At 45.1% G+C, this 144179-nt stretch overlaps 1 protein-coding gene across 2 annotated transcripts; it reads left to right on the top strand.

Annotated features, from left to right (window-relative positions):
• Positions 1-59838: 59838 nt before the first annotated feature.
• LOC140730200 (uncharacterized) lies at positions 59839-137716 on the top strand. 2 transcript variants are annotated; one of them, XM_073050368.1, is made up of 9 exons: positions 59839-59980; positions 83277-83639; positions 94627-94971; positions 96702-97049; positions 101906-102250; positions 108861-109005; positions 127243-127286; positions 129400-129443; positions 134700-137716. In XM_073050368.1, the coding sequence occupies exons 1-9, from the start codon at positions 59932-59934 to the stop codon at positions 134709-134711; spliced, it is 1695 nt and encodes a 564-aa protein (XP_072906469.1). In that variant the 5' UTR covers positions 59839-59931; the 3' UTR covers positions 134712-137716. The 2 variants fall into 2 exon arrangements, with proteins under 2 accessions (XP_072906469.1, XP_072906468.1); XM_073050367.1 differs by lacking the exon at positions 134700-137716 and adding an exon at positions 131547-133422.
• The last annotated feature ends 6463 nt before the right edge of the window (positions 137717-144179 follow it).

Genomic DNA, 144179 nt, shown 5'->3' with positions numbered 1-144179 from the left:
TGACAAATAACAATGGACCCAGCACTGATCCCTGTGGCACACCACTAGTCACAGGCCTCCACTCAGAGTAGCAATCCTCCACTACCACTCTCTGGCTTCTTCCATTGAGCCAATATCTAATCCAATTTACTACCTCTCCATGTATACCTAGCGACTGAATCTTCCTAACTAACCTCCCATGGGGGACCTTGTCAAAGGCCTTACTGAAGTCCATGTATACAACATCCACTGACTTCCCTTCATCCACTTTCCTGGTAACTTCCTCGAAAAACTCTAATAGATTGGTTAGACATGACCTACCACACACAAAGCCATGCTGACTTTTTCTAATAAGTTCCTGTCTATCCAAATACTTGTAGATCATATCTCTTAGTATTCCTTCCAATTTAATACTGAAACTCCTTCCAGTTTAATATTGACAATATTCTTGTGGACCAGCCGATGAGTGGGCGGGGGGTATTAATCACGACCGGAATATAGGTGGTAAGTCAACTATAAGTCACTTATAAGTGGCTACTACTCTCCATTTTGTTTCTAAAATGGTTTATCTAACAAATTTAATATTAAACACACAGCGCATATTTTCCTCACATGAATATAGTGAGGAATCAATTATAACTCACTTATAAATCAATAGCATCATAACATTTTAAGTAACGTTTGGATATTAACCAAACAGCGCATATTTTCCTGGTATGAACATATAAAATCATTGCAACACACCAATATCGCTGAATCATTGGGAGCCCTGGCCTTGTTTCCCTGCAACAAAACAGTCCCATCGAGGGGTGATGGGAGACAGCGATACTCAAAGGGGGTTCCTTAAGTCCAGTCTATTCTGCAATTTAGTTTTTGTGGCTCTCAGCACTTGATTCTGTCCGGCTTGCTCACATTTTTTCCGCTCAAAAAACTCAACGGATTTGTCTTTAACTGCAGGGTGCATGGACTCAAGGTGCTGAAGCAGTTTTGAGGGCTTCATTAGACAGCCTCCGGGCCTGAACTCCAGCCACCCGCCCGCCGCCGCCAGACACCTTGGCCAGGTGCGGCTGGTCGTGGGTGGGGTGAGAGGACAAGGTCAGGGCCGGAGGTCCCCGTGCCGGGGCTGCAGCGGTCGCAGTCCGGAGAGAGCGTCCGACCGAGCAAGGAGTGCGACAGGGTGCCTGCCCGCCTCCCCCTTGTAGGTAGGTAGGATCTATCGGCCGACATAAGTTTGGCTCGAGGGATGACTTTCAGTAGATCACAGCGAGGTAGCTGCTCTGCTACTTATGAAACCCTGAGCCCGAATTAGGTCGTCTGCGAATATTTTAGCATCAGGTTCCCCACGAACATTCGGTGTGCTAAACAGGTTTAGAGGCGGCACCCATCTGTCCGCACTCCAGGCCAGTAGCGACGGCACTTCTCACCGGCCGCGCGAAGCAGGTACCCGAGGCCAACCAGTGATCCCTGCCGCGAGGGTATCACTGTGCTTAGGCGACTGATGACCCCGCGTGGGTTCAAGTTCAACAGTGGGTGTGACAGGGAATAAGGAAAGGCGCAGCTGACTCATATCATTTCATATCACCAAATCATAAGACCATAAGACAAAGGAGCAGAAGTCAGCCATTCGGCCCATCGAGTCTGCTCTGCCATTTCATCATGGGCTGATCCAATCTCCCCTTTGGTACCATTCCCCCACCTTCTCACCATAACCTTTGATGCCATATTGTTTCCTCGCAGCCCAGTAGAACATGCTTTGCGGCCTGGTGGTTGGGGACCACTGACGACATACCAAATCTTGCACTCAATGTGTTTGGCACAGTCTTCACTGTCCTATCTAACTGTGTCGCGAGTTTCAGGGAACTGCGTGTCTGAACTCTGAGATCTGCAGACTCAAGCACTCAGTAGATTCGACACAGACACTAAAATATTCCTCATATGAAGCTGAACAAGAAATATGGGAAACGTGCAATGTATTCAGCCATGTTGCTGGTGAATAGCATATTCAGCATGATGGGCTGAATGGCCTCTGGCTGCTTCTTTTCTCATGCTCCCCTGTATCTGTAGCACAGAGAGGGACCTGGGCAGAAAAGCAGTTCACAGGAGGCTGTGTACAGGACACACGATGTAGTGAGAGGTTTGGCTCTCCTCTGTGGTTGAACATTGCTGTCTCAGGGTTTAAGCTTTCACACCAGATGGGGACAGATTTTCCAGCCTCTTTGTTCAACACCTGCTTCCTACAGGACCGTGTGGACATGCCCTGCCTAAATGCTACACATCCACACTTCTCACCCCATTTTCCCTCACCTCCTTTCACACATACACAATCCAGCTCTTTGTCCAACCTCTGCTCAGACTTAATTACACCTTCATTTCCAAGCAAACTCATCAGAAGGTTTGCTTGGAGGTATGTTGCCTCCAAGATACCAACATCAGAGATGTCTCAGATCAGATCCACAGCATTCTGGAGTGGGAGTGTGAACAGACACAAACTGTGCTATATATTGGTACCAACATGGTTGTGAAAAAGGATCGGTCCAGTGGAAGACAAGCTGGACGAGGACCATCAATCTACAGGCTATGCCACTCAGGGACCTGGGCTATACTGGACTGTATGTTGTTCTGCTGTCATGTCTATACGTGCTGTGTGCTGTCGGTACTGTGTTCTGCACCTTGGCCCCAGAGGAACACGGTTTCATTTGGCTGTTTTCATGTGTGTGGCTGAATGACAATTAAACTTGAACTTGAACTGAGCAGCTGATATCGGGAGTTCAGAAGGAAACTGAAATGTATTTCTCTATTCCTGGTTCGGTGATGTCACTGGCATTGTGGATAATTATTCTCCAGGGAGTTAGGAAGGAGACTGAAAAACAGGACCTCAGGGGTAGTAATCTCTTGATTGCTGTCGGTGGGCCATTGAGTGTAAGAATAGGATGATATGGGAGTTGAACACTGAACATCTACAGCCATTTCTGTAACACCAAGGACACGTGGCATGTGTGGCAGTGCATTTAGTTCACAATGGGATATTAGAGAACCCTGCATGTCAATGACTGTGATATCTCCCTGTCTGACAGGCAGAACATAAATCTTTAATGCACCATGCAATGGTGCATTATCTATGCATAAATCTTTAATGCACCATGCAATGTGCTGGCGAGAAAGGCAGCACCCTCTCCCCGAGGTGCAGGCACAGCTAATGTGAGGAAGACCCAAGTAAGGATCAACCCATGCAAACCTGCAGGGCCTGACAACATACCTGTCTGTATGCTCAGAGACTGACTATGCAACTCAATTGTGATTGTTCAGAATACCAAAATTATCTTCATATACATAAAGTGTAAAGGAGAGGCCAGATTGAATATCAGACCACTGGAAAATGGTGCCGGAGGGGTAGCAATGGGGGTACAATGAAATGGTGGACAAATTGAATAAATATTTTACATCAGTCTTCACTGTGGAAGACACCAGCAGTATGGTGGAAGTTCCAGGTGTCGGGGGTCATGAAGTGTGTGACGTTACCATAACTAGAGAGAAGGTTCTTGGGAACTGAAAGCTCTGAAGGTAAATAAGTCACCCGGACCAGATGGTGTACACACCAGAGTTCTGAAGAAGGTGGCTGAAGGTATCGTGGAGGCATCGGTAATGATCTTTCAAGAATCACTAGATTCAGGGATGGTTCCGGATGACTGGAAAATTGCAAATGTCACTCCACTCTTCAAGGGAGAGAGGCAGAAGAAAGGAAATTTTCGGCCAGTTATTCTAACCTCAGTGATTGGGAAGAAATTGGAGTTGATTATTAAGGATAAAGTCTCAGGGTACTTAGAGGCACATGATAAAGTAGGCCAAAGTCAGCATGGTTTCCTCAAGAGAAAACCTTGCCTGATAAATCTGTTGGAATTCTTTGAATAAGTAACAAGCAGGATAAACAAAGGAGAGTCGGTTGATGTTGTGTACTTGGATTTTCAGAAAGCCTTTGACAAGGTGCCATAGATGAGGCTGCTTAGCAAACTACAAGCCCTCGGTGTTACAGGAAAGATTCCAGCATGGGTAAAACAGTGGCTGATTGGCAGGGGGGAAAGGGTGGGAATCAATAGAGCCTTTTCTGACTGGCTGCAGGTGATCAGTGCTGCTCCATGAGGATCTGTGTTGGGACCAATTCTTTTTACATTATATGTCAATGATTTGGATGATGGCTGTATTGCAAAATTTGCAGACAGCTGGTGATATAGAGGCATCAGCACAGGACTTCGGGGCGAGAGGTCCCGAGTTCGGATCCGGCCAGCTCCCTTGCATGCTCTCCATCAACCTCGTAAAAAAAACCTGGAGAGGGATGGGCTCCGCCGGGTTTCAGATGCCCAAGACACACCATGCGATGAGCAATCACCAAAAAGTCCAGTGCAAAAAGCTTGTCATGACAGCGCCCCGATGACTCCACCAGGAGTTAAGGGTGCACGCACACAAGAGAGGGAGAGAGGGAGATGTATTTTGACACGGAGAAGTTCATGAAGATGGTTCCTTACCCTTGGTGGCTCGGAAGATTCATCGTAGCCCTGGCTACGGTGACTAACCAGCCTCTTGACTTGAAGCAGGAACAGCGAATGACAGGCTCTCGACTCGACCCTGGAGCTACGACTGGCAGGCTCTCGACTCGACTCATTCTCGGCAGCCCGGAACGGATGGGGCAGTTGGTGTACAAGGGTATCTCCACTCCCTACTCTCTACAGTGTGTAGATAGTCTGTGAGGAAGGAGAGGCAGATGATAGGGCAAATTGATGCAATTTGACAGAAACTGGGGAGCATAAATTGGGAACGGATGTCCTCAGGGAAATGCACAATGAAAATGTGGAAGTTGTTTAGGGAGTGTGTGCTGTGGCCTCTGGATAGGTTTGTTCCATTGAGGTATGGAAAGGATGGTCGGGTGAAGGAACCATGGTTGACGAGAGAGGTGGAACATCTAGTCAAGAGGAAGAGAGAAGCTTACTTAAGGGTTTAGGGAGCAAGGATCAGGCAGGTGTCTCAAGAGCTAGAAAGGAGCGAGAAGGTCTTGGCAAGTGGGTTTAGAAAACCCCCCAAGGCATTCCACACATACATAGATACCAGAGTGAAGATAGGACTGATTTGAGGGATAGTAGTGAAAATGAGCCTGTAGTTGGAGGATATAGGGGACATTGTTAATGAATGCATTGCTCCAGTATTCATCAGAGAGAGGGAAATGACGTCCACGAGGACAGTGTAAAACAGACTGATATACTTGAACAAGTTGACATTAAGGAAGAGGACTTGTGGGAACTTTTGAAAAACATGAGGATTGATAAGTTTGCAGAGCCAGACAGGATATACCCCAGGTGACCATGGGAAGTGAGGGAATAGATTGCTGCATCTTTGGCGATGATCTTTGCATCCTCACAGGCCACAAGATTAGTACCAGATGATTGTATGGTGGCAAATGTTATTCCTTTGTTCATGAAAGGGAGTTGGGGTGACTTCGGGAATTATTGACCAGTGAATCTTACTTCAGTGGTGGGCAAATTATTAGAGAAGATTCTCAGAAACAGGATTTATGAGCATTTGGAGCATAGTCTAATTTTGGGTAATCAGCATGGCTTTGCTAGGTGCCGATCAATCCTCACAAGCCCGATCAATTCTTTGAGGATGTGACAAAGCACATTGATGAAGCTCGATCATTGGATGTAGTGCAGATGGATTTTAATAAGATGCTTGATAGAGTTCAGCAAGGTTGGTTCATTTAGAAAGTCAGGAGGCACGGCTGAGAATTGGTTTCCCATAGAAGATAGAGGTTCCTTTATTTCTTTGACACAAAAAAATCACAAAGAACAGGGGTCTTAGAAGAGAGGAGCACCTCTGGTCACCAGCCTCCATAGATGGAGCATATTCTGTCCGGATGTCGGTGACCAGTAGAGTTCTTTTGGGCTCTCTTCCAGGATTCCTGCTTTTTGTGATTTGGATGAGGAAGTGGAAAGGTGAGTCAGTAATTGCAGAAGGTTGGTGGAGCTGTTGGTAGTGTGGAGGATTGTTGAGTGTTTCAAAGGGACATTGACAGGATCCAGAGATCAGCTCAGAAGTGACAGATGAGGTTCAACCTGGAGAAGTGTGAAGTAAACCACTCAGCATTTTGTATGCTTCAATGGGGTCACCTCTCGTTTTTATACACAGACGTTCCTTAAGGCCCTCAAGACCAGAGGAGGAAGCTGTGGTGGTGATAAGCTCCCACTACCTATTAAATGCTTCCAATGGCGTGCATCTCAAATAGACTCTGAAAACCAAGCCCAAGTCATACTTTTACATGTGGCTTGGTTGCTAAGCCCAGCAAAACCAATTTGACTGTCAGGAGAAAGGACAAAGGTACCTTAAAACCAGTCACCGTGGACAATGGGGCTCATTGGCTGGTCATCTAGGAGAAGGAAAATTCTGATTTCAAGCCTCCGCTGCCTTGCGGCTATACCTACACATGCGGAAGGCGTTATGAATAAACCCCAATGAAAAATCCGGAGCTGGAGTGCCTAAGGCAGTCCAAGGGAGTTCAATGATGATTAGCAACTGCTGCGATGCCATTGGTCCCTACTGTTCCTTTAGACTCATCAGCTGCATGGAGATCTGGAGCCTGCTGCTAGGCCAGCAGCCTACTCCAAATATTTTACTGACCTGGCTTGTGTATCGCTGGTACTACGCCAACAGCATAGACAGCTGGGACACAACATCCATGCTCGACCCTGACCAACGAGCAGCACAGTCGAGTAGTGGTCAGCTCAATGCTTCACAGTGCCGGCTGTAAGATTGGGGTTCAGTTCCCACCACTGTCTGTGAGGAGTTTGTACGTTCTCCCCGTGACCACGTGGCTTTCCTCCCACATACCGAAGACATACAGTTAGGGTTAGTGAGCTGTGGGTGTGATATGTTAGTCACGGAAACATGGGGACACTTGCCCAGAACAATCCTCGCTGATTTGATTTGATGCAAACGATGAATTTCACTGTGTGTTTCTATTAACATGTGACAAATAAAGTGAATCATTTTAATCAGAATGTTCACCTCCTCCTCTTCTCACAGAGCCGCCATCGGGGAACCAGTTCTGTGAAACTTCACTGCACCATTTCCATAGCAACTATCTCCTTTGTTAGGTAAGGACAACACAGGTCTGATCGTACCATGGCTTCCTGGGAAGGTATCTCGTACTCAGATTGCTTGCAATAAAGGCCAACCTGCCAACATTTTTAGCCAGAGAATGGTGAATCTGTGGAATTAACTGCCACAGGCAACTGTGGAGGCCAAGACATTGAGTATATTTAAGGTAGAGGTTCATAGATACTTAATCTCAGTGAGAGAGCATTTTGGAGATAATGATCACAATTCTGTCTCCTTTACCATAGCATTGGAGAGGGATAGGAACAGACAAGTTAAGGAAGTGTTTAATTGGAGTAGGGGTAAATATGAAATTATCAGGCAGGAACTTGGAAGCATAAATTGGGATCAGATGTTCTCAGGGAAATGCAGGGCAGAAATGTGGCAAATGTTCAGGGGATATTTGCATGGTGTTCTGCATTGGTAGGTCCCAATGAGACAGGGAAAGGACGGTAGGGTACAGGGTTATTTCTTCAGCGGTTTGATCGGGGCATGACTGTACAAGCGCGTGGACGTCCGCCAGTGAGAACAGCGAGAAGTGATTAAAGGGAGACAGCTTTATAGAGTGGGCCACAGAGTAAAGGGAGACAGAGTAGGAAGGCTTTGGCTCAGCAGGGCTTAGCAATAAAAGGTCGAGGCGAGGTATGTTACTTGTGTAGAATACAGACAGAAAGTATGTGTGTGACGCCTGTGCTCTGTGCTCAGTGGCAGATGAGGGAAGTCCAGGAGACGCCCAGCCTCCCGGAAGGCCACATCTGCACCAGGTGCGACGAGATGCAGCTCCTTAGGGACCACGCTATGGAACTGGTGATGCAGCTCGATGACCTTCATCTGGTCAGGGAGAGTGCAGAGGTGATAGATAGGAACTATAGGCAGGTAATCAACCAGGGCCTTGGGAGACAGAAAGCTTGTAGACAGTGCGAGAGAGAGGAAAGGCAGGAGATAGAGAAGGGATACGCTCAGACTCATAGTTTGAAATGTGTCTATTTTAATGCAAGGAGTATTAGAAACAAAATGGATGAGCTTAGAACATGGATCAGTATTTGGAGCTATGATGTTGTGGCCATTACAGAGACTTGGATGGCTCAGGGGCAGGAATGGTTACTTCGAGTCCCAGGCTTTAGATGTTTCAGAAAGGACTGGGAGGGAGGCAAAAGAGATGGGGGCATGGCACTGTTGATCAGAGATAGTGTCACGGCTGCAGAAAATGAGGAAATTATGGAGGGATTGTCTACGGAGTCTCTGCGGGTGGAAGTTAGGAATAGGACAGGGTCAATAACTCTGCCAGGTGGTTTTTATACACCAGCCAATAGTAACAGGGACATCGAGGAGCAGATAGGGAGACAAATTCTGGAAAGGTGTAATATAACAGGGTGGTTGTGGTAGGAGATTTTAATTTCCCAAATATCGATTGGCATCTCCCTAAAGTGAGGGGTTTAGTTGGGGTGGAGTTTGTTAGGTGTGTCAGGAAGGTTTCTTGACACGTTATGTAGATAAGCCTACAAGAGGAGAGGCTGTACTTGGTCTGGTATTGGGAACTGAACCTGGTCAGGTGTGGGAGAGTATTTTGGAGATAGTGATCACAATTTTATCTCCTTTACCATAGCTTTGGAGAGGGGTAGAAACAGACAAGTTAGGAAAGATTAACTGGAGTAAGGGGAAATATGAGACTATCAGGCAAAAACTTGGAAGCAAAAGTTGTAAACAGATGTTCTCAGGGAAACATACAGAAGAAATGTGGCAAATGTTCAGGGTTTATTTGCGTGAAGTTCTGCATAGGTACATTCCAATGAGACAGGGAAAGGATGGCGTGCCTCAGGGATCTGTTCTGGGATCCCTACTCTTCGTGATTTTTATAAATGACCTGGAAGAGGAAGTGGAGTGATGGGTTAGTAAATTTGTTGATCACAAAAATGGTTGGGGGTGTTGTGGATAGTGTGGAGGGCTGTCAGAGGTTACAGCAGGACATTGATAGGATGCAAAACTGGGCTGAGAAGTGGCAGATGGAGTTCAACCCAGATAAGTGTGAGGTGGTTCATTTTGGTAGGTCAAATATGATGGCAGAATATACAAGGGGTGATTGATAAGTTTGTGGCCCAAGGTAGAGAGAGTCAATTCATTGAGTTGAACTGCACGTGCATCTAATGAGAGCTGTATAACTCATCTCTTTCTACCTTGGGCCACAAACTTATCAATCACCCCTGCTGTGGACCACTTCTACAAAGAAAGAACCCGTATGACCCAGGACCACTGGACTAAGTGTGTACATGTAGGAGGGGGCTATGTTGAAAAATACATGTGCTATGTTTTCTAAAATTGACTCCTTCTACCTTAGGTCATGAACTTATCAATCATCCATCGTAGTATTAACAGTAAGGCTCTTGGCAGTGTGGAGGATCAGAGGGATCTTGGGGTCCAAGTCCACAGGACACTCAAAGCTGCTGCGCAGGTGGACTCTGTGCTTAAGAAGGCATATGGTGTATTGGCCTTCATCAATTGTGGGATTGAGTTGAAGAGCCAAGGGGTAATGTTGCAGCTATATAGGACCCTGGTCAGACCCCACTTGGAGTACTGTGCTCAGTTCTGGTCACCTCACTACAGGAAGGATGTGGAAACCATAGAAAGGGTGCAGAGGAGATTTACAAGGATGTTGTCTGGATTGGGGAGCATGCCTTATGAGAATAGGTTGAGTGAACTCGGCCTTTTCTCCTTGGAGTGAGGGAGGATAAGAGGTGACCTAATAGAGGTGTATAAGATGATGAGAGGCATTGATCATGTGGATAGTCAGAGGCTTTTTCCCAGGGCTGAAATGGTTAGCATGAGAGGACATAGTTTTAATGTGCTTGGAAGTAGGTACAGAGGAGATGTCAGGGGTAAGTTTTTTTTACACAGAGAGTGGTGAGTGCGTGGAATGGGCTGCCGGCGACGGTGGTGGAGGCGGACACGATAGGGTCTTTTAAGAGACTCCTGAATAGGTACATGGAGCTTAGAAGAATTGAGGGCTATGGGTAACCCAAGGCAATTTCTAAAGTAAGTACATGTTCACAGCATTGTGGGCCAAAGGACCTGTACTATGCTGTAGGTTTTCTATGTTTCTAATAGTCAGGGCATGAAGGGATAAGGGGAGACGGCAGGAGATTGGGGCTGAGAAAGAAAATGGATCAGCCGTGATGAGATGAGACTCACTCAGACAAATGGCCTGATTCTGCTCCTATATCTTATGGTCTTATGTCATTTGTCTTCTTAAATGTCTGCTACATGTACAGTTTGCCCCAGAGTGGGGGCATTTAAAGAAGATGGGAATCATTGGAAATTCTCTCCCCATCTATTTGTGACATTTACCAGGAGCGTTACAGACGAAGGGCTTGAAGCGTTGTTGAGGATCCCCACCACCCCTCCCACAATCTCTCTGACCCACCACCCATCCCACAATCTCTCTGACCCACCACCCCTCCCACAATCTCTCTGACCCACCACCCATCCCACAATCTCTCTGACCCACCACCCATCCCACAAACTCTTTGACTCTCTACTGTCAGGAAGGAGGGACAGGAACATCAGGACTGGGACTTTCAGACTGGGTAACAGCTTCTTCCCTCAGGCTGTGAGACTAATGGATACCCTGTCACCACTGAGGTCTCGTTTCCACCACCCATCCCACAATCTCTCTGACCCACCACCCATCCCACAATCTCTTTGTCTCTCTACTGTCAGGAAGGAGGTACAGGAACATCAGGACTGGGACTTTCAGACTGGGTAACAGCTTCTTCCCTCAGGCTGTGATACCCTGTCACCACTGAGGTCTCGTTTCCACCACCCATCCCACAAACTCTTTGACCCACCACCGTCAGGATGGAGGTACAGGAGCATCAGGACTGGGACTGTCAGACTGGGTAACAGCTTCTTCCCTCAGGCTGTGAGACTAATGAATACCCTGTCACCACTGAGGTCTCGTCACCAGGACAGTGAGCTGTTTATTGTTTACCTGTGCTGTGCTCTACATGAATTCTGAATGATATTTTATTACTATATTAATGGTAATATTTGGTATAATATTTGCTTTATGTGCTGTGTTATATATGTATTCCGGGTGCACTGTGGTCCAGAGGCACGTTGTTTCATTTGGTTGTATATACGCACAGTCAGATGACAATAAACCTGAACTTGAATGAGCCACTACCGGAGGTGGTCGGGTCGGGTCGGGTACAATTACAACATTTAAGACATTTGGACAGGTGCTTGGATCGGAAAGGCACTGAGGGATAGTGGCCCAATGCATGGAAATGTGACTGGTGTAGATTGGCAGCGTGGTCAGGATGGGAAGGTGGGCTGAATGGCCAGTTCTGTAACCGAGTGTTTTACTGTGAGTCCATGACTCACACAGAAGGTAATCAGTATGTTCCTTACTGTATATCTGCAATGTTCTCTTGCCTTTCCTTCTATTTCCCAATTTTACCACAAAGCAATGTGTGGAGTCACCATCTTCGCACTTGCTTTCCTCTTGCTTGACCACATTTCTGCATTTATTTTCTCAACAACTCCCTTCTGTTACCCCAATGTGCAATATCTCCAAGCATTTACCAATCACTCTCTTCCTTCCTCATGGTAAGTTCTTGTAATCTACAGCCTGCAGTTCCCCTTAAACAAAATCCAGAAGCTCTGCTGTATGGAGAATGGTCAGGGCCATTTACACTGACATCAGGGCATAAATAAAGCCAGCAATTCCATTATCTAAATCATTATATGGTAACTATAATGGTAACTTCACCCACTTCATGTCGTCTGACATCTAGGACTTCTATCACCCTGCTAGTGTTTTCCACAGTAAAGGCAGATGCAAGATACCTATTCAGTTCGTCTGCAAGTTCCTTGTCCCCTTCACTACCTCTCCAGCATTGGTTTCCAATGGCCCGATGTCCACTCTCGCCTCTGTTTTACACTTTATGTATCTAACCATATGACCATATAACAATTACAGCACAGAAACACGTCATCTTGGCCCTTCTAGTCCGTGCCGAACGTTTACTCTCACCGAGTCCCACTGGCCCGCACTCAGCCCATAACCATCCATTCCTTTCCTGTCCATATACCTATCCAATTTTACTTTAAATGACAATACTGAACCTGCCTCTACCACTTCTACTGAAAACTCGTTCCACACAGCTACCACTCTGAGTAAAGAAATTCCCCCTCGTTACCCTTAAACTTTTGCCCCCTAACTCTCAACTCATGTCCTCTTGTTTGAATCTCCCCTACTCTCAATGGAAAAAGCCTATCCACGTCAACTCTATATATCCCCCTCATAATTTTAAATTTCTCTATCAAGTCCCCCCTCAACCTTCTACATTACAAAGAATAAAGACATAACTTGTTCTGCCTTCCCCTGTAACTTATGTGCTGAAACCCAGGTAACATTCTAGTAAATCTTCTCTGTACTCTTTCTATTTTGTTGACATCTTTCCTATAATTCCATGACCAGAACTGTACACAATACTCCAAATTTGGCCTCACCAATGCCTTGTACAATTTCAACATTACATCCAAACTCCTATACTCAGTGCTCTGATTTATAAAGGCCAGCATACCAAAAGCTTTCTTCACCACCCTATCCACATGAGATTCCACCTTGAGGGAACTATGCACCATTATTCCTAGATCACTCTGTTCTACTGCATTCTTCAATGCCCTACCATTTACCATGTATGTCCTATTTAGATTATTCCTACCAAAATGTAGCACCTCACACTTATCAGTATTAATACTCATCTGCTATCGTTCAGCCCACTCTTCTAACTGGCCTAAATCTCTCTGCAAGCTTTGAAAACCTACTTCATTATCCACAAAGCCACCTATCTTAGTATCATCTGCATACTTACTAATCCAATTTACCACCTCATCATCTAGATCATTTATATGACAAACAACATTGGACCCAGTACAGATCTCTGAGGCACACCACTAGTCACCGGTCTCCAAACTGACAAACAGTTATCCACCACTACTCTCTGGCATCTCCCATCCAGCCACTGTTGAATCCATTTTATTACTTCAATATTAATACCTAACGATTGAATCTTCCTAACTAACCTTCCTCGCGGAACCTTGTCAAAGGCCTTACTGAAGTCCATATAGACAACATTCACTGCTTTACCCTCATCAACTTTCCTCGTAACCTCTTCAAATAATTAAATATGATTTGTCAAACATGACCTTCCAGATAATTATATATACCATCTCTAAGATTACTTTCCATTAATTTACCCACCACTGACGTCAAACTGACAGGCCTATTATTGCTAGGTTTACTCTTAGAACCCTTTTAAAACAATGGAACAACATGAGCAATATGCCAATCCTCCAGCACCATCTCCATTTCTAATGATATTTGTAATATTTCTGTCAGAGCCCCTGCTATTTCTACACTAACTTCCCTCAAAGTCCTAGGGAATATCTTGTCAGGAGCTGGAGATGTATCCACTTTTATATTCCTTAAAAGCGCCAGTACTTCCTCCTGTTTAATTGTCATAGTTTCCATAACTTCCCTACTTGTTTCCCTTACCTTACACAATTCAATATCCTTCTCCTTAGAGAAAACCTAAGAAAATCTGAAGAAAATTTTGGTATCCTTTTTAATATTATTGGCTAGCTTACTTTTGTATTCCACCTTTGCCTTCTTAATGTTTTTTTTAAAAAGTTCCCCAATCCACAAACTTCCAACTAATTTTTGCTCCTTTATATGCCCTCACTTTGGCTTTGATTTCTCCTGTTAGCAATGGTTGTGTCATCTTTCCTTTGGAATGTATGGTATATATCCTGTCCAATCTTCCAAATTGCATTCAGAAATTCCAGACATTGCTGACCTGCCGTCATCCCTGCCAGTGTTCTTTTCCAATCAATTCTAGCCAACTCCTCTCTCACACCTCCACCCCTGCCACATTCAGGGCCCCAAACATTCCTCCCAGATGATGCGGTATTTTACCTGAGAGTCTGACAGAGTTATCTACTGTAACCAATGCTCCTGGTGTGACTAGGAGACGCAATGCAGATTGGAGGACCATTTTTGTGAGCACCATCACAGCAGGAGTGATTTCCTGTGGCCACCCTTCAATTCTCCTTCCCAATCCCATTTCCATTCCGACATGTCGATCCATATCCACTACTACTGTCATGATGTGATCACACTCAGGGTGGAGGAGCAACCCTTCATATTAAGTCTTGCTGTCCTCAAACTTGATAGCATAAACATCGATTTCTCTAGCTTCTGGTAATTTCACACCCCTCCTCAATTCTCTCCTTTCCATTCCCCATTCTGTTCCTTTTCTCATCCCTTATCTTCTCTTCACATGCCCAGCATTTCCCTCTTGTTCTCCACCTTCTCTTTCCCTTTACCTTTTCCACCAATCTCCACATGCAGCCAATGAGTTTTTTCCCCACTTTTCCATCCAGCTAACAAGTGTTTTTCCACTTCTCCATTCCTCTAACTAGTGTTTTTTTTTGCACTTTTCCATCTGGCTAATAAGTTTTTTTCCACTTTTTCCATCCAGTTAATGAGTGCTTTTCCATTTTTCCATCCAGCTAATGAGTGCTTTTCCATTTTTCCATCCAGCTAATGAGTGCTTTTCCATTTTTCCATCCAGCTGATGAGTGCTTTTCCATTTTTCCATCCAGCTGATGAGTGCTTTTCCATTTTTCCATCCAGCTGATGAGTGCTTTTCCATTTTTCCATCCAGCTGATGAGTGCTTTTCCAGTTTCCTTGGGCTGCATGAGTCTAGTCTCTTATTTCCTTGATTTTGCTTGGTTGCTGAGATATCAGCTAGTTCATAAGCCCTTTGCAGTTTCCTCCGCATATCAGATAACTTCTGTAGGAGATAGAAAACACAAGTCACAAAACCAATGTCATGATAATCGTTGGGGATTTTAACATGAAAGCAGATTGGGAAAACCAGATCAGAACTGGACCTCAGTTCTTTCTTGAGAATTTATAGAATGTCTCAGGGATGGCTATATAGAACAGCTTGTTGTTGAGCCCACTAGGGGATCAATTGTGCCAGACTGGGTGTTGTGCAATTATCCGGAGGTGATAAAAGACATTAAGGTTAAGGAACCCTTTGGGAATATAGATCACAATATGATTGAGTTCACATTGAAATTTGAGAGGGAAAAAGTAAAATCCGATGTGTCGGTATTTCAGTGGAATAAAGTAAATTACAATAGCATGAGAGGGGAACTGGCCAAAGTTGACTGGAAAGGGACATTTGCAGGAAGGACAGCAGAGCAGCAATGGCTGGAGTTTCTTGAAAAATGAGGGAAGTGCAAGACAAATACATTCCAAATAAGAAGAAATTTTCAAAGGGAAGAAGGACACTACTGTGGCTGACAAGTGAAGTCAAAGCCAAAGTAAAAGCAAAAGAGAGGGCATACAAGCCAGAGCTAGCGGGAAGATAGAGGATTGGGAAGCTTTTAAAAACTTGCAGAAGGAAACTAAGAAGGTCATTTGGAAGGAAAAGATGAAATATGAAAGGAAGCTGGCAACTAATATCAAAGAAGATACTAAAAGCTTTTTTAAGTATATAAAGAGTAAAAGAGAGTCAAGGGTAGATATAGGACCAATACAAAATGACACTGAAGATATTGTAATGAGAGATGCAGAGATGGCAGAGGAACTGAATGTGTATTTTGCATCAATCTTCACAGTGAAAGACATCTGCAGAATACTGGATATTCAAGAGTGTCAGGGAAGAGAAGTTTGTGCAGTGAAAAGTACGATTGAGATTAATGATCTGAGGGTGGATAAATCTCCTGGAGCTGATGGAATGCACCCTCGGATTCTGAAGTAAGTAGCTGGAGAGATTGTGGAGGCATTAACAATGTTCTTTCAAGAACCAATAGATTCTGGCATTGTACCGGATGACTGGAAAATTGCAAATGTTACTTCGCCTTTTAAGAAGGGTGGGAGGCAGCAGAAAGGAAACTATAGACCTGTTAGCCTGACATCAGTGGTTGGGAGGTTGTTGGAATCAATTGTCAGGGATGAGATTATGGAGTACCTGGAGACACATGACAAGATAGGCCAAAGCCAGCATGGTTTCCTGAAAGGAAAATTCTGCCTGACAAACCTATTGCAATTCTTTGAGAAAATTACAAGCAGGGTAGACAAAGGAGATGCAGTAAACATGGTGTTCTTGGATTTTCAGAAGGCCATTGACAAGGTGCCACACATGAGGCTGCTTAGCAAGATAAGAGCCCATGGAATTACAGGGAAGTTACTAGCATGCGTGGCACATCGGCAGAAAACAGAGTGGGAAAAAAGGGATCCTATTCTGGCTGGCTGCTGGTTACCAGTGAAGCTCCACAGCGGTGGGTGTTCGGATCACTGCTTTTTATGATGTATGTCAATGATTTGGACGATGGTATTAATGGATTTGTGGCTAAATTTGTCGATAATACAAAGATAGGTGGAGGAGCAGGTAGTGTTGAGGAAACAGAGCCTGCAGAGAGATTCAAATAGTTTAGGGGAATGGGCAAAGAAGTGGCAAATGAAATACAGTGTAGGAGAGTGTATGGTCATGCAGTTCGATGGAAGAAATAAACAGGCAGACTATTATTTAGATGGGGAGAGAATTCAAAATGCAGAGATGCAAAGGGACTTGGGAGTCCTTGTGCAGGATACCCTAAGGTTAACCTGCAGGTTGATTTGGTTGTGAAGAAGGCGAATGCAATGTTGGCATTCATTTCTAGAGGTATAGAATATAAGAGCAGGGATGTGATGTTGAGGCTCTATAGGGCACTTGTGAGACCACACTTGGGGTATTGTGTGCAACTTCGGGCTCCTTATTTTAGAAAAGATATACTGACATTGGAGAGGGTTCAGAGAAGATTGACAAGAATTATTCCAGGAATGAAAGGGTTACCGTATGAGGAACATCTTTCAGCTCTTGGACTGTATTCCCCAGAGTTCACTAGAATGAGGGGGGGATCTCATAGAAACATTCTGAATGTGAAAAGGCCTGAACAGATTAGATATGACAAAGTTATTTCCCATGGTAGGGGATTCTTGCACAAGAGCGCACGACTTCAGGATTGAAGGACGTCCATTTAGAACTGGAATTTAGAATTTAGTCAGATGGTGGTAAATCTGTGAAATTTGTTGCCATGAGCAGCTAAGGAGGTATTTCAGGCAGAGTTAGATCGGTTCTTGATTAGCCAAGGCATCAAAGGCTGTGGGGTGAAAGCAGGGGAGTGGGGATAAGTGGAAGAATTGGATCAGCCCACGACTGAATGGCAGTACAGACTCATCCCGTGAGACTATGTGCCCAATATAGCTGACAGACGTCTTGCAGAAGTGGCACTTGTCCAGGGAAAGTTTTAACTCTTCAGCTTTCAGGTAGCCCAGCACCTTCAGTAGCCTCACTTCATGTTCCTCCAAGGTGGACTCGAACACTATGAGGTCATCCAGGACATGCTGGAAAGTCGCAGATGCCCCCAATGTGCCCTTAGGCATTGTTTTGAACTGGAAGAATCCCAGTGGACGTATGAATGCCAACTTCTCTTTGTCAGCCTCACTCATGAGGATCTGATAATATCCAGTCCTCAAGTCCAGCACACTTCACACCACTCAGACAGGCCAACATGCCTTTGCCCTCCAGGACCGTACACTGGTCGAGGATGGTACGCCTGTTCAGAGTCCGATGGTCCATACACATCCATACCTTCCCATTCTTCTTCCTGGCCACCACTGTTGGAGACACGTAGGGGCTTCTGGACTCGGTGATGATCCCAGCTTCCTTCAACTTCCACAGATGCTGCCGAATGTCCTCCATCTCTGCAGGCATCATTGCCGTGACCTTTCCCTGAATGGGGTGTCCCCTGTCACCCAGATGGTGTGGCGAGTGCTCTTGGAACAACCCACATTAAACTCGTCAGTAGAAACAACATCTTCTATCTTCAACATTTTCTCTATCAACATCTTCTTCCAACCTCCCCCAGATTTGAATGACTTGGCAGTCAACTTTCCCTTTTTTGTCTGTCTTTCTGTCTGTCTGAGAGAGGTTCTCCCCGGCTTCCCTCACAGGGACACTAGACATTACCTTCATCGGGAAGAGGTGCACCACTGGCATCTCCTGCCTGAGGGTGACCTCCCACTCCGAAGTGTTCCTGACACTCACTGTCACCCTGTTCACCTGTACAACTGAGGGCTTCTGCAGTTCAGGCCTCACCAGTAGCCTAGCAGGTAAGCTCGACTCCTCTTCGTGGTCTTCTGGAGCATCCACCAAGAGGGCCTCGGCATCAGGCATTCTGGGAAGTTTGGGGTTGCCCATCACTCTCGCTGCTTCCCCAGGTTATAACACGACTGGTTTTGTCTGGGTGAACCACACAGTCCCTCATTAAAGCTCATTATCCAGCCCAGTGCAGCCATGCACTTCCTTAAAAGCAGCTTGGAACACAGGGTGAATGGACAGTGTTTTCAGACAGCTCTCTCCTTTCAGGCTCCCACTAGCCTCCTCACAGGATAAGTATTTTTCCCCACAATAATCAAAGCTTCATGCTTCTTGACTGGGTCTCAACAAACCAGCACTAATGTACCAAGGACCTCAGCTACTCCCACACCTGCCTCTGAAAACTTCAGCTTCAATGACAAGTTACCATCATACGGATAGTCATCCGTACTAAGACTCCAGATCTCTAGCACACTGAGTGGCGTCAATGGTAAATGCATCAAAGAGCAGTTGTAAAACGAATGGTACAGCAGAGTAACCTGAGAGCCTATATCCAGCTTAAATACCCTCGATCCGAAGTGATTCACTGGAGCTTGGCCCAACTAAGCCTTCAGGAATAGGGTTTTTAGCTTTCGTTTGTTCCTTGATATAGTGATTGGAGCATGTTCTCCCTGAGGCACCAGGCTGTTCCCTCACTGGGTCTCTTCCAAGTTTCCCGACATCTCTCTGCTTAGGTACCCGGGGGCTCACTCTCTGAAGACTTTCCCATCCTTCATACTCTTTCCCACACTGATAACAGACAATACCGGTTGATCCCATCCCACTGCACCCTGTTCACTGGCAGCCCTCTGCTTAATCCGTCCCCACAGTGGGTCCGACTCCCTGTCGGTTTAGTCATGCCTGGTGGCTGCACTCGCCAATAACAACCGGGACATCTCAGTTCTAAACTCTTTGCCACGAGCTCTTTTATCACCCCCCGGGGATAGGCTATCAGGGTCACTTCAGCAACAGGGGCTACTACTGAGGACTGTACCCCGCTGGTAGAGGCCTCACGTGCCTCCATTGCATTCTCCTCCCTTACTTCGCTGAGCAGCTTGACAAACGAAGGAGGGGGGCATGACTTACGAAACATTTGGAGACCCCAAGCGATCATGTCTTGTGAATGCGTGTCTCTCACCACTTGGTCCATTCTTAACTGATTCGCTTCAGCTGTTGCTCGAGCTGAAAAATGTAGCTGGAGAGTTTCTCTAACTACTGAAACATGTTCCGAAACCCCGTCATAAGCTCTACTGGTTTCCCCATTGCAACAAAAACATTTCCTAGTGCTTGCATGTATCCCACGGAAATAGCCAAAGGTTTCTGTGCCTGTAAGAATCTCACTAAGTCAGCAGCCGGACCTCTCAGACTCTCTACTAGTCACTGTCTTTTCACATTATCAGGGCACTGCCACTCATCCAGCAACTGAGAGGACTGCTCCGCCCAAGTCTCAAACTCCTCTCCCCCTTCGGGGGTGGAAGTTACCCCTGAGAACATTCCGAGCCTACGATAACTGGGACTTCCGACCTGGGCAATTGCCCATTTATTCGCCAGGGAGGTAAGGGCCGCTACCAACTCAGAATGCTCACCCGTCACTGGAGGACTCATTAAACCTTCCAAATCAGGCCACTCCTTCACCTCGCTCCGCAGAAACAGGAGCAACTTATCTCTAAAGTCTCCGCCCCCAGATACAGGGAACTCGGTTTCCGATTCAGCACCCTCGCCTACACTCCCCTTCTCTCGGAAAGTATGGGCAGCTCATGGCCCCCCACTCCCGGGGCCCCAGTAGTACCAGACAGTTCCACTGCTCTTACGCCTGCGCTAGTCTGAACTAGCGCTAAGTCTTTGCCCGTGAGTGACGGCCAATTCAGCTCACAGTTTCGCAAGGTTTGCTCATCTCTGCACTGAACTGAGGTTGCGTCCTGCAACTAACGGGCTCCTGGATTGGCTGCGGTGGTGGCTGGCTTCGAGCTGCGGACTCACTTCCGGCAGCTTCAGTTGTGTGCTTCCTTTTGTTGCTTGTACAATTTGGTTCTTTTTCTGCACATTGGCTGTTAAATGGTTTTTTATTTAATGGGTTCTATTGGATTTCTTTGTTTTGTGACTGTCTGTAAGGAGACAGATCTCAAGTTTGTATACATACTTTGATAATAACTTTCTATCTCACATTTCTTCCTACAACCATATGCAGCCACTGCAAGCTTATAGCTCACATTCTCTGTGTTCCTAATAAACACATCTTTATCAGTACTGAATGGCACATTACGAGTAACAATTTCATAACTGCAAATTTTGACAATATTAGGGTGAATAATACTGTCCCACAATCTATGTGATGCTCCATCAATAACTCACTCTGAGACGTAAAAGCGAGGTATCGGCTATTATTGACTGGAAGAAGGAACGAGCAGTGGTTGACCACCATACTGCATCCTGGAGACTGAGAGGCCGGGCTCAGACCTCCATCACCTTTATACAGGGGTCTGTGGGAGGAGCCACAGGAGCAGTCATCAGGGGGCATGTCCAGACAGGTATATGTAGTTCACTATGCACTGACTTTTAGGGTCTCTTCATCTCATGTTCTTGATAATGATTGCTTATTCATTTATTATTATTATTTTGTCCTTTTCCTCTTTGCACAGTTTGTTGTCTTCTGCACACTGGTTGGATGCCCAAGTTGGTGTGGTCTTTCATTGATTCTCTTATGGTTATTGTTCTATTATGGAATTATTGAGTATGCCTGCAAGGAAATGAATCTCAGGGTTGTATACAGTGACATATATGGACTTTGATAATAAATTTACTCTGAACTTTGAACTCTCTATAGATGCTGCCTGACCTGCTGAGTTCCTCCAACATTTTCAGTGTTTTGCTCAAGATATCAATGGTTCAATTTAATATCAGAGAATGTCTACAGTATACATTCTGAAATCCTTACTCTCCACAAAACAGGAAAGATCCCCAAAAAATGAACAACAGAAAAATGTCAGAGCCCCAAAGCCCCCTCCCCGTCCCACATACAAGCAGCAGCAAAAGCATCAATTTGCCCCAGCACCCACCATGCAAACAACAGCAAAGCCCTAGAGGAACATGATCCAGAGTCCATCAAAAACTACTGGCCATTAACATAGCCTGGTCTGCTGAGCTCCTCCAACATTTGGAGTGTGTTTCTCAAGATTTCAACAGAACCACAGAGTACTGAGCTTCCTGTCCTGCCCCTCTTGCAACAAAGCCTCACTATAATTCCATGTGTCAATCCATGCCCGAAGCTCATCTGGACTTTTAACTTCCATTCTCAAAATGTTGTCATATTTCTTTCCTTCAAAGCCTTGTTGAACACTGGGGAGTGCTCATTTACAGTGGAGTTTTTTCACATTTTCTCCATCTGGACCCTGTCCACAGTCATAGGTCTGGATGGTAAATGCAAGTTCTTTCTTCAGCTCATAGTCCATCACTTCCTTAGAACACAAGTTAGCTTCACCAGTGGTTTTATCAACTATAATATGTTTAAAAGGAACGCTCTGCCCATGAATTCTTAATCCACTGATCTCACATTCCAGACATTGGTATAAAGTCCGCCGGAGGCTTCACTTGCTTTGGTGATCCAGGCGATTACTTCATCATCAGCGACGATATTCTGGTACAGTGTGCTGCCAAGATATGTGAACCTGTTCACTGTGTTGAGTCTTTGACCATTGATTGTGATGTTTCGCTCAGTGTATGATTTCACCGGAACTGGCTGATGCATTAGTTCAGTCTTCTTGGTAAGTCAAAGTTGGTAGACCCATCAGAAAACGTGTCAACACATCACTGCAAGTCACCTATTGAACCAGCATTGAGGCACAGTCATCAGCAAAAAGGAAGATGCTGAAGTGTGCATCACCGTCGCCGAATGGATCAGTCAATATAGAACCTAGAAATTTATAGCACATTACAAAACCTACTCTAGAAACTGCCAAGAATTTCCCTAATGCATAGCCCTGTATTTTTCTAAGCTCCATGTACCTATTTAAGAGGCTCTTAAAAGACCCTACTGAATCCGACTTCCACCACCGCCGCCAGCAGCCCATTCCACGCCCCCACCACTCTCTGTGTGAAAAACGTATCCCTGACATCTCCTCTGTACCTATTTCCAAGCACCTTAAAACTATGCCCTCTGATGTTAGCCATTTCAGCCCTGGGAAAAAGCCTCTGACTATCCACATGATCAATGTCCCTCATCATCTTCTACACCTCTATCAGCTTGCCTCTAATCCTCCGTTGCTCCAAGGAGAAAAAGGCCAGGTTCACTCAGCCTATTCTCATAAGGTACGCCCTCCAATCCTTGTAAATCTCCTCTGCACTCTCTCTATAGTAACCACATCCTTCCTGTAGTGAGGTGACCAGAACTGAACACAGTACTCCAGGTGGGGTCTGACCAAGGTCTTATATAGCTGTAACATTACCTCACGGCTCTTGAACTCAATCCCACGCTTGATGAATGCCAACATGTCATACGCATTCTAACAACACTGTCAACCTGTGCAGTAAGTGTCCTTTGAGTGTCCTATCGACACCGACCCCCAAGATCGCTCAGATCCGTCACACTGCCAAGAGTATTTCCATTTATATTATATTCTGTCTTCAAATTGGACCTACCAAAATGAACCTCTTCACACTTACCTGGGTCAAAGTCTATCTGCCTCTCTCAGCCCAGTTCTGTATCCTTTCAATGTCCCTCTGACAACCCTCCAGACTATCCATAACACCCCCAACCTTTGTGTCATCAGTAAACTTTCTAACCCACCCTTCTACTTCTTCATCTAGGTCATTTATAAAAATCACAAAGAGGAGGAGTCCCAGAACAGATCCCTGTGGAACACCACTGGTCACTGACCTCCATGCAGAATATGAACCATCTACAATCACCCTTTGCCTCCTGTGGACAAGCCAATTCTGGATCCACAAAGCAAGGTCTCCTTGGATCCCATGTCTCCTTACTCTCTGAAGGAGCCTTGCATGAGGAACCTTATCAAATGCATTACTGAAATCCACATACACTACATTAGGCATTAGGGGATACGGTGAGCGAGCAGGTAAGTGGACATGAGGCTAGGTTTAGATCAGCCATGTGATCTCCTGGACCAGTTTTCGATAGCCTGGATGGGTCGGAGAGGAATTTTCCAGATTTTTTCACCTCAATTGGCAACTCGGTTTTTTTTCCCCCGGGTGATCACATGGGTTTGGGTGGGATGAATAATAAAATAAAATGGGCGGCATGGTGCCCTGTTGATTGGCACTGTTGCCTTGTGGGATTCGGTGAAAACTAGAGTTAAGATTGGATCAGCCATGATCTTGTTGAATGGCGGGGCAGGCTTGAGGGGCCGATTGGCCTACTCCTGCTCCTATCTCTTATGTTCTTTTGTTCTTATTCACTACTCTACCTTCATCAATGTGTGTATGTGGAAATGACGGAAAACACCAGGCACCAAGACACAGCTCTGCTTGACCCCGTCTGAGTCAGGGAAGGGCTCGGATGTCTCACCATTACCCTGAATTCTAGCTTGCATGCCATCTTGGAATTGTGGCACTATGGTGATGGATTTCCATGGGAATCTGTACTTCATAATGGTCTTCTACAGAGCCTCTCTGCTAACAGTGTCAGAACAACATTGCAGGAGAACAGGTCAACGTTTTGTTCCTGACATTTCTCTTGCAGCAAACACCATGCCGATAGTCCCACATACTTTATGGAATCCGTACTGGCTCCCTGGGAGGAGTTCTCACTCAAGGTGGTACGTGAGACAGTTGAGAAGCCTGGTGAATATCTTGCCTGCAATAGGCAGCAAGGACATTACCCAAGGGTAACTGCAGGTCTGTTGGCTTCCTTTTCACTTATACAGGTGGTTGACAGATGCATCTTTAAATTTCTGAGCAATCATCTTTTGCTAACACACGAGCTGGAAGAGCTGATGGAGCTTTTCTGTTAGCAATGTACCACCTTTGTTGTTGGCCTCTGCTGGTATTGCGCCTGATCTAGGCGCTTTGCCATGAGAGAGCTGAGATACTGTATCACTTTCTCGGTCTCAGCTAAGGTCGCTGGAACTTCCAGTGCTTCATTCTTGGTCCAGGCAACTGATGGCTTCATCATTTATAGTCCGAGTACAATTCAGAACACTGTTTAAGTGCTCAGCACACCTGTGAAGAATTTTCTCTTTGTCCATGATCAGTGTATTCCATCAGCAGTAAAGGGAAGGGATGATCCTGATGATATGGGGCCAAAGGTTTCTCTTAGTACAGAGTCGAAGTTCTTTAAACCACACCTATCAGCAAACACCTGGATCTCATCAGCTTTATTGCTCAGCGTTTGTGTTGCATGTTGTTGAATAAATCCTCCTTTCAGGTGGACTTAGGGTCACTGAGGAAAGCTTTGTTTCTCATCCAGCAGTTGTTTGACGTCAATGCAGTTTTTATCCTTGTGCTTTCTGGCCCCAGAATCTCTGTAGCAGTGTTGTAGATCAACTGTCGACGGGTTAATGAAGCAGTTTCCACATTCTGATTGTCCAGAGGGATGGAGTCTGAGTGGTCTTCTGAGGAAAATAAGATTGTCCACTTTGGGAACAGCGGCAATAACTGAGTGCAGCTCTTCATAGATTGCTGCCTGTGCCTTGCGACAGTGAGGATAAGAATAGAATGAGGTGGCTGATAAATGTGTAGCTGAAGAATTGGAGCAGGGGACAGGGATTCAGATTTCTGCATAACTGGAACCTTTTCTGGGGCAGGTGGGATCTGTACAAAAGGGAGGGGTTGCACGAATCCAAGGGGGACCAATATTCTTGCAGGCAGGTGATTGGGTACAAATGCAGACACAGCAAAGAGTTAAGTTGGACCACAGAGGCAAAATTCAAAAGGACAAAGAATGCAGGACTGAAGGTGCTGTATTTAAATGTGCGTAGCTTTCGGAATAAGGTGGGTGAACTTGTGGCGCAATTAGAGATTGGTCAGTATGACGATGTGGGCATCTCTGAGTCGTGGCTGAAATAAGGCTTAACATCAAAGGATATATTTGTATCAAAAGGACTGGCAGGAAGGCACAGGCAGTGGCATTCCTCTGTTGGTAAGAGATGGAATTACTTCTTTAGAAAGAGGTGACATAGGGTCAGAGAATGTTGAATTTTTGTGGATGGATTTAAGAAACTGCAAGGGTTAAAAAAAACACATTATCGGAATCATATACGGGCCTCCAAATAGTCACCAAGATGGTGGGGTTGAGGTTGCAAAGAGAGCTGGAAAGGGCATGTAATAAGGATAATGGCACAATTGTAACTGGGGACTTTAATATGCAAGTGGATTGGGAAAATCAAGTTGGTGTCAGATCACAAGAGAGGCTGTTTAAAAAGATAAAATCCTATGGCATTACAGGAAAGATACTGGCATGGATAGAGGAATGGCTGACAAGCAGGAGGCAGTGAGTGGGAATTAATGGGGACCTTTTCTGGTTGGCTGCCAGTGACTAGAGGTGTTCCTCTGGGATCAATATTGGAACTGCTACTTTTCACATTGTTTATCAATGATTTAGATAATGGAATTGATGGATTTGGGGAAAAGTTTGCAGATGATAAGGAGATAGGTGGAGGGGTAGGTAGTGCTGAGGAAGCAATGTGATTGCAGCAGGACTTAAAATAATTGGAAAAATGGACAAGTGGCAGATGGAATACAGTGTTGGGAAATGTATGATAATGCATTTTGGTAAAAGGAACAATAGTTCAGACTATTATATAACTGGGGAGAAAATTCAAACATCAGAGGTGCAGAGGGATTTAGGAGTCCTTGTGCAAGACTCCCAGAAATGTAATTTGCAGGTTGAGTCTTTGGTAAAGAAGGCAATTGCAATGTTAGCATTTATTTCAAGAGGAATAGAATATAAAAGCAAGGAGATAATGCTGAGGATTTATAAGACACTAGTCAGGCTGCACTTGAAGTATTGTCAACAGTTTTGGGCCCCATATCTCAGAAAGGATGTGTTGTCATTGGAGAGTCCAGAGGAGGTTCACAAGGATGATTCTGGGAACGAAGGGGTTAATATATGAAGAGCGCTTGGCAGCTTTGGGCCTGTACTCACTGGATTCTAGAAGAATCCGAGGGAATCTCATTGAAACCTACCAAATATTGAAAGTACTAGGTAAGGTGGCTGTGGAGAGGATGTTTCCTATGGTGGGTGCAGCCAGAGCTAGAGAGCACACATTGAGGGGCAACCTTTTTGAAGAATTTTTTTTAAATCAGAGAGTACTGAACTGTGAAATGCTCTGTGACAGACTGCAGAGGAGACCAAGTCCGTGGGTATATTTAAGGAAGAAGTTGATCATTTCCTGATCGGTCAGGGCATCAAAGGATATGGCAAGAAGGTAGGTGTATAGGGTTGAGTGGGATCTAGGATCAGCCATGATAGAATGGCAGAGCAGACTCGATGGACTGAATGGCCTAATTCTGCTCCTATGTCTTATGGTCTTATTGTCTCTAACTTGTCCTTTCAAAGTTGGTCATACTTTGGGCTGTGATGGTGATATGCTTCATACCATGCCAGAAGGAGAGTTTCATGGTCATTCACCTACTTCGGTTATCCGACCAGCTGGCCAGCAATCTCCGTCTTCACTGCAAATCCAACCCCAGACTCATATTTGTCTTGATTTCCTGTTGCTGTCATGAGCCCTGTGGGCCTTTGCACCAGTATTTGTTAATTGTTTTATCCAGGGTCATTTAGCCCTTGTGCTTTATGATTAATCTTATCAGGGCTGTTTTTACTGGCTCAGGTTTTCTGTGTGCTGTGACTATTTAAAGCGAACTCCCGATTAGAGCTTATCACGGGCTCCTTGTGTTTCTAGAATGTTTCGACTCACAGTATTGTTCAGTTGAGTCTCCAATGTTCTGTTGGGATTCCTCTGTATAAACTCGTGTTTCTGTCAATAGACAATAGGTGCAGAAGTAGACCATTCGGCCCTTCGAGCCTGCACCGCCATTCTGAGATCATGGCTGATCATCTACTATCAATACCCGGTTCCTGCCTTGTCCCCATATCCCTTGATTCCCCTATCCATAAGATACCTATCTAGCTCCTTCTTGAAAGTATCCAGAGAATTGGCCTCCACTACCTTCCGAGGCAGTGCATTCCACACCCCCACAACTCTCTGGGAGAAGAAGTTTTTCCTTAACTCTGTCCAAAATAACCTACCCCTTATTCTCAAACCATGCCCTCTGGTACTAGACTCTCCCAGCATCTGGAACATATTTCCTGCCTCTATCTTGTCCAATCCCTTAATAATCTTATATGTTGCAATCAGATCCCCTCTCAATCTCCTTAATTCCAGCATGTACAAGCCCAGTCTGTCTAACCTCTCTGCGTAAGACAGTCTGGACATCCCAGGAATTAACCTTGTGAATCTACGATGCACCTCCTCTACAGCCAGGATGTCCTTCCTTAACCCTGGAGACCAAAACTGCACACAATATTCCAGGTGTGGTCTCACCAGGGCCCTGTACAAATACAAAAGGATTTCCTTGCTCTTGTACTCAATTCCCTTTGTAATAAAGGCCAACGTTCCATTAGCCTTCTTCATTGCCTGCTGCACTTGCTCATTCACCTTCAGTGACTGATGAACAAGGACCCCTAGATCTCTTTGTATTTCTCCCTTACCTAACTCTACACTGTTCAGATAATAATCTGCCTTCCTGTTCTTACTCCCAAAGTGGATAACCTCACACTTATTCACATTAAACGTCATCTGCCAAGTATCTGCCCATGCACCCAGCCTATCCAAGTCACCCTGAATTCTCCTAACATCCTCATCACATGTCACACTGCCACCCAGCTTAGTATCATCAGCAAATTTGCTGATGTTATTCTCAATGCCTTCATCTAAATCGTTGATGTAAATCGTAAACATCTGTAGTCCCAATACCGAGCCCTGTGGCACCCCACTAGTCACCACCTGCCATTCCGAGAAACACCCATTCACCGTTACCCTTTGCTTTCTACCTGTCAACCAGTTTTCTATCCATGTCAATATCTTCCCCCCAATGCCATGAGCTCTGATTTTACCCACCAACCTCCTATGTGGGACCTTATCAAATGCCTTCTGAAAATCAAGGTACACTACATCCACTGGATCTCCCTTGTCTAACTTCCTGGTTACATCCTCGAAAAACTGCAATAGATTAGTCAAGCATGATTTGCCCTTGGTAAATCCATGCTGGCTTGGCCCAATCCTATCACTGCTATCTAAATATGCCACTATTTCATCTTTAATAATGGACTCTAACATCTTCCCCACTACTGATGTTAGGCTGACAGGACGATAGTTCTCTGTTTTCTCCCTCCCTCCTTTCTTAAAAAGTGGGATAACATTAGCCATTCTCCAATCCTCAGGAACTGATCCTGAATCTAAGGAACATTGGAAAATGATTACCAATGCATCCGCAATTTCCAGAGCCACCTCCTTTAGTACCCTAGGATGCAGACCATCTGGACCTGGGGATTCGTCAGCCTTCAGTCCCATCAGTCTACTCATCACCGTTTCCTTCCTAATGTCAATCTGTTTCATTTCCTCTGTTACCCTATGTCCTTGGCCCATCCATACATCTGGGAGATTGCTTGTGTCTTCCCTAATGAAGACAGATCTAAACTACTTATTAAATTCCTCTGCCATTTCTCCATTTCCCATAACAATTTCACCCAATTCATTCTTCAAGGGCCCAACATTGTTCTTAACTATCTTCTTTCTCTTCACATACCTAAAAAAGCTTTTGCTATCCTCCTTTATATTCCTGGCTAGCTTGCATTTGTACCTCATTTTTTCTCCCCGTATTGCCTTTTTAGTTAAGTTCTGTTGTTCCTTAAAAATTTCCCAATCATATGTCCTCCCACTCACTTTAGCTCTGTCATATTTCCTTTTTTTAAAAAAAAATGCTATGCAATCTCTGACTTCCTTTGTCAACTACTGTGGCCCCTTTCCCCCCTTTGAACCCTTCCTTCTCCGGGGGATGAACTGATTTTGCACCTTGTGCATTATTCCCAAGAATACCTGCCATTGCTGTTCCACTGTCTTTTCTGCTAGGCTATCCATCCAGTTAACTTTGGCCAGCTCCTCCCTCATGGCTCCATAGTCTCCTTTGTTCAATTGCAACACTGACACCTCTGATCTGCCCTTATCCTTCTCAAATTGCAGACAAAAACATCATATTATGGTCACTACCTCCTAATGGCTCCTTTACTTCAAGATCGCTTATCAAATCCTGTTCATTACACAACACTAAATCCAGAATAGCCTTGTCCCTGGTCGGCTCTCGTACAAGCTGTTCCAAGAATGCATCCTGTAGGCACTCTACAAACTCCCTATGCTGGGGTCCAGCACCAACCTGATTCTCCCAGTTCACCTGCGTGTTGAAATCCCCCATAACTACTGCGACATTTCCTTTGCCACATGCCAATGTTAACTCCCTATTCAACTTGCACCCAATATCCATGCTACTGCTTGGTGGCCTGTAGACAACACCCATTAGGGTCTTTTTGCCCTTACTGTTCCTCAGTTCTATCCACACAGACTCCACTTCTCCTGATCCTATGTCTCCCCTTGCAAAGGACTGAATCTCATTCCTCACCAACAGGGCCACCCCACCCCCTCTGCCCACATTTCTGTCCCTACGATAGCACATATACCCTTGTACATTCATTTCCCAGGTCTGATCTCCCTGCAGCCATGTCTCCGTTATCCTAACAACATCATAGTTACCCATTCGCGCCTTAGCTTCAAGCTCATCCGCCTTATTTCTGACACTTCGTGCATTCAGATATAGAATTTTTAGCCCATTTCTCCTCTCTCTGTTTGAATCGCTGCCTATTGTGCTTAACCCAGCTCCCCGAACTCCCATCGGGCTATACGCCCCTTGAATTTTGTTGTCCTTCCTAAATTTACTTATTCTTTCTGCACATTTAACTCCATGTTCCGTCAGACCATCCCTCTGTACATGAGTCCTCCTTATCACTTGTTCCGCCCCACCTTCCTCTACTACATACTTAATATTCCGGAACCGTGTAGTCCCCACCTGTCCTTTATTCTTCATCTCGCTATCCTCTCTCACATTCTGGATCCCTGCCCGCTGCAAATTTAGTTTAAACCCCTCCGAGCAGCACTAGCAAACTTTCCTGCAAGAATGTTAGTACCGCTCCAGTTCAGGTGTAAACCGTCCCGTCGGAACAGATCCCACCTTCCCTGGAACAAAGCCCAATTATCTAAAAACCTGAAGCCCTCCCTCCTGCACCATCCTCTCAGCCACGTATTAATCTGTATAATCCTTCTGTTCCTTGCCTCACTCGCACGTGGCACAGGTAGCAATCCTGAGATTGTTACCCTGGAGGTCCTGCCCTTCAGCTTCGCACCTAATTCCCTGAACTCACTACGCAGGACCCCCTCACTCATCCTACCCACGTCATTGGTCCCTACATGGATCACAACATCTGGATTCTTGCCCTCCCTCTCGAGAATAACTTGCACCCAATCTGAGATGTCTCGGACCCCGGCACCAGGAAGGCAACATACCATCCGAGACTCCCGATCTTCCCCACAAAATCTCCTATCCGCCCCCCTGACTATAGAATCCCCTATCACTACCGCTCTCTTCCCTCCTCCCCTTCCTAGTCAAAGGTCCAACCTCAGTGCCAGAGACAGGACCACTGCAGCTTGTTCCTGGTAGGTCATCCCCACCAACAGTATCCAAAATGGTATACTTATTTTTGATGGGAACTGCCACAGGGGTGCTCTTCTCTCTCTGTCTGCTCCCCCGCCGCTCTTGACTGTCACCCATTTGCCTACCTCCTGTCTTTTCAGTGTGACTGCCTCCCGATAACTCTTATCTATCTCTGCCTCTGCCTCCCGAATGATCCGTAGTTCATCCAGCTCCTGCTCCAATTCCCTAACTCGGTCTGATAGGAGCTGCAGCTGGATGCACCTATTGCAGGTGTGGTCATCAGGGACAACTGTGTTGACCCTGACCTCCCACATACTGCATACGGAGCACACCACTGCTCTAACTGTCTCCCCCATTACCTGATCCCAGATTAGTCAGAATAAATGAAAAAAGCACCTACCGACCTTACCTTTTTTACCTCAGCAAGCACGTACTCAGGCTCACCGATTCCCTCTCACCGACTCCACTGCCCGCGCCTGAACGTGGGCCTCTCTTCAAACCCCGCGCTCGCCGCTGACGTCACCCGCGCCTGCGCAGCTTTACCTTCCTCCTCAGGTAGGTCCGAGAGTCTCGGCCTACCTACAACGGCTGATCCTCCGATCTCCGGTCGTCTGTCGACCTCGAGCACTCCTCGCTCCCGCTCCGACACTGTCCCGATGTACAAACTCGTGTTTCTGTCCCCATTTGGGAGTCTGTCGTTCCTCCACAGCTGGGTTCTGTCGTTTGCCATTTGTCAGTGCACACACCATGACACTTCCACTGCAAAAGAATGTGTATCTTGTGCCTCTTTCATAAAGCAGTTAAGGCTCTGATATTGATGTTTTATCTGCTAAAGCTCTCCCTATTGGAGGAGTTCTCCTCTGAGGTCTGTCAGCACCGACTCTGTCCAGCAATGTGCACACATTCCACCCAGCTCGGGTGAGAGGAATAGTCCTGAAATTTCTCTTTGATGTATTTCAGCCGCTCTGATGGAGTCCCCACCAGTCACGGTAATTGGTCAGGGAAAGAATGGGGCAGGCAATGTTGAGGGCACTTTCCTCATACCATGGAGGTGAGCAGTGCATTCCTGAAAAGGGCTGCTCAGTCGCTCAGCTGGCTGCCGAAAGCCACTGAGTCTCCATGTCAGGGGGTAACAACCCAATGGCCTGAGTCAGCAGGGTGCAGGTTTGTGGCTACAGCTGCCAGTGTACCCACACCTGCTGTTTCGTCACCAGCCTCTTGCCACAGGACTCAGGTTAGTTTTGAATGGGAAAGATGGATGATGAGAGTGACTTGCACAAAGACTTATTTTAAAATAAGGAAGAGTTGCACAGTGTTAACCTCATTCCTACCCCATCAGAGGTGCTACCCCTCCCTGACAACCCAATCACACCAAGACTGAAGAGTGTAAAAAGAAGTTCTCAAGTGAAAATGACAGAGAGATTGGAACAAAGAGCTTTACAGCACAGTGCAGGCCCTTCGGTCTACAAGACATGCTGACCCTTTAGCTTGAGCTCGATGACCTTTGGCTGATACAGATAAATGAGGAGGTGATAGATTAGAGCTACAGGGAGGTAGTCACCCTTAAGATGCAGGAGGCAGGTACTTGGGTGAGTCAGGAGAGGAAGAGGGAATAGGGAGTCTGCGGAGCACCCCTGTGTCAATCCCCTCAGTAATAAGTATGCTACTTTGGATACTGTTGGAGGGATGACCTGCCAGAGGGAAGCTGCAGTGTTCTGGTCTCTGGCTGAGAAGGAGAGGGTGGGGGGAAGAGCAGTGCGGCAGTGATAGGCGATTCTACAGCTGGAGGAGCAGAAAGCAGATTCTGTGGATGTGAAAGAGGCACCCTAGAGGTATGTTGCCTGTCAGATGTCACGGTCAGGGATGTCTCTGATCGGGTCTACAGCACTCTAAAGGGGGAGGCTGAACAGCTGGAAGCTGTGATAGGAAAAGGGAGGAGGTCCTGAAGAGAGAATATAGGGGGTTAGTCCAAAAGCTGAAAAGCAGGGTCTCCGGGGTAGTAATCTCTGCCACGTGGCAGTGAGAGTAAGAACAGCAGATGAGTGTGTGGCTGCAAGGAGCAGGGTTTCAGATTTCTGCATCGCTGGAATCTCTTCTGGGGAAGGTATAACCTGTACAAAAGGCCAGGTTACACTTGATCCCAAGGGGGACCAATATCCTTGCGGGCAGGTTTGCTGGAGCTGTTATGGAGAGATTAAACTAAATTGGCGGAGGGTATGAGAAACAGTGATAGGGCTGACGATGGGCAGTTGGTATTCAACTAGATTCAGTGTGTAGTGAGACTGTGAGTAAGGACAGGCAGACAATAGGGCATCATTGCAGCACTGTGATTAGTTAAAATGTAACCGGGGCCAAAACCATAAAGGGTGATGGATAACTATAAAGGCTGAAGGTGTTATACTTGAATGCACACAGTGTACAGAATAAGACAAATGACCTTGTAGTGGAGTCTCAGTGGGTGAACTGATAGAAAACAGTGACCATAACTCCTTAACTGTCAGCATAGCTATAGAAAAGTTATACACACAAAATGACATTTCAGGCCAAGACCCTTCATCAGGACTAGGAAAAAAGAAATTACCACCATGTACTTCTTCCTCTTCTCGCCCCGTTTTCTTACTCTAACTTCTAATCTCTTTTGTCCGTCCTAATGAAGGGTCTAGGCCTGAAACATCAACTGTTTATTCTTTTCCATAGATGCAGTCTGGCCTGCTGAGTTTCTCCAGCATTTTGTGATTTTTTTTCTCCCACTGACTCTTACAGCTACCTGGACTGTACCTCTTCCCACCCTGTCACTTGTAAAAGTGTCCTCCCATTCTCTCAATTCCTCCATCTCTGCCACATCTGCTCACAGGATGAGGTTTTTCATTCCAGAACTAATGAGATGCCCTCTTTCTTCAAAGAAAGGGGCTTTTCTTACTGCACCATCAACGCTGCCGTCACCCGCATCTCTTCCATTTCACTCACGTCTGCCCTCACCACATCCACCTGCCACCCCACCAGGGATAGGGTTCCTCTTGTCCTCACCTACCACCCCATCAGCCATCATGTTCTGCACATTATCCTCCATAACTTGTGCCAACTCCGATGGGATCCCACCACCAAGCACATCTTTCCCTCCCCACACTTTCCACTTTCCACGGGAATGGCTCCCTAAGCAACTCCCTTGTCCATCCATCCCTCCCCACTGATCTCCCTCCTGACACCTATCCTTGCAAGCAGAAGAAGTGCCACACCTGTCCCTACACCTCCTCCCTCGACAATAGAGATCACCATTTGACTAAACACATTGATGAAGGAAGAGCAGTAGATGCAGTGTATATGAATTTCAGCAAGGCATTTGATAAGGTACCCCATGCAAGGCTTATGGAGAAAGTAAGGAGACAGGGGATCCAGAACTGGCTTGCCCACAGAAGGCAAAAAGTGGTCGTAGACAGGTCATATTCTGTCCCAGCACAGATCCCTGAGGATCTCCACTAACTACAGACTTCCAGATTGAATAAGTCCCTTCAACCTCAATGCTCTGTCTTCTGTGTGCAAGCCAGTTTTGAATCCCAACAGCCAGTTTGGACCCCATGCAACTTAATCCCCTGGATTAGCCTTCCACGAGCAACTTTGTTGAATGCCATTGTAAAATCCATGTAGACAACATCCACTTCCCTACCCTCATCAGTCTCTCTTGTCACCTTGTCAAAAAGCTCAATCAAGTTGCCCCTCACAAAACCATGCTGGCTCTCCCTAATTAGGCCATGGGTTTCCAAATGATCATATATCCTATCTCTGGGAATTTTCTCCAGAAATTTCCTGACAACAGATGTGAGACTCGCTGGTCCATAGTTGCCAGTATTTTCCCTTGTTCCCTTCTTAAATAGAGGTACATGAGCAACTTCCAGTCCTCCAGGACTTCACCTGTGGCTCGAGAGGACACTAAGGTACTGGTCAAGGGACTAGTATTGTTCTCCCTTGCCTCCTGGAGTTGCTGTTCCTTTTTTGCACCTTGTGGCACACTGGGTGGCAACCTGGCCATTTCCTTAGTATTTACCTGTTTTTTATGAGGACGAGTTGTGAGCTCGGCACTCAGCCCAGCACAGATGGAAACCATGCAAGGAGCCAGCTGGATTTGAACCCTGGAACAATTGTCTCGAAGTCTGATATTGTTCAAGGCTGACAACCGGCTGACACAACGAAACTGTTCAAGGCCCCAGCAACCTTGTCTCAATAAACTGGTGTAAATCTCATCAGGCCCTGGGGACATATCCACCTCAATACTCATTAGGAGGCCCAACACTTCCTCCTCCTTGACCTCCAAATGCCTTAACTTATGCAATGCCCTGGTTCATATCTTTACTGTTATGCTGTATGTATTTATTTTGGCAGCTCTGTACGAGTAGACTTCTGTTTTCAGTTTGTTTGGGTTACTGTTGAAGACGAGATGATGTGGAATGTGTGCCATCCGATTAGGATGGTCGGATTAAGGGGAGGTTTCTCTGGTGAGGGACACTAAGACTGGGCTTGGGGCTTTTGTTCGAGAGGAGATGGAGAGAGAAGACACTCTGGGGAAAACCAGTCGTAGCATGATCTGGTGGGAGACCTGTTTGTTCGAGATGGATTGCGAGCGATGTTTGGAAGGTGGTGTGTGCTTTCACGTTGACCGAGGACCCAGCGCGTGAGTGACAGAGAGTTCCAACTTGTGAACGTTTGACTATTTAATTAGAATGGGCCCTTTCCTTTTTGTTATTCTTTACTAACTTTTAGTTAAGATTCATAGATAAAATACCTTTAATCGTATACCGTGTAAAGTCATTTCATGGCATTAAATTGTAACAGAGTAGCAAATGACATAGCATCCATACAAACCGGGGTTTGGGGTGGGATTGAGTGCGCCTCAGTCTCCCGAGTTTGGTGGGGCTGGAGGTTGTCTTCCCTAGACTTACGCAGCCAAGGGAACCAGGGGCTTCACTTATTTATAAACTCAGCACTGGTCCCCTTGCCATCCAAATCCTTTTCCTTGGTAAGCACTGAAGCAAAGTATTCATTAACTACCTCACTCACATTCTCTGAATCCAAGAAAACGTTACCTTTTGTTACGCTTGAGTGGTCCCATCCTCTCCCATGTAACCTTTTTGCTCTCGATGTATGTATAAAATGCCTCGCAATTCACCTTCATCCTACTTGCCAAGGTCTTTTCATGGCCCCTCCCAGCTTTTCCTTCCTTAGTTCTTTTCTGACTTCTTAATACTCCTCATGTGTTTTGTTTGACCCTAACTTCTGAGGCTTTACATTCTTTCCCTTTTTTTTCTTGACTGAATTCATCGCCTCTCTGGGCCATCGCTGTCTCTCCTTCCAACAGGAGCATACCTTTCCTATACTCTGTGCAACTGATCTTTAAACACTCTCCACATGTCTGATGGACACGCCAGAGAAAAGGCATTCCCAATTAATGCTTCTTAGCTCTAGCCTAATGCCTTCATAATTTACCCTGCTCCAATTTAAAGCTTTCCCACAAGTACCATACCTACCTGGATGAGGAAGTGAAGGGATGGGTTAGTAAGTTTGCTGATGATACAAAGATTGGAGGTGTTTTGGATAGTGTGGAGGGCTGTCAGAGGTTACAGTAGGACATCAATGCAAAAAGGGGATGAGAAGAGGCAGATGGAGTTCAACCCAGATAAGTGTGAGGTGGTTCACTTTGGTAGGTCAAATGTGATAGCAGAATATAGTATTAATGGCAAGACTCTTGGCAGTGTGGAGGATCAGAGGGATCTTGGGCTCCATATCCATAGGACGCTCAAAGTTGCTGTGCAGGTTGACTGTGTGGTTAAGAAAGCATATGGTGTATTGTCCTTCATCAACCATGGGATTGAGTTTACGAGCCGAGAGGTAATGTTGCAGCTATATAGGACCCTGGTCAGACCCCACTTGGAGTACTGTGCTCAGTTCTGGTTGCCTAACTACAGGAAGGATGTGGAAACCATAGAAAGGGTGCAGAGGAGATTTACAAGGATGTTGCCTGGATTGGTGAGCATGCCTTACGAGAATAGGTTGAGTGAACTTGGCCTTTTCTCCTTGGAGTGACTGAGGATTTGAGATGACCTGATAAAGATGTATAAGATGATGGGAGGCATTGATCATGTGGATAGCCAGAGGCTTTTTCTCAGGGCTGAAATGGCTAACACGAGAGGACAGACTTTTAAGGTGCTTGGAAGTAGGTACAGAGGAGATGTCAGGGGTAAGTTTTTAACACAGAGAGTGGTGAGTGTGTGGAATAGGCTGCCAGTGATAGTAGTGGAAGTGGATACGATAGGGTCTTTTAAGAGGCTCCTAGATAAGTACATGGAGCTTAGAAAAATAGAGGGCTATGGGTAACCTGAGGTAATTTCTAAAGTAAATACATGTTCAGCACAACTTTGTGGGCTGAAGGGCCTGTATTGTGCTGTAGGTTTTCTACGTTTCTATCCTTATCTTTCACTATCCTGTAAGTTAAGGAGTTGTGGTCACTGTTCCCTAACTGTTCACCCACTGAAAGGTCAGTCACCTGACCAGGCTCATTACCCAACACCAGGTCCAAAGCACATCTGTAAGGAGTGTCATAAACAAGAGAAAATCTGCACATGCTGGAAATCAAAGTAATACACACAAAATGCTGGAGGAACTCATCAGGCCAGGCAGCATCCATGGAAAAGAGTAAACAGTCGATGTTTTAGGCCCAGACCCTTCATTAGGACTGGAAAATAGAGATCATCAATGTGTCTAGTCAAATCCTCAAAAAATTCAATCAGGCTCGTAAGGCATGACCTGCCCTTGACAAAGCCGTGCTGACTATTCCTAATCAGATTATACCTCTCCAAATGTTCATAAATCCTGCCTCACAGTATCTTCTCCATCAGCTTACCAACCACTGAGATAAGACTCACTGGTCAAAAATATCCTGGGCTATCTCTACTCCCTTTCTTGAATAAAGGAACAACATCCGCAACCCTCCAATCCTCCGGAACCTCTCCCGTCCCCATTGATGATGCAAAGATCATCTCCTGAAGCTCAGCAATCTCCTCCCTCGCCTCCCACAGTAGCCTGGGGTAAATTTTGTCCGGTCCTGGCGACTTATCCAACTTGATGCTTACCAAAAGCTCCTGCACATCCTCTTTCTTAATATCTACATGCTCAAGCTTTTCAGTCTGCTGCAAGTCATCACTACAATCACCAAGATCCTTTTCTATAGTGAATACTGAAGTATTCATTAAGTACCTCTGCTATTTCTTCTGGTTCCATACACACTTTCCCACTTTCACACTTGATAGGTCCTATTCTTTCACATCTTATCCTCTTGCTCTTCACGTACTTGTAGAATGCCTTGGGGTTTTCCTTAATGCTGCCCGCCAAGGTCTTCTCATGGCCCCTTCTGGCTCTCCTAATTTCCTTCTTAAGCGCCTTCCTATTAGCCTTATAATCTTCTAGATCTCTAACATTACCTAGCTGTCTGAATCTTGTGTAAGCTTTTCTTCTTGATTAGATTTATTACAACCTTTGTACACCACGGTTCCTGTACCTTACCATAGCTTCCCTGTCTCATTGGAACATACCTATGCAAATATTCCCTGAACACTTACCACATTTCTTCCGTACTTTTCCCTGAGAACATCTGCTTCTAATTTAAGCTTCCAAATTCCTGCCTGATAGCCTCATAATTCCCCTTACTCCAATGAAAAGCTTTTCTAACTTGTCTGTTCCTATCTCTCTCCAATGCTATTGTAATGAGCTAGCAAACCCATGGACTCAGCAGTGAGAAAACCTTGCTCGAACTCCATACGTCTATGCTGGGTATGACTTGGGTCTCACCATCCCGGGAGAGCCAGGATGTTTCAAACACCTCACTCCACTCTGAGCAAATACTGTGTAAATGCTGCCCATTGCAATTACCCGTTAGCAAGAGATAACAGATCGTATGCTGCATACAATTATCAAGAAAGTATATTTACAAATTTCAACTTTATTGAACAGTTAGTAGGGAAAAAGGAAAGTTAAAAAAAGTTTAAAGGTCAGTTACAGTTTGCCCAATCCAAATGTGTACATAAGTTGAAGGTCATCTTGAAGTTGTCTTTAATTCACTTGCTGGACCCACGGTTTGTGTGAAATGTCATTCAAAATCCACCTTGAACAAACAGTCTCCCCCACAGGAGTGTTGGTCCTTCCTCCTTGAAGCCATTCATCTGCACAAAGCAGCTTATGCAACAGGGTCAGCCATCTTCTTTCCTGTCTTCTCCCAGCTCCCACCAAAAAGACCTTGAACCACAGCAGTGCCCACCCAACGTTCTCCAGAACCTTCTCCCAATTCCACCATCCTGAATGGCTGACACCACATTCCTAATTTGAACATCATAGCCCCTTTTCTTTAGCTCAAACCCAAACATGCTAAAAGCGGAATAGACTGAGACTGCTGTTACAGAACTGCTAAAATGGAATGCCTACAGCATAGCAGTAAAAACCTTAACCAGAGCATTACGGTTAAAAAAAAGTAAATCAAATCCTTAAAAAGAGGTGACATAGGATTGGAAAATGTAGAATCCTTGTGGGTAGAGTTAGAAACTGCAAAGGTAAAAAGACTCTGATGGGAATAATATACAGGCCTCTAAGCAATAGTCAAGATGTGGGCTACAAATTACAGATTGAGATAGAAAAGAATGTAAAAAAGGCATGCTACAATAATCATAGTGGTTTTTGTTACGCAGGTAGACTGGGAGAATTAGGTTGGTGCTGGATCTAAAGAGGGAATTTGCTAAAATGCTTCAGAGAAAGCTTTTAAGAGTAGCTTGGATTGACCCCACAAGGGGAATGGCAATTCTGGAATTGGTGTTATGTAATGACCCAGATTTGATGAGGAAGTTTAAGGTAAAGGAACCCTTGAAAGGCAGTGATCATCAAATGGGAGCATTTACCATACAGTTTGAGCAGGAGAAACTAAGGCCAGATGTATCGATATTACAATAGAGTAAAGGGAATTACAGAAGCTTAAGAGAAGAGCTGGCCAAAGTTGATTGAAAGGGGGCACTAGCAGGGAAGACAGCAGAGCAGCAATGGCTGGAGCTTCTGAAGGAAATTCGGAAGACGCAGTAAAGTGAGTTGGAGAGCTACGAGAGAGGAGGTCCAGGAATGAGGTTTAAAAAGGGAAAGCTTCGAGGGAACTCAGCTGTAACTAGTGCACCATTCGTGAGTTGGAGAGCTACAAGGGAGGAGGCGGCGCACAGGTCCGGGAGCAAAGTTTAAAAGGGAAAAGCTTCTTAGGAACTCAGCTATAACTAGAGCACCAGTTGTGTGTTGGAGGGCAGAGAAGGTTTAGGCATAAAAGAGAGACACTGCCTAGCGGAGAGGTCATCGACGGAGTGGTCTGAGGCAAGATGGTAGGGCTTTGGCTTGTGCAGGCTTCGGCGAGGTAAGTGGGGAATGGCTGGAGCTTTTCCTTGCATTTTTTGAGGAATAGAGAGCATGTCTGTAGGGTTAGTGCTTTGCTCTGGGTGTCAGATGTGGAAATCCAGGGAATCTTCCAGTCTCCCAGATGGCATCATCTGTCCCAGGCTCACCGAGATGCAGCTTCAGCTGTGTCTTGAAGACCTACAGCTTATTAGGGAGAGTGAGCAGGAGATAGATAGGGGCTACAGGGAGTTAGTCACCCCTGAGGCTGCAGGAGTCAGATGTCCATCGATTTCGCTGTTGACTGAGGCCTGGGCAAGGTTGTATGGAAGACCGGCAGTTACCCATGCTGCAAGTCTCCCCTCCCCACGCTACTGATGTCCAAGGGAAGGGCACTAGGCCGATGCAGCTTGGCACCGGTGTCGTCGCAGAGCAATGTGTGGTTAAGTGCCTTGCTCAAAGACACAACAGGCTGCCTCAGCTGAGACTCGAACTAGTAACCTTCAGATCACTAGACCAACGCCTTAACCACTTGGCCACGTGCCAACACAGAAGTTAGGTAAGTGGGTGACTGTCAGGGAAGGGATTGGAAGAGCTCAGATAGTAGAGAACACCCCTGTGGCCATCCCCCTCAGTAATCGTTAACTCGTTTTGGATGCTGTTGGGGGGGGGTGACCTGACAGAGGACGACCACGGCCATCGGGTCGCTGGCACTTCAGGCATGTTATCAGGTGCATGATCAGGTGTATTAATGTGTGGCTGAGTGACTGGTGTAGGGAGCGGAGCTTCAGATTCCTGGATCTATGGGGCCTCTTCTGGGGGAGGTACAACCTGTACAGAAAGGACATCGAAACCAAAAGGGGTCCAATATCCTAGCAGGCAGGTTTAATAGAGCTGTTAGGGAGGGTTTAAACTAATTTGTCAGGGGGGTGGGAACCAGAGTGATAGGGCTGAGGAAGGGGAAAACAGAAATAAATCAAAGATAACATGCAACAGAGATGATAGAAAGACCAGGCAGGACATGAGGTTTAATCACAGCCAGTGGGATGAGTTACAGGGCAATAGAGGTGTGATACAGATAAACAGAAAGCAACAAATACTGGACTGAAAGTGTTATATTTGAATGCACGTAGCATAAAGAATAAAATGGACAATCTTGAAATTCAGCTACAGATTGGCAAATATGACGTTGTGGCCATCTCTGAAACTTGGCTAAAGGACGGCTGCCATTGGGAGCTGAACGTCCAAGGATATATGGTGTATCGAAAAGATAGGTTAGTAGGCAGTGGGGGTAATATGGCTCTGAGAATAAGAAATAATATTAAATCATTAGAAAGAAATGACATAAGATTGGAAGCTGCGGAGTCTCTATGGGTTGAGTTCAGAAATGGCAAGGGTAAAGGACCCTAATGGCAGTTGTATAAGGGCCTCCAAACAGCAGCCAGGATGTGGATTACAAATTACAGCAGGAAATAGAAGGGTGTGTCAGAAAGGCAATGTCATAATAATCATTGGGGATTTTAACATGAAACTGGATTGGGAAAACCAGGCCAGTACTGGACCTCAAGAGAGAGAATTTGTAGAATGTCCATGGGATGGCTTTTTAGAACAGCTTATTGTTGAGACCACTAGAGGATCAGCTGTGCTGGATTGGGTGTTGTGCAAAGAACCAGAGGTGATAAGACAGCTTATGACTAAGGAACCCTTTGGGAACAGAGATCACAATGTCATTGAGTTCACATTGAAATCTGAGAGGGAAAAAATAAAATCCAATGTGTCGGTATTTCAGTGGAATAAAGGAAATTACATTGGCATGAGAGGGGAACTGGCTGAAGTTGACTGGAAAGGGACATTTGCAGGAAGGACAGCAGAGCAGCAATGGCTGGAGTTTCTTGAAAAATGAGGGAAGTGCAAGACAGATATATTCCAAATAAGAAGAAATTTTCAAAGGGAAGAAGGACACTACCATGGCTGACAAGTGAAGTCAAAGCCAAAGTAAAAGCAAAAGAGAGGGCAATAAGTTAAAGGTCCAATAGAAAATGATACTGGAGATATTGTAATGAGAGACGCAGAGATGGCAGAGGAATTGACTGTGTATTTTGCATCAGTCTTCACAGTGGAAGACATCTGCAGTATACTGGACATTCAAGAGTGTCAGGGAAGTGAAGTTTGTGAAGTGCAAATTATGACTGAGAAGTTGCTCAGGAAGCTTAATGGTCTGAGGGTGGATAAATCTCCTGGGCCTGATGGAATGCACCCTCAGGTTCTGAAGGAAGTAGCTGGAGAAATTGCAGACTCATTAACGATGATCTTTCAAGAATCAGTAGATTCTGGCATTGTACCGGATGACTAGAAAATTGCAAATGTTACTCTGCTATTTAAGGAGGGTAGGAGACAGCAGAAAGGAAACTATAGACCTGTTAGCCTGACATCAGTGGTTGGGAAGTTGTTGGAATCGATTGTTAGAGATGAGATTATGGATTACCTGGAGGCACATGACAAGATAGGCCAAAGCCAGCATGGTTTCCTGACTAATTTACTGCAATTTTTTGAGGAAATTACAAGCAGGGTAAACAAAGGAAATGCAGTAGATGTGGTGTACTTGGATATTCAGAAGGCCTTTGATAAGGTGCCGCATGAGAGGCTGCTTAGCAAGATAACAGCCCACGGAATTACCAGGAAGTTACTAGCATGCGTTGAGCATTGGCTGATTGGCAGAAAATAGCGAGTGGAACTAGAGTGATCCTATTCTGGCTGGCTGCCGGTTACCAGTGGAGTTCCACAGGGGTCGGTGTTGGGACCACTGCTTTTTATGATGCATGTCAATGATGTAGACTATGGGATTTTGGATTTGTGGCTAAATTTGCTGATGATACAAAAATAGGTGGAGGAGCGGGTCGTGTTGAGGAAATAGAGAGCCTGCAGAGAGACTTAGATAGTTTCAGGGAATGGGCAAAGAAGTGGCAAATGAAATACAGTGCGTGAAAGTGTATGGTCATGCACTTTGGTGGAAGAAATAAAAGGGCAGACAGTTATTTAGATGGGGAGAGAATTCAAAATGCAGAGATGCAAAGGGACTTGGGAGTCCTTGTGCAAGATACCCTAAAGGTTAACCTCCAGGTTGAGTCGGTGGTGATGAAGGCAAATGCCATGTTGGCATTCATCTCTAGAGGTATAGAGTATAAGAGCACGGATGTGATGTTGAGGCTCTATGAGGCACACATGAGATCACACTTGGAATTCTGTGCGCAATTTTGGGCTCCTTATTTTAGAAAGGATATACTGATGTAGGGCTCTCAGTACCAGTAACTCTGGTGTTAACTGTTCAGGCTAACAAAATGGCTCCTCTGTAATGTTATTTCATGCTGTAATGGATTTCTGTGTCCTGAATGTTTGTGTTATGACTGCAGATAAGGGGGGAACTAGCCAATGGAGAATTGTTATGCTATCTTGTATGTGTAAGCTGAGCAGGAGTTTGCGGTCTTTTTCGGGATGCAAGAGGAGGACGGACGTGTGAGGAGCGGACAGCGGTTCCAGGGCGGCGGATACTGGACATCAGCAGTTCGGACGGTGGCCGAAGGCTCGGAAGGTCATTGTGGATGGAACCAGAGGCGTGAGCTCCAATGTATTAAAATATTATGTGCACAAACTGATAAACTTACTGATTTGGCACCTTTAAGTTATCAGTTTCTACTAGCCCATCACCAAGAAATAACTATAAAGCTGCAATTATTTACTCACCTTTCGGGTATTGTCTGGTATTTGTGTTGCAAGTGTGTACTGGGGGGGTGGGCATTACTCTGTATTTACACCGAAGTATTGCACTATTGGTGGGGCAACGGCAGTTCATCCTAGGCGAACAGGGGTAAATTGGGGGCATGGATGCTACACTGACATTGGAGAAAGTTCAAAGAGGCTTCACAAGAATGATTTCAGGAATGAAAGGGTTACTGTATGAGGAACGTCTGGCTTTCTTGGGCTGTATTCCCTGGAGTTCAGGAGAATGAGGGGGGATCTCACAGAAACATTCCGAATGTTAAAAGGCCTGAACAGATTAGATTTGGCAAAATTATTTCCCATGGTAGGGAATTCTAGGACAAGATGGCAGGACTTCAGGATCAAAGGACGTCCATTTAAAACAGAGATGCGGAGAAATTACTTTAGTCAGAGGGTGGTAAATCTGTGGAATTTGTTGCCACAAGCAGCTGTGGAGGCCAAGTCATTGGGTGCATTTAAGGCAGAGATAGATAGGCTCTTGGTTAGCCAGGGCATCAAAGGGTGTGGAGAGAAGGCAGGGGAGTGGGGATGACTGGAAGAATTGGATCATCCCATGATTGAATGGCAAAGCAGGCTCGATGGGCTGAATGGCCCACTTCTGCTCCTATGTCTTATGGTATTGTGGTCTTATGAAAAGATACATCCCAAAGATGAAGAAGGGAAGATGAGGCAACCATGGCTGACAAGATAAGTCAAAGACAGTATAAATGCAGAAGAGAGGGCATATGATGGAATAAAAATTAGTGGGAAGGAAAAGGATTGGGAAGATGTTAAAAGCCAACAGAATCAACTAAGAAATTCATAAAGAGAGGAAAGATGAAATATGAAGGTAAGCTTGCTAATAATATAAAAGATAATACAAAAAGTTTTTTTCTGATATTTACGGATGAAACTTACGGAAAAGATAGAGTGGATATCAGACTGCTGGAAAATGATGGTGGAGAGGTAGTAATGGGGACAAACAAATGCATCTGTCTTCTCTGTGGAAGACACTAGCAAAATGCCAGAAATGCGTAAGTGTCAGGGGGCCGAAGGGATTTTCATTGCCATTAAGGAGAAGATGCTGAGGAGTCTGAAGGTACTGGAGGTAAGCCATCTGGAGCAGATGGATTACACTCCAGAGTTCTGAAAGAGTTAGTTGAAGAGATAGTGCAGGCATTAATAATGATTGTCCAAGAATCACCGGATTCTGATATTGTGTGTGACAAGGTGCAGCACAAACCTTAACCTGTGAGGATAGGTGAACTATATAACACAAGGTCAGTCCTCATTCCAGGAGATGGAACCCCATGAAGAGGTGTCTGTCAGTATTCTCCAAGGTCACCCCAGAACAAGAATCTGAATACCATTTCAGTGCTTTAACGTGATCCGTAGTTTGGCTAATGTTTTATGTCATGAGTAAGACCATAAGGTAAGATATAGGGGCAGAATTAGGCCTTTTGGCCCATGAGGTCTGCTCCAGGATTTCATCATGGCTGATCCAATTTCCCTCTCAGCCCGGATCATGTGATTCATGTCCAAGTATCCTTCATGCCCTGACTCATCAAGAATCTATCAACCTCTTCCTTAAATATATCCAATGATTTGGGCACCACAGCTGCCTGTGGCAACAAAATACACAGATTCTCCACTCTCTAGTTAAAGAAATCCCTTCTCATCTCTGTTCTAAATGGACGACCCTCTATTCTGAGGCTGTGTGCTCTGGTCTTAGACTCCCTCACCAGAGGAAACATAGGAAACATCCTCTCCACATCCACTTTATCACTGCCTTTCATCATTCGGTAGGTTTCAATGAGATCTCTCCCTCATTCTGAATTCCAGTGAATACAGGCCCACAGCCACTAAACACTTCTCATATGATAAGCCTTTCAATCCCGTAAACATTTTTGTGAGCCTCCTTTGAAACTTCTTCAATGTCAGCACATCCTTTCTTAGATAAGGTGCCCAAAACTGATCATCATACTCCAAATGAGGCCACACCAGTGTCTTGTAAATCCCCAACATTACATCCTAGGGTTTATATTTTTGTGTTGGTCTTCACGGTGGAGTACACATCAAATATGCCAAAGAAAGATGTTATGGTGCAATGGGAGGTAAGGCTGAGCAAACTTGTGAGCCTGAAGATAGATAAGCCCATGATCCTGATGGAATGCATCCCAGGGTACTGAAAAATATGGCAGAAGTTATAGTAGAAGCTTTGGTGATGATTTACCAAAATTCTCCGGACTCTGAGCAGGTCCCAGCAGATTGGAAGATGGCAAATGTCACACCACACTTCAAAAAAAGATGTAGGCAAAGGGCAGGTAACTATAGGCCAGCTAGTATAACATCTGTAGTTGGGAAAATGCTTAAAGCTATCACGAAAGAAGAAATAGCGAGGTATCTGGAAAGAAATGGATCCATCAGGCAGATGTAGCATGGATTCAGCAAAGGCAGATCCTGTTTGACAAATTTAATGGAGCTCTTTGAGGATATAATGAGCGCAGTGGATAAAGGGGAACAGATGGACGTTATTTACTTGGATTTCCAGAAGGCATTGGATAAGGTGCTGCATAAAAGACATCCATAAGATAAGGATGCATAGAGTTGGGGGTGATGTATTAGCATGGATAGAGGATTGGTTAACCAACAGAAAGCAGAGAGTTTGGATACAGGGGTGTTATTCTGGTTGGCAATCAATGAGCGGTGTGCTGCATGGGTCGATGTTGGGCCCGCAACTGTTCACGATATAGATTAATGATCTGAAAGAGGAGAGCGAGTGTAGTGTATCTAAGTTTGCTGATGATACCAAATTGAGTGAAAAAACAAATTGAGCAGAAGATATGGAGAGTCTGCAGAGAGATATAGATAGGTTCAGTGAGTGGGAAAAGGTCTAGCAGATGGAATTCAATGTTGGCAAATACGAGCTCATTCACTGTGCAGAGGGACTTGGAAGTGCTTATGCATGAATCACAAAAGATTAGTTTGCAGGTGCATCAGGCTATTAAGACGGCACATGGAATGTTGGCCTTCATTGCTAGAGGGATTGAATTTAGAATCAGGGAGGTTAGCTGCAACTGTACAGGGTACTGGTGAGACCACACCTGGAGTGCAGTTATGGTCTCCTTACTTGAAGGAGGATATACTGGCTTTGGAGACGGTGCAGTGAAGGTTGACCAGGTTGATTCCAGAGATAAGGGGGTTAGACTATGAGGAAAGATTGAGTCGCCAGAGACTGTACTCACTGGAATTCAGAAGAATGAGAGGAGATCTTTTAGAAACATATAAAATTATGAAAGGGATAGATAAGATAGAGGCAGGAAAGTTGTTTCCACTGGTAGGTGAGACTAGAACAAGGGGATATGGCCTCAAGATTTGGGGAGGTAGATATAAGATGGAGATGAGGAGGAACTGCTTTTCCCAGTGAGTGGCGAACCTGTGGAATTCTCTGCCCAATGAAGCAATGGAGGCTACCTCAGTAAATATATTAAAAACAAGCTTGGATAGATATTTTTGATTGAATTTTTTGAGGATGTGTCTAAATGCATTAATGAAGGTAAAGCAATGTATATGGATTTCAGCATGGCTTTTGATAAGGTACCCCATGCAAGGCTTATTGAGAAAGTAAGGAGGCATGGGATCCAAGGGGACATTGCTTTGTGGATCCAGAACTGGCTTGCCCACAGGAGGCAAAGAGTGGTTGTAGACAGGTCATATTCTGCATGGAGGTCGGTGACCAGTGGTGCGCCTCAGGGATCTGTTCTGGGATCCTTACTCTTCATGATTTTTATAAATCACCTGGATGAGGAAGTGGAGGGATGGGTTAGTAAATTTGCTGATGACACAAAGGTTGGGGGTGTTGTGTATAGTGTGGAGGGCTGTCAGAGGTTACATTGGGACATTAATAGGATGCAAAACTGAGCTAAGAGGTGGTAGATGGAGTTCAACCCAGATAAGTGTGAAGTGGTTCACCTTGGTCGGTCAAATATAGTGGAAGGATATAATATTAATGATAAGACCCTTGGCATATAACCATATAATAATTACAGCACAGAAACAGGCCATCTCGGCCCTTCTAGTCCGTGCTGACACTTAGTGGTTCTCTAATGGTTCCTGAGAACTGGAAAATTGCAAATGTCATTCCACTCTTTCAGTAGAGAAGGAGGCAGAAGAAACGCTATAACTCTAAAGTCCATATCCTTTTCCTCACATCACATACGTTTCCGATCTAAATTAAATATCTAATCTATCTGCCTATCATTAGGACATGTATGTGAGGAAAAGGATGTGGACATTAGAGTTATAGTCTCATAAAAATGTACAGCACAGAAACAGTCCCTTCGGCCCATCTATGCTGAATCATTTAAATTGCCTGGTCCCACTGACTTATACCGGGACCATAGCCATCCATACCACTACCGTCCATTTACCTATCCAAACTTCTCTTAAACATTGAAATCGAGCTCACATGATCCTCTTGCACTGGCAGCTTGTTCCACACTCTCACAATCCTTGGAGTGAAGAAGTTTTCTTTCATGTTCTCCTTAAACTTTTCACCTCTCACCTTTAACCCGTGACCTCTAGTTGTAGTCCCACACAACCTCAGCTGAAGAAGCTTGCTTGCATTTACCCTATCTATACCCCTCATAATTTTGTATGCCTCTATCAAACCTCCTCTCAATCGTCTACATTCCAAAGACTGAAGTCCAAACCTATTCAATCTTTCCTTATAATTCAGGTCCTCCAGACCTGGCAATATGCTTGTAAATTCTCTTTGTACTCTTTCAACTTTATTTACATCTTTCCTGTAGCTAGGTGACCAAAACTGCACACAATACTCAAAATTAGGCCTCATCATTGTCTAATACAACGTGTTTGGCTGTGGACATTATATAGACAGAAAAGATTACTTTTGTTGGCTATTTGATTACTAATTTAATTGATTTGGCTTACCATTGTGAGCTGTGTTCAGTGTCTCTGTAGTGTGCAGTTTTTCATTGACTTTATTGTGTTTATGTCTATTTATAATGAATGCCCACAAGTAAATGAAACTCTGGGTGGTGTATGGTGACATATTTATCATTTGTTCATTCGTTATGTGCCGTGATGTAGGACGCAGGTGATCATGGTCTCATGACCGTGATTGTTCTTGGCACATTTTTCCAGAGAAGTGGTTTACCATTGCCCGCTTCTGGGTAGCGTCTTTGTGAGCCCAGCCATGGCCAATACTCTTCAGAGATTGTTTGCCTGGTGTCAGTGGTCACACAACCAGAACTTGTGATATACACTGGCTGCTTATATGACCATCCACCATCTGCTCCCCTGTGTCGTTAATCGGTGGAGGCTCAGCAGGTGCTACAGCTTGCTCAAGGGTGACCTGCAGGCTCGCAGAGGGAAGGGGTGCCAGACACGCATGTATGCATATATTGCAGGTGCAACAGGAACAGGTCCACAAAGAGTTTGAAAAAGCTGCAAGTTGTGGTTGCAATGAGAGTCGTTGCTTGGCAAACTGCACAAACACAACAGGAGTGTCCCTGTGCTGGTCTGACAATGAGCTTTCAAAAAGCCATTCTCCATAAAAGAGAGCTACTGCCTCGTGGAGTGGTCATCGTGGGAGCGGTCATCGTGGGAGCGGTCATCGTGGGAGCGGTCATCGTGGGAGCGGTCTCGAGTCAGGGTAGTAAGGCTTTGGCGAGAACAGACGGATAATAGGTGAGTTAATTTCTTTCTTATTGAACTCTAGAGAGAATAGGGGACATGTCTACAAAGACAATGTTCTGTTCTGGGTGTCAGATGACCTACCTGGGACTGGCACTGGCACTGGCACTGGACCTCTGGCACTGAGTCTGGCCCTGTGGGTCAGAAGGGTAGGGAAATGAAGAGGATAGCAGCAGTAATAGAGAACTCTATAGTCAGGGGGATAGATAGGTGATTCTGTGGACACGTAAAGAATCGAGGCACAACTGTGCAAGCACATAGACATTAGCCATTTAGAACAACGAGAAGAGTTTAAACATAGACAGCTTTATAGAGCAGGTGACAGAGTAGAGAGAGACAGAGTAGGAGGCCTTTGGCTCAACAAGACTTTGGCAGTAACCGGTTGAGGTGAGGTACATTACTTGTGTAAAATAGAAACAGGAAGTATGTCTGTGAGGCTGGTGTTCTGTACTGGATGTCAGATGTAGGAAGTCCAGAAGACTCCCAGACTCCCGGACGGCCACATCTGCAACAGGTGCATCGAGCTGCAGCTCCTTAGCAACCGGGTAAGGGAACTGGAGATGCAGCTCGATAGTTTTCGTCTGGTCAGGGGAAGTGAAGAGGTGATAGATAGGAGCTATAGGCAAGTAGTTACACTGGGGCATCAAGAGATAGATATGTGAGTAAAAGGCAGGAGAGGGAAGGGCAGGAGTCAGATACCAGAGATTACCCCTGTGGTTTTCCCCCTTAACAATAAGTACTCCTGTTTGAATACTGTTGGGGGAGGTGGCCTACCTGGGGGAAGCAACAGTGGCCATGTCACTGGCACAGAGTCTGGCCCTGTGGATCAGAAGGGTAGGGAAAGGAAGAGGGTGGCAGCAGTGATAGGGGACTCTATAGTTAGGGGGTCAGACAGGGCGATTCTGTGGACACAGGAAAGAAGCACGGATGGTAGTTTGCCTCCCAGATGCCAGGGCCTGGGATGTTTCTGATCGTATTAATGATATCCTGAAGTGGGAAGGTGAACAGCCAGAGGTCGTGGTACATATTGGTACCAACGACATAGGTAGGAAAAGGGAGGAGGTCCTGAAACAGACTACAGGGAGTTAGGAAGGAAGTTGAAAAGCAGGACCTCAAAGGCTGTAATCTTGGGATTACTTCCAGTGCCATGTGACAGTGAGTATTGGAGTAAAATGAGGTGGAGGATAAATGCATGACTGAGGGATTCAGATTTCTGGATCATTGAGAACTCTTTTGGGGCAGGCGTGACCTGTACAAAAAGGACGGGTTGCATTTGAATCCCAGGGGACCAATATCCTGGCGGGGAGGTTTGCTAAGGCTATTGGGGAGAGTTTAAACTAGAATTACTGGGGAGTGGAAACTGAACTGAAGAGACAGAGGAAGGGGTGTTTGGTTCAAAAGTAGAAAAAGCTTGTAGACAGTGCGAGAGGGAGGAAAAGTAGGCGATAGAGAAGGGATATGCTCAGACTGATGGCTTGAGATGTGTCCAGTTTAATGCAAGGAGTATTATGAATAAAATGGATGAGCTTAAGAGTGTGTGTCAGTACTTGGAGCTATGGTGTTGCGGCCATTACAGAGACTTTGATGGTTCAGGGGCAGGAATAGTTACTTTGAGTGCCAGGCTTTAGCTGTTTCAGAAAGGACAGGGAGAGAGGCTAAAGAGGTGGGGCATGACACTGCCGATCAGAGATAGTGTCACGGCTGCCGAAAAGGTTGAAGTCATGGAGGGGTTGTCTACTGAGTCTCTGTGAGTGGAAGTTAGGAACAGGAATGGGTCAATAACTCTACTGGGTGCTTTTTATGGACACCCAATAGTAACAGGGACATCGAGGACCAGATAGAGAGACAGATTCTGGAAAGGGTGGAAGAGTAACAGGGTTGCTGTGGTGGGTGATTTTAATTTCCCAAATATTGATTGGCATCTCCCAAGAGCAAGGGGTTTAGATGGGGTAGAGTTTGTTAGGTGTGTTCAGGAAGGTTTCTTGACACAATATGTAGATAAGCCTACAAGAGGAGAGGCTGTACTTGATCTGGTATTGGCAAATGTACCTGGTTAGCTGTCTGATCTCTCGGTGGGAGTATATTTTGGAGATAGTGATCACAATTCTATCTCCTTTACCATAGCATTGGAGAGGGATAGGAACAGACAAGGTAGGAAAGCGTTTAATTGGAGTAAGGGGAAGTATGAGGCTATCAGGCTGAACTTGAAACCATAAATTGGGAACAGAGGTTCTGAGGGAAATTTACTGCAGAAATGTGGCAAATGTTCAGGGGTTACTTGCGTGGGGTTCTGCAAAGGTACATTCTAATGAGACGGGAAGGATGGTAGGGTACAGGAACCATGGTGTACAAAGGCTGGTGTAAATCTAGTCAAGAAGAAAAGCTTACAAAAGGTTCAAAAAACAAGGTAATGATAGAGATATAGAAGATTATAAGGCTAGCAGGAAGGAGTTTAAGAATGAAATTAGGAGAGCCAGAAGGGGCCATGAGAAGGCCTTGGTGGACAGGATTAAGGAAAACCCCAAGGCATTCCACAGGTATGTGAAGAGCAAGAGGATATGGCATCAGAGAATAAGATCAATCAAGTGTGACAATGGAAAAGTGTGTATGGAACCCGAGGATATAGCAGAGGTACTTAATGAATACTTTGCTTCAGTATTCACTATGGAAAAGGGTCTTGACGATTGTAAGGGTGACTTACAGCGGATTGAAAAGCTTGAGCACATAGATATTAAGAAAGAGAATGTGCTAGAGCTTTTGGAAAGCATCAAGTTGGATAATTCACTGGTACTGGACGAGATGTAAGCCAGGCTACTGTGGGGTGTGAGGGAGGAGATTTCTGAGCCTCTGGCAATGATCTTTGCATCATCAATGGAGACGAGAGAGGTTTTGGAGGATTGGAGAGTTGCAGACGTTAGTCTCTTATTCAAGAAAGTGAGAAGAGATAGCCCAGGAAATTATAGACTGCTGAGTCTTACTTCAGTGGCTGGTAAGTTGATGGAGAAGATCCTGAGAGGCAGGATTTATGAACATTTGGAGAGGTATAATATGATTAGGAATAGTCAGCATGGCTTTGTCAAGGGCAGGTCATGCCTTATGAGCCTGATTGAATTTTTTGAGGATGTGACTAAACACATTGATGAAGGTAGAGCCATAGATGTAGTGTATATGGATTTCAGCAAGGCATTTGATAAGGTTCCCCATGCAAGGCTTATTGAGAAAGTAAGGAAGCATGGGATCCAAGGGGACATTGCTTTGTGGATCCAGAACTGGCTTGCCAACAGAAGGCAAGGAGTGGTTGTAGACAGGTCATATTACGCATGGAGGTCAGTGACCAGTGGTGTGCCTCAGGGATCTGTTCTGGGACCTCTTTTCTTCGTGATTTTTATAAATGACCTGGATGAGGGAGTGGAGGGATGGGTTAGCAAATTTGCTGATGACAAAAAAGGTTGGGGGTGTTGTGGATAGTGTGGAGGGCTGTCAGAGGTTACAGCGGGACATTGATAGGATGCAAAACTGGGCTGAGAAGTGGCAGATGGAGTTCAACCCACATAAGTATGAGGTGGTTCATTTTGGTAGGTCAAATATGATGGCAGAATATAGTATTAATGGTAAGACTCTTGGCAGTGTGGAGGATCAGAGGGATCCTGGGGTCCGTTTTCATAGGACATTCCAAGCTGTTGCACAGGTTGACTCTGTGGTTAAGAATGCATATGGTGCACTGGCCTTCATCAATCATGGGATTGAGTTTAAGAACCAAGAGCTAATGTTGCAGCTATATAGGACCTTGGTCAGACCCCACTTGGAGTACTATACTCAGTTCTGGTTGCCTCACTACAGAAAGGACGTGGAAACCATAGAAAGGGTGCAGAGGAGATTTACAAGGATGTTGCCTGGATTGGAGAGCATGCCTTATGACAATGGGTTGAGTGAACTTGGCCTTTTCTCCTTAGAGCAACGGAGGATGAGAGGTGACCTGATAGAGGTGTACAAGATAATGAGAGGCATTGATCATGTAGATAGTCAGGGGCTTTTTTCCCAGGGCTGAAATGGTTGCCACAAGAGGACACAGGTTTAAGGTGCTGGGGAATATGTACAGAGGAGATGTCAGGGGTAAGTTTTTTACACAGAGATTGGAGAGTGCGTGGAATGGGCTGCCAGCGACTGTGGTGGAGGCGGATATGACACGGTCTTTTAAGAGAACAGAGAAACGCTCAGCATCTACTGACCTCGTGTGTTCGGTCAGAGGCTTTCCACCAGAGTGAAAATATATTACCAGACCAAAGTCTTAAATAGGCATATAAATGGAGGGCTGTGTAGGAGGGAAGATTGATGCTGGAGTAGGGCATAAGGTCAGCACAACACTGTGGACCGAATGGCCTGTACTGAAGTGTTCTATGTTCTGTGTTTTCTATGTCAGTCAGAATCTTTCCCCAAGGGTAACAGAAGGCGTCCAGTTTGGTGAGAATGGAGAAGTTCAAATGAGATGCGTGGGATAGGTCTTTTATACAGATTTCAGGTTTTTCCGATTAGTTTTATTCATCCCATGTACATTGAAATGTGTTGTTTCAGTCGGGGTGTGGTGGCTGTTGCAGATGAGGCAGGGTGCCTGGAATGGGTTCTTTGGGGTGGGCCCGAAACACTGACTGTTTACTCCTTTCCTTAAACGCTGCCTAGCCTGCTGAGCTCCTCCAGCATTTTGTGTGCGCTGCTCTGAAACACAGTTCCGTGTTTTCATCTGGGATTTATTTAGATACAAATGCGGGGTAACTGGAGGAAACCCATGTATTTGACAAGGAGAACGTACGAGCTTCTTACAGAGGATGTTCCCATGCCAGTATAGAAACACCAATGCCCTTGAATGGAAAATTCTACAGAAATGTAGTGGATACAGCCCAGTCTATCATGGGTAAAGCCCTCCCCATCATTGGCACATCGATACAAAGTACTGTCACAGAAAAGCAGCAGCCAACATCAAGGATTTCAACTACCCAAGCTATGCTGTCTTCTCTCCGCTACCATCAGGAAGGAGGTACAGGAGCCTCAGGACTCACCCCCAGGTTCAGGAACAGTTATCACCCCTCAACCATCAGGAAGGAGGTACAGGAGCCTCAGGACTCACCCCCAGGTTCAGGAACAGTTATCACCCCTCAACCATCAGGAAGGAGGTACAGGAGCCTCAGGACTCACCCCCAGGTTCAGGAACAGTTATCACCCCTCAACCATCAGGAAGGAGGTACAGGAGCCTCAGGACTCACCCCCAGGTTCAGGAACAGTTATCACCCCTCAACCATCAGGAAGGAGGTACAGGAGCCTCAGGACTCACCCCCAGGTTCAGGAACAGTTATCACCCCTCAACCATCAGGAAGGAGGTACAGGAGCCTCAGGACTCACCCCCAGGTTCAGGAACAGTTATCACCCCTCAACCATCAAGAATGTGGTACAGGAGCCTCGGGATTCATCCCCAGGTTCAGGAACAGTTATCAACCCTCAACCATCAAGAATGTGGTACAGGAGCCTCGGGATTCATCCCCAGGTTCAGGAACAGTTATCACCCCTCAACCATCAGGCTCTTGAACCAGAGGGGATAACTTCACTCAGCTTCACCTGCCCCATCACTGAACTCTCCCACAAGCTATGGACTCACTTTCAAGTACTCTTCATCTCAGGTTCTCAATATTTATTGTTTATTTATTTTTTTAATTTTTAAAAATTCCTTTATTTATGTACTTTTCCTTTTTGCATTTGCACAGTTTATTGCATTTTGTACACTGGTTGTTTGTCTGTCTTTGTTATGAATGGTTTTCCATTGATTCTATTGCGCTGTCTGTACTTACTGTGAATGCCTGCAAGAAAACAAATCTCAGGGACGTGTATGCTGATGTACATGTACTTTGATAATAAATTCACTTCGAACTTCTTTTTAACCCGTTGACTGTCTGAGAATATAGTATTAATGGTAAGACTCTTGGCAGTGTGGAGGATTAGAGGGATCTTGGGGTCCAAGTCCATAGGACACTCAAAGCAGCTGCGTAGGTTGACTCTGTGGTTAAGAAGGCATACGGTGCATTGGCCTTCACCAATCATGGGATTGAGTTTAGGAATCGAGGGGTAATGTTGCAGCTATATAGGACCCTGGTCAGACCCCACTTGGAGTACTGTGCTCAGTTCTGGTCGCCTCACTATAGGAAGGATGTGGAAGCATTGGAAAGGGTACAGAGGAGATTTACCAGGATGCTGCCTGGTTTAGAGAGTATGGATTATGATCAGAGATTAAGGGAGCTAGGGCTTTACTCTTTGGAGAGGAGGAGGATGAGAGGAGACATGATAGAGGTGTACAAGATATTAAGAGGAATAGACAGAGTGGACAGCCAGTGCCTCTTCCCCAGGGCACCACTGCTAAATGCAAGCGGGCATGGCTTTAAGGTAAGGGGTGGGAAGTTCAAGGGGGAAATTAGAGGAAGATTTTTCACTCAGAGAGTGGTTGATGCATGGAATGCACTGCCTGAGTCAGTGGTGGAGGCAGATACACTCGTGAAGTTTAAGAGACTACTAGGCAGGTATATGGAGGAATTTAAGGTGGGGCGTTATATGAGAAGCAGGGTTTGAGGGTCAGCACAACATTGGGGGCCAAAGGGCCTGTAATGTGCTGTACTATTCTATAAGATGATGAGAGGCATTGATCATGTGGATAGTCAGAGGCTTTTTCCCAGGGCTGAAATGGCTGCCACAAGAGGACACAGATTTAAGGTGCTGGGGAGTCGGTACAGAGGAGATGTCAGGGGTAAGTTTTTCACTCAGAGAGTGGTGAGTGCGTGGAATGGGCTGCCAGCAATGGTGGTGGAGGCGGATATGATAGGGTCTTTTAAGAGACTCCTGGATTGTACATGGAGCTTAAAAAAATAGAGGGCTATGGGTAACCCAAGGAAATTTCTAAAGTAAGAACATGTTCGGCACAGCATTGTGGGTTGAAGGGCCTGTATTGTGCTGTAGGTTTTCTATGTTTCTTTGTTCTATGATACACAGATGGTAATCTGCCTTCTAGGTACCAAGGTCTGCGATGTTTCTGAATACAGACAGACATATTTTATTGATCCTGAGGGAAATTGGGTTTCGTTATGTCCACAATATCCTGAGAAGGAAGGGTGAGCAGCCAGAAGTCATGGTACATGACTGTACAACGACATAGGTATAAAAAGGAAGGAGGTCCTGAAGACAGAATACATCGGATTGAGGAAGGAAGATGAGAATCAGCACGTCAAGGGTAGTAATCTCGGGATTGCTGCCTCTGCCACACAACAGTGAGGATAGGAATAGAATGAGGTGGTTGATAACGGCTTGGCTGAAGAATTGGAGCGGTGGCAGGGATTCATATTTCTGGATAATTGGGACCTCTTCTGGGGCAGGTGAGACCTGCACAAAAGGGAGTGGTTGCACTTGAATCTGAGGGGGACCAATATTCTTGCAGTCAGATTTAGTAAAGCTGTTGGAAGTGGTTAAAACTACGGTAATATGGCAGGGGGATGGGAACCCGGATGATAGAGCTGAGGATGAGCCAACAGGTTTACAAGTAGATGATGGGTGTAACATGAACGTAAGGAAGGACAAGCCAATGATTGGGTACAAATGCAGACAGAGCAAAGAGTTAAATTGTACCAAAGAGGCAAAATTCAAAAAGGCGAAGAATGCAGGGCTGAAGGTGCTGTATTTAGATAGATAGATAGATAGATACTTTATTCATCCCCATGGGGAAATTCAACTTTTTTTCCAATGTCCCATACACTTGTTGTAGCAAAACTAATAACATACAATACTTAACTCAGTAAAAAAATATGATATGCATCTAAATCACTATCTCAAAAAGCATTAATAATGGCATTGGGGAGTATTGACCTCTTCATCCTGTCTGAGGAGCATTGCATCGATAGTAACCTGTCGCTGAAACTGCTTCTCTGTCTCTGGATGGTGCTATGTAGAGGATGTTCAGTGTTTTCCATAATTGACCGTAGCCTACTCAGCGCCCTTCGCTCAGCTACCGATGTTAAACTCTCCAGTACTTTGCCCACGACAGAGCCCGCCTTCCTTACCAGCTTATTAAGACGTGAGGCGTCCCTCTTCTTAATGCTTCCTCCCCAACACGCCACCACAAAGAAGAGGGCGCTCTCCACAACTGACCTATAGAACATCTTCAGCATCTCACTACAGACATTGAATGACGCCAACCTTTTTAGGAAGTACAGTCGACTCTGTGCCTTCCTGCACAAGGCATCTGTGTTGGCAGTCCAGTCTAGCTTCTCGTCTAACTGTACTCCCAGATACTTGTAGGTCTTAACCTGCTCCACACATTCTCCATTAATGATCACTGGCTCCATATGAGGCCTAGATCTCCTAAAGTCCACCACCATCTCCTTGGTCTTGGTGATATTGAGACGCAGCATTCACGAGAAGGTGCAGTTGCAGATTGGTTGCTATGACAATGTGGGCATCACTGAATTGTGGCTCAAAGAAGGCCATGGTTAGGAGCTTAATATCAAAGGATATATATTTCAATCGAAAGGACAGGCAAGAAGGCATAGCCTCTGTTGGTGAGAGATGGAATTACATCTTTAGAGACGGGTCAGAGAATGTTGAACCTCTGTGGGTGGAATTTAAAACCTCCAAGGGTGAAAAAAACATTATGGGAATCATACAGGCCTCCAAATAGTAGCCAAGTTGTTGGGTTGAGATTGCAAATAGAGCTGGGAAATGCAAGTAATAAGGGTAATGACACAGTTGTAATGGGAGACTTCGATATGCAAGGGGATTGGGAAAAATCAGGTTGGTGTCAGATCACAAGAGAGGGAATTTGTTGAATGCCTACGAGATGGCTTTCTAGAGCGGCTTGTGCTTGAGCCTACTCGGAAAGGATACAAAGATAGGCGGAGGGACAGGTAGTGCTGAGGAAGCAATGCGATTGGAGCTCAATGACTCAGACAAGCAAAAAATAGCAGATGGAACACAGTGTTGGGAAATGTATGATTATCCATTTTGGTAAATGAACCAATAGTGCAGACTATTATCTAAATGGAGAGAAGGTTCAAACATCAGAGGTGCAGAGGGACTTAGGAGTCATCGTGCAAGACTCCCAGAAGGTTAATTTACAGGTTGAGTCTGTGGTAAAGAAGGCAAATGCAATGCTGGCATTTATTTCAAGGGCATAGTGCATGAAAGCAAAGAGATAATGCTGAGCTTTTATAAGACACTAGTCAGGCCACACTTGGGGTATTGTCAACAGTTTTGGGCTCCATATCTCAGAAGGGATGTGTTGCCATTGAAGAGAGTTCAGACGAGGTTCACAAGAATGATTTCAACAATGAAAGGGTTAACACATGAGGAGTATTTGGTGGCTTTGGGCCTGTAGTCACTGAAATTTAGAAGAATATGTGGTGGTTTGATTGAAACCTGCCAAATGTTGAAAGTACTAGATAGGATGGATGTGGAGAGGATGTTTCCTATGGTGGGGTTATCCAGAACTAGAGGGCATGGCCTCAAAACTGAGGGGCAGCCCTTTAGAACAGAGGGAAGAAGGAATATTTATAGCCAGAGGGCAGTGAATCTGTGGAATGCTCTGCAGCCTCACCACGAGCAACCCTACTGTCAGGAAGGGGAAACAGTGTACTTGGCTTGTTTCTCACATTTCAATCTGATAATGGTGTGTGGGCATAAGGAGTGAGTTTCAGTGACAGACATGTAAATGTGGATGAAAGCATTCAGCTACTCGACAAATTATTGGTATTTTTTCAGCAGTTTCCACAGGGCTGCCCACTTTCCCTCATCACTTCCTCTTTACACCCCGTGCCTTTGTGCTGAAATAAGCATGTGGGGAAGTCCAAGGGGAATCAGTCACTTGTAAAATACCAATGGGAAACATCAGGTCTGAATGAGCAGAAATTCAGTTTTTAAAAAAATAAATGAGAAGAAATGTTTGCAGCGATAATCACAACCTTGACTCTGTCCGTCTGTGCAGTGGGTGAGTAAATTCCCAGAGTGGGGTCACCCAGTCTGAGATTGGTTTCATCTGCCTTTGAGTTTAATTGACCGGTTGTGGGCAGTGGTAATGTGTACGGTTTTGATCATCCTGTGATAGGAAGGATGTTATTGAACTAGAAAGAGTGCAGAAACGATCCACCAGGATGTTGTCTGGACCTGGGGGTCTGTGTTACAAGGACAGATTGTGTCCACTAGGACTTTATTCCCTGGAATTGAGGAGACTAGGGGGAGAGAGACCTGATGGGGGGTATTAGATCATGAGGCGCATAGACAGGGTGAAAGCACACATTCTATTCCCCAGGAAGCGGGTGATAAAAACAAGAGGACAGGTTAAAGATCAGAGTCGAGAGATTGAAATGGGACATCGGAGCAGCTTCTTCACACAAAGGATGGTGCGTATTTGGAATGAGCTGACAGAAGTAGTGGTGTGGTGTCACATTAGCAACATGTAAAAGCCATCTAGAGAAGTACATGGATAGGGGAGGGTGAGCGGTCTGTGGGGCAAATGCATGCTGGGTAACACAGTCTGTCTTGTTTCTGTGCTGAATGATTTTAAGAGTCATGTGAATCTGAGTTTGCGGTTTAAACATTGAGAGATGTTGGGCTTTTCTTGGTTCACAATGAGCTGAGACCCTGAAGTATAATCTTCTAGAGTTCCTGTTCAGCATGATAAACAAAGTTTTACTCTTTGCCGAACAAGGTTCAGAAGTGATTTGAGACATTCTGTACAAGTTAATTGGGTGAACTTTCTGAAAATAGGAAGCACCTGGGCATTCACAACACAAATCTGAAAGAAGTGGCTCATAAAAATGCACAAAAATTACTGATTAGGACAGGCAGAAGCAATGGAGGGAAGAAAAGAAATGAAGTGAAAGAAATTTAAAAATTAGTGTGAAGAGAGCTAACACTAATGACGGAAGAATTTACAGAAAGAAAATGGATCAGGGGCAATGTGGGCACAGTGAAGAAACTCAGACAAAGTATTAGAGAGACAGAGAGGAAAAGAACCCAAAATCTGGAAATTCTCAACAAGTCAGAGCACCGTGTGGAGAGAGAAGTAGCTTTTCAGGCTGATGAACTTTCATCACAGATCAGCAAGGCCAATTGTAGAGATTATAAAGTGTATTCAGGAAAATGACAAACCACAGGTGAAAAATCTGGATAAGATCATAAAGCATAGGAGCAGGATTAGGCCATTCAGCCCATCAAGTCTGCTCTGCCATTCAATCATGGGTAATTTATTTTCCCTCTCAAGCCCATTCTCCTGCTCTCTCTCCATAACCTTTGGCATCCTGACTAATCAAGAACCTATCAACCTCCACTTTAAATATATTCAATAACTAGGCTTCCACAGCCAATGAATTCCACAGATTCACCACCCTTCACTAAAGAAATTCCTGTACATCCCTGTTCTAAGGGATTGTCCCTCTATTCTGAGGCTGGACCCTCCTGGTCCTGGACTCACCCACAACAGGATACATGACTTACAGAATTTAACGTATGTAAATTAATGCAATGGGAAAACTTTGTGACTCCCATAATTAACCAAAGCTGGATCTTTCAAATCCAGGATAATAACAGAAAAGTTCTGCAAACTGTAGATGCAGTTTATTTTTTTCACCCTGCCTTCTCTGCTTTCAGTAATTATATTTGTGGGTTGGAAAACAAAAATAGCCAGGTAGAATTGTTGCAAGACATCCTTGCTCCTGAAATTAAAACCTTTTGCAATGAGACTAGCAATATATTTGCCTCCTTAACCGGTCACTGTACCTGTGTGCTTGCTCTCAGTAATTGGTGAATAGATGCAGTGGACGCTGGTTCACTGGTACATTTTGGGCAATTAAACAGCTGTCCCAATTCACCGAAGTTTCATGGTAATATTTACTAATGTATAAAAAAGGCAAACTACCATTTAACTGCGTAACAAATTCACTATTTTGAAAATTTGATATAGAACTGTGCTCTATTTCCAACTATTGAAGTACTCCCGAATGTGCAGATTATCGGGGCCCAGGGGATTTGTCAGGTTTCAAGCTGAGTAATTTATCCAGAACTGTTCTTTCTGCGAATAATAATAATGAGTCCCAGCATTTCTATGTCCTCCTCAAAGAGCAACAAATTCCTCATCTGTTTTCCACACCTCCGGAAGCTTTTACAATCCTCATTCACGTTTCTCACCTATTTCATTCTCTGTTTTTCTTCTCTTTTTTTCAGTGAATTTTGAGTTGCTCTCCATCCTCAGTTCTGCCACAGTTCTGACAATCTATGTGATTTCTCTATTCCTAAATTCCTTTGTTGGATCCCTCCCCTACCTGTTTTTGTCCAGGAAGGGATGTCAAACTGTATGTCCGAGTATTCTACCCATTGTCATATTTTCCAATCTGTCAGAGTCAACTCATGCCTCAGGCCTTCACAGTTTCCTCGGCTAAATTTAAAGCCCATGTGGTTGATTGAACAACCTTATTTTCAATCTTAATGAAGAATTTTATCATGTACTGTGAAGGACACCCCAGTACCCACTGCTTTTTGTTGAAAAATATGGGGTGACACAGTAGAGTAGTGGTTAGCACAATGCTTTACAGTTCCAGCGACCCAGGTTCAATTCCCGTAACTGCTTGTAAGGATTTTGTACATTCTTCCTATGATCTCTGAGTGCTCACGTTCTCCCACAGTCCAAACACATCCCGATTGGTAAAGTTATCCTGACGTTGCCCATTTAGTCCTGACGAAGAGTCGCGGCCTGAAAAGATGCTTCCTGGCCTGCAGTGTTCCACCAGCATTTTGTGTGTGCTGATTGGTAGATTAATTGGTCTTTGTAAACTGTCCCGTGATTATGCTAGGATGAAATCGGTGGTTTCATAGCTCAAAGGGTCGGAAAGGCCTATTCCACACTGTATGTCAATGAGCAAATGAACAAAGAACTATCCAAATCAAGTTAAGCACTTTGGAGTTAACTGCTCACTACTGGTCTGTAAAACCATCTGAAACTCACTCAGAAAATCATTCTCTACAGCGGAATTGATAGTGTGTTTTGAACAGTCTGTATGTAGATTAAAGTCACCCATTATCACTGTAGTACCCCTTCACATACTGTAGTTTCCCGTTAGTTGCTCTCCCCGACTGTATCTCTATTGATTCGAGGCCTGGAGACGACTCCCACCAACATTCCCAGGAATTTTCAATGTTCCCTCTGTTTCTTCATTCTATTCTTCGATCTTCCAAAACAATATCCTTTCCCATAACTTCTGTGAGAAAGCTCTCGTTAGCAATGTGACCATAGAACATAGAACACTACAGCACAGTACAGGCCCTTCGGCCCACAGCTGTGGATCCTTGCCAAAGAGGTGGAAGCTGGGGACCAGGGAAACCCTGTCCTTGTTCTGGGTGGAAGGAGAGGGGATGAGAAGAGAAGTGTGGGACTTGGAACAGATACAGTTAAGAGCCTTGTTAGCAGTCGTGGTGGAAAACCATATTGGGGGACTGGAAAATAAAGAAGCACTGATATGGAAGATGGCATCTTTGGGGCTGATGTGATAGAGACAGAGAGACTGGGAGAAGGGAATGGTGTCCCCAGAGGAATCAGAATGGGATGAAGAGTGGTCAGGTTAGCTGTGGGAGTCTGTGGGCTTCTTGTAGAACTGCTGACCCTCTCCTTGAAATGTGTACAGGGGAATTGAGGAAGTGATTTATGTGTCGGAAATGGAGCAAGAGAACTTACGAGCAGGATTGAAATTAACGGTAAAGGTGATGAAATCTTTGCTGATATTGCCAGAAACCTGCAGGAAAGATTTCACCAGGTTCCACAGATGTGAGAACACAAACTCTGAGGTAACTTTGAAAGGTGGGTAAAGAAACGGGTGGGGGGGGGGGGGGCTGATATCGGCAATATGTGTCAGGGGCCTCAACTTCTTTCAGGTATTTTAGTGACCAGATGCAGGAACGAGGAGTTGCATATATAAGCAAAATACTGCAGCTGCTGCAAACCTGAAAGAAAACCTACAACACTCCAAGCATTCGGCAGGTCAGAGAGCAAGAGAGCTGAGTTCATGGTTCACACAGAAAACCTGATGATGCTCACCCAGGTTTCAGATACCACTGAGTAAGGAGGGAACATTGGCAGTGCAAGTTACAATGATCAATCAAGGAGCCAAAGCTACAGAAGGTGGAAATGGTTGAAGAAAAATCTCAAAATATGCAATAAAGTCAAATCACTATTTCATTAGTGTAGATGATAAACAACAACAGACCCACTGCAGCACACCATTAATCACAGGCCTCCAGTCTGAGAGACAACCATCAGTTACCACTCTCTGGCCTCCCTTGCTGAATGCCAAGCCACGTTACCTTCTGGACCAGCCTTCCATGCAGGACTTTGTGGAATCCATGTGGACAATATCCACCGCCTGTCCTTCATGCAGTTCCCTGGCTAATTTATAGAGCATCCCTTGCATGATATTTGGCATTCATCGGGCCTCCGACAGTTCACCTATGGCTAAGTATCTCTGCCAGGGCCTTTGCAATTGCTGTGCTAGTCTACCACAAGGTCCAAGAGGCAGGATCTCTCGGACGCCACCTTTCAGTACAACTCCCCATTCTGACGTGTCATCCATGCCCTCCTCTGCTGTCAAAATAAGGCCAAACATTGGCATGAACAAGAGAAAATCTGCAGATGCTGGAGATCAAGGTAATACATACAAAATGCTGGGGGAACTCAGCAGGCCAGGCGTCATCAATAGAAAAGAGTAGAGTCGACATTTCAGGCCAACAAACTTCATCAGGACTGGAAAAAGAGATGAGAAGGCAGAATAAGAAGATGGGGAGGAGAGGAAGATGTACAAAGTAGGAGGTGAGAGGTGAAATTGGGAGAGGACGACGGGTGAAGTAGAGAGCTGGGAAGTCAATTGGTCAAAGAGATAAAGGGCTGGAGAAGGGAAAATCTAATAGGAAACCATGGAAGAAAGGGAAGGGAGAGGAGCACCAGAGGGAGGTGATAGGTGGGTAAGAAGGTAAGGTGAGAGCGAAATGGGAATGGGGAATGGTGAAGGAGGGAGGGGGTGAAATTATCAGAAGTTCGAGAAATTAATGTTCATGCCATCAGGTTGGAAGCTACCCAAATGGAATATAAGGCTTTGCTCCTTCTACCTGAATATGGCCTCATCGTGGCAGTAACAGAGGCCATGGACTGACATGTCAGAATGGGAATGGGAAGCAAAATTGGATGGGTGGTCACTGGGAGATCCTGCTTTTTCTGGCAGATAAAGCATAGGTGGCCAGTGAAGCAGTCTCCCAATCTATGTCAGGTCTCACCGATATACAGGAAGCCACACTGGGAGCACCAGATGACCCCAAAAGACTCATAAGTGTCAACTCACCTGGAAGGACTGCTTTCGGCTCTGATCAGTAGTGAGGGAGGAGGTGTAGAGGCATGAACGTTGATTTCTCCAACATCTGGTAATTTCTTATCCCATCTCCTTCTCACTTCTTCCATTCCCCGTTCTGGTTACTTCATCCTCCTCCTCTCCTCGCCTGCCCATCACCTCCCACTGCTGCCCCTCCTCCTTCCCTTTCTTTCATGGTCCACTGTCTTTTCCTACCAGATCTAGTCTTATTCAACCCTTTATTGGTACTACCTATCCCTTCCCAGACTCTTACCTCATCCCCTTGAAACCCCTCTTTACTGAGCTTTTTTGAGAATGTGACTCATTCGCCCCTCACTTCGTGGCAAGGAACACCACCTCCTCAAGCCCTGTGTAATCAACTCTGGTCCAACCAAATCAGTGAGGTTAGGGTGTCTCGCCCACCCGAACCCCGGTTTATATGAATGCTGTGTGATTTGCTGTCCCCCAGCAATCATCCATCAGCAAGAAATAACAGATCTTACACTACACATAATTATAAAGAAGTATATTTATGAACGCTAACTTAACCAAAGAGTTAGTAATGAAAAGAAAGAGAAAGTAATAAAGGGCCAATGTAATGAAACATTCAAATGTGCACGTAAGCTGGAGCTCATCTTGAAATTGTAACTCACACGCTGGACCCTCGGCCTGTGTGAAAGCACACTCCACCTTCCAAATGTCACTCAAAATCCACTTTGAACAAACAGGCTCTCCCATGGAAGAATTGGTCCTTCCTCCTTGAACCAAGCACCTTGTACAAAAGGGACGGCATCCTCAGCCACCTTCCCGCCTGCCTACTCCCAACTCCCACCAAAAAGACCTCAACACACACCAGTGTCCGTCACAAAAACCTGTCCACCCAGCGTTCCCCAGAACCTTCTCCCAATTCCACCATCCTGACTGGCTGACACCACATTCCTAAGTTGAACAACAAAGCCTCTTATCTCAGCTCCAACCCAACAGGCTGAAAGCAGAACAGGTTGTTCTTACAGTACTGCTAAATGAAATACCTGTAGCACGGCAGTAAAAATGTTAACCTGGGTGTTACACCCTTTCTCACTCACCTGCCTTCCCCCTTCACCTGGTCACACCCATCACCTGCCAGCTGATACTCCTTCTTCCCTCCCCACCTTCTTATTCCAGTCCTGACGAAGGGTGTCTGTCTGAAATATTAACTGTTTATTCCCCTCCGTAGATGCTGCTTGACTTGCTGAATTCCTCCAGCATTTAGTGTGTGATGGCCAATATTCTACCAATATTTCTTCTAAGTCTCTCCAACAACATTGAAAAGAACATTGCTCCAGTTACCCAAATACAGAAAGCTCCCTTTTAACATCTATATTTCCTTAATGTTGTTATAGCTGAGGGTAGTAATGGGGAAAAGCTCCCACTATTATTAAATGCTCTCAATGATGTGCACCTCAAAGTACCTCTGACAACCAAGTCCAGCTCCAGTCCTTCATGTGTGACTTAGCTACTAAGCCTGGTGGAACTGTTTCTACTGACAGGAGAAGGGGGAAGATGAGTTATTAGTGCCTTAAAGTCAATCGCTTTGGGCAGATGGGGCTCATCAGCTATGGTTGGCGGCTCATCTAGGAGAAGGAAAATTCTGATCTCAAACCTCCGCTGCTTTGCAGTTATACCTACTCATGGGGAAGGCTTTGGGAGTAAACTCCAGAGAAAAAATCCGGAGCTGGAGTATCTGAGGCAGGCCTACGTTGAGTTCAGTGTTGACTGGTGTCGAACAGTATTAACCTCTGCCATTTGGGTTCATCAGATGTGTGGAGATGGGGAGTTTGCTGCATAGGCAACAGCTTTCTCTCCATATTGTACTGCCCTGACTTTCGTATCTAGACAGCTATGATGCAGCATCCATGGTCGTCCCTGACAACGAGGGCCTGTCTCTCTCATTTTCAAACCGGATTAAAATGGTGTTCCTGACAGCTTGAATAAACCGTCAGTAATGGATGTGTATGAGTAACAGGTCCAAGAGAGCCTTGTTGTCAGGTGTAATGAGAATTGCCTTGTTCTGCCGAGACCAAATTGTGTTACTTTACAACTCCATTTATGCCCAATGAGTCTCCTTTCAGTGGTAAGAGGTGGATACAGATGAATGTAGATGAAACCTTTCCTATTACTCATTAGTAAATGTGAGCTGATAAATTGGAGCTGCCTAAATCTCTCAGCAGTTAGCAAGTATTTTATGGATATATTGGGAACTGCTGAGACAATTGTCATTAGAGCAGAAAATGCCTGTATTTTATCAACAATATGTTGGAGAAAGTCCATAAGACAACCTTTGACACCCTGACTAATTAAGAACCTATCACCCTCAGCGTTTAGTATACAATTGGAGTTTGTAAAATGTGAGCAGGATAGTTTTTTGCAGCAATACATAGAGGTACCAACTAGAGAAGGGGCAGTGTTGGATCTCCTGTTAGGGAATGAGATAGGTCAGGTGACAGAGGTATGTGTTGGGGAGCACTTCAGGTCCAGTGATCACAATACCATTAGTTTCAATATAATTATGGAGAGCGATAGGACTGGACCCAGGGTTGAGATTTTTGATTGGAGAAAGGCTAACTTTGAGGAGATGTGAAAGGATTTAGAAGGAGTGGATTGGGACAATTTGTTTTATGGGAAGGATGTAATAGAGAAATGGAGGTCATTTAAAGGTGAAATTCTGAGGGTACAGAATCTTTATGTTCCTGTTAGGTTGAAAGGAAAGGTTAAAAGTTTGAGAGCGCCATGGTTTTCAAGGGATATTGGAAACTTGGTTCGGAAAAAGAGGGAGACCTATAATAAATATAGGTAGCATGGAGTAAATGAGGTGCTCGGGGAATGTAAAAAGAATCTTAAGAAAGAAATTAGAAAAGCTAAAAGAAGATATCAGGTTGCTTTGGCAAGTAAGGTGAAAATAAATCCAAAGAGTTTCTACAGTTATATTAATAGCAAAAGGATAGTGAGGGATAAAATTGGTCCCTTAGAGAATCAGAGTGAACAGCTATATGTGGATCCGAAAGAGATGGGGGAGATTTTGAACAATTTCTTTTCTTCGGTATTCACTAAAGAGAAGGATATTGAATTGTGTAAGGTAAGGGAGACAAGTAGGGAAGTTATGGAAACTATGATGGTTAAAGAGGAGGAAGTACTGGCGCTTTCAAGGAATATAAAAGTGGATAAATCTCCAGATCCTGACAGGATATTCCCTAGGACCTTGAGGGAAGTTAGTGTAGAAATAGCAGGGGCTCTGACAGAAATATTTCAAATGTCATTAGAAACGGGGATGGTGCCAGAGGATTGGCGTATTGCTCACGGGGTTCCATTGTTTAAAAAGGGTTCTAAGAGTAAACCTGGCAATTTTAGGCCTGTCAGTTTGACGTCAGTGGTGGGTAAATTAATGGTAAGTATTCTTAGAGATGGTATATATAATTATCTGGATAGACAGGGTCTGATTTGGAACAGTCAACATGGATTTGTGTGTGGAAGATCATGTTTGCCAAACCTTATTGAATTTTTTGAAGAGGTTACTAGGAAAGTTGACGAGGGTAAAGCAGTGGATGTTGTCTACATGGACTTCAGTAAGGCCTTTGACAAGGTTCCGCAAGGAAGGTTAGTTAGGAAGGTTCAATCGTTAGGTATTAATATTGAAGTAGTGTTATAGATTTAACAGTGGCTAGATGGGAGATGCCAGAGAGTAGTGGTGGATAACTGTTTGTCAGGTTGGAGGCCGGTGACTAGTGGTGTGCCTCAGGGATCTGTACTGGGTCCAATGTTGTTTGTCATATACATTAATGATCTGGATGATGGGGTGGTAAATTGGATTAGTAAGTATGCAGATGATACTAAGTTAGGTGGCTTTGTGGATAATGAAGTAGGTTTTCAAAGCTTGCAGAGAGATTTAGGCCAGTTAGAAGAGTGGGCTGAACGATGGCAGATGGAGTTTAATGCTGATAAATGTGAGGTGCTACATTTTGGTTGGAATAATCTAAATAGGAAATGCTTCATAAATGGTAGGGCGTTGAAGAATGCAGTAGAGTAGAGTGATCTAGGAATAATGGTGCATAGTTCCCTGAAGGTGGAATCTCATGTGGATAGGGTGGTGAAGAAAGCTTTTGGTATGCTGGTCTTTATAAATCAGAGCATTGAGTATAGGAGTTGGGATGTAATGTTAAAATTGTACAAGGCATTGGTAAGGCTGAATTTGGAGTATTGTGTACAGTTCTGGTCACCGAATTATAGGAAAGATGTCAACAAAATAGAGAGAGTACAGAGAAGATTTACCAGAATGTTACCTAGGTTTCAGCACCTAAGTTACAGGGAAAGGCTGAACAAGTTAGGTCTTTATTCTTTGGAGCGTAGAAGGTTGAGGGGGGATTTGATAGAGGTATTTAAAATAATGAGGGGGATAGATCGAGTTGACGTGGATACTCTCTTTTTCCATTGAGAGTAGGGGAGATTCAAACAAGAGGACATGATTTGAGAGTTAGGGGGCAAAAGTTTAAGGGTAACATGAGGGGGAATTTCTTTACTAGGAGAGTGGTAGCTGTGTGGAACGAGCTTCCAGTAGAAGTGGTAGAGGCAGGTTCGGTATTGTCATTTAAAGTAACATTGGATAGGTATATGGACAGGAAAGGAATGGAGGGTTATGGGCTGAGTGCGGGCCAGTGGGACTAGGTGAGTGTAAGCGTCGGCATGGACTAGAAGGGCCAAGATGGCCTGTTTCCATGCTGTAATTGTTATATGGTTATATGGTTATAATTGACCAATGGCATTTGTCATCTGGCTATTAAGCGGACCATAAGACATGGGAGCTGATTAGGTCATTGGGTCCAGTGAGTCTGCTCCGTCAATCCATTTTGGCTCATTTATTATCCCTCTCAATCCTATTCTCCTGCTTTCTCCCCGTAACCTTTGATGACCTTATCAAAGAGCCTATCAACCTCTGCTTTGATCTGTACAACCATCTATGGCAATGAATTTTACAGATTCACCACCCTCTAGCTAAAGGAATCCCTCAGCATGTCTGTTCTAAGCTTACGTCTGACTATTCTGAGGCTCTGCCCTCTGGTCCGAGACTTCCACACTTTCGGATTAATTAAGAAAGGACAGACCGCAGGTGCTGGTAATCTGCAGTGACAAAACAATTTTCTGGAGGAACTCAGTGATCGAGCAGCATCCGTGGGGAAATTGTCTACATTTCAGGTTGAAACCCTGCATCCAGACTCAGTTCTCTTGACTCTGGGGTAAATTCATCATCTACGTTTCCAATTGAAAAACTGCATCCAGACTGAGCTTTGTTGACTCAGTGGCTGCATCTTGAAGCAGAGGGCGCAGACTCAGAATAGAGGGATGTCCCTTTAGAACAGAGATGAGAAGGAATTTCTTTACCCAGAGGGTAGTGAATCTAGGCAGAATAATATTTTGGCATGGGCTAGATGGGCTGAAAGACCTGTTTCTGTGCTGTAGTTCTCTATGACCCTAAAGATGGAACAGTTTCTTAATTTGAATGATCAGCCCTGACCTTTCTAAATGGCACAGCAGACTCAACAGATTGAATGGCCCCCTCCAGTTCCTGGGTTTCATGCATTGTTACAGAGGTATTTTACCATCAGATTCTGACATGCAGTAAGGAAGGCACAGAAAATCCACAGACGCCTTTGTGACACCAGGGACATGTGGCGTATGTGACTCTGCTGACTCGCGACTGCACTGCCAGATCCAGCTCAAACCGTATCATCAAGTTCGCTGATGATACTACAGTGGTTGGCCTCATCAGCAACAATGATGAGTCGCCATACCAAGAGGAGCTGGAGAGGCGTGAGAACAACAACTTGAGTCTCAATGTGAACAAGACAAAAGAGATGACTGTGGACTTCAGAAGGGTGCAGGAAGACCACTCTCCACTGCACATCAATGGCTCTATTGCGAAGAGGATGAAGAGCAGAAAGTTTCTTAATGCACACATGATGGACAATCTAACCTGGACCCACAGCACCTCCTCAAGAAGGCATAATGGTGCTTACAGGAGATTGAGGCAGATAATTAGATCTGGCATGGGTCCATTTAGGCATCTTTAACTAAGCAACACATGCAAAATGCTGGAGGAACTCAGCAGGTCAGGCAGCATCTATAAAAATGAAGGTTATAGGTGAAGTTAGGTGGGTGAGAAAGGTACAGGGCTGGAGAAGAAGAAATCTAATATGAGAGGGGAGTGGATCACAGAAGAAAGGGAAGGAGGAGGGGACCCAGGGAGAAGTGATAAGCAGGTGAGAAGATGTAAGTCGCCAGAGTGAGGAATAGAGGATGAGAGGAGAGAGGCGGGAAAGAATTACCAGAAGGAGAAATCAATGTTCATGCCATCAGGTTGGAGGTTACCCAGATGGAATATAGGGTGTGTCTCCTCCACCCTGAGGGTGGCCTCATCTTGACACAAGAGGAAGCCATGAACTGACATTGGAATGGGAACGGGAATCAGCATTAAAATGGGAAGTTCCACTGTTGTTGGATGGAGCAGAAGTGTTTGACGAAGCGGTCCCCCAGTTGACGACGGGTCTCACCAATGTAGAGGAGGCAGCTTCGAGACACAACTGATAACTCCAGCAGATTTGCTTCACCTGGAAGAACTGATTGGGGTACTACATGGAGATGAGGGAGCAGGTGAATGGGGAGGTGTAACACTTGGTCCACTTGTAGAGATATCAGCTTCCATCCAGCCTCTGTCACTGTTAAGGTGGTGGGGAAGATGTGAGGAGCGTGGGTGAGGGCAGCATCAATGGTGGAGGGAGGGAAATGCAGTTCTTTGAAGAAGGAGGACATCTCTAATGTCCTGAAGCAGAAAGCCACATCTTGGGGAAAGGGAATAGCATTTTAACAGGAGATAGTGCAGTCAAGATAACCATAGAAATCAGTGGGTTTATAACATTTTGCCTCCGGAGATGTGACAGAGAGATTGAGAAAGGGAGGGGACTTTAAGGGCAAGATGGAAGTTAGAGGCAAAATTGATAGAAATCGAATGGCTCGGCATGGGTGCGTGAGGCAGCACCAGTACACTTGCCACTGGGGTGTATTACCAGGGAACGATCAGAACAGGCACTGTTTTGTGGAACCAAAGAAGGCATACCTGAGGTCCATACAGGTGCCCAAGGATACCCTTTGAGTTTGGAGAAAGTGGGAGGAGCCAAAGGAAAAATTATTGAGGGTCAGAAACAGTTCTGCCAGATGGAGGAGGGTGGTTGCAGAGGGAAATTGGTTGATTCATTTGTCAAGAAAGAAGCAGAGAATTTGAGGCCTTCATGATTAGGGATAGTAGTGTATAGGGATTAAACGTCCATGGTGAAAATGAGCCTGTCGGGGCCAGGGAATTGAAAGATGCTGATGAGATCACGGGCATGACAAGTGTCCTGGATGTAGATCATAAGACCGTAAAACATTGCAGCAGAATTAAGCCATTTGGCCCATCGAGTCTGCTCCGCTATTCAATCATGACTGATCCTTTTTTCCACCTCCTCATCCCCAATCCCCAGCCTTCTCCCTGCAATCTTTGATGCCATGGCCAATCAAAAACCTATCAATCTCCGACTTAAATACACCCAACAACACGGCCTCCGCAGCTGCCCATGGTAACAAATTTCACAAATACAACACTCTCTGGCTAAAGAAATTTCTCTGCATCTCTGTTTTAAATGGATGCCCCTCTATCCTGAGGCTGAGCCCTCTTCTCTTTGACCCTCCCACCATGGGAAACATCCTTTCCACATCTACTCTGTCTAGGCCTTTCAACATTCAAAAGGTTTCAATTAGATCCCTCACCCCCATCCTTCTAAATTCCAGTGAGTATAGACCCAGAGCATCAAATGTTACTCGTCTGATAACACTTTTATTTCCAGAATCATCCTTGTGAATTTCCTCTGAACCCTCTCCAATACAGGCACACCTTTTCTCAGATGATCCTGAAACAGTTCACAATACTCAAGGTGAGGCCTCACCACTGCCTTATAAAGCCTCAGCATCACATCCCTGCCTTTGTATTCTAGACCTCTTGAAATGAATGTGAACATTCCATTTGCCTTCCTCACCACCGACTCAACATGCAAGTTAACCTTTTGTCGTGTTCTGTATAAGGACTCCCATGTTCCTTTGCATCTGAGATTTTTGGATTTTCTTCCTGTTTTGAAAATAGTCTGCACACTTATTTCCACTACCAAAGTGCATGACCATGCATTTTCCAACATTATATTTAATTTGCCACTCTCTTGCCCATTCTCCTAATCTGTCTAAGTCCTTATGCAGCTTTCCTGTTTCTTCCTCACTTCCTACCCCTCCACAAAACTTTGTATCATCTGTAATTTCAGCAACAAAGCTATCTATTCCATGCTCTAAACCATTTATTTACAGCATAAAAAGAAGTGGTCCCAACACCAACCCCTGCGGAATACCACCAGTCACTGGCAGCCAACTGAAAGGATCCTTTTATTCCCACTCACTATCTCCTACCAATCAGCCAATGCTCTAACCATGTTAGTAACTTTCCTGTAATACTATGGGCTCTGAACTTGGTAAGCAGCCTCTCATGTGTGGCACCTTGTCAAAGGCCTTCTGGAAGTCCAAATATACAACATCCTCTGCATCCACTTTAACTTGTAATCTCCTCAAAGAATTCCAACAGGTTTGTCAAACAAGATTTTCCCTGAAGGAAAACAAGCTGACTTTGTCCTATCTTGTCCTGTGTCACCAGGTACTCCATCACCTCATCCTTAACAATTGACTCCCAACCACTGAGGTCAGGCTAACTGGTCTATAATTTCCTTTCAGCTGCCTCTCTCCTTTTGTAAAGAGTGTGGAGGGACATTTGCAATTTTCCAGTTCTCCAGAACCATGCAAGAGTCCAATGATTCTTGAAAGATCATTACTAATGCCACCCTAATCTCTACCGCTTCCTCTTTCAGAACCCTAGGGTGCAGTTCATCTGGTTTAGGTGATTTATGTACCTTTAGGTCTTTCAGTTTTTTGAGAATCTTCTCTCTTGTAATAGTAACTGCACTCAATTCTTTTCCCTCACACCCTTCAACATCTGGCACCCTGCTAGAGTCTCCCACAGTGGAGACTGATGCAAAATACTCATTTAGTTCATCTGCCATCTCCTTGGCCCACATTATTATTATTTTTCCAGCCTCATTTTCTAGTGGTTATATATCCACTCTCAACTCCATTTTATATACCTGAAAAACCTTTTTCTATTCACCTTGATATTGTTTGCTAGCTTGCTTTCATATTTCATCTTTTCCCTCCTAATGATTCTTTTAGTTGCTTTCTGTAGGTTTTCAAAAGCTTTCCAGTCTTCCGGCTAATTTTTGCTTTATTGTATGCCCTCTCTTTTGTTTTTACATTAGCTTTGACTTTCCTTGTCAGCCACAGTTGTGCTATTCTGCCATTTGAGTTTTTTTTTTTGGTTTTTGGAATACATCTATCCTACATCTTCCTCATTTTACCCAGAAACGCAAGCCATTGCTGCTCTGCCGTTGGCATCCCTGCCAGCATCTCTTTCCAATTTACTCTGGCCAACTCCTCTCTCACACCATCTTATTTCAATCACTCCACTGAAATGCTGCTACATCAGACTTTACTTAGAACCATGAACATTACAACACAGAAGCAGGCCCTTTGGCCCTTCTTGGCTGTGTCAAACCCTTTTTCTGCCTAGTCCCACTGACCTGTACATGGACCATATCCCTCAATACCCCTCTCATCCATCTACCTGTCCAAGTTTTTCTTAAATGTTAAAAGTGAGCCCACATTTACCACTTCATCTGGCAGCTCATTCCACACTCCCACCACTCTCTGTGTATAGAAACACCTCCCTAATGTTCCCTTTAAACTTTTCCCCCTTCACCCTTAACCCATGTCCTCTGGTTTTTTTCCTCCCCTAGCCTCAGTGGAAAAAGCCTGCTTGCATTCACTCTATCTATATCCATCATAATTTTATACACCTCTATCAAATCTCCCCTCATTCTTCTACACTCCAGGGAATAAAGTCCTAACCTATTCAACTTTTCTCTGTAACTCAGTTTCACAAGTCCCAGCAACATCCTTGTAAACCTTCTCTGCACTCTTTCAACCTTATCAATGTCCTTTCTGTAATTAGGTGACCAAAACTGCTCTCAATACTCCAAATTCGACCTCACCAATGTCTTATACAACCTCACCATAACATTCCAACTCTTAAACACAATACTTGGATTTATAAAGGCCAATGTACCAAAAGCTCTCTTTATGACCCTATCTACTTGTGACACCACTTTTAGGGAATTATGTATCTGTACTCCCAGATCCCTCTGTTCTATTGCACTCCTCAGTGTCCTACCACTTACCTTGTATGTTCTACCTTGGTTTGTCCTTCCGAAGTGCAAAGTGCAAAGTACATTCTCCCTATCAAGTTTCAAGTTGAACTCACTCGTGTTGTGATCACTATCTCCTAAGGGTTCTTTTACCTTAAGTTCCCTAATCACCTCTGGTTCATTATATAACACACAATTCAGAAAAGCTGGTCCCCTAGTAGGCTTAACACCAAATTCCTCTAAAAAACCATCTCGTAGGCATTCAACAAATTCACTTCTCTTGCAATCTATTACCAATCATATTTTACCAAACTCCATGCATGTTAAAATCTCCCATGACTATCATAACATTGCCTTTTTGACATGCATTTTCTATTTCCTGATGTAAACTGTGGTCCACATCCCAGTGGCTGCTTGGAGGCCTATATATAACTTTTTTCAGGGTCCTTTTACCCTTACAGTTTCTTAATCCAACCCAGAAGGATTCAACATCTTCTGATCCCATGTCACATCTTTATCAGCAGAGCCATGCCCCACCCCCTTCCTATCCCTTCAATACAATGTGTAACCTTGGACATTCAGCTCCCAGCTACAACCATCCTTCAGCCCCGATTCAGTGATGGCCACAACATCATACCCGACAATCTGTCATAGTGCAGCAAGATCATCCACCTTATTTCTTGTACTCCGTCATTGAGATATTACTCTTTGAGTACTGTATTTGCTAGCCTTTTTGATTCTGCACTGATACTCACCCTGCTGGCTGCAATTTTGTCCTATCACCTGCCTGCCCTTCCTGACAGTCTGATTGTACTATCTTTGCGTTTTTACCATCCAACCTGTGCTGGGTTCCTTCACTCTGGTTCCCATCCCCCTGCCCCCCCAACAGATCTAACAAACCTGCATGCAAGAATCTCTGTCACCCTCAGGTTCAGGTACAACCCGTCCCTTTTGTACCTCCCCCAGAAGAGATCCCAATGATCCAAGAAGCTGAAGCCCTGCCTCCTGCACCAGCTTCTCAGCCACGCATTAATCTGCCAGATCATCCTGTTTCTACCCTCACTGGCGTGAGGCACAGGTAGCAATCCAGAAATTACTGCCTGGACATCCTCCTTCTCAGCTTTCCACCTTGCTGTATAAGTTCTCTCTCCAGGACCTCTGCTTTTCCTTCCTCTGTCATTGGTACCAATCTGTACCAAGACATCTGGCAGCTCTCCCTCCCCTTCCAGAATGCTATGGATACCATCTCAGACATTCCAGACCCTGGCACCTGGGCGGCAACATACCATCCAGGTGTCCCGTGCACGTCCACAGAATTTCCTGTCTGTTCCTCTGATTATCCCTAACAATGCCGCATCCCTCTTTCCCTTCTGCACCATGGACCCATGTTCAGTGTCAGTAACCTGGTCTCCATGGCATTCCCCGGGAGGTCAACTCCCACAACAGCATCCAAAACAGAATGCATTATTGAGGGGAATGGCCACAGGGGTGCTCTGTGCTGACAGACTATGAGGGTTGATTGTTCGTGGCCTAAGGCAGAAGGAATCAATTTTAGAAAACCTAGCACATTTATTTTTCAATGTAGTTCCCTCCTACATTTACATACTTAGCCCAGCGGTCATGGAGCATACGGATCTTGGACTTCCAGAAAGTGTCCACAGCAGGGGTGATTGATAAATTTGTGGCCTAAGGTAGAAGGAGATGAGTTATACAGCTCTCATTACATGCACATGCAGTTCAACTCTTTGAGTGATTATACGGAAAGTTTGAAGTTAATAACTCATCTCTTTCTACCTTAGGCCACAAACATATCAATCACCCTGATGAGTTATTAACCAAACTTTCTGCATTATCACTCAAAGAGTTGAACTGCATGTGCATGTAATGAGAGCGTCTACCTTAGGCCACAAACTTATCAATCACCCCTGCTGTGGACACTTTCTTGATGTCCAAGATCCGTATGCTCCATGACTGCTGGACTAAGTGTGTAAATGTAGGAGGGGACTATGTTGAAAAATAAATGTGCTAGGTTTTCTAAAACTGACTCCTTCTACCTTGGGCCACAAACTTATCAATCACCCCTTGTATTCACATTTCCATTTCTCCTGACAGTCATACATCTAACTGCCTCCTGCAACTTAGGGTGACTGTAGTTCTGATCGATTATCTCCTCATTCTTCAGAGTTCTTTGGAGTTGATGAGGTCAATGATGGTGTTGGAGTCTGCTTTCTGATGGTCCAGAGTGGTGGTGTCTTCAAGGGGTAGATATGAGGAGGTGTCCTTAACTCAGCCCTACTCCAATCTGACATTTCAATTTGCTTAAAGAAATCACAATCATCCTGGTACCTCAGAAAAGTAAGGTAATGTGTCAGCCTGTGGCTCTGATACCCACCATCATGAACTGCTTGTAGAGGCTGGTCATTACACACATCAGCTCCACCATCCCAGATAAACTCAAGCACTGCAACTACTGTCAAAAGAAGTCCACAGCCAATACCCTCTCCGGAACATCTGGTAATAGACATCTACATCTGTCTGACTACAGGTGCACCTTCAATACCATCATCCCGAAGTTCAAGGTTCAAAGATCAAAGTAAATTAATTTAGTGTAGAAATAGCAGGGGCTCTGACAGAAATATTTCAAATGTCATTAGAAACGGGATGGTGCCGGAGGATTGGTGTATTGCTCATGTGGTTCCATTGTTTAAAAAGGGTTCTAAGAGTAAACCTAACAATTATTGGCCTGTAAGTTTGATGTAAATTAATGGAAACTATTCTTAGAGATGGTATATATAATTATCTGGATAGACAGGGTCCGATTAGGAACAGTCAACATGGATTTGTGCGTGGAAGGTCATGTTTGACAAATCTTATTGAATTTTTTGAAGCAGTTACTAGGAAAGTTGACGAGGGTAAAGCAGTGGATGTTGTCTATATGGACTTCAGTAAGGCCTTTGACAAAGTTCCACATAGAAGGTTAGTTAGGAAGGTTCAATCGTTAGGTATTAATATTGCAGTAGTAAAATTGATTCAACAGTGGTTGGATGGGAGATGCCAGAGAGTAGTGGTAGATAACTGTTTGTCAGGTTGGAGGCCGGTGACTAGTGGTGTGCCTCAGGGATCTGTACTGGGTCCAGTGTTGTTTGTCATATACGTTAATGATCTGGATGATGGGGTGGTAAATTGGATTAGTAAGTATGCAGATGATACTAAGGTAGGTGGCGTTGTGGATAATGAAGTAGGTTTTCAAAGTTTGCAGAGAGGTTTAGGCCAGTTAGAAGAGTGGGCTGAATGATGGCAGATGGAGTTTAATGCTGGTAAGTGTGAGGTGCTACATTTTGGTAGGAATAATCAAAATAGGACATAAATGGTAGGGTATTGAGGAATGCAATAGAACAGAGTGATCTAGGAATAATGGTGCATAGTTCCCTGAAGGTGGAATCTCATGTGGATAGGGTGGTGAAGAAAGCTTTTGGTATGCTGGCCTTTATAAATCAGAGCATTGAGAATAGGAGTTGGGATGTAATGTTAAAATTGTACAAGGCATTGATGAGGCCAAATTTGGAGTATTGTGTACAGTTCTGGTCACCGAATTATAGGAAAGATGTCAACAAAATAGAGAGAGTACAGAGGAGATTTACTGGAATGTTACCTGGGTGTCAGCACCTAAGTTACAGAGAAAGGTTGAACAAGTTAGGTCTTTATTCTTTGGAGCATAGAAGGTTGAGGGGGGACTTGATAGAGGTATTTAAAATTATGAGGGGGATAGATAGAGTTGACATGGATAGGCTTTTTCTATTGAAAGTAGGGGAGATTCAAACAAGAGGACATGAGTTGAGATTTAGGGGAATAAGTTTAGGGGTAATACGAGGGGGAACTTCTTTACTCAGAGAGTGGTAGCTGTGTGGAATGAGCTTCCAATAGAAGTGGTAGAGACAGGTTTGATATTGTCATTTAAAGTAAAATTGGATAGGTATATGGACAGGAAACAAATGGAGGGTTATGGGCTGAATGCAGGTCAGTGGGACTAGGTGAGAGTAAGTGTTCAGCATGGACTAGAAGGGCCGAGATGGCCTGTTTCCGTGCTGTAATTGTTATGTGGTTATCAAAGTGCATACATGTCACCATATACAACCCCAAGATTCATTTTCTTGGGGCATAATCCAATAACCATAATAGAATCAATGAATGCAGTAGCAGTAGATGTAGTGTATAAGCAGTAGATGAAGTGTATATGGATTTCAGCAAGGCATTTGATAAGGTTCCCCATGCAAGGCTTATTGAGAAAATAAGGAGGCATGGGATACAAGGGGACATTGCTTTGTGGATCCAGTGCTGGCTTGTCCACAGAAGGCAAAGAGTGGTTGTAGACGGATCATATTCTGCATGGAGGTCGGTGACCAGTGGAGTGCCTCAGGGATCTGTTCTTGGACCCTTACTCTTTGTGATTTTTATAAATGACCTGGATGAGGAAGTGGAGAGATGGGTTAGTAAGTTTGCTGATGACACAAAAGTTGGAGGTGTTGTGGATAGTGTGGAGGGCTGTCAGAGGTTACAGTGGGTCATTGATAGGATGCAAAACTGTGCTGAGAAGTGGCAGATGGAGTTCAAACCAGATAAGTGTGAAGTGGTTCAATTTGGTAGGTCAAATATGATGGCAGAATATAGTATTAATGGTAAGCCTCTTGGCAGTGTGGATGATCAGAGGGATCTGGGGGTCCGAGTCGATAGGACACTCAAAGCCGCTGCACAGGTAAACTCTGTGGTTGAGAAAACATACGATGCATTGGCCTTCATCAATCATGGAATTGAGTTTAAGAACCGAGAGGTAATGTTGCAGCTATGGAAACCATAGAAAGGGTGCAGAGGAGATTTACAAGGATGTTGCCTGGATTCGGGAGTATGCCTTATGAAAATAGGTTGAGTGAACTCAGCCTTTTTTCCTTGGAGCGATGGTGGATGAGAAGTTGTGTATAAGATGATGAGAGCCATTGATCGTGTGGATAGTCAGAGGCATTTTCCCAGGGCTGAAATGGCTAGTGCAAGAGGGCACAGTTTTAAGGTGCTTAGAAGTAGGTACAGAGGAGATACCAGGAGTATGTTTTCTATGCGGAGAGTGGTGAGTGCATGGAATAGGTGGTGGAGGCGGATATGATAGGGTCTTTTAAGAGACTGCTGGACAGGTATATGGACCTCAGGAAAATAGAGGGTTATAGGTAATCCTAAGTAATTTCTAAGGTAGGGACATGTTCAGCACAGCTTTGTGGGTTGAAGGGCCTGTATTGTGCTATAGGTTTTCTATGTTTCTATGAATGACCACACCAATGTGGTGTACAACCAGTGTGTAACAGACAGCAAACTATTGAAGTACAAAAAAAGAAAAGAAGTAATAATAGTGATAATAATTTCTAAAGATATAAACATGAACTTTGGACTAGATAATTATGGAATATTAAACATAAAGAGAGCTATAAGCGAGCTGATGAAATATAAAACTTCGCAGCAGGATACAATATAACTGATGGATGAATATAAATACATCAACAAGCAAAGAAAGTAAATCAGAGTGTGATAAAGGGAAGTTTTTCAAAAAATTTACTTCAAGGCTTAAGAAAATCTACCAAGCAGAGCTCAACAGTAAAAATATAAAAAATACAATAAACACTTTTGTTATACCCATATTAATGTATTCTTTTGACATAATATCTTGGTCTGAAACCAGTATGGAAAACTTACAAAGAAAAATGACAAATTTTGATAACAATGTGTACACTCAAACATGCTTAGATTTACACTTTTGAGGACAAGAGGAATAACAGACATAAAAAGTTTACTCAACAATCAGATAAAACTTATGAGGATATATTTTCATCAATGAAAAAAGGAATCAGCACGCCACATGAGCATCTGCAATTCTGATTCACCAAACTTCAATGAAAGCACACCCCAGGAAAATGAAGAAATTATCACTATAGAAGAAAAAGTTAACCAATGGAAGAGCATGGCCCTCCACGGAGAACATCCCCAGGATCTGAGCAGACTAGATGTTGACGAGGAAGTGTCGAACGCCTGGCTCAGAGTTGGAGAACTCTTCCTAGAAACAGAAGGGTTCCTTGTGACAATACAGGACCAGGTGGTTCACAAAAATGATCAAAAATGCATCATAAAAGATCAACACATTCAAGATGATAAATGTAGAAAATTCCAAGAGAAGCCAGAAAAAATCCAACACATTACAGGACCCTGCAGTAATTTAACTGAATCTGACTACATACAGACACAATCAAGTGGTCAACATCATTCAATAAAATCTTGTTTTTAAAAAAAACTTGTTTTAAAAAACACTCATAAAAGACACCGTACTTTAGTAAAAGCAGCCAGTTTCAGCTTGAACTCCATTTACAAATTTGTAGAAGACACTACCGTAGTGGGCTGGATCTCAGACAATGACAAGACAGAAGACAGGAAGTATGTTCAGAGCTCAATGGCATTGGGTCAAGACAAAAACCTTCTCTCAGGGTACAAAACTAAACAGCTGGTCATCAAAGAAGAAAGTGGAGTGTACGACCCCATATGAATCAGTGGTATTGAGGTGAAGATGGTGGTGTGTTCCACATTCCAAGAGGCTTGCTTGCCTGGACCAGCCATGTAATTGTTATGGTGAAGAAGACACACAATCATTCAGTCATAGAGAAGTACAGCACTGAAACAGGCCCTTCAACCCATTTAGTCCATGCTGCAACCATTTAAACTGCCTGCTCTGACACACTACACTGATGGACAATAGCCCTCCATACCACTGCTATCCATGTACCTGGCTCAGCCTCAGCTCTATCATAACATCAACATAACTTCCACATCTAGTCGATGCTGAAACCATTTAAACTGCCTACTCCCATTACTCACACTGGCACAATAGCCCTCCATACCACTACTGTCCATGTACCTATCCAAACTTTTCTTAAATGTTGAAATCAAGCTCACATGAATCACTTGTGCTGGCTGCTCACTCCACATTCTCACCACCCTCTGAGTGAAGAAGTTTCCCCTCATGTTACCTTAATCTTTACACCTTTCACCCTTAACCCATGCCCTCTGGTTATAGTCGTACCCAACCCTAGTGGAAAAAGCCAGCTTATATTTACGCTAAATATACCCTCATAATTTTGTATATCTCCTCCCAATCTCAAATTTCCTCCCAATCTTCTACATTCTAAAGAATACAGTCCTAACCTATTCAATCCTTCCTTATAATTGAGGTTCTCCAGACCCAGCAACATCCTTTTAAATTTTCTCTGTGCACTTTCAACCTTTTTTACATATTCAATATTTTGAAATTTGTGCTGGCTGCAACAACCATGGATTGTTGGTTGGTTCAGAATGAAGTGAAAGAACTGAACTCAGGATGGAAAGAACCAGACTGCAAACTGATATTCAATGTGCAAAATATTTGTTAATATGGTGCCTTTGGTTTCAAATCACTATGATTGTTTTTGTGGTTCTTTATCTGCCCTGACCTTCAGTTGTTTACTGCCCACAGGTGTAAATGCAGGGACAGTCCTGATCCAATCACCAGGAGTTGTGAAGGTGCGTGAAGGTGGAACGGTGCTGATACAGTGTGACCTGGAGAGTGACCATGTGGATTACACTGTGGATAAATACGATGTATTCTGGTACAACTCACACAATGAACTGACAGTTAAAGGAATCGTCCTTAGTCTTTACATTAATGGCCAAGTTTACAGATCACAGGGCTTCTCCGATCGATTTCAGCTTTCCAGGAATGTCACCACCAACAGCTACTCACTGACCATCAGCAACGTGAGGATCACCGACTCTAAACTTTACATCTGTGGCATTTGGGGTTCGATCTTTGGAAAGGGAACCCAGCTGAACGTGACCAGTGAGTACTTCATGTTGCTTGTATTTCTAGTCACGTCTCTGTATCAACATCTCTGTACAAATAACAATGACACCATGTCCTCAGTTTTATAGAAATGCCTGCTATTATTAGTTTCTGCTGCAGAATAAAGAATGGGACAAACTGATTTTTTAACTAAACAGAGTGGATTTCTCTTCACTGGCTCCTGGGTTCAGGGGTAATCAGGTTAAAAGGATAAATACTGCTATTACCAGTGATGTCCTTGTCTGTGAATAGATGAATAGACAATAGACAATAGACAGTAGGTGCAGGAGTAGGCCATTCGGCCCTTCTAGCCACCACCGCCATTCACTGTGATCATGGCTGATCATACACAATCAGTACCCTGTTCCTGCCTTCTCCCCATATCCCTTGACCCCACTATCTATAAGAGCTCTATCTAACTCTCTGTTGAATGCATCCAGAGACTTGGCCTCCACTGCCTTCTGGGGCAGAGCATTCCACATATCCACCACTCTCTGGGTGAAAAAGTTTTTCTGCATCTCTGTTCTAAATGGCCTACCCCTTATTCTTAAACTGTGGCCTCTAGTTCTGGACTCACCCATCAGCGGGAACATGCTTCCTGCCTCCAGTGTGTCCAATCCCTTAATAATCTTATATGTTTCAATCAGATCCCCTCTCATCCTTCTAAATTCCAGTGTATACAAGCCCAGTCGCTCCAATCTTTCAACATATGACAGTCCCGCCATTCCGGGAATTAACCTTGTGAACCTACACTGCACTCCCTCAATAGCAAGAATGTCCTTCCTCAAATTTGGAAACCAAAACTGCACACAATACTCCAGGTGGGGTCTCACCAGGGCCCTTTACAGCTGCAGAAGGACCTCTTTACTCCTATACTCAATTCCTCTTGTTATAAAGGCCAGCATGCCATTAGCTTTCTTCACTGCCTGCTGTACCTGCATGCTTGCTTTTATTGACTGATGTACAAGAACACCTAGATCTCGTCGTACTTCCCCTTTTCCTAACTTGACTCCATTTAGATAGTAATCTGCCTTCCTGCTCTTGCCACCAAAGTGAATAACCTCACATTTATCCACATTAAACTGCATCTGCCATACATTTGCCCACTCACCCAACCTGTCCAAGTCACCCTACATTCTCATTACATCCTCCTGACATTTCACACTGCCACCCAGCTTTGTGTCATCAGCAAATTTGCTAATGTTACTTTTAATCCCTTCATCTAAATCATTAATGTATATTGTAAACAGCTGCGGTCCCAGCACCGAACCTTGCGGTACCCCACTGGTCACAGCCTGCCATTCCAAAAGGGGCCCGTTAATCGCTACGCTTTGTTTCCTGTCAGCCAGCCAATTTTCAATCCATGTCAGTACTCTGCCCCCAATACCATGTGCCCTAATTTTGCCCACTAATCTCCTATGTGGGACTTTATCAAAAGCTTTCTGGAAGTCCAGGTACACTACATCCACTGGCTCTCCCTTGTCCATTTTCATAGTTACATCCTCAAAAAACTCCAGAAGATTAATCAAGCATGATTTTCCCTTCATAAATCCATGCTGACTCGGACTGATCCTTCTACTGCTATCCAAATATGTTGTAATTTCCTCTTTTATAATTGACTCCAGCATCTTTCCCACCACTGACGTCAGGCTAACCGGTGTATAATTCCCTGTTTTCACTCTCCCTCCTATCTTGAAAAGTGGGACAACATTAGCCACCCTCCAATCAGCAGGAACTGTTCCTGAATCTATAGAACATTGGAAAATGATTACCAATGCATCCACAATTTCTAGAGCCACCTCTTTAAGTACCCTGGGATGCAGACCATCAGGTCCCGGGGACTTATCAGCCTTCAGACTCAACAGTCTATCCAACACCGTTTCTTGCCTAATATAAATTTCCTTCAGTTCATCCTTTACCCTAGTTCCTTTGACCACTATTACATCTGGGAGATTGTTTGTGTCTTCCCTAGTGAAGACAGATCCAAAGTACCAATGCAAGGTGAGGGACAACCATTGCACGACTCAGGTGCTGATAGACCAAAGCACCCAGAGGAACAGCAGATACCATCCGAATAAAACCAGACATCGACTGGACTACAGGCATGATTAAAACAATGTATTATGAGGAGATTTTGGCCCCTTATCTAAGAAAAAAGATATGCTGGGATTGGAGAGAGTCCAGAGGAGGATCACAAGAATGATTCCAGAAGCAAAATGAGCAGCATGTGATGGCTCTGGGACTGTACCCCCTGGAATTAAGAAGTGATGGCAAGAATTGAAGGAGATGGCAGTTGAATGCGTGACTGAGGAGTTGGTGCAGGGGGCAGGGTTTTAGATTTTTGGACCATTGGGATCTCTTCTGGGGAAGGTAGGACCTGTACAGTTTGGATGGGTTGCACCTGAACTCGAGGGGGAGCAATATCCTTGCAGGTAGGTTTGCTAGCATGGTTCGAGACGGTTTAAACTAATTTGCAAGGGGGATGGGAACCGGAGTGACAGAGCAGTGAAAGAAGTGCATGGAGTAAAGCCAGATCTAACATATAGAGAGGCTTTAAGGAAAGAGAAGCAGAATAAAGGGTATAAAGGTAGTAAGGTAGAAGTGCTAAAGTGTGTGTACTTCAATGCAAGAAGCATCAGGAACAAAGATGATGAACTGAGAGCTTGGATACATACATGGAATTATGATGTAGTGGCCATTATGGAGACTTGGCTGGCACCAGGGCAGGAATGGATTCTCAATATTCCTGGATTTCAGTGCTTTAAAAGGGATAGAGAGGGGGGGGGAAAGGGAGGAAGGGTGGCATTACTTGTCAGGGATACTATTATAGCTGCAGAAAGGGTGGGTAATGTAGCAGGATCCTCTTTTGAGTCAGTATGGGTGGAAGTCAGGAACAGGAAGGGAGCAGTTACTCTACTGGGGGTATTCTATAGGCCCCCTGGTAGCAGCAGAGATACCGAGGAGCAGATTGGGAGGCAGATTTTGGAAAGGTGCAAAAATAACAGGGTTGTTATCATGGGTGACTTTAACTTCCCTAATATTGATTGACACTTGATTAGTTCCAAGGGTTTAGATGGGGCAGAGTTTGTTAAGTGTGTCCAGGATGGATTCCTGTCACAGTATGTTGACAGGCCAACTAGGGGGAATGCCATACTAGATCTAGTATTAGGTAACAAACCGGATCAGGTCACAGATCTGTCAGTCGGTGAGCATCTGGGGGACAGTGATCACCGCTCCCTGACCTTTAGCATTATCATGGAAAAGGATAGAATCAGGGACGACAGGAAAATTTTTAATTGGGGAAGGGCAAATTGTGAGGCTCTAAGGCTAGAACTTGCAGGTATCAATTGAGATGATGTTTTTGCAGGGAAATGTACTATGGACATGTGGTCGATGTTTAGGGATATCTTGCAGGATGTTAGGGATAAATTTGTCCCGGTGAGGAAGATAAAGAATGGTAGGGTGAAGGAACCATGGGAGACAAGTGAAGTGGAAAATCTAGTCAGGTGGAAGAAGGCAGCATACATGAGGTTTAGGAAGCAAGGATCAGATGGGTCTATTGAGGAATATAGGGTAGCAAGAAAGGAGCTTAAGAAGGGTCTGAGAAGAGCAAGAAGGAGGCATGAGAAGGCCTTGGCGAGTAGGGTAAAGGAAAACCCCAAGGCATTCTTCAATTATGTGAAGAACAAAAGGATGACAGGAGTGAAGGTAGGACCAATTAGAGATAAAAGTGGGAAGATGTGCCTGGAGGCTGTGGAAGTGAGCGAGGTCCTCAATGAATACTTCTCTTCAGTATTCACCACTGAGAGGGAACTTGATGACGGTGAGGACAATATGACTGAGGTTGATGTTCTGGAGCATGTTAATATTAAGGGTGAGGAGGTGTTGGAGTTGTTAAAATACATTAGGACGGATAAGTCCCCAGGGCCTGACGGAATATTCCCCAGGCTGCTCCACGAGGCAAGGGAAGAGATTGCTGAACCTCTGGCTAGGATCTTTCTATCCTCGTTGTCCGCGTGAATGGTACCGGAAGATTGGAGGGAGACGAATGTTGTCCCCTTGTTCAAAAAAGGTATTAGGGATAGTCCAGGTAATTATAGACCAGTGAGCCTTATGTCTGTGGTGGGAAAGCTGTTGGAAAAGATTCTTAGAGATAGGATCTATGGGCATTCAGAGAATCATGGTCTGATCAGGGACAGTCAGCATGGCTTTGTGAAGGGCAGTTCGTGCCTAACAAGCCTGATAGAGTTCTTTGAGGGGGTGACCAGGCATATAGATGAGGGTAGTGCAGTGGATGTGATCTACATGGATTTTAGTAAGGCATTTGACAAGGTTCCACACAGTAGGCTTATTGAGAAAGTCAGAAGGCATGGGATCCAGGGAAGTTTGGCCAGGTGGATTCAGAATTGGCTTGCCTGCAGAAGGCAGAGGGTCATGGTGGAGGGAGTACATTCAGATTGGAGGGTTGTGACTAGTGGTGTCCCACAAGGATCTGTTCTGGGACCTCTACTTTTTGTGATTTTTATTAACGACCTGGATGTGGGGGTAGAAGGGTGGGTTGGCAAGTTTGTAGACAACACAAAGGTTGGTGGTGTTGTAGATAGTGTAGAGGATTGTCGAAGATTGCAGAGAGACATTGATAGGATGCAGAAGTGGGCTGAGAAGTGGCAAATGGAGTTCAACCCGGAGAAGTGTGAGGTGGTACACTTTGGAAGGACAAACTCCAAGGCAGAGTACAAAGTAAATGGCAGGATACTTGGTAGTGTGGAGGAGCAGAGGGATCTGGGAGTACATGTCCACAGATCCCTGAAAGTTGCCTCACAGGTAGATAGGGTGGTTAAGAAAGCTTATGGGGTGTTAGCTTTCATAAATCGAGGGATAGAGTTTAAGATTTGCGGGGTAATGATGCAGCTCTATAAAACTCTAGTTAGGCCACACTTGGAGTACTGTGTCCAGTTCTGGTCGCCTCAGTATAGGAAGGATGTGGAAGCATTGGAAAAGGTACAGAGGAGATTTACCAGGATGCTGCCTGGTTTAGAGAGTATGGATTATGATCAGAGATTAAGGGAGCTGGGGCTTTACTCTTTGGAGAGAAGGAGGATGAGAGGAGACATGATAGAGGTGTACAAGATATTAAGAGGAATAGACAGAGTGGACAGCCAGCGCCTCTTCCCCAGGGCACCTCTGCTCAGTACAAGAGGACATGGCTTTAAGGTAAGGGGTGGGAAGTTCAAGAGGGATATTAGAGGATGATTTTTCACTCAGAGAATGGTTGGTGTGTGGAATGCACTGCCTGAGTCAGTGGTGGAGGCAAATACACTAGTGAAATTTAAGAGACTACTAGACAGGTATATGGAGGAATTTAAGGGGGGGGGGGTTATATGGGAGGCAGGGTTTGAGGGTCGGCACAACATTGTGGGCCAAAGGCCCTGTAATGTGCTGTACTATTCTATGTTCTATGTAAAAGGTGCCCCTCAATTTTAAGTTTGTGCCTTCTAGCTCTGGATACCCCCGCCATAGGAAACATCCTCTCCACATCCACCCTGTCTAGTTCTTTCAACATTCAATAGGTTTCAATGAGGTCCCACTGCATACTTCTAAATTCCAGTAAGTGCAGGACCAAATCTTCCAAACACTCCTCGTATGTGAACCCCTTCAATCCTGGAATCATCTTCATGAACCTCCTTTGGACTCTCTCCAATGACAACACATCCTTTCTGAGATACGGGGCCCAAAACTGCTGACAATTATCTAAGTGCAGCCTGACTAGTGTCTTATAAAGGCTCAGCACTATCTACTTGATTTATGTTCTATACCCCTTAAAATAAATGTCAAGTTTGCATTTTCTTTCTTTACCACAGACTCAACCTGTAATTTAACCTTCTGGGAGTCTTGCATGAGGACTTCTAAATCCCTCTGCACCTCTGATGTTTGAACCTTCTCCCAATTTAGATAATAATCCACACTATTGTTCCTTTTACCAAAATGCATTACCGTACATTTCCTAACACTATATTCCATCTGCTACTTTTTTGCCCACTCTTCCAATTTGTCTAACTCCAGCTCGAATCACATTGCTTCCTCAGTACTACCTATTCCTCCACCTATCTTCATATCATATCAATTTTGCCACAAAGCCATCAATTCCATTATCCAAATCATTGACAAACAATGTGAAAAGTAACAGTCCCTATACTGACCCCTGAGGAACACCACTAGCCACCAGCAGTCAATCAGAAAGGGCCCCTTTTATTCCCACTCGCTGCCTCCTGCCAGTCAGCCATTCTGCTATCCATGCCAGTATCTTTCCTATAATTCCATAGGATTTAATCTTGTTAAACAGCCCCGTGTGTGGCACCTTATCAAACGCCTTCTGAAAATCCAAGTAAATGACATCCACTGCCTCTCCTTTGTCCACCCTGCCTGTCACTTCCTCAAAGAACTCGAACAGATTTGTCAGGCAAGATTTCCCTTTACAGAAACCATGCTGACTTTGACTTATTTTATCATTAGTCTCCAAGTACCATGAAACCGCATCCTTAATGACAGACTCCAACATTTACCCAACCACTGAGGTGAGGCTAACTGGCCGATAATTTCCTCTCTTTTGCCTTCCTCCCTCATTGAAGAGTGGAGTGACACTTGCAATCTTCAAGTCCTCTGCGACCATGCCAGAATCAAGTGATTCTTGAAAGATCATGACCAATGCATCTGTTATCTCTTCACCAACCTCTCTCAGGACTCTGGGATGGTCCAGCTGGTCCAGGTAACTTATCCACCTTGACATTTGAGTTTGCCGGGCCGTTTTTCCTTTCTAATAGCAATGCCACTCACTCCTGCTCCCTGACACTCACAGACCTCTAGCACACTGCTAGTGTCTTCTACAGTGAAGACTGATGCAAAGTACCCATTAAGTTCATCTGCCATTTCTTTGTTCCCCATTACTACTTCACCAGCATCATTTTCCAGTGGTCCAATATCATCTCGCACCTTCCTTTTACTCACCTCTTTTACTCTTTATGTAACTGAAAAACAAAACTCTTGGTATCCTGCTTTATATTATTGCCTAGTCTGCCCTCATATTTCATCTTTTCCCTTTTTATGGCTTTTTTAGTTGCTGTTGTTGGATTTCAAAAGCTTCCCAATCATTCAACTTCCCACTCACTTTTGCTAACTTTTATGCCTTTTCCTTGGTTTTTATGCTGTCCTTAACTTACCTTGTCAGCCACAGTTGCCGACCCCATCTGAGAACTTCTTCCTCTGTGGGACATATCTACGCTGCACCTTGTGAACTATTCCCAAACACTCAGCCACCTCTGTTCTGCCATCATCCCCGCCAGTATCCTCCTCCAATCCACCTGGGCAAGCTCCTCTCTCATGCTTCTGTAAATCCCTTTATTCCATTGCGATACTGATACATGTGACTTCCAGGATGAATTCAATCATGTTATGATCACTGCTTTCTCAGGGTTACTTTACATTCAGCTCCAGAATTTGATCTGGGTTATGACACAACACCCAGACTAAGATAGCCTTTCCCCAAGTAGGCACAAGCACAAGCTGCTCTAAAAAGCCACCTCGTAGGCAGCCAAAAAATTTTCTCTCTCACAACCCAACATCAAACTGATTTTCCCAGTCCCCTTGCATACTGAAGTCCCCCATTACAATTGTGACATTACTCTTATTACACGCCTTTTCCAGCTCCCTTTGCAATCTCAACCCCACATCTTGTCTACTATTTGGAGGGCTATATATGATTCCAATAATGTTGTTATTTTTACCCATTTTAGCTCCACCTACAAAGATTCAACATTCTCTGACCCTATGTCACCTCTTTCTAAAGATGTAATTCCATCTCTTACCAACAAAGGCACATCACTGCCTATGCCTTCCTGCCTGTCCTTCCGATATAAAATATATCCTTAGAACTATGGCCTTTCAGCCACGACTCAGTGATGCCCACAATGTCAAACTGACCAATCTATAATTGCACCACAGGTTCATCCAAGTTATTCCAAATACTACATGCATTTAAATACAGCACCCTCAGTCCTTTACCCTTTTGAATTTTGCCCCCATGGTACAATATAGCTCATTACTCTGTCAGCATTTGCACCCAGTCATTGGCTTGTCCTGTCTTTCATTCATATTACATCATCAACTTGTAAACATGCTGGCTCAGCCTCAGCTCTATCATAACATCGACATAACTTCCACATCTAGTCGATGCTGAAACCATTTAAACTGCCTACTCCCATTACTCACACTGGCACAATAGCCCTTCATACCACTACTGTCCATGAACCTATCCAAACTTCTCTTAAATGTTGAAATCAAGCTCGCATGCACCACTTGTGCTGGCAGCTCATTCCACACTCTCACAACGCTCTGAGTGAAGAAGTTTCCCCCATGTTCCCCTTAAATTTTTCACCTTTTACTTTTACCTCATGACTTCTGGTTGTAGTCCTATCCAGCCTCTGTGGAAAGGATTTACTCTTCTCATAATTTTGAATAGCTCTATTGAATCTCCTCTCAACCTTTTACATTCCAAGGAACAAAGTCCTAACCTATTCAAAAGAAAGTGGTGAATCTATGGAATTATTTGTCACAGTCAGCTGTGGAGGCCAAGTCTTTGTGTATATTTAAGGCAGAGGTAATATGATTCTTGATTGGTCAATGTATGAAGGGATACGGGGAGAAGACAGGAGATTGGGGCTGAGAGGAAGATTGGATCAGCCATGATGAAATGACGGAGCAGACTCGAAGTGACAAATGGCCTAATTCTGCTCCTATATTTTATGGCCTTGTGCTCAATCTTACCTTATAACCCAGGTCCTCTAGACCCAGCAACGTCCTTGTAAATTTTCTCTGTATTCTGTCAGCCTTATTTATATTTTTCCTGTAGGTTGATGACTAAAACTGCACACAGCACTCCAAATTAGACCTTACCAATGTCTTATACAACTTCAACTTAACACCCATCTCCTGTACTCAATACTTTAATTTATGAGGCCAATGTGCCAAAAGCTTTCTTTACAACCCAGTGTGCTGCCACTTTCAATGAATGATGGACCTGTATTCCCGGATCCCTTTGTTCTACCGCACTCCTCAGAGCCCTACCAAAGTTCAACACCTCACACTTGTCTACATTGTCTACATTTGCCATTTTACAGCCCATTTTCTTCAGCTGATGTAAATCCCTCTGCAAGCCAAGATAGCCTAACTCACTATCCATTACACCCTCAATTTTGGTGTCATCTGCAAATTTGTTGATCCAGTTAACCACATTATCATTCAGATAGTTGATATAGATGACAAACAACAATGGACCCAGCACCAATCCCTGGTATACCACAAGTCACAGGCCTCCAGTCAGAGAGGCAACCATCTGCTACCACTCTTTGGCTTCTTCCACAAATCCACTGTCTAATACAATTTACTACCTCACCTTGAATGAACATAAGAAGGTAAAAATTAGGAGCAGGGGTCGGCCATCTGACCCGTCGAGCCTGCTCTGTCATTCAGTAAGGTCATGGCTGATCTGGCCATGGACTCATCTCCACCCACCTGCCCTTTCCCCATAACCCTCAATTCCCCTATTATACAAAAATCTATCCAACCTATCTTAAGTATATTTACTGAGGTAATCTCCACTGCTTATTGGGCAGAGAATTCCACAGATTGACCACTCTCTGGAAAAAGCAGTTCCATCTCATCTCCACCCTAAATCTACTCCCCCAAATCTTGAGGCTATGTCTTCATCCACTTCCCAGGACGTAACGTTGAGACTTTATAAAGCACTGGTGAGACCTCACTTGGACTATTGTGAGCAGTTTTGGGTGCCTTATCTTAGAAAGGATGTGCTGAAACTGGAGAGGGTTCAAAGTAACTTCACAAAAATGTTTCCAGGATTGAATGGCTTGTCATATTAAGTGTGTTTGAAGGTTCTGGGCCTGTATTCACTAGAGTTCAGAATACTGAAGGGTGATTTAAATGCAAACTATCAAATGGTGAAAGGCCTTGATAGAGTGGATGTGGAGAGTATGTTTCCATTGGTGGGGCTAGTCTGAGACCAGAGGACACAGCCTCAGAATAGAGAGGCATCCTTTTAGAATGGAGATGAGGAGGAATTTCTTTAGCCATTGAGTGGTGAATCTGTGGAATTCTTTGCCACGGGCAGCTATAGAGGCCAGGTCTTTATGTATATATGAGGCAGAGGTTGATAGATTCTTGATTGGTCAGGGCATGAAGAGATACGGGGAGAAGGCAGGAAATTGGGGCTGAGAGGAAATTTGGTCAGCCATGATGAAATGATGGAGTAGACTCAATGGGCAAAATGGCCTAATTCTGCTTCTATATCTTATGGTCTTATGATTATGTTAACGACTTTACAAGTGCACGCTACTGACACTCGTTAGAAACTGTTCAGCAACAACCTCCTGCCCCAATTATGCAACATAGTGTCCCAAATAAACAAAATGAATCCTGTCTATTTTCTCAATTTGTTTTTGTTATTTCAGAGGTGTCCCAAATGAACAGCTCCATGATTAACTGACAGCCCAATGAACCAGAATCTGCAGTATCTGCCTGGAATAGGTTACTGGGTAGTAGTGGAGCTGGGAGTTTGTTTGACTTTAAGAGGATTTTAGATAGACACGTGAATACAAAGGGAATGGAGGGATATGAATGATACATAGGAGGAGGATATTTAGCATAAATGAGCATCAAGGTTGGCACAACATTAAGACCAGATGTCCTGTCCAGTTCTGTACTGTTCCACGTTCAATTCAAAGTGGGTGGTGATTACTTGAAGCACATATTTATCACCCATCATTGGTCTCACCTGAACTCTGTAAACTCGGAAACAGCTGGAACATAATATTAATATCAGAAGCAATAAAGTGTTTGTACTTTCACAAGAGGTCATGTAACAAAAGATGTCTGCTTCAAGCTGGGGTTGAAGTGACGATATTCTCCCTTACAGGTGCAGACGTTCCTGTCCTTATCCAGTCCCCGAGCATACAGCGTGTCACTGAGGGTCACACGGCGTGGTTATGGTGTACCATGAGCAAAGCCAGTCTGAATGACACCGACGTCCACTGGTATCGGAAACTACCTGGGCAGGACATGGAGTGGGTTTTAACACACAGGGCAAGAGGTAGCCCAGAGTGGGGACGGGGTTTCACTGAGAGATTCCAGCCCTATAGAGACACGTCCAACAGCAGCTTCACCCTGACAGTCACAGACGTGGTGCACAGTGATTCTGCCGTCTATTACTGCAGAGTGTGGGGAGACATCGACGGGAACGGCACCCAGCTCATCGTAACCAGTGAGTACAAGTTCTATTTATTCAGCAGTGTGTCCCTGCATTGGGAGTTATTCCACCACCACTCACTTCCCGTGGCTGGGCACATTGTAGTGAAGAACACACAGTGTAATACTGGAGCCCCATCACTGGGACACGATCCAGAGCACTGTGGCCCCTAACTCATGGGTGGGGAGCACCAACATGGTGACTGACCGTCTGCTCTGTGTGTCCAGTTGGATATTTGAAAATAAATGTCAATGTGGAGTGTGTTATCACAGGAGAGAAAAGGAGAAACTCTTCAGTGTTCAGAGTCATAGATCAGGGTCTCTCCAATCTGTGGAATTCAAAACCTAAAACTATAAGAGATGCAGACTGAGGTGATACCTTTAAATGCCATCTCTTTTAACTAACAAGTTTTCAAAAGTAAATGTAATATTAAAGTACATATCTGTCACCAAACACATCTCTGAGATTCTTTTTGTTACCGGCATACTCAATAAATCCATAATAGAATAATAACCATTATAGATTCAATGAAAGACCACACCAACCTGGTCTTAGATGCAAGATGTCACCAGTCTGTATGAAAAGTACACTATAAATAAATTATTATGATTCTTATTATTATTTATTTTTTCTCAGCTCCAGCTGGTAAAATCTGAGGTACAGGCATAGCCAAACACACTCATTTCTAAATTGCTAGGAGCTATCAGATTACTCAAGTGGTGTTTAATATTGTGGCTTTCTGAAGATTTACATAGATATTGCTGTGTAGCCCTAAATTGAGCTATTGTGTAGTGACTTGGCGATGATTCCAGTTGTAGATATTACTATTGGGACAATGTACACCCTGTTCATGTTCCATAGTCTTTCAATTTCCACTTTTAATTCAGCACATTTCTGGTGTTTTTCATTTACTGCTTTCTGTAAGTTTTGTGTGTTTGGAATGGCTGTATCGACTAAGTAAGTTGTTCTTGCTTGTTTATCCTGTATTATTATATACAGACGATTATAATGGATTGTCCAGTCTGGAATGTTATTATTACAGATGACACTGTGCAAAGGTGCCTGACTAAAAGCCCTGGAGAAGAGAACTCTGGCCAGTGATGGATTTAAATGAACCAACTCTCCCTCCTCATTCAAACCATGAATATTTATGTCTACCACTCACAGAATAGAAATGTGGAAGTTGTTTTGGGACCACTTCCATGGGATTTTGGATAGCTTTGTCCCTTTGAGTCAGGGGAAGGATGGGAGGGTGAGGGAACCATGGTTGACAAGAGAAGTGGAACATCTAGTCAAGAGGAAGAATGAAGTACACTTAAGGTTTAGGAAGTAAACGGGGCTCTTGAGAGTTATAAGGTCACCAGGAAGGATCTTCTGTTGGGATTTAAGAGAGCTGAAATGAGCCTTGGTGAGCAAGAATAAGAAAAATCCAAGGCATGCTACGTTCTAGATGAGGAACTGGAGAATGGCTAGAGTGAGGGTAGAACCAATCAGGAATAAAGGAGAAATATTATCAACCAATGCAATATGACCTTCAGAACTCTCTCCGAACAATAATAGGCCCCATGACTGTAGAGTGCCAAACCTTCAGAACCAGCCAGGTATAATTGAGCAGTAAAGAGCTGTAAATTATTCTCAGGGATAAAATGTATTTAAATTTTAGAAATTGTTAAATGCTGAGGAAATATACTGCCTTGTATTGATCTCCATAAATACACATTAATGTATCCATATCCAACACACAGATCCTGCAGATGATCCCGTCCTTGTGCAGTATCCACCAGTCAGCAAGGTGCCAGAGGGTGCAACTGTCCAGCTCCACTGTGCCTTGTATAATGCCAGTGTGAATGTCACCGATGTCCACTGGTACCACCACCGGCCTGGGAACAAGAGCGAGTGGGCGTTGAGTCACTTTGTGAATGACTCAGTGAGCAGGTCCGGGGGTATCTCTGATCGTTTTCAGTCTCACAGGAATGTTGTGAGTAACAGTTACATCCTGACCATCAGCAACACATCTATTAGTGACACTGCAGTGTACAACTGCAGTGTGTGGAATTACATCTACGGAGGAGGAACGCAGCTCAATGTAACTGGTAAGTCAACGTCAGTTTACACTGACAATAACAGCATCTCAGTATCCAACCTTCACACGATGACTGTCAGACACAGGGGGTTCTGTAATGTCCCCAGTAGAACAGAGAGTCGGATGGTTTCCCCTGGAGTGTAAACTGGTAACAGTTGGGAAATGGAAAAGTGGGAAAGGACAAGTACTCTGGAATAATATAGAAAATCTTGGCAAATCATTTTGTGGATGAACAGGTTTTTCTCTGTACCTCAGTACGTGAGACAATAATAAACCAGTTTACTGAGAGCTCTCCCTGTGGGTGTGAGTTGTCAGAACCGGACGACGTTACCAATCGGAAAAACAGTCAGAACAAATGGACAGGAGAAGAGGATAAAATGTTGTGTGTAAAAGAAACAGACTGGCCATTAAATTCAAAGTAAGTAAGAGAATACAATTAATGGCAGAAGGAAACTTCCCGGAGCACATTCGACAAACTCTATCCCATCTAGTCCTTTTACAGTACGAGTCAGCTACTACAACAATCTTATGCTCCTTGTCTGTGATCTCTCTACAGATGTGTTTCTCCCCCTCCCATGGACTGTAGGGTGCTCTGTAATATAGCCCCATTTATGTGGTTGTACCTTTTTTATTTCTCAATTCCACCCATAATGCCTCACTGGATGAGTTCTCCAGTCTGTCCTGACTGAGCAATGCTGTGACATTTTCCTGACTAGTAATGTCACCCCTCCTCCTTTAATCATACTTGCTCTGTCACACCTAAAACACAGAACCCCAGAATATTGAGTTGCCAGTCCTGCCCCTCCTGCAACCAAGTCTCACTAATGGATACAACATTGTAATTCCAGGCGTTGATCCATGCCTTGAGCTCATCTGCCTTTCCTATGATACTTCTTGCATTGAAATATACACAGCTCAGGACTCTAGTCGCACCACGCTCAACCTTTCGATTCCTAACTTTGAGGTCTTACCAACATGTGTCTCCACAATCTCTCCAGTATCTGTTCTGGCACTGTGGTTCCCATCCCCTGCAACTCTAGTCTAACCCCCCACCCCACCCCACCCCTGATGCAGCAGTACTGAAAGCAGATTTCCAGTAGTGACCCCTGTCACTTACTCACTCTCCTATCACCCGTCCCTCCATCTCTTTATTCTGGCTGCCTTCCCTCTGCACTCTCAGTCCTGACACAGGATCTCAGATTGAATCAGTTCCTTCCTTCCCCTTACACACCCTTGACCAACCGTCAGTATGCTTCCTTCTAGCAAGCTTCACTTTTGTGACAGATTCCAGCATCCACAGCATCTTCTGCAACATGATGTATCCTTTGTATAATCACAATTTCCTCATGCGTTAAAGGGGAGAGTGATTTCATGGGATGTGGCCAAATACTAAAGAGATATTAAAGGCAGTGTTTTTCCTTGAGAAGGATATAGGATGCAAGTTTCCGTGAAGAAATGCAGCTTCCCACTGACTCCTGGGAACCACTGGCCCTTGACCCAGGAAGCAATATTCAGGATGGTATCGAGAGATTTGAGGCCATGCATTGGGAACACGCCACCTTATATCTGCGTCTCAATATCACCAAGACCAAGGAGATGGTGGTGGACTTTAGGAGATCTAGGCCTCATTTGGAGCCAGTGATCATTAATGGAGAATGTGTGGAGCAGGTTAAGACCTACAAGTATCTGGGAGTACAGTTAGACGAGAAGCTAGACTGGACTGCCAACACAGATGCCTTGTGCAGGAAGGCACAGAGTCGACTGTACTTCCTAAGAAGGTTGGCGTCATTCAATGTCTGTAGTGAGATGCTGAAGATGTTCTATAGGTCAGTTGTGGAGAGCGCCCTCTTCTTCATGGTGGCGTGTTGGGGAGGAAGCATTAAGAAGAGGGACGCCTCACGTCTTAATAAGCTGGTAAGGAAGGCGGGCTCTGTCGTGAGCAAAGTACTGGAGAGTTTAACATCAGTAACTGAGCGAAGGGCGCTGAGTAGGTTACGGTCAATTATGGAAAACTCTGAAAATCCTCTACATAGCACCATCCAGAGACAGAGAAGCAGTTTCAGCGACAGATTACTATCGATGCAATGCTCCTCAGACAGGATGAAGAGGTCAATACTCCCCAATGCCATTAGGCTTTACAATTCAACCGCCAGGACTTAAGAACTTTTTAAAAGCTATTATTAATGCTTTTTGAGATAGTGATTTAGATGCATATCATATTTTTTACTGAGTTAAGTATTGTATGTAATTAGTTTTGCTACAACAAGTGTATGGGACATTGGAAAAAAAGTTGAATTTCCCCATGGGGATGAATAAAGTATCTATCTATCTATCTATCTATCTATCTATCTATCTATCTTATAAACCATTACAGAATATCCTAGATCCACAGTCACCAGGATATCACATCACTACAGAAATATGTAGTTGAAACCTCTTGCCATGAAGATCATCACATATTTACTCTCCATACCTACATATCACCTTCATCACACAAGTAGGACATCCAGGTTCCTCTGGACACCAACACTTTTCAATCTCATTCTTCCCATCTGACAATTCACTCACCTGTTCTGTCTGTCTGAAATCTCTCCACATTCTCCTCATAGACACTGCCAATCAGTAACTTAATCCATCATACAGTCCCCTCACTGACATCACCGATCAATTCACTGTGATACCCCATCACTCAGAGTCACGCAGTCCTAAAAAGGCCATTTCTGTTTCAGAAACTGGTTCTGAACAGACTGTTTTCTGTTCATAACCAATCCACAGTCCACATTAGCATATTGCCTCTCAGACTATGCACAAAAGTTTATTTAACAATCTGTGTGCGACTCCTCACAGGAATCTCCATCGACCCTCTCCAATGGCAGGACATTCTTTCTTGGAGAAGTGGCCCAGAAATGTCACTTCACTCTTTAAGAAGGGAGGGAAGCAAAAGAAAGGAAATTATAGGCCAAATAAAAACACAAAATGCTGGCAGAACTCAGCAGGCCAGACAGCATCTATGGGAGGAGGTAGTGACGACGTTTTGGGCCAAAATCCTTCATCAGGGTTTCGGCCCAAAACATCATCACTACTTCCTCCCATAGATGCTGTCTGGCCTGCTGAGTTCCGCCAGCATTTTGTGTTTTTATTTATTTCCAGCATCTGCAGATTCACTCGTGTTGCCTTTGAAATTATAAGCCAGTTAGCCTGACAAGGTGCCCCATGAGGCTGCTTAACAAAATAGGAGCCCATGGTATTACAGGAAAGATACTTACATGGATAGAGAATTGATTGTTTGAAAGGATGCAAAGAATAGGAATAAATGGAGTAACATACAATTTACAGTCATCCAGAACCATTCCAAAATCTCGTGAATCTTGAAAGTCCATTACTAATGCCTCCACAATCTCCTCAGCTTCTACTTTCAGAATCCTGGGGTGTACCCACCTGGTCCAGGTGACTTATCTACTTTCAAACCTTTCAGCTTCCCAAGCACCTTTGCCTCATTAATAGTTCAAGTTCAAGTTTAGTCATCTGACTGTACATGTATACGACTAAAACGGAGCAACATTCCTCCAGACCGTGGTTCACCCTCAAAACACATGTCACACACAGCACGTAAAACAAAATATTACCATCAATACATGAATAAAATATCATTCAGAATGCATGTGGAGCACAGCACAGGTAAACAAAAAACAGCTCACTGTCCTGGTGACGAGACCTCAGTGGTGACAGGGTATTCGTTAGTCTCACAGCCTGAGGGAAGAAGCTGTTACTGGTCTGACAGTCCCAGTCCTGATGCTCCTGTCCCTCCTTCCTGACAGTAGAGAGTCAAAGAGATTGTGGAATTCATCCTTGTGAAAAAACAGTCAAATGCTATGGAAACGGCAGAAGTGCTGCCCGATGCCACAAGGTGAAAACAGGAACAACGAACAACCTGAGTTGAATACTTCAATGTCTTCTCTTGATACTGGAATGAAATCTGATACGTTCTTTACGAAACTTTCCAAATACCTCAGCAGATATTATTGTGAGTCCAACTGCTAATTGCAGATGGGTGATGGAGATCCTCAACAATGTTTCAGCCCTTGGTCTGCAACACTCCCGGTAAATGTCACAAATGGGGGGGAGGGAGATACGGATGTTCCTTGGCAGATCTGTAATGTCTTGCGGTCCAATGCCTTGCAGCATCCGTACCACACAATGATACGACCAGACAGCTAGTTGAAGCCAGTATTGAGCTTCTATCAATTCCCACCAGTCTTCCTTCAACAGGAAGATGTTGACTCTCAAGTCCCAGCATCTCACTTTTAAATGCCTCTCCCATCAAATGTTGTTTTCCCTTCTGTCAGCTGTTCCCAATCTACTTCCTCACTGTTACCATCGGGCAGAAGGTACTGAAGCCTGAAGTTTCACACCACCACGTTCAAGAACAGCTATTTCCCTTCAGCCATTGAGTTCCTGAACCAAGCGGCACAACCCAACTCACGACAGCTTAACAAGACAATGACCACTTTGATCACCGTGTACTAAAACCAGCTGTGTTTTATTTTTGATCTAACTATGTTCTTGTAAAATTTGTGTATAATTGGTGCTTTTCTCATGACTGCTACCTATCCAATGCTCTGTGCCTGAACTGCAAGTGTTTCATTGCATCTGTCCCGATATGTACTTGTGCAGAGGACAATAAACACAACACTAATGCTTTTAAATACGATAAGAGTCATTTCTGTACAATTAATAACTCTCAGCAAAGTGTATCATACAGTGCGGCTAAAACAATTCTACAGATTTAGTATTTCAATCTGTTTACTCTCTTAGACGTAGTTACGCAGAAAGATTTTTAAAGTAATTGATACTTTCCCTTTAAAGATGCCAATCCTCCAGTCCTTATCCAGTCCCCAAGCCAGGAGAACATCACCGAGGGGCAATCGGCACGGTTATGGTGCACCATGAAGAACGCCAGACTGGGAAACACTGATGTCCACTGGTATCGGAGACGACCTGGGCAGGACATGGAGTGGGTCCTAACGCACGAGGCAGGAGAGAGCATACAAAGGAGACCGGGTTTCACTGAGAGGTTCCAGCCTTCCAGGGACTCCTCCAACAGCAGTTTCATCCTGATCATCACAAAGGTCGAGGTCAATGACTCTGCCGACTATTACTGCAGAGTGTGGGGAGACATCAGTGGGAACGGAACCCGGCTCACTGTCATTAGTAAGTTCAGTTCACACAATGCAAACTGATTTCTAGTACTGGAGATATTGAGCATGTATGGGCCAGGACAACAATTCTGTAAATTCATTTCTTTAAGCTATGATGTGATTATTTCTAAATGTCTTAAAGATATTAAATCTTTTGTTTTCATGAACATATCTGACAATGATTTTGTGAAATATTGCTTTTCAATCTGGATTTAAATTAGAATTTTCCAGTTTTGGATAACCCCTTTTCTGTCTGCGTTTGATACTCGTACTGTCTCTCACTCCACCCAGACCCGTTACCCATCTGCCGATCTCACACAGACTTAACCTTCTGGATGTCCTACCCCCTTGCCTATACCAGTACTGTAGTGTAGTGGTTAGCACAGCATGTTACAGTGTCAGCAACCTGGATTCAATTCCCGCACTGCTGTGAGGAGTTTGTACGTTCTCCCCTTGACTGCATGGGTTTCCTCCAGGTGCTCTGGTTTCTTCCCACAGTCCAAAGGAATATTGGTTGGGAGGTTAATTGGTCATTGTAAATTGTCCCTTGATTTGGCTCAGATTAAACATGGGGATTAGGCTCAGGTTAAATCAAGGGGTTAAGATCGGATTAAATCAAGAATCACTTGATTCTGCATGGTTCCAGAGGACTGGAAGATTGCAAATGTCACTGCACTCTCTAAGAAGGGAAGAAAGCAAAAGATAGGAAATTATCGGCCAGTTAGCCTCACCTCAGTGGTTGGGAAAATGTTGGAGTCTAATATTAAGGATGAGGTTTCGAGGTACTTGGAGACTAATGATAAAATAAGTCAAAGTCAGCATGGTTTCTGAGAAGGGAAATTTTGCTTGACTAATCTGTTAGAGTTCTTTGAGCAAGTAACAAGCAGGGTGGACAAAGGAGAGCAGTGGATGTCATTTACTTGGATTTTCAGAAGGTGTTTGATAAGGCGCCGCACATGAGGCTACTTAACAAGATAAAATCCTACGTTGTTACAGGAAAGATACTGGCATGGATAGAGAAATGGCTGACGGCAGGAGGCAGTGAGTGGGTATAAAGGGGGCCTTTTTTGGTTTGTTGCCAGTGACTAGTGGTGTTCCTCACGGGTCATTATAGGGACAGTTACTTTTCACATTGTTTGTCAATGATTTGAATAATGGAATTGATGGCTTTGTGGCAAAGTTTGTGGATGATATGAAGATAGGTGGAGGGATAGATAGTACTGAGGAAACAATGTGATTCGAGCTGGAGTTAGACAAATTGGAAGAATAGGCAAAAAAGTGGCAGATGGAATACAGTGTTAGGAAATGCATGGCAAAGTTTGCAGATGAAACGAAGATAGATGAAGGGGTAGGTAGTGTTGAGGAAGCAATGCAATTGCAGCAGAACTTAGACAAATTGGAAAAATGGGCAAAAAAGTGTCAGGTACTTCTCTACCAAAGGAGGCGTAAGGTGCTCCTTCCCTCTGCTACCCTGGACAAAGTGGATTTACTCACAGTACCTACTTCCTGCCCATGACACCACTGGCATTTGGGGCAAAATGAAGGTCCTCCATCTCTGATGGTCAATGTGTGGCATCTGCTTAGACCCCACACGCCGATCAGGGTCACGAGAAACCACGGGAGCAGGTGGTGGGTGGTCGTATGAGCAGCTGGTGCACATCACAACTCCTGGTTCTGTGACCAGTGATGCCAGGCAGACAGTCTCTGCAGAGTATTGATAATGGCTGGGGCCACCCGTCTTGTTCAGTCACTACCCAGAAGGAGACAATGTCAAACCATGTCTGTAGAAAACTTTTCCAAGAACAATGATGGTTCTAGACCATGATCAGCCACATCATACAGACATGGCACATAATAATGACGATGATCAGATTCCAGTGTGTGCAGCCTCAGTCTATCGTCACCTCCACCTATCTCTCTCCCCACCTGAACTTCCTCTCTCTACCCATCTCTACCTCTCCTTCTCCTCCACCTGGTTCCACCTGCCCATCATTTCTGTTAGATACGTGGGTTATGACCAAAGAAAAAAATGTCTGGATTTGCTTAGCACTTTAGTGCAAATGTGTTTATTAGATGCATCAAAACTCAAACTTACAAAAATTACTGAAAAGAAAGCTTCCAATGTTTACAAAAAGATACTTACCAGAAAACAAAAGAATAGTTCTGTGCTTGTACTTGGCCAGTGTGAACTGCCGAGAGCAATCAGTCCTGTTTGTTAGGCACCAGGACAGACCATCTTTAACTACCAACAAATTCAACTTTAGACTACACCTGAATTAATACATGACGCGCCCCTCAATATAGTTACATTCATATTACAAAATAAACAGAAGTAAATGGTGAGAGTAGCATTCGGCACGGACTAGAAGGGCCAAGATGGCCTGTTTCCATGCTGTAATTGTTATATGGTTATAAATACTTTAATTAGAGTAAACGGACAACAGATCTGCATTTACACATCCCCATTAGGACAGCAATGGAATATTGCTACAGCAATATTAGGGCAGCAGAATGTTTACAGCAATATATGGAATATTAGGACAGCAATGGAATTAGGCTTCACAAGGATATTGAGGTGCGAACACTCAGTATAATCACAGCAGAATGACAGGGCAATGTTTGTGTGTGCGAAAGTGTAAATGTGCGTGTGTAAGGAGTGTGTTTACCGAGCACTCTCAGTCACATTTTCCCACCTATCACCTACCAGTCACTGTCTCACATTCACCCCACCCCTCTCTTCTAGACACCAGCATCTCCCCTCTGCATTCACAGAGCTGTGCAGGATCAGGATCCTTATCATGGGGTTGATAGGTTCTTGATCATTCAGGGTGTCAAAGGTTACGGGGAGAAGGCAGGAGAACGGGGCTGAGAGGGATAATAAACCAGCCATGATGGAATGGCAGAGTAGACTCAATGGGCTGAATGGCCTGATTCTGCTCCTATGTCTTATGGACTTAAAAGAATGTAGGAACTGTGAAAAGCAGAGGAGGAGGAGAACATGCCTGGCAGATTAGACTGGCCACGTCCTCCACTCCCAGAGGGAAAAAAGCCAGACTAAAAGGAAAAGTGAAGCAAAAAGCTGAGCCAATACCACAGATGAATGACGGAGACAGACTCAGAAATCAGGTTGCAGGAAGTTGTGGAATTCAACAGTGAGTCCCGAATGCTGCAATGTGCCCAATGGGAAGATGAGGTGTTGTTACTGAAGATTGCTCTGATCTACATTATAACAGTGCAGGGGGTTACACACCGAGCTCCCAGTCACGGCTTCTCGTCTTTATTTCACTACTCACACATTCTTCTCTACATTGTCACTCTCAATCTGCTTCCACTCACTAACTGACAACATAACAGTCACCGACATTCCCTCTCCCTCATCCTCACGGCAGCTTCACCAGTCTTCATTGCTTCCTTCCCAGTTGTGACAAACTGTCTTCTACATCAAATGTGTCTCTGCTCACAGACCTGCTGAATATGGCCAACATTTTGTTTTCATCCTGCTGTTGACTCTCTCTTCAACCCAGTACCATAATCGAATCAGAAACCATTCTGAGAAACGCACACAAAATGCTGGAGGATCTCAGCAGGTCAGACAGCACTTATGGAAATGAATAAACAGTCGACGTTTCAGCCTGGGACCCTTCATCAAAACCATAATCATTTCCATAGATACAGTCTGACCTGCTGAGTTCCTCCAGCACGTTGTGTGTGTTACTCTGGATCTCCAGCATCTGCAGAATCTCCTGTGTTTCTGAGAAACCATTCTGAGCTCTGTAATGGGTAAAGATTCCAGGCGAACAAAGGACAGAGAATCAAGAATGTACTCAAACCGCCTGGTAAAGTGCAGCGTCCCCACTGACCCCTAGGAAGTCACTGGCAGATGACTGACTGGTCAAAGTGGAGACAGAGAGACAATTAGAACCGTCAGTCCATGCAGAGGAAGTGTACAAATGTCTGTGTAAACAGAGGGAGAAACACACAACCTGAACTGACCATTTGCCCCTCCCCATCAGTGACAGAGTGTCAGCAGTCACCTCACAACCCACAAACCAACACAATGTCCCAGTGAGTAGAACAGCGGCCTCACTGTTCCAGTGTCCTGGCTTGAACCGTGACCTTCAATGCAGTCAGTGTAACGTTTGCTTTCTCTCCCTGTGGTTACAATGGTTTCCTCTCACTGTCCAAAAACATGCTGGTTGACAGATCACTGGTGGGTGAGTTGTCAAACCTTATTTATTGGCGTACAGAGCATGTCACCCAGCAATCCCACAACTCAACCCTAGCCTAATCACGGGACAATTTACAATGACCAATTAACACACCAACCTTTGACTTTGGGAGGAAACCGGAGCACCCGGAGGAAACCCACGCGGTCACAGGGAGAATTTACAATCTCCTTACAGGCAGCAGTGGGAATTGAACCCAGATCGCTGGTTCTGTAAACCAGTGTGCTCACCACTATGCTACCTTGCTGACACAATGTACTTTGATAATAAATTTATTTTGAACTTTGAAATATACCATTTGTGTTGAATCAGGTGAGTCAGCATTGCGCTGGGCTCCCGTATTGTTACCGGGGTGATGTACGCTGAGGGACAACAGATTTATCATCTGGACATATTACAACCTGCAGGACTCAGAATGAACTTCACCAACTTCAGATAATTTACTTTCTTTCTTTTTGAATCAAGTCTAATATTTGTCACGATTCTTTTCTTTCCCTTATATACTTTGGCCATCTGCACCGAACCAGTAGACCAGACTGTATCACACCAACAGACTTTACAACATTAGCAACATGACACACAAAGTAGCTTAACTCTCCATTGCCACACACAAAAAGCTGGAGGAACTCAGCAGGTCAGAGAGCCTCTATAGAAATGAATAAACACACGAGATTCTGCAGATGCTGGAAATCCAAAGCAGCACACACAAAACACTGGAGGAACTCAGCAGGTCAGACAATGGAAATGAAGAAAAAGCAGTCAATGTATCAGGCTGAGACCCTTTTACAGGACTGGAAAGGAAGGGGGCAAACAGCAGAATAAAATGATGGATGGGGGAGGGGAGGACAAGCTAGAAGGTGACAGATGAAGCCAGGTGTTGGGGGGGGGTAGCGGGAAGGTCAATGAAGTAAAAAACTTGCAGGTGATGGGTGGAAAAGGTGGGAAATCACCTATCCATTAATGGCTGTCATTTCACTCGATTACAGACATTCTATTTGAGCCAGTCCTTTCTGCTGTTCAGACATTTCTCTGTCTTCTTTCCAGTTCTGATGAGGAATCTTCAACCAGAAATAAAGTCAAAGAGTCATAGAAAAGTACAGCACAGAAACAAGCCCCTTGGGCCATCTAGTCCTTCCAGAATCATTTAAACTTCCTACTCCCATCGACCAGCACCAAGACCATAGCTCTCCATGGACCTATCCAATCTTCTCTTAAAAATTGAAATAGAGATCACATTCACCACTTGTGCTGGTAGCTCCTTCCACACTCTCACGGCCCTCTGAGTGAAGAGGTTTCCCTTCAACTTTCACCTTTCATCCTTAACCCATGACCTCTGGATGTAGTCCCACTGAACCTCAGTGGAAAAGGTCTGCTTCCATTTAACCTATTGAAACCCCTGATAATTTTGCATACCTCTATCAAATCTTCTCTTAATCTTCCATGTTCCAAGGAATAAAGTCCTAACTTATTCAATCTTGTGAAATTTGAAAATATTGACTGTTTTCCTTTCCATTGAGGCTGCCTGAATGACTGAGTTTTTCAAACATCTTCTGTTTTTATCCCATTCTGTACTGGTGAGTGCTGGAGGCCGCCGGGGAATTCATTGGTGAGGCAAACATTAACGTCACTGCCCTTGGAGTTTCACAACCTGCATGTTTAATTAAAATGAGAGCAATAAACTAACGTTGCAGATGGAGGGGGTCATTACAGAAACTAGCCAGTGTTATTAATGTTCAAACTTCAGCTCATTCAGAACACTGCCACTGGGAGAGCATATCACTGCCATGCTAGCTACTCTGCACTGGCTTCCTGGATGTTTAAAAATTGATTTTAAAGTTCTCTTATTTGTTTGTAAAACTCTGATTAGTCTGGGACAGGAGTACATCACAGAGTCATTTTTGTTTTATAATCCTGATCGAGTTCTCTGGTCTTCTTCTGCCGGCCTCTTAAATGTAAAGATAACTGGCAGATCACCTTTTTCGAACTATGCTCATAAACTGTGGAATTCAAAGCCTAAACTGTAGGGGACGCAGATGCAGTTGACACTTTTAAACACTGATCAAAACCCATTTATTTAACCGTGCTTCTCATCTATTTTCATAATTATATTTTTTTTATTTTCATGCTTGTTCTTTATCCCATTGTCTACATTGTCTGTATGAAAAGTGCTCTTTAAATAAGATATTATTATTAATAACCTTGATGTTTCTTTCCTTCCCTACAATAGCAGCACAGTAAGTCCATCCTTCAGCACGGTGCTCTCCTCCCTTACTGACTGTAAATGAGGCGTCTAAGGGAGAACTATCAGCCTCCAACGTTCACATATTAAACCTGTCATTCAAAGGACAATTCACATTACCAGTGTTAAACTGTACATCAATCTTTGCTATTTTTCAGAAGCAGATGAAGGTGGGTCTTCGAATGCCTTGGCCAGTATCCTCACCAGTATCCTCGTATTCATCCTCTTATTCTGCATCTTAGTAACAGCAATATGCTATGTGAAAAAATGGGCATGTTTTCAACAGAAATTGAAGCCAGAAGGGTAAATAACATTTTATTTTGTATCTTGTTTCAACAATATTGAATCAAACATGTTTGGTAAAGGAATTGAAACTGAATGAAACAGTCAGAGAACACAGAAGCTCCACCAGGATATTGTCTGGGATGAATGAGGAGAGACAGGAGAAGCTGAGTCTGGTCTCTCTAGGGCAGGGGAGCTCAAGGGGGGTGATTGAGGTGTACAGAGTTATGAGGGACATAGATAGGGTATAGACTGCAGAAAACTCATCCCCATATCGGGGTAAATAAAATTTGAGAACATGGTGAGGGGAAGAGATTTAAAGGGGATATGCAGGGCCTCTTCAACCAGAGAGTGGGAGTACCAGAACACATTGCCCGAGAGAGTGGCTGAAACGGGCAGTGACAGCACTAACAATGAACACTTAGGCGAAGAGGGCGATGGACAAGGTGCCAGGTGATGGGATTACTATGGAAGGGTCAATATTGGTCGTCATGCAGTACAAACACATAAAATTATTGTAAATTCAAAATGAAAAGTGTGAAACAATGAATAACAAAAGTGTCAACAGACCATTCAGAAACCTGATGGCAGACTTTAGAAACCATTTCTGAATCGTGTGTGGATATTCAGGTTCATGGTCTCAGCCAGCTCCATCATGGGCACAACCTCTCCAGTATCCCGGACACCTTCAAGAAACGACGTCTCTGAAAACTGGCACTGACACTAAGGACCCTCATCACCCAGGACTTGCCTGCTTTTCATTGCTACTGTCAAGGAGATGTCACAGTGTTCACTGGCAATATAAGAACCCAAGTGCAGGGGAAAGACGGACACTGATGTAGGGACGGTGACCAGAGTTTATTCATAATAATTCCAAAAGAACATCGGTGGCTCGGTCGAGCAACACAGTGAGAAACAACATTCTCGAAACCAGGACCCAGCAATCAGCACGAATAGAGCATCCGCTTAAATAATACAAGTAACGCAGAATCCCTGAGCTGATCAAAATAAACTTAACAAGCTTAAACAGGCAGCAACAGGAGAATGCATGACAAAGTGTGAGTTGCTCGAGAAAAACACAAACAACTGTAAGTAATTAGTAATTCTCATTAAACAACAACAAACTAATTCAGGTACTTGGAAAACCTCAAAGACCAGTGTTCTCCAGCGCCCCACACAGGCCTGAAGAGCTCATTACAGGCAGTGGTACAAGAGCCTGAAGACACACTCAACGTTTCAGGAACAGCTTCTTCTCCTCCACCATCAGATTTCTGAATGGACAGTGAACACATGATCACCACCTCACTACTTTTTAGCTTCTCTTTTTGCACTATTTATTTAACTTAAAATTTTATATATGCAAGCCTCTCACCAGGCCTCATACACCAACTTATCCCGTTAGCTGACTCTGCTAACAGCCACATGACTCAGTGATGAGATGGCCATCTTTCATAACCAATACGTGTCGAGGGTGGGTTTGATTTGGGGTTCAATCAAAGAGGGACGTCGAGAAATTCTGATTAAATGAACTTTGAATGAGGACATGAATTGAGAGTTAGGGGACAAAAGTTTAAGGATAACATGAGGGGGAATTTATAGAATGCTATTGTGATCACTGGACCCGAAGTGCTCCCCAACGCATACATCTGTCAGCTGACCTATCGCATTCCCTAACAGGAGATCCAACACTGCCCCATCTCTAGTCGGTACTTCTATGTATTGTTGCAAAAAACTATCCTGCACACATTTCACAAACTCTAAACCATCCAGCCCTTTTACAGAATGAGCTTCCCAATCTATGTGTGGAAAATTAAAATCTCCCACAATCACCACCTTGTGTTTACTACAAATATCTGCTATCTCCTTACACATTTGCTCTTCCAACTCACGCTCCCCATTAGGTGGCCTATAATACACTCCTATCAGTGTTACTACACCTTTCCCATTCCTCAATTCCACCCAAATAGCCTCCCTAGAGGAGCTCTGTAATCTATCCTTCCAAAGCACCGCCATAAGATTTTCTCGGACAAGCAATGCAACACCTCCTCCTCTGGCCCCTCCTACTCTATCACACCTGAAGCAACTAAATCCAGGAATATTTAGTTGCCAATCACACCCTTCCTGCAACCATGTTTCACTAATAGCTACAACATCATAATTCCAGGTATCAATCCACACTTTAAGCTCATCCACCTTTCTTACAATGCTCCTAGCATTAAAATAGATACCTTTCTCCCTCCTGCCGTCTGGGAAAAGGCTCCGAAGCATTTGGGCTGTCATGACCAGACTATGTAACAGTTTCTTCCCCCAAGCTATCAGACTCCTCAATACCCAAAGCCTGGACTGACTCCTTGTCCTATTGTCCTGTTTGTTATTTATTGTAATGCCTGCACTGTCTTTGTGCACTTTACGCAGTCCTGTGTAGGTCTGTAGTCTAGTTTAGCTTTCTCCGTGTTGTTTTTTTACGTAGTTCAGTCTAGTTTTTGTACTGTGTCATGTAACACCATGGTTCTGAAAAACATTGTCTCATTTTTATTGTGTACTGTACCAGCAGTTATGGTCGAAATGACAATAAAAGTGACTTGACTTGACAAAAGACACCAAACTGGACAAATGTCCTTCAGAAAAGTCTTCCCATCCAGCTCGCAGAATGTTCCATGCCATCCCACTCCTGACTGGCTGACACTACATTCCCAATTTCGACAGCATAGCTCCTTATCCTAGCTGAAAAGCAAGACACACTGCTTTTACAGAAAACCGCTAAACTAAAATACCTCACAGCATAGCCGTAGAAATCATAACTAGGGCATTACAGTATATATCATCAGCGATCACTGGCAGTCAGCTATGATTCTCCTGCTGGGTGATCTGGTCACTTGTGGGTCTTGAGATTCTTGCGATGACTGAAGAGGCTGATCCGTGATCTGTAGTGTGGCTGGTAAAATCCCTACAAAGATGCCTCCAAAAAACAGAGAGCTAACTGGAAGAACAGGCGTCCTGCTTATTTTTTATAAATAATCGTATACATGTATATAGATTTTATATGTGCACTTCTTTTTGTAATTTATAGTTTATTGTTATTTCATATTGCAATGTACTGCTGCCACAAGACAACAAATTTCACGACACATGCCAGTGACATTACACCTGATTCTGATTCTCCCTGACGGTGGTAACAAGCAGGGGGATGTCTGGATGGTGAGGGTCCTGAATGATGGATTTCACAAGCCGGGGGATGTCTGGATGGTGAGGGTCCTGAATGATGGATTTCACAAGCCGGGGGATGTCTGGATGGTGAGGGTCCTGAATGATGGATTTCACAAGCCGGGGGATGTCTGGATGGTGAGGGTCCTGAATGATGGATTTCACAAGCCGGGGGATGTCTGGATGGTGAGGGTCCTGAATGATGGATTTCACAAGGGGGATGTCTGGATGGTGATGGTCCTGAATGATGGATTTCACAAGCCGGGGGATGTCTGGATGGTGAGGGTCCTGAATGATGGATTTCACAAGCCGGGGGATGTCTGGATGGTGAGGGTCCAGAATGATGGATTTCACAAGCCGGGGGATGTCTGGATGGTGAGGGTCCTGAATGATGGATTTCACAAGCCGGGGGATGTCTGGATGGTGAGGGTCCTGAATGATGGATTTCACAAGCCGGGGGATATCTGGATGGTGAGGGTCCTGAATGATGGATTTCACAAGGGGGATGTCTGGATGGTGAGGGTCCTGAATGATGGATTTCACAAGCCGGGGGATGTCTGGATGGTGAGGGTCCTGAATGATGGATTTCACAAGCCGGGGGATGTCTGGATGGTGAGGGTCCTGAATGATGGATTTCACAAGGGGGATGTCTGTACGGTGAGGGTCCTGAATGATGGATTTCACAAGCCGGGGGATATCTGGATGGTGAGGGTCCTGAATGATGGATTTCACAAGGGAGATGTCTGGATGGTGAGGGTCCTGAATGATGGATTTCACAAGGGGGATGTCTGGATGGTGAGGGTCCTGAATGATGGATTTCACAAGCCGGGGGATATCTGGATGGTGAGGGTCCTGAATGATGGATTTCACAAGCCGGGAGATGTCTGGATGGTGAGGGTCCTGAATGATGGATTTCACAAGCAGAGAGATGTCTGGATGGTGAGGGTCCTGAATGATGGATTTCACAAGCCGGGGGATGTCTGGATGGTGAGGGTCCTGAATGATGGATTTCACAAGCCGGGGGACATCTGGATGGTGAGGGTCCTGAATGATGGATTTCACAAGCAGAGAGATGTCTGGATGGTGAGGGTCCTGAATGATGGATTTCACAAGCCGGGGGATGTCTGGATGGTGAGGGTCCTGAATGATGGATTTCACAAGCAGAGAGATGTCTGGATGGTGAGGGTCCTGAATGATGGATTTCACAAGCCGGGGGATGTCTGGATGGTGATGGTCCTGAATGATGGATTTCACAAGCCGGGGGATGTCTGGATGGTGAGGGTCCTGAATGATGGATTTCACAAGCCGGGGGATGTCTGGATGGTGAGGGTCCTGAATGATGGATTTCACAAGCCGGGGGATGTCTGTACGGTGAGGGTCCTGAATGATGGATTTCACAAGCCGGGGGATGTCTGGATGGTGAGGGTCCTGAATGATGGATTTCACAATCCGGGGGATGTGTGGATGGTGAGGGTCCTGAATGATGGATTTCACAAGCCAGGGGATGTCTGTACGGTGAGGGTCCTGAATGATGGATTTCACAAGCCGGGGGATGTCTGGATGGTGAGGGTCCTGAATGATGGATTTCACAAGGGGGATGTCTGGATGGTGAGGGTCCTGAATGATGGATTTCACAAGCCGGGGGATGTCTGGATGGTGAGGGCCCTGAATGATGGATTTCACAAGGGGGATGTCTGGATGGTGAGGGTCCTGAATGATGGATTTCACAAGCCGGGGGATGTCTGGATGGTGAGGGTCCTGAATGATGGATTTCACAAGGGGGATGTCTGGATGGTGAGGGTCCTGAATGATGGATTTCACAAGCCGGGGGATGTCTGGATGGTGAGGGTCCTGAATGATGGATTTCACAAGCCGGGGGATGTCTGGATGCTGAGGGTCCTGAATGATGGATTTCACAAGCCGGGAGATGTCTGGATGGTGAGGGTCCTGAATGATGGATTTCACAAGCCGGGGGATGTCTGGATGGTGAGGGTCCTGAATGATGGATTTCACAAGCCGGGGGATGTCTGGATGGTGAGGGTCCTGAATGATGGATTTCACAAGCCGGGGGATATCTGGATGGTGATGGTCCTGAGTGATGGATTTCACAAGCCGGGGGATGTCTGGATGGTGAGGGTCCTGAATGATGGATTTCACAAGCCGGGGGATGTCTGGATGCTGAGGGTCCTGAATGATGGATTTCACAAGGGGGATGTCTGGATGGTGAGGGTCCTGAATGATGGATTTCACAAGCCGGGGGATGTCTGGATGGTGATGGTCCTGAATGATGGATTTCACAAGCCGGGGGATGTCTGGATGGTGAGGGTCCTGAATGATGGATTTCACAAGCCGGGGGATGTCTGGATGGTGAGGGTCCTGAATGATGGATTTCACAAGCCGGGGGATGTCTGGATGGTGAGGGTCCTGAATGATGGATTTCACAAGCCGGGGGATGTCTGGATGGTGAGGGTCCTGAATGATGGATTTCACAAGCCGGGGGATGTCTGGATGGTGAGGGTCCTGAATGATGGATTTCACAAGCCGGGGGATGGCTGGATGGTGATGGTCCTGAATGATGGATTTCACAAGCCGGGGGATGTCTGGATGGTGAGGGTCCTGAATGATGGATTTCACAAGCCGGGGGATGTCTGGATGGTGAGGGTCCTGAATGATGGATTTCACAAGCCGGGGGATGTCTGGATGGTGAGGGTCCTGAATGATGGATTTCACAAGCCGGGGGATGGCTGGATGGTGATGGTCCTGAATGATGGATTTCACAAGCCGGGGGATGTCTGGATGGTGAGGGTCCTGAATGATGGATTTCACAAGCCGGGGGATGTCTGGATGGTGAGGGTCCTGAATGATGGATTTCACAAGCCGGGGGATGTCTGGATGGTGAGGGTCCTGAATGATGGATTTCACAAGCCGGGGGATGTCTGGATGGTGAGGGTCCTGAATGATGGATTTCACAAGCCGGGGGATGTCTGGATGGTGAGGGTCCTGAATGATGGATTTCACAAGCCGGGGGATGTCTGGATGGTGAGGGTCCTGAATGATGGATTTCACAAGGGGGATGTCTGGATGGTGAGGGTCCTGAATGATGGATTTCACAAGCCGGGGGATGTCTGGATGGTGAGGGTCCTGAATGATGGATTTCACAAGCCGGGGGATGTCTGGATGGTGAGGGTCCTGAATGATGGATTTCACAAGGGGGATGTCTGTACGGTGAGGGTCCTGAATGATGGATTTCACAAGCCGGGGGATATCTGGATGGTGAGGGTCCTGAATGATGGATTTCACAAGGGAGATGTCTGGATGGTGAGGGTCCTGAATGATGGATTTCACAAGGGGGATGTCTGGATGGTGAGGGTCCTGAATGATGGATTTCACAAGCCGGGGGATATCTGGATGGTGAGGGTCCTGAATGATGGATTTCACAAGCCGGGAGATGTCTGGATGGTGAGGGTCCTGAATGATGGATTTCACAAGCAGAGAGATGTCTGGATGGTGAGGGTCCTGAATGATGGATTTCACAAGCCGGGGGATGTCTGGATGGTGAGGGTCCTGAATGATGGATTTCACAAGCCGGGGGACATCTGGATGGTGAGGGTCCTGAATGATGGATTTCACAAGCAGAGAGATGTCTGGATGGTGAGGGTCCTGAATGATGGATTTCACAAGGGAGATGTCTGGATGGTGAGGGTCCTGAATGATGGAATTCACAAGCCGGGGGATGTCTGGATGGTGAGGGTCCTGAATGATGGATTTCACAAGCCGGGGGACATCTGGATGGTGAGGGTCCTGAATGATGGATTTCACAAGCAGAGAGATGTCTGGATGGTGAGGGTCCTGAATGATGGATTTCACAAGCAGAGAGATGTCTGGATGGTGAGGGTCCTGAATGATGGATTTCACAAGCCGGGGGATGTCTGGATGGTGATGGTCCTGAATGATGGATTTCACAAGCCGGGGGATGTCTGGATGGTGAGGGTCCTGAATGATGGAATTCACAAGCCGGGGGATGTCTGGATGGTGAGGGTCCTGAATGATGGATTTCACAAGCCGGGGGACATCTGGATGGTGAGGGTCCTGAATGATGGATTTCACAAGCAGAGAGATGTCTGGATGGTGAGGGTCCTGAATGATGGATTTCACAAGCAGAGAGATGTCTGGATGGTGAGGGTCCTGAATGATGGATTTCACAAGCCGGGGGATGTCTGGATGGTGATGGTCCTGAATGATGGATTTCACAAGCCGGGGGATGTCTGGATGGTGAGGGTCCTGAATGATGGATTTCACAAGCCGGGGGATGTCTGGATGGTGAGGGTCCTGAATGATGGATTTCACAAGCCGGGGGATGTCTGTACGGTGAGGGTCCTGAATGATGGATTTCACAAGCCGGGGGATGTCTGGATGGTGAGGGTCCTGAATGATGGATTTCACAAGCCGGGGGATGTCTGGATGGTGAGGGTCCTGAATGATGGATTTCACAAGCCGGGGGATGGCTGGATGGTGATGGTCCTGAATGATGGATTTCACAAGCCGGGGGATGTCTGGATGGTGAGGGTCCTGAATGATGGATTTCACAAGCCGGGGGATGTCTGGATGGTGAGGGTCCTGAATGATGGATTTCACAAGCCGGGGGATGTCTGGATGGTGAGGGTCCTGAATGATGGATTTCACAAGCCGGGGGATGTCTGGATGGTGAGGGTCCTGAATGATGGATTTCACAAGCCGGGGGATGTCTGGATGGTGAGGGTCCTGAATGATGGATTTCACAAGCCGGGGGATGTCTGGATGGTGAGGGTCCTGAATGATGGATTTCACAAGCCGGGGGATGTCTGGATGGTGAGGGTCCTGAATGATGGATTTCACAAGGGGGATGTCTGTACGGTGAGGGTCCTGAATGATGGATTTCACAAGCCGGGGGATATCTGGATGGTGAGGGTCCTGAATGATGGATTTCACAAGGGAGATGTCTGGATGGTGAGGGTCCTGAATGATGGATTTCACAAGGGGGATGTCTGGATGGTGAGGGTCCTGAATGATGGATTTCACAAGCCGGGGGATATCTGGATGGTGAGGGTCCTGAATGATGGATTTCACAAGCCGGGAGATGTCTGGATGGTGAGGGTCCTGAATGATGGATTTCACAAGCAGAGAGATGTCTGGATGGTGAGGGTCCTGAATGATGGATTTCACAAGCCGGGGGATGTCTGGATGGTGAGGGTCCTGAATGATGGATTTCACAAGCCGGGGGACATCTGGATGGTGAGGGTCCTGAATGATGGATTTCACAAGCAGAGAGATGTCTGGATGGTGAGGGTCCTGAATGATGGATTTCACAAGCCGGGGGATGTCTGGATGGTGAGGGTCCTGAATGATGGATTTCACAAGCAGAGAGATGTCTGGATGGTGAGGGTCCTGAATGATGGATTTCACAAGGGGGATGTCTGGATGGTGATGGTCCTGAATGATGGATTTCACAAGCCGGGGGATGTCTGGATGGTGAGGGTCCTGAATGATGGATTTCACAAGCCGGGGGATGTCTGGATGGTGAGGGTCCTGAATGATGGATTTCACAAGCCGGGGGATGTCTGGATGGTGAGGGTCCTGAATGATGGATTTCACAAGCCGGGGGATGTCTGGATGGTGAGGGTCCTGAATGATGGATTTCACAAGCCGGGGGATATCTGGATGGTGAGGGTCCTGAATGATGGATTTCACAAGGGGGATGTCTGGATGGTGAGGGTCCTGAATGATGGATTTCACAAGCCGGGGGATGTCTGGATGGTGAGGGTCCTGAATGATGGATTTCACAAGCCGGGGGATGTCTGGATGGTGAGGGTCCTGAATGATGGATTTCACAAGGGGGATGTCTGTACGGTGAGGGTCCTGAATGATGGATTTCACAAGCCGGGGGATATCTGGATGGTGAGGGTCCTGAATGATGGATTTCACAAGGGAGATGTCTGGATGGTGAGGGTCCTGAATGATGGATTTCACAAGGGGGATGTCTGGATGGTGAGGGTCCTGAATGATGGATTTCACAAGCCGGGGGATATCTGGATGGTGAGGGTCCTGAATGATGGATTTCACAAGCCGGGAGATGTCTGGATGGTGAGGGTCCTGAATGATGGATTTCACAAGCAGAGAGATGTCTGGATGGTGAGGGTCCTGAATGATGGATTTCACAAGCCGGGGGATGTCTGGATGGTGAGGGTCCTGAATGATGGATTTCACAAGCCGGGGGACATCTGGATGGTGAGGGTCCTGAATGATGGATTTCACAAGCAGAGAGATGTCTGGATGGTGAGGGTCCTGAATGATGGATTTCACAAGGGAGATGTCTGGATGGTGAGGGTCCTGAATGATGGAATTCACAAGCCGGGGGATGTCTGGATGGTGAGGGTCCTGAATGATGGATTTCACAAGCCGGGGGACATCTGGATGGTGAGGGTCCTGAATGATGGATTTCACAAGCAGAGAGATGTCTGGATGGTGAGGGTCCTGAATGATGGATTTCACAAGCAGAGAGATGTCTGGATGGTGAGGGTCCTGAATGATGGATTTCACAAGCCGGGGGATGTCTGGATGGTGATGGTCCTGAATGATGGATTTCACAAGCCGGGGGATGTCTGGATGGTGAGGGTCCTGAATGATGGAATTCACAAGCCGGGGGATGTCTGGATGGTGAGGGTCCTGAATGATGGATTTCACAAGCCGGGGGACATCTGGATGGTGAGGGTCCTGAATGATGGATTTCACAAGCAGAGAGATGTCTGGATGGTGAGGGTCCTGAATGATGGATTTCACAAGCAGAGAGATGTCTGGATGGTGAGGGTCCTGAATGATGGATTTCACAAGCCGGGGGATGTCTGGATGGTGATGGTCCTGAATGATGGATTTCACAAGCCGGGGGATGTCTGGATGGTGAGGGTCCTGAATGATGGATTTCACAAGCCGGGGGATGTCTGGATGGTGAGGGTCCTGAATGATGGATTTCACAAGCCGGGGGATGTCTGTACGGTGAGGGTCCTGAATGATGGATTTCACAAGCCGGGGGATGTCTGGATGGTGAGGGTCCTGAATGATGGATTTCACAATCCGGGGGATGTGTGGATGGTGAGGGTCCTGAATGATGGATTTCACAAGCCAGGGGATGTCTGTACGGTGAGGGTCCTGAATGATGGATTTCACAAGCCGGGGGATGTCTGGATGGTGAGGGTCCTGAATGATGGATTTCACAAGGGGGATGTCTGGATGGTGAGGGTCCTGAATGATGGATTTCACAAGCCGGGGGATGTCTGGATGGTGAGGGCCCTGAATGATGGATTTCACAAGGGGGATGTCTGGATGGTGAGGGTCCTGAATGATGGATTTCACAAGCCGGGGGATGTCTGGATGGTGAGGGTCCTGAATGATGGATTTCACAAGGGGTATGTCTGGATGGTGAGGGTCCTGAATGATGGATTTCACAAGCCGGGGGATGTCTGGATGGTGAGGGTCCTGAATGATGGATTTCACAAGCCGGGGGATGTCTGGATGCTGAGGGTCCTGAATGATGGATTTCACAAGCCGGGAGATGTCTGGATGGTGAGGGTCCTGAATGATGGATTTCACAAGCCGGGGGATGTCTGGTTGGTGAGGGTCCTGAATGATGGATTTCACAAGCCGGGGGATGTCTGGATGGTGAGGGTCCTGAATGATGGATTTCACAAGCCGGGGGATGTCTGGTTGGTGAGGGTCCTGAATGATGGATTTCACAAGCCGGGGGATGTCTGGATGGTGATGGTCCTGAGTGATGGATTTCACAAGCCGGGGGATGTCTGGATGGTGAGGGTCCTGAATGATGGATTTCACAAGCCGGGGGATGTCTGGATGCTGAGGGTCCTGAATGATGGATTTCACAAGGGGGATGTCTGGATGGTGAGGGTCCTGAATGATGGATTTCACAAGCCGGGGGATGTCTGGATGGTGATGGTCCTGAATGATGGATTTCACAAGCCGGGGGATGTCTGGATGGTGAGGGTCCTGAATGATGGATTTCACAAGCCGGGGGATGTCTGGATGGTGAGGGTCCTGAATGATGGATTTCACAAGCCGGGGGATGTCTGGATGGTGAGGGTCCTGAATGATGGATTTCACAAGCCGGGGGATGTCTGGATGGTGAGGGTCCTGAATTATGGATTTCACAAGCCGGGGGATGTCTGGATGGTGAGGGTCCTGAATGATGGATTTCACAAGCCGGGGGATGGCTGGATGGTGATGGTCCTGAATGATGGATTTCACAAGCCGGGGGATGTCTGGATGGTGAGGGTCCTGAATGATGGATTTCACAAGCCGGGGGATGTCTGGATGGTGAGGGTCCTGAATGATGGATTTCACAAGCCGGGGGATGTCTGGATGGTGAGGGTCCTGAATGATGGATTTCACAAGCCGGGGGATGGCTGGATGGTGATGGTCCTGAATGATGGATTTCACAAGCCGGGGGATGTCTGGATGGTGAGGGTCCTGAATGATGGATTTCACAAGCCGGGGGATGTCTGGATGGTGAGGGTCCTGAATGATGGATTTCACAAGCCGGGGGATGTCTGGATGGTGAGGGTCCTGAATGATGGATTTCACAAGCCGGGGGATGTCTGGATGGTGAGGGTCCTGAATGATGGATTTCACAAGCCGGGGGATGTCTGGATGGTGAGGGTCCTGAATGATGGATTTCACAAGCCGGGGGATGTCTGGATGGTGAGGGTCCTGAATGATGGATTTCACAAGCCGGGGGATGTCTGGATGGTGAGGGTCCTGAATGATGGATTTCACAAGGGGGATGTCTGTACGGTGAGGGTCCTGAATGATGGATTTCACAAGCCGGGGGATATCTGGATGGTGAGGGTCCTGAATGATGGATTTCACAAGGGAGATGTCTGGATGGTGAGGGTCCTGAATGATGGATTTCACAAGGGGGATGTCTGGATGGTGAGGGTCCTGAATGATGGATTTCACAAGCCGGGGGATATCTGGATGGTGAGGGTCCTGAATGATGGATTTCACAAGCCGGGAGATGTCTGGATGGTGAGGGTCCTGAATGATGGATTTCACAAGCAGAGAGATGTCTGGATGGTGAGGGTCCTGAATGATGGATTTCACAAGCCGGGGGATGTCTGGATGGTGAGGGTCCTGAATGATGGATTTCACAAGCCGGGGGACATCTGGATGGTGAGGGTCCTGAATGATGGATTTCACAAGCAGAGAGATGTCTGGATGGTGAGGGTCCTGAATGATGGATTTCACAAGCCGGGGGATGTCTGGATGGTGAGGGTCCTGAATGATGGATTTCACAAGCAGAGAGATGTCTGGATGGTGAGGGTCCTGAATGATGGATTTCACAAGCCGGGGGATGTCTGGATGGTGATGGTCCTGAATGATGGATTTCACAAGCCGGGGGATGTCTGGATGGTGAGGGTCCTGAATGATGGATTTCACAAGCCGGGGGATGTCTGGATGGTGAGGGTCCTGAATGATGGATTTCACAAGCCGGGGGATGTCTGTACGGTGAGGGTCCTGAATGATGGATTTCACAAGCCGGGGGATGTCTGGATGGTGAGGGTCCTGAATGATGGATTTCACAATCCGGGGGATGTGTGGATGGTGAGGGTCCTGAATGATGGATTTCACAAGCCAGGGGATGTCTGTACGGTGAGGGTCCTGAATGATGGATTTCACAAGCCGGGGGATGTCTGGATGGTGAGGGTCCTGAATGATGGATTTCACAAGGGGGATGTCTGGATGGTGAGGGTCCTGAATGATGGATTTCACAAGCCGGGGGATGTCTGGATGGTGAGGGCCCTGAATGATGGATTTCACAAGGGGGATGTCTGGATGGTGAGGGTCCTGAATGATGTATTTCACAAGCCGGGGGATGTCTGGATGGTGAGGGTCCTGAATGATGGATTTCACAAGGGGGATGTCTGGATGGTGAGGGTCCTGAATGATGGATTTCACAAGCCGGGGGATGTCTGGATGGTGAGGGTCCTGAATGATGGATTTCACAAGCCGGGGGATGTCTGGATGCTGAGGGTCCTGAATGATGGATTTCACAAGCCGAGAGATGTCTGGATGGTGAGGGTCCTGAATGATGGATTTCACAAGCCGGGGGATGTCTGGATGGTGAGGGTCCTGAATGATGGATTTCACAAGCCGGGGGATGTCTGGATGGTGAGGGTCCTGAATGATGGATTTCACAAGCCGGGGGATATCTGGATGGTGATGGTCCTGAGTGATGGATTTCACAAGCCGGGGGATGTCTGGATGGTGAGGGTCCTGAATGATGGATTTCACAAGCCGGGGGATGTCTGGATGCTGAGGGTCCTGAATGATGGATTTCACAAGGGGGATGTCTGGATGGTGAGGGTCCTGAATGATGGATTTCACAAGCCGGGGGATGTCTGGATGGTGATGGTCCTGAATGATGGATTTCACAAGCCGGGGGATGTCTGGATGGTGAGGGTCCTGAATGATGGATTTCACAAGCCGGGGGATGTCTGGATGGTGAGGGTCCTGAATGATGGATTTCACAAGCCGGGGGATGTCTGGATGGTGAGGGTCCTGAATGATGGATTTCACAAGCCGGGGGATGTCTGGATGGTGAGGGTCCTGAATTATGGATTTCACAAGCCGGGGGATGTCTGGATGGTGAGGGTCCTGAATGATGGATTTCACAAGCCGGGGGATGGCTGGATGGTGATGGTCCTGAATGATGGATTTCACAAGCCGGGGGATGTCTGGATGGTGAGGGTCCTGAATGATGGATTTCACAAGCCGGGGGATGTCTGGATGGTGAGGGTCCTGAATGATGGATTTCACAAGCCGGGGGATGTCTGGATGGTGAGGGTCCTGAATGATGGATTTCACAAGCCGGGGGATGGCTGGATGGTGATGGTCCTGAATGATGGATTTCACAAGCCGGGGGATGTCTGGATGGTGAGGGTCCTGAATGATGGATTTCACAAGCCGGGGGATGTCTGGATGGTGAGGGTCCTGAATGATGGATTTCACAAGCCGGGGGATGTCTGGATGGTGAGGGTCCTGAATGATGGATTTCACAAGCCGGGGGATGTCTGGATGGTGAGGGTCCTGAATGATGGATTTCACAAGCCGGGGGATGTCTGGATGGTGAGGGTCCTGAATGATGGATTTCACAAGCCGGGGGATGTCTGGATGGTGAGGGCCCTGAATGATGGATTTCACAAGCCGGGGGATGTCTGGATGGTGAGGGTCCTGAATGATGGATTTCACAAGGGGGATGTCTGGATGGTGAGGGTCCTGAATGATGGATTTCACAAGCCGGAGGATGTCTGGATGGTGATGGTCCTGAATGATGGATTTCACAAGCCGGGAGATGTCTGGATGGTGAGGGTCCTGAATGATGGATTTCACAAGCCGGGGGATGTCTGGATGGTGAGGGTCCTGAATGATGGATTTCACAAGCCGGGGGATGTCTGGATGGTGAGGGTCCTGAATGATGGATTTCACAAGCCGGGAGATGTCTGGATGGTGAGGGTCCTGAATGATGGATTTCACAAGCCGGGAGATGTCTGGATGGTGAGGGTCCTGAATGATGGATTTCACAAGCCGGGGGATGTCTGGATGGTGAGGTTCCTGAATGATGGATTTCACAAGCCGGGGGATGTCTGGATGGTGAGGGTCCTGAATGATGGATTTCACAAGCCGGGGGATGTCTGGATGGTGAGGGTCCTGAATGATGGATTTCACAAGCCGGGGGATGTCTGGATGGTGAGGGTCCTGAATGATGGATTTCACAAGCCGGGGGATGTCTGAATGGTGAGGGTCCTGGATGATGGATTTCACAAGCCGGGGGATGTTTGGATGGTGAGGGTCCTGAATGATGGATTTCACAAGCCGGGGGATGTCTGGATGGTGAGGGTCCTGAATGATGGATTTCACAAGCCGGGGGATGTCTGGATGGTGAGGGTCCTGGATGATGGATTTCACAAGCCGGGGGATGTCTGAATGGTGAGGGTCCTGGATGATGGATTTCACAAGCCGGGGGATGTTTGGATGGTGAGGGTCCTGAATGATGGATTTCACAAGCCGGGGGATGTCTGGATGGTGAGGGTCCTGAATGATGGATTTCACAAGCCGGGGGATGTCTGGATGGTGAGGGTCCTGAATGATGGATTTCACAAGGGGGATGTCTGGATGGTGAGGGTCCTGAATGATGGATTTCACAATCCGGGGGATGTCTGGATGGTGAGGGTCCTGAATGATGGATTTCACAAGCCGGGGGATGTCTGGATGGTGAGGGTCCTGAATGATGGATTTCACAAGGGGGATGTCTGGATGGTGAGGGTCCTGAATGATGGATTTCACAAGCCGGAGGATGTCTGGATGGTGATGGTCCTGAATGATGGATTTCACAAGCCGGGAGATGTCTGGATGGTGAGGGTCCTGAATGATGGATTTCACAAGCCGGGGGATGTCTGGATGGTGAGGGTCCTGAATGATGGATTTCACAAGCCGGGGGATGTCTGGATGGTGAGGGTCCTGAATGATGGATTTCACAAGCCGGGAGATGTCTGGATGGTGAGGGTCCTGAATGATGGATTTCACAAGCCGGGAGATGTCTGGATGGTGAGGGTCCTGAATGATGGATTTCACAAGCCGGGGGATGTCTGGATGGTGAGGTTCCTGAATGATGGATTTCACAAGCCGGGGGATGTCTGGATGGTGAGGGTCCTGAATGATGGATTTCACAAGCCGGGGGATGTCTGGATGGTGAGGGTCCTGAATGATGGATTTCACAAGCCGGGGGATGTCTGAATGGTGAGGGTCCTGGATGATGGATTTCACAAGCCGGGGGATGTTTGGATGGTGAGGGTCCTGAATGATGGATTTCACAAGCCGGGGGATGTCTGAATGGTGAGGGTCCTGGATGATGGATTTCACAAGCCGGGGGATGTTTGGATGGTGAGGGTCCTGAATGATGGATTTCACAAGCCGGGGGATGTCTGGATGGTGAGGGTCCTGAATGATGGATTTCACAAGCCGGGGGATGTCTGGATGGTGAGGGTCCTGAATGATGGATTTCACAAGGGGGATGTCTGGATGGTGAGGGTCCTGAATGATGGATTTCACAATCCGGGGGATGTCTGGATGGTGAGGGTCCTGAATGATGGATTTCACAAGCCGGGGGATGTCTGGATGGTGAGAGTCCTGAATGATGGATTTCACAAGCCGGGGGATGTCTGGATGGTGAGGGCCCTGAATGATGGATTTCACAAGCCGGGGGATGTTTGGATGGTGAGGGTCCTGAATGATGGATTTCACAAGCCGGGGGATGTCTGGATGGTGAGGGTCCTGAATGATGGATTTCACAAGCCGGGGGATGTCTGGATGGTGAGGGTCCTGAATGATGGATTTCACAAGGGGGATGTCTGGATGGTGAGGGTCCTGAATGATGGATTTCACAAGGGAGATGTCTGGATGGTGAGGGTCCTGAATGATGGATTTCACAAGCCGGGGGATGTCTGGATGGTGAGGGTCCTGAATGATGGATTTCACAAGCCGGGGGATGTCTGGATGGTGAGGGTCCTGAATGATGGATTTCACAAGGGGGATGTCTGGATGGTGAGGGTCCTGAATGATGGATTTCACAAGCCAGGGGATGTCTGGATGGTGAGGGTCCTGAATGATGGATTTCACAAGCCGGGGGATGTCTGAATGGTGAGGGTCCTGAATGATGGATTTCACAAGCCGGGGGATGTCTGGATGGTGAGGGTCCTGAAAGTTGGATTTCACAAGGGGGATGTCTGGATGGTGATGGTCCTGAATGATGGATTTCACAAGCAGAGAGATGTCTGGATGGTGATGGTCCTGAATGATGGATTTCACAAGGGGGATGTCTGGATGGTGAGGGTCCTGAATGATGGATTTCACAAGCCGGGGGATGTCTGGATGGTGAGGGTCCTGAATGATGGATTTCACAAGGGGGATGTCTGGATGGTGAGGGTCCTGAATGATGGATTTCACAAGCCGGGGGATGTCTGGATGGTGAGGGTCCTGAATGATGGATTTCACAAGCCGGGGGATGTCTGGATGGTGAGGGTCCTGAATGATGGATTTCACAAGCCGGGGGATGTCTGGATGGTGAGGGTCCTGAATGATGGATTTCACAAGGGGGATGTTTGGATGGTGAGGGTCCTGAATGATGGATTTCACAAGCCGGGGGATGTCTGGATGGTGAGGGTCCTGAATGATGGATTTCACAAGGGGGATGTCTGGATGGTGAGGGTCCTGAATGATGGATTTCACAAGCCAGGGGATGTCTGGATGGTGAGGGTCCTGAATGATGGATTTCACAAGGGGGATGTCTGGATGGTGAGGGTCCTGAATGATGGATTTCACAAGCCGGGGGATGTCTGGATGGTGAGGGTCCTGAATGATGGATTTCACAAGCCGGGGGATGTCTGGATGCTGAGGGTCCTGAATGATGGATTTCACAAGCCGGGGGATGTCTGGATGGTGAGGGTCCTGAATGATGGATTTCACAAGCCGGGGGATGTCTGGATGGTGAGGGTCCTGAATGATGGATTTCACAAGCCGGGGGATGTCTGGATGGTGAGGGTCCTGAATGATGGATTTCACAAGCCGGGGGATGTCTGGATGGTGAGGGTCCTGAATGATGGATTTCACAAGCCGGGGGATGTCTGGATGGTGAGGGTCCTGAATGATGGATTTCACAAGCCAGGGGATGTCTGGATGGTGAGGGTCCTGAATGATGGATTTCACAAGCCGGGGGATGTCTGGATGGTGAGGGTCCTGAATGATGGATTTCACAAGCCGGGGGATGTCTGGATGGTGAGGGTCCTGAATGATGGATTTCACAAGCCGGGGGATGTCTGGATGGTGAGGGTCCTGAATGACATAGTTGGCACAACATTGTGGGCTGAAGGGCCTGTAATGTGCTGTAGATTTCTATGTTCTATATTCTATATAACTAATTCACTAACATTATCTTCTTCACCATTTCCCCAGGTGCTCTACTGAAGATCTGAACACAGTGTATGCCACAGTTACAGGTAAAAAGTTCATTTCAGTGCTCATATTAGGAATTACTTCACATGATAGTTATGTTCAACAATGATTCCCAATGCAGGACAAGGGAGTAATCAATCATTTCATCATCCTCAGCAGCAACTCCAGTCCTGCCTTTTCAATTGTCTTTAATATATGCAGACAAATAAACATTCCTTATCCTCTGAGATAGAGAAGGATAAAGATTCACAAGCCAGATGAAAGGAAATTCGTCATAACTTTGTCCTAAATTACTGACAGTCAGACCATACCAAGAGAGTGAAATGGAGCAAAAATCTCTACTCTGTTAAGGTCTCAATTCCAGTCAGATCCTGTATCCAAACAATCCAAACTTAAGCACTCAATATCTGCTTCAAATCAGAAGACAGCTTGCTACAGGGCACTGTCACTGACTGGCATACAATTAATCTTGAGCTGGCTTCAAAAAAGTCTCAATTTATGCACATTCTCTAAGGTTGGTTACTATTAGTGCAAAATTAATAGCAGAATTTCACCAAGACCAATAACATATGATCATAAGATACAGGAGCAAACGTACACTGACGAATCAAGAAACTTTCAATGTCTGCCTTAAATATACATAAAACATAGCATCCACAGCTGCCTGTGGCAATGAATTCCACAGATTCACCACTCTCTGGCTATAGAAATATCTCCTCATCTCCATTCTAAAAGGGACACATGAGCAAGGACTTTCAAATTTTCCTCCATCTGACCTTGGTTGAATTCACACCTGTGATCATGAGTAAACTAAAGAACATACAGGAAGTTCTTTGAGTAATCCTTTACTCCCAATTGAAAAGTTTATGGAATAGCCAACTGAAAGCAGCTTTGCATTGAATCATTAGCCTGCAAGGTGCTGCACATGAGCTAAACAAGATAAGAGGCCATGGTCTTACATGACAGATACTGGCATGGATAGAGCATTGCTGACTGGCTGGAGGCAGAGTGAGAATAAAATGATCTTACATGACAGATACTGGCATGGATGGAGCATTGCCTGACTGGCTGGAGGCAAAGAGTGAGAATAAAGGGCTAGTGGTGTTCCACAGTATTGAGACCGCTTTTTTCACATATGTCCAATGATTTGGATGATGGAATTGAAGCTTTTGTGGCCATCATTGCAGATGATACAAAGATAAGTGGAGGGGCAGGTAGAGTTGAGGAAGCAGGGACTCTGCAGAAGGACTTACATAGATTAGGAGAAAGGCAAAGAAGTGGCAGATAGAATTGTAGAAGAAATAAAGGTGGAAACCTTTTCTAAATAGGGAGAAAATTCAGAAATCAGAGGTGCAAAGGGGCTTGGGAGTCCTCGTGCAGAATTCCTTAAATGATAAATTGCAGCTTGAGTCAGTGGTGAGGAAGGCAAATGCAATTTTAGCGTTCATGTCAAGGCAACTAGAATATAAAAGCAAGGATATAATGTTGAGGCTTTATAAGGCATTGGTCTGATCACATTTGGAGCATTGTGAGCAGATTTGGACACTTTATCTAAGAACGGATGTGCTGGCATGGGAGAGAGCCCGGAGGAGATTCACAAGAATGATTCCAGACATGAAAGGGATAACAAATGAGGAGTGTTTTGTAGCTCTGGGCTTGTACTTGAACTCCAGAAGAAGGGGGGATCTCAATGAAACCTATCAAATATTGAAAGGCCTAGGCAAAGTGGATGTTTCCTAGAGTGGGGGGGAGGAGTCTGGGACCGAAGGGCACACTCTCAGAATAGAGGGACGTCCCTTTAGAACAGACATGAGACGGAACTTCTTTAGCAAGCTGCTGAATAATCTGTGGAATTCATCGCTACAGATCTCTGTGGAGGCCGTCATTGTGTATATTTAAAGCAGAGTTGTGATGTTCTTGATTAGTAAGGGCATCAAAGGTTACAGAAGGCAGGAGAATGGGGTTGAGTTGAGATGGATAATAAATCAGTCATTATGGAATGGCAAAGTGGATTTGATGGGCTGAATGGCCTAATCCTGCTCTGATATCTGAATGTACTTGATAAAGCTGAATAGAAGATTTTTCATCACAATGTGATTTCAGTTCAATTATCACTCGTGTGTGGCAAACCTCAAACAAACTCTCACTTTATTTCAGCTGAAACCGAGGTGGATACACAGGCAGCCACAAATGTTACTGCGGTAAGTAACCTTCTTCAATATAACATTGACGAATGTTTTCCATGAACACTTTTATTTCCTAATAAATCAAGTAGTGAAAGTCTGTTCAATAAACACCATTACTTCCTCTTTAACCTTTTATTTAGACACTAATATGAATTAGCAGTAGGAACAGGCCCTTCTGCCCCGCTGTTATAAGACTATTTCTACTCTCCTCTACTCGCCTATTTCACCTCTACTTTCTGAGGAGGCTGAAGAGAGCTGGACTTTGCACATCCATACTCATGTCATTCTACAGATGTACAGTAGGGGGCATCCTAACAAACTGCATCACTGCACGGTACAGAAACTGCACTGCTGTGGACAGGAAAGATCTACAACAGGCAGTCCAAACTGTCCAACACATCATGAGCACCAGCTACCATCCATCAAAGACACAGATACAGAGAGGTGCTGGAACAGGGCTAGTAACATTGTGAAGGATCCCACCCACCCTGCTCATGGACTGTTTGTCCCACACCCGTCAGGGAGGAGGCATAGATGGGGTAATTCCAAGCAGGTTTTTCTCACTGAAGTTGTGTGGATGACAACCAAAGGTCATTTTCTGTGAATGCCCTTAAGTAAATGAATCTCAGGGTTGTATATGGTGACATAAATGTATTTTGGTAATAAATTTACCTTGATCTTTGAACTTTTGACTCACTGACTTTAACCTTTGGCCTCATCAGCACTTCCCAATTATACCAAGCAACTGTGAGGGCCCAACTCGAACACTCAATGTCCTGACCAATAAGGCAGGTGTGCCAAATCCTTCTTCACCATCACATCTACCTGAGTCACCACCTTCAGGGAATTGTGTACTTGTACCCTTGGGTCTTTCTGTTCTCCAACACACCCTGCAATTTACTCTGGACATTAGCAAGGCATTCAGAATGGTCCTGAATGAGAGGCTGGTCTGGAAAGTGAAGTCAAATGGGCTGCAAAACAAACTTCCCAGTTGGATCCAACATTGGCTTGGTGATGGGAGGCAGAGGGTTGTGGTGGGAGATGCTTTACTGATTCGAGGTTGCAGGGTGATCAGTGATGTACCATCGAGACTGGTGTTGGAAGGATTATTGTGATTTTGATTGACGTAAAATGTCAGAAACTTTCTTGTCCCATGCTAATGGCTTCAAAAGCAAGAGTGCATGGGTTCAGTATGAGAGGAAGGAGTTTTTTGAGTGTGATCTGAGCTTTTAGTACACTTAGAAATCTGGTTAATATCTGCAAATCTCTGCCTGAGATGGTTTTGGAATCAGATACAATCTGTAATTTTAGAGACATTTAAACAGGCGCTCAAATAGATAAGGCAGAGAGGGATACGGAACAAATGGAATTCAGTCGATGGGGAAAAGGTCAGCATGGCTGTATTTCTCTGCTGTACAACTCGATGACCGTACGAGATGAAAGGGAGGTTTCAGATTCTAATGCTTTAATCCAAAGTTCCTTTGGAATTCAGGAATGAGGCCCAAAACCTGTTGCTTCAAGATTGGTTTATTAAGAACAAAGAGAACTGGAAATGTAGAATTGCATAATAATCTGCCTATCACCTACATCCTCTCCCTCTGGTTCCCCAGCCTTTATTCATATCACTGTCCTTTCCTATCAGATTCTTTCTTCTTCAGTCCCTTGCCCCTTCTACCTATCACTTCCCAGCTTCTCACGTCATCCCTTAACCCCCCTACCTCCACTGCCACCTCTCTCTCTCTCACCCTCCCCTCTAACCTGGACTCACTTATCACCTGCCATCTTGTGTTCCTTCACCTCCCTTCTACCCTTTTTATTCTGGCTTCTGCCCTCTTCCTTCCCAGCCCTGATGAAGAGTTCATGATCCAAAACATTGACTGATTATTCCCATCCATTGATGCTGCCTGATCCACTGAATTCCTCCAGGATTGTGTGTGTGTGTTGCTTCAAACTAATTGCATCGTCAGTATCTCTGGTGTTTAAGATCCCTGAGGTTACAACAGAGACCGTGTCTTTAGTAGCCAAATGTAGCAATGTCCTGTGGGGATGGGTCAGATATAAACCAGGGGGTGAGTGGTTTGTTTCAGTACTGTAAACGTCTGTGTTCTTCTGTTCCAGTCAGAGCAATCAGAGATATTTTACGCTGATATTCAGTTCTTCCAGCAGAAGACAGCTCCAAAAATACAAGTCTCTGAGGAAACAACCGAATATGCCGTCGTCAAACGAGACTAGTGTCTTAAAAAAACTGTTCTGCAGCAGCAGGTCATTAAATAAGTGTGTGCTTCTTGCTGGTAAAAATCAGCACACGGGTCTCCGGAACATCAGACCTCTCAACTTCCACCAACTACAACGTGATCCTACACTCACTACGTCCTCCCCTCCCCACCCATAAGACCATAAGATCATAAGACATAGGAGTAAGAAGTAGGCCATCTGGCCCATCAAGTCCATTCCACCATTCAATCATGGCTGATGCTTTATTTCCTTTCTGCTTTCCACAGGGATCACTCTCTCCACAACTTCCTGGTCTGCTCATCACTCCCCACCCACTTCTTCCCGTCTGCAGGAGATACCATCCCCATCACAAATTCATAGTCACACAGAATGGAAACAGGCCCTTCAGCCCATCTAGTCCATGTTGACCAAGATTCCCATCTACGCTAGTCCCACTTGCCCACATTTGGCCCAAACCCACCCAGACTTTTCCTATCCATTACTGTACCTGTCCAAATACCTTTTAAATATCATTAATATATCTGCCTCAACCACTTGCCCTGCAGCTCATTTCATGTACTGACCACTCTCTGGATAGAAACATTGCCCGTCAGGTTCCTATTCCCTCTCACCTTAAACCTGTGCTCTCTAATCCTGGGAAAAGGACTCTACACATTGAGTATCTCTGCTCCTTGTGATTTTATACACCTCTCAGTCTCCTACTGCAAAGAATGAAGTCCCAACCTGAAGACAAAACTCCAAATGTGGCTTCACTTCCACGTCCACCCTCACCACCATCCAGGGCCGGAAACAGCCCTTCCCCTATGAGGTGGGCATTATTGCATCTCCTCCAGCGTTAGTGGTTGCACCTGGGCCTCCTCTACATCAGTGAGAACAGGCCCAGACGGGGCAACCGCTTTGTTCAACACCTACATTCCTCCCTCCAGAAATGACCCATTTATGCCTGTCTCCACTACCTGCCAATCCTTTAAAATTGTACAGTGCTTATTCAATGGCTTTTGAAACTCCAAATACATTGATAGACAGGATCAGATTTATCCTGCTTCCGACGTCCATAAAGAATGGACCGAAACATTTTCTAAATGTCCTGATCCGTCTCTATGAACTGCCAACCACAGCTGACAAGCCCCACCTCCCCGAAGCGATCGGTTTTGAGACGGCAGTAAACTGCCCTTGCCCCTTCTCCCCTCAGTAGAAACGGTTCCACTGGGCTCAGTAGCTAAGCCACAGGTGAAGGTGAGAAGCTGGACTTATTGGTCAGAGGCTATTTGGGACACACGACATTTGGAGCATCTTGTGGGAGGTCATCTGCATTACCACCTCCCCACCCTCCATCCCAACCCAGCTGTGACAACCTTAAAGGAACCTAGGAAAATAGATATAATTTTCAAACTTCACAGAACATTTTGTTAACTAAATACAGACAACCCCCCCATATTACAGGGTATGGGGGTGGGGAGGGGGGTTAGCAGGGAGGCTGCATTCATAGAAGACAAAATATTGCAATTTCCTTTAACGTGAAACCTTGTCAATGCTATAAGAAAGCGGGTGAGACTTCATCAGCTCAGTTAGTGCTGCAAGTGAGGCATGTATTCTGCTTTTAGATAACGAGTTTACTCCCTCAATTTGTATTGTGTAACAAAAATGCAAAGTATTAATTTTGTCAAAAAGCTGTGTGCAGATTGCTTGCAAATATTGATATTACTGTCAAAGTGTCTTAACTTAATAAAATCAAATTCTATGTGTATTTATGAATTAACCAATGGGATTTTGATACTGGAATGCTAAGTTGTGCAACTCTGCCGCTTACAGTCAATAGCAGGACCCCAGGGAGTCGTAGAGTACTCTGACCCTTTGGCCCATCTAGTCCATTCTGAACTGTTATTCTCAGTGACCCTGGAGCACATTTCTCTATTGCCCTGCTGTTGACTAATCACCAACTGGTCTAAGTCAGGCAATTCACTGTGGAATTCTCAATTAATCGAAGCTCACACTTTATTGTCTCTGCACAAACAACTATGTTGACCCCATACCAACAAATTATAATATGCATTCTACTGTTCTCTTTGTACCAATATTCACTCAGACCACTTCCCCAGTTTACAACACCAATACAGGGGATCTCCCACAGGCCAAAGGGCTTCTCCAAGCCCTGAGTCCGGGTCTTTCTTGCGATAGCTAGTCTCTGGAGTTATTGCCATTCATCCTTATACCCATTCCTCATCAGTTCAATTGTTGTGTTTCAATATTGTTGGCTAAAGATCATCTGACAGACCTGTTAGATTTCCACTGGATGTAGCCAAGGGCTACACAACTTTCTGCCTTTGGTGACTTCTTTTCTTTTGTATGACTCTGGTTCAAACCAGTCAAACCGGTCACAGAGACACTGGGCCAAGATAACAAGATTACTTCTGCAAACCTGCCATTGTACACCATAACAATTCATCTGACAATGGATTCAAGTTTGGCAGATCATCATCAGAAACTCCTTGTGTCTGTGTACAATTGCTCTGATTCAGAGCAAGAATTTGTTCATCAAACAGTTCAGAAAATGGAAGTTACAGAGTGGCTTCACAAAATGGCAAGCTCCATTTCTTCAAGCACATGGCAAGAGCAAAGACTTCTGCTTTTTCTACTTCCAATGTCCTTGTTTCCTTCAATATTTTAATTCTCTAATGACCAACACTGCTGTCTATTTATTTATGCAAACTTCTTTTAAATGTTGAAATCGGGCTCATATGCGCCACTCCTGCTGGCAGCTAATTCCATTCTCACCACCCTCTGTGTGAAGAAGTTCCCCTCAAACATTTCACCTTTCACCCTTAACCTATGACCTCTAATTCAAGTCCCACCCAAATTCAATAGAAGAAATTGCCTGCATGTATTTTCCTATCTATACCCTTCATAATTTTTTAATGTGTCTTCTTGTTTTTTACTTATTAAATTTTTAAGAGAATTACATAAAATGAATAAAATATTAGAATAGTGAAAAATTAATATTAACCCTCCCCCTCCCATTAACCCTTCCCCCCTTAGATCCCTATCTGAAAAAAAAGAAGAAAAAAAAAGAAAGAAGAAAGAAAGAAAGATTGCCTGGATATCGGAGGATCCCCACATGCTCCATGGAATTCAAAATAACTTTAGTTTTTATTTTCCCCAAATAACTTATAGTTTTATCTTCAAAGGACCACTTTGGGAGTAAGAACAGGAAGGCAGATTATTATCTGAACGGTGTAGAGTTAGGTAAGGGAGAAATACAAAGAGATTTAGGAGTCCTTGTTCATCAGTCACTGAAGGTGAATGAGCAAGTGCAGCAGGCAGTGAAGAAGGCTAATGGAATGTTGGCCTTTATTACAAAGGGAATTGAGTACAAGAGCAAGGAAATCCTCTTGCATTTGTACAGAGCCCTGGTGAGACCACACCTGGAGTATTGTGTACAGTTTTGGTCTCCAGGGTTAAGGAAGGACATCCTGGCTGTAGAGGAAGTGCAGCGTAGATTCACGAGGTTAATTCCTGGGATGTCTGGACTGTCTTACGCAGAGAGGTTAGAGAGACTGGGCTTGTACACGCTGGAATTAAGGAGATTGAGAGGGGATCTGATTGAAACATATAAGATTATTAAGGGATTGGACAAGAAAGAGGCAGGAAATATGTTCCAGATGCTGGGAGAGTCCAGTACCAGAGGGCATGGTTTGAGAATAAGGGGTAGGTCATTTAGGACAGAGTTAAGGAAAAACTTCTTCTCCCAGAGAGTTGTGGGGGTCTGGAATGCACTGCCTCGGAAGGCAGTGGAGGCCAATTCTCTGGATGCTTTCAAGAAGGAGCTAGATAGGTATCTTATGGATAGGGGAATCAAGGGATATGGGGACAAGGCAGGAATCGGGTATTGATAGTAGATGATCAGCCATAATCTCAGAATGGCGGTGCAGGCTCGAAGGGCTGAATGGTCTACCTCTGCATCTATTGTCTATATATTTAATCCTACCTTTTGTAGATAGGGGTGCCAAATTTTCAAAAATATATTCATTTCTTAAATTATAAGTATTTTTTTCAAATGGAACACAACTATATATTTCATTATTCCAACGGATATGAATCGGATTTCCAAGTAACTGCAATAGCTTTTTTGGCTACTGCCAATGCAATTTTTATAATTTTTTTCTGATATTTATTCAATTTAGGTTTTGGTATTATCCCTTCAATATCACCTAATAAAAATAATATTGGGCTATGTAGGAGTTGTATTCCAATAATTTGTTCCAGTAAAAGTCTTAAATTTATCCAACAAGGTTGAATTTTAAAACAAGACCAAGTAGAATGTAAAAAGGTACCAATTTCTTGATTACATCGAAAACATTGGTCAGATAAATTTGAATTTAATCTATTTATTTTCTGTGGTGTTATATATAGTTGATGTAAAAAATTGTATTGCACTAATCTAAGTCGGACATTTATTGTATTTATCATACTATCAAGACATAGTCTTGACCAATTTTTTTATCAATTTTAATATTCAAATCAGTTTCCCATTTTTGTCTTGACTTATGAATTCCTGGTTTAATTTGTCTGTTTTTGAATCAAATTATACATACAAGATGTAAATTTTTTAATTTTTCCTTTTTGAATTAAGATTTCTATTTCATTAGGTTTTGACATTAACATTGTTTGACCCAGTTTATCTCGTAAATAGGCCTTTAATTGAAAATAACAGAAAAGAGTGTTATTTGATATTTTATATTTATTTTTTAATTGATCAAACGACATCATATACCTCCTTCAAAACAGTCACCTATATATCTGATCCCTTTTTGAAATCAGTTATATAAAAGTTGATTATCCATTGTAAAAGGAATAAGCCTATTTTGTATTAGGGTTCTTTTTGCTAATAAGGATTTCTTTATCTCATCATCCATATTTACCTTATTCCATAAATCAATCAAATGTCTTAATATAAGAGATTCTTTCTTTTCCCATATCCATTTGGATTCCCATTTATATATAAAATCTTCTGGTATATTTTCTCCTATCTTATCTAATTCTATTCTAATCCCTGCCGGTTTTTCTTCATCAAAAAAAGACGCAATAAATCTAAGTTGATTTGCTTTGTAATAATTCTTAAAATTTGGAAGTTGTAACCCTCCTAAATCAAATTTACTTGTCAATTTTTCCAACGATATTCTTGACATCTTACCTTTCCAAAGAAACTTCCTCACACATTTATTCAACTCTTGAAAAAACTTCTGAGGTAGTTGTATTGGTAATGTTTGGAATAAATATTGTAATCTAGGAAAATATTCATTTTTACAGCATTAACTCTACCTATTAATGTTATTGGTAACATCATCCATTTATCAAGATCTTCTTTTATTTTTTTCAATAATGGCAAATAATTTAATTTATATAAATTCTTTATATCATTATCGACTCTTATACCTAAATATTTTATACCATTTGTTGGCCATCTAAATTGAGTTACTAGTCGACATTGACTATAATCTCCTTTGGTAAGGGGTAAAATTTCACTTTTATCCCAGTTTACTTTATACCCTGATATTTTCCCATATTCTTCCAATCTAAAAGATAATTTTTGCAACGATTGCAATGGGTTTGTTAAATAAATCAGAACATCATCAGCAAATAAATTAACCTTATATTCTTCTTGGTTAACTCTAAAACCCACAATATCTGAATCCGTTCTAATTATTTCAGCTAATGGTTCTATCGCCAATACAAATAGGGCAGGTGATAATGGGCAGCCTTGTCTAGTTGACCTTGTTAAGTGGAATGATGTTGAAATTTGACTATTTGTCACTACTTTAGCTTGGGGACTAGTATTTAAGGTTTTAATCCATTTTATAAAAGATTTTCCTAACTCATATTTTTCCAATACCTTAAATAAAAAATCCCATTCCAATCTATCAAATGCTTTTTCTGCATCCAAAGCAACTGCCACACTCATTTCCTCTCTCTTTTGTGCCAGATGAATTATGCTAAGTAACCGAGTTACATTATCCGTCGATTGTCTATTTTTAATAAAGCCTGTTTGATCCATATGTATTAATTTTGGTAAATATTTAGATATTCTATTAGATAAAATGTTTGCTATTATTTTATCATCTGTATTCAACAAAGAGATAGGCCTATATGATGTTGGTTTTAAAGGATCTCTATCTTTTTTTGGCAATACTATTATGATCGCTGTCGAAAAAGATTGTGGGAGTTTATGCATTCTTTCCACTTGATATATTAACTCCATAAAAGGAGGGATTAATAAATCTTTAAATTTTTTATATAATTCAGGCGGAAAACCATCTTCTCCTGGGGATTTATTATTCTGAAGTGATCCTAAAGCTTCTTCAACCTCTTTTAATGTAAAGGGGTAATGTAAAGGGTTCATAATTTTCTATCACTCTTATCAAAACTCCGCTCATTCTCCTACACTCCAAGGAATAACGATCTAATCTATTCAACCTATCCCTATCACTCAGGTCCTCGTCCTGGCACCACCTTGTAAATTTTTGCTGCACTCTATCAATCTTATTGATATCTTTCCTGTAGGTAGGTGACCACAACTGCACACAATACTCCAAATTAGGCCAATACAATTTCAACATAACATCCCAACTCCTGTACTCAATATTTTGATTTATGAAGGTTAATGTGTCAAATGCTTTCTTTACAACCCTGCCTACCTGTGACATCGCCTTCAAGGAATCATGGACCAGTATTCCCAGTTCCCTTTGCACTACCGCAATCCCGAGAGGCCGAGCATGCGTATCCTAACCTGGCTTGTCCTCGGAAAGTGCAACACCTTGATGGATCACGGTCCCTGCGTGTGGCAAGAGATGGTGAACAAAAAGACAACCTCCGTCATTGGTCAGGGACGCCACTCCTCAGTGCTAAAACACTGAGATCTGACCACATGTAGGTTTCTGGTGACCACGTTACGGGAGGGAGGTGGAGGTTTGGAAAGGGTTGAGAAGCATTTCAGCAGAATGAGAGTTGTTCAATTTGGTACCACGGTGAACAGCATGGCTTATCCCTGTGCTGTGCTCATCTGTGTTCAATTGTCTGTGAAAAGGTGGTGGTGACCGAGAACTCTTGTGTTTTTGCAGTCATCCTGATAGCTCAGAGATCTACCGGGGTCGAATACAGGAGTAAACTTAAAGGGATCATACCGATACAAGGTTTCACAGCCAGCTTTTACCTGAAGGAATGGCCGGCAAAGTACAATGTAGAGCTATACAGTCAAAAGCAAGAGGAAGTTATAATTGGGAGCAAAAAAAAACATGCAAAACAACATAGTTTGGAGGGAGCCGACAGAAGATGCGGATAACGGGCTTCATCATGACATTACCAAGTGGCACGTTCAACAAAAATGGGCTGAATGGCCTCCTCTGCCACACTGGTGTTGCTGATCAGGCCCAGGGTGCGCTTCCTATTGACAGGACATCATGACTGCCATCACTGCCCCCATCAAACCCATGTCTACCTATTCTACTCCCCTCTCAAATCACCCGGCAGCATTGGCACAGAGCCCATGGGGGGAGATTTAAGATGAATCGCTGCTCCATGCACCCAAATGTTGGCCCCGCCCATAGCAACAGGTGACCAATCACTGGCTTCACCCCGGCACCATCAAATGTCAGCAAAGCAAGGATTACACAAGATGTCTTCCTGTAGCTTTCTCCATGAGGGTTTTGTCAAATAACTTCAGCTAATGTTACACAATTTAATAAAATTTTAAGGATTCTGGTATAAGATCATCAGATATAGGAGCAGAATTAGTCCATTTAGTCCATCGATACTGATCTGCCATCTAATCCATTTCCCTCTCAGCACCAGTCTAATGCCTTCTCCCTGTGTCCCTTCATGCCCTGACCAATCCAGAATCTATCAACCTCTGCCTTAAAGATACAAAAAGACATTCTCCACAGCTGCTTGTGGCCAAGAATTCCACAGATTCACCCTACCCTGCCAATCAGTCACTGCTTTATCCGTGCTAGTATCTTTCCTGTAATGCCATGAGCTCATAGCTTGTTAAGCAGCCTCGTGTGTGGCATCTTGTCAAAGGCCTTCTGAAAATCCAAGCACACCATAAGATCCAAGTTCAGGTTCCTCGGTATACACATCGCCGAAGATCTCACCTGGACTATACACTCTGGCTGTGTGACATAAAAATGCTCAGCAGCGTCTCCTCCACCTCAGGCGACTGAAGAAGTTCAGCATGAGCCCCCAAGTCCTCAAGACCTTCCACACGGGCACCATTAAGAGCATCCTGATTGGCTGTGTCACCGCCTGGTACAGGAACTGCTCCAAGTTTGATCACTGGTACGGACCCCAGTGGACGTGAACTTCCCTCCATTGAGGACGTTTATAGCAGCAGCTGCGTAAAGAAGGCCTGGAAGATCATCGGGGACACCAGTCACCCCAACCATAAACTGTCTCAGCTGCTTCCGTCTGGCAAATGGCGTTAAAGCCAGGACCAACAGACATCCTCTTTCTACAAGCTATTAGACTTCTAAATTCACATGTCTGTACATTGCAATGGAGTCATAACGTAGAGATTTTTACTCCGTCACATTGTGGGACAGATGTAAGATTTAAATCAATTCAAATTCAATTAATTGTAGGAGCAGAATTAGGCCATTGGCTCAGCTACTCTTCTCCACCACATCATCAAGAATCACCCCGTGTAATAATGATCAGTGAGGTACAGAGAATCTCTAGTTACTGACAAGTAACTTATTGTTTCAATTAAAAGCACGTGGGTTCACACTCTGTGCACCCTACTAGAACCCCTGACACTCCACGAACAGTCAGTGAAGAGAAAAGGATATTACCCGGGAAAGGAGTCTACGCTGGCCAGGCATTCCTCGTGGTCCCGATCTCCACATGTCCGTGGGGTCCTCCTTATCCACGATGGTTGGTCTCTGGCTGCTGGAGAGTTATCACCCCTGTGTATTTGGAATTCCTGAGCCTTATACTGTTCCTCATCAATTGAACCATTGGATCTCCACCCCATTGGCTCAAGGTCACCTGACCTACCTGGGTCACCTTCTTACTGGTCATTGTACACGGCTACAGCCAACATTGTTTCATGGATCTGCCCACCCCAGCCTTGTGTACTTGTGTCGTTACACTCTGACTGGAGTAGTGAGTGGAGCTGCCCCATACTGGCTGGTGACCACTCGGATTTCAGACTCAGTACAAGACAGTGTTTGGAAGGGTCCGAAGACTTTCAGACATCGAGATTAGAACCAGCCCCATTCACTAATGGAAAAGGCTAAGGTGATTAATATATAGAGTAATTGTTTATGTCATACAATTACAAGAGACAATTAACAGGTCAGTGGAATGGGTAACAGGATCGCTAATCCCCAGAAACAACACTGCACGCTAGAACTTGGCCTACTGATCTCATAAAGACAACACCCACAGCAAGAACACCTGAACAAAGGTAGAGGGGATGAAAGAGCTCTTAGGAGACCTGTTGGTTGTCCCGGATTTAGTTGGAAATGGGAGATAGCAGGCACTCCGTAACTTTTTCTCATGATCTCCATGGGTGGACTGGTGGGGATTGGCCTTGGGGAGGATCCTTTGGTCAAAAAGATCCAGTATTGGTGAAATGAAACAAAAGCCGGGGTGGAGATCCTAACTGGGATTTAGAGGATATGATGCTGGTGTTTTAACAAATGGGAAGAGGTGGCTAACCGACACCAACATCCAAAGGTTAAACCCAAACAATGAGGAAGACCAAATTATGCAAAAGGGCAAGGTGTCCCCATCTGAGCCCTTGGCTCCAGACTATATCCTCAAATAGCACCCCTTCCCCCTTACCTGGAGCTTCTGGATGATATGGAAATGACTTTTGGGGTGTCCCAGCTTCGAGACCACCCAGCGCAGCAGCAACAGCACAGTGAGGGAACTGACTGCAACAAGATCACAAACACACTGGGCACGTGGACCCAAGCGGGAAGGGACTGGCGAACAGCACAGTGAGGGAACCGACTGCAACAAGATCACAAACACACTGGGCACGTGGACCCAAGCGGGAAGGGACTGGCGAACAGCACAGTGAGGGAACCGACTGCAACAAGATCACAAACACACTGGGCACGTGGACCCAAGCCAGGAAGGGATTGGAAAACAGCACAGTGAGGGAACCGGCTGCAACAAGATCACAAACACACTGGGCACGTGGACCCAAGCGGGAAGGGACTGGCGAACAGCACAGTGAGGGAACCGACTGCAACAAGATCACAAACACACTGGGCACGTGGATCCAAGCCGGGAAGGGATTGGAAAACAGCACAGTGAGGGAACCGGCTGCGACAAGATCACAAACACACTGGGCACGTGGACCCAAGCCGGGAAGGGATTGGAAAACAGCACAGACTCTCTGCTCCAGGCTCCTCGTATAATGGTAGGGATTTTCTCTGGGCCCCGGCTGAGGTATGCAACATGATTAGTGAAGCCCCCAATCCACTACACAAACCAGTAGCCTCCCATAATTGGGTTGCCAGATTTTTAATCCATTACCTGGAGATGTCCAGGCATTGCTTAAGGTAGCCAATGGAACTTCTGGCCAGGGTTTCCCAGGGCACTCCAAGGACCACAGGGGACTGGGCCTGTCAGCTGGGGTACGAGGGAATGATGATCGGAGTCCAACAGATGGAATGAACGATTGGCTGAACAGAGCAAAAGATGCCAGGAGCCAGGCAACACAGTGACTTTGGAGAAGTAACTAGATGTCAGCTGAAGAAGGGGAAATTATTGAAATAACTCACAAAATGCTGGAGGAACTCAGCAGGTCAGGCAGCATCTATGGAAAAAAGTACAGTTGACGTTTTGGGCCGAGACCCTTCAGCGAGACTAGAGAAAAAAAGGATGAGGAGTAGATTTAAAAAGAAACACAAGGTGATAGGTGAAGCTGGGAAGGGGAGAAGTGAAGTAAGGAGCTGGGAAGTTGATTGGTGAAAGAGGTACAGGGCTGGAGAAAGGGGAGTCTAATTGGAGAAGGCCATGGAAGAAAGAAAAGGGGGGAGGTGCACCAGAGGGAGAGGATGGAGAATGGTGAAGAGGGAATGGGGAAGGGCTTTACCATAAGTTTGAGAAATCGATGTTCCTACACAAACAGAATAGAAGGTGGTGTTCATCCAACCTAAGAATGGCACTTATCCCAACAGTAGAGGAGGCCATGGATAGACATATCAGAATGGGAATGGAAATTGGAATTAAAATGGGTGGCCACTGGGAGATCTCCTGCTTCTTCTGGCAGAGCATAGGTGCTGGTGACATGGCCTCCCAATCTACGTCAGGTCTCACCAATATACAGGAAGTCACACCAGGAGCATCAGACACAGTAAATGACCCCAACAGACATATCCTCACCTCACTCCACGAGAGATAGGACTCCTCTTGTTCTTACCTATCACCTCACCAGCCTTCACATCCAGCACATAACTCATAATTCTCCAGAACTTTTGCCATCTCCAATTCCCACCACCAAGAACATCTCACTCCCCCACCCAACTTTCTGCATTCCTCAGGGATCACTCCCTACATGACTTCCTTGTCCATTCATCCCTCCCCACTGATCTCCCTCCTGGCATTTAACCTTACAAGCAGAACAAGTTCCCCTACACCTCCTCCCTCACTATCATCCAGGGCCCCAAACAATCTGTTGGGATCATCTACTGCATCCAGAGCTCTCGCTATAGCCTCCTATAAATCGGTGAAACCCAACATAGATTGAGAGACCACTTCACCGAGCACCAGGAAAAGAGCGATCTTCCAGCGGCCTCGCATTTTAATTCCGCTTCCCTTTCTGATATGTTCATCCATGGCCTCCTCTACTGTCACGATGAGGGAGGTCACACTCAGGTCGGAGGAACGACACCTTATATTCCATCTGTGTAGCCTCCAAACTGATGGCATTACCATCAATTTCTCAAACTTCTGGTAACATTCCCCCTCTATTCCCCATTCCCATTTCCCTCCCTCACCTCATCTCCTTGCTGCCCTCTGGTGCTCCTCCCCCTTTTTCTTTCTTCCATGGCCTTCTGTCCTCTCCTATTAGACTCCCCCTTCTCCAGCCCTGTATCTCTTTCACCGATCAACTTCCCAGCTCTTTATTCCTCTCCCATTCCCAGTTTCACCTTTCACCTTGTGCTTCTTCCTCTACTCCACCCACTCTGACTCCTCATATTTTCTCTCCAGTCCCGCTGAAGGGTCTCGGCCCGAAACGTCGACTGTACTCTTTTCCATAGAGGCTGCCTGTCCTGCTGAGTTCCTCCAACGTTTTGTATGTGATATGTGGGTTGTATAATTTTCTTTCCCTCCCTCCCTCCCATAGACAGGGGAACACCTGAAAACACCCTCCACCAACCACGGTAGCATAGGGTTTCCCGTGACACTATTACAGCTATTGGAGTTCAATACTGGTGTCATCGGTAATGAGTCTGCATGTCCTCCCTGTGGAATGCGTAGGTTTCCCTGGGTGCTCTGCTTTCC

This window comes from Hemitrygon akajei, chromosome 7 (genome assembly GCF_048418815.1).
Source record: "Hemitrygon akajei chromosome 7, sHemAka1.3, whole genome shotgun sequence".
Taxonomy (NCBI): domain Eukaryota; kingdom Metazoa; phylum Chordata; class Chondrichthyes; order Myliobatiformes; family Dasyatidae; genus Hemitrygon; species Hemitrygon akajei.
The sequence above is the reverse complement of the archived record's forward strand: the minus strand, read 5'-3'. Positions and strand labels throughout refer to the sequence as shown.

Bases quoted from the DNA above. Each gene is read 5' to 3' on its own strand.
- LOC140730200 (XM_073050367.1), top strand. From the start codon at position 59,932: ATGTTTGCAGCGATAATCACAACCTTGACTCTGTCCGTCTGTGCAGTG. The intron at 94,972-96,701 runs GTGAGTACAAGT...TCCAACACACAG, and splicing joins CACCCAGCTCATCGTAACCA to ATCCTGCAGATGATCCCGTC. The intron at 109,006-127,242 runs GTAAATAACATT...CCATTTCCCCAG, and splicing joins CAGAAATTGAAGCCAGAAGG to GTGCTCTACTGAAGATCTGA.